This window comes from Lepisma saccharinum, chromosome 20 (genome assembly GCF_977018435.1).
Source record: "Lepisma saccharinum chromosome 20, izLepSacc3.1, whole genome shotgun sequence".
NCBI classification, from domain to species: domain Eukaryota; kingdom Metazoa; phylum Arthropoda; class Insecta; order Zygentoma; family Lepismatidae; genus Lepisma; species Lepisma saccharinum.
In genome coordinates this window covers 33,465,562-33,609,740 of record NC_139248.1, presented here as the reverse complement: position 1 = coordinate 33,609,740, position 144,179 = coordinate 33,465,562, and the positions used below count along the sequence as shown (strand labels likewise).

Genomic DNA, 144,179 nt, shown 5'->3' with positions numbered 1-144,179 from the left:
ATAACTGTGGCTAATGCCACATAGCTAAAAGATTAAAATATTCTGACTTATTGTTAGTTTAAAAGCTGAGGCTGTAAGGGGGCACTCAGCACACACAAGGACAAAACACAGGACAACACAAACAAAATAGGTTATGACAAAAAGTTCCAATATACGAAATATTTTGTTTATATCCCGCCCCTCTGTCCACCTTTATAATTCTATCCCTCCAGAAAAAGAAATCCTGGATACGCTAGTGATTGGCGTTCTTAGGGACTTACCAGGGTGCGAAATACTGGGGGGACGGGGGGATTTCCCCCCACCAACAATCTTCGCTTCAAAAATCCCCCCCACCAAAAATTTCCGGCGGGGAGAGTTTTGTTCCAATAAACAAAAGATAAGCAATTACTTTTAATTTCAAGTATACTTTACAAAAAATAATATCGAAAACACACACAAATTAGTGTAGTTGTGACTTGTGAGTGTTCAAGGCCATTTCTCTCTCAAGAGATCATTAACAAATCTACATCAATAGTATTGATGAAGATTTGTTAATGATTTCAATACGCACAATAAAAGTAAAACAATAATAACTATGAAATCTAATTGATTTATATTAACATAAAGCAAAAGCTAAATAGGAACTTAACATAATAAAACCACTTCAACCATTTCATAATTTATTAACATCTTTAACCAGTTAATAAGGGAATTAGTTTGCTACGTTATAATATCTGATACATGTAAAAGTAACAAATTATTTTCTTTGTGTAATTAATAATAATAATACTAATATATTTTTAATTTAGTAATTAATTTTTACTTTTAATAACATTATAAATGTGTATACCGTCTAATTTATATGTATGTTTGAGGGGGAGAGGGGTTTATAGATTAAGATCTTTCTCCCCCCCACCAGTCTCAAATGATTTCGCACCCTGGGACTTACTGAAAAGCACTTTGAAACTCCTTCAACGTGGAAATGGTCGCCATTTTGAACAAATAAAACCATGCAATTTATAATAAATATATTGTAGTATATTATTGTATTTGATAATCCACTGTTGAAGTACATCTTAATGCTTCGTTACTGAAATTGAAGAATGCTGATTCAATGAGCCATTGGCGTGCCAAAGAAAATATATGTCCTGTTTATATTCCTGCACAAGATCCACAAAGGAAAGTTTTCAATTCGAGAAAACTGTCAATGACTAACCATGAGAGACAATTTGTGCCTCAACGTCACAATCTCCCCATGTAAACAGATAAGCAGGAAACAAAGCCTGGCAAGTAAAGCCACCTCTGGTATAGCTCGCACGCGAAGATGTCAGATTGAGGTCTTTGCACTTCCACAAGTTAACGAAAACAATGCCCACTTCTGGTACTGGATCCTGTTAAGAGCGTGGGGAAAACACAATTCAGTGTAGATTGTTTTTTTTTTAATCAATTGTAAGGGCCTGGCAACAGTGGTTGCAAGCACACTTCTAGAGTTCTTTCATTTTTCTAATGTCTAACTTTATGCTCATTTTCTGTTTGACAGGTAAAATGGAAGTAGCAGTGCCAGTGTCAGGGGCGTATTCTTCATTTAACCGCGTTTTCCTATATGTTTAAACATTTAGCTTTAATATATGAGTAATTGCTCATTATATATTATGCAAACCAGGAGAACCAGGTGAGGGGACATGCCTGCGCCCATCGAACAATGAAGAACTTTCCCAATGGCGTAGTGGTAACGTCGTCACCTTGTAATCAAGGGGTCCCGGGTTCGATAACCGGTGGAGGCACATGGCACAGTGGTTCGGATCGGATCCCACTTAAAATTGCAGGTCCAGTCCCGATTAGCCTTTCTGTGCATAAAGTGGACTTAAAACAACAATTCAATCGAACTATGAAATATTTAAATGTGAACGAACCTATAAAAAGCTACGCAAATAACATGAATGATTTTTCAAATTTGTAAAAATTTCTACTTTCTCTTTTCATAAATGAGTGGGTTTGTTGTGGGGAGAGGTAAGCTTCAGAAGTCTGCAGTATCGGGTACTTTTAGTTTTATAACCAGTGTTGCAAGACTACCAGTCTAATACTTTAACCCGTGTCTCAACTTTTATCGAAGCAGTCGTGATGCGAAAATGTCTCTCTATTTCGTTAACTCAGATTTAGACATGTTCTATGTTCCTTATTAAATAATAATTTATAATATGTGTAATTTAGTTTAGGCCTATAAATATGTTTGTTTCTAAACACAGCCTTTGTCTGTAAGCGACTGTGTTGCTGATTGTTGTTTCGGGGGGGGGGGAATAGCGTGTATTGATGAGTTTATTTTCTCCGTCACTTTGGACCATAATATTGCAACTCTACAATTGTACGTTTACCTATAGCCAGTAGCGGCTTCTGCCTATTCGTACGTGCACACCCAAATAAATCTGGTGAAGAACCAATAGAGATGGTGGAGAAGCCTGCGGTCAGTGATATCAACCCGCGTAGACCGAGCCGCGCTCGGGGCCTGAACACAATGTTTGTTTCGCTCCCTATGATGCTGTTGCAGCAGTTGCGTAGAGGACGCTGGTTGGGTCTTTTGGCTTGGGCGCCGTGTAAGGGGTGGTTGCATCATTTAAGAAAGCCGTGAACTCAGCGATCGGTGTGTTAGCAAATGTAGTGTTGCAAACCCATTCCATTGGCGACCGTGTGACGGAGTCGAGGCAACACATACATTATTGCAAATTGAGAGATTTTTTTAGAAAAGGGAAATTTCGATGGTATATTGTTCCTCCCATTCTGTCCCTAGCATGACAGGGGAAGAAAATAAGGAGAGCAACTGAAACCGAAATGGGTGTTTTAAGCATGCCTTTGCTTAGTGCATCTTGGCCAAAATAAAGATCTCTGTGGCTGAATTATCAACCCGCACGGAGGAAGCGTGCATCAATCAGTCAGCTGTTTTGAATTGTATGTCGTCTGTTACTGCGTTGCAAATTTGTTTAGCGCTGTCAAAAGGTCGTACCTGTTTCAGTGCAAAGTGTTTGATTTCATGATGAATGGGGAAACTCTACATAGCGAAAGTAGGGACTTAATATTTATCGTTGTTGAATTTTTGGAGGGAAGTTAGCTACAAAGTCTGTAGCAACTGAAGTAATATATGGATACGGCGGAAGTGAAAGAAAAATTCTGAAGTACGACATAGAGCAATGTGGACTGAGTAAGTACTGTAATTTTCTTTAAGATTTATTATTCTCTTGATTTCGCTTGATTTGCTTGGTTCGATCAGTCTGTCATTAGAAATAAACAACGGCTAGATAGATAATAACTGATTTCCTCCACGTGGTAATTGGATTGGCTTCTTTGTTGTACGCCAATTCTCTTTGTTCATTAATATTAGCGGAGCGGGGGAGGAAGTTTTTACGAAATATTTGCAAATCGACAATAGTATTGATATTGTAGATCGGTATTTCTATGTTTTGAGTGATTTTATCAGGTTATCGAATGCTGAATTACATATTGTACAGTAACATCGCTCTTCTCGTGATTGGCTGGATAATTTCTGAAATATTTTAAATTTGTAAAAAAAATCCGTGTTAAAACAAATTATGAAATATTTTATAACTCTGTCATAGCCTCATTTTCAGTGAAAGGTGATCCGCTTTATGCGGGAACAAGGCCGGAAAAATTCCGACCTTAGTTCATCCACCCTGAGAATCGAACCCAGGTCTCCCGCGTTCCAGTCAGGCATCCTACTGGCTAGGCCACCGTGGCTACATGCATATACATAATAAAAGCATTGATCGCTATTCCGCAAAAAAGGAAAAGAAACTAACTCAATATACGGCATTCCTAAAATCCAATGCTTAAGCAACATAAGTCTTCCATTCACACTTGTTATCTCCTGGCTTTCCTACAGGTCTCATAACTACGCTTGCCAACTTTAAAGAATAAAATTCCAGGAGATTTCTTTACAGCCTTCAAACCCTTTACATTAAAATGTTTAGGAAGGCTAGTGTCCTGAATATCAGTTGTTATCTGCTTGTAAGCAAAACGTAGCAACCAGAATTTGTAAGTAAGCAAAACACAATCAATATACACAGACTCTTCTGAAGTCGTAATACGATAGCAAAATCCTTCAAAATGAAATACTATATTTTTTTCATACAAAACTAAATTTTAATATTAGCATTCGACATAATAACTATAGTCACTGAGCACACAGTCAACTTACTGGCTTACCTGTTTCATTAGAGATAGCGCCATCTATCCCTCAGCAAGAGATTGTTAATCCACCATCGAATTCGGTCGTTGTAAACATATTTAGAGGAATGTGGTGAAAAGTTCTTGAGTGTATGGAAGTGGATAATGAAATCACTGCTGCGTCGCAGGCGTTGGTGCAGGTAGCTCTTAGTGGAAAGCCCCACAACGTCGTCAACGTCGCTACCATCTGTGGGGGCCTCTTTTTTTATAGTTGGAGAGGGGTACAAGGCTATTTGCACCTTACAGCCTTGCACCGGAGAACCAACATAGCATAAGCAGCATGAGGCAATCCTCGGAATTAAGAGAAATGCCTGAGGCTAGTGTAGAAAGTTCGAAACATGGGTAAATATGGATATTTCTTTTTGCTTCATCCTCATTGTTATGATTAACCTAGAGGCTTATAAAGCAGTGGCGTATTCTCAAAATTTGATTTAGTTTACCGCAATACTTCTTTATTCATTGCATATATTTATTAGGACTCACCATCTAAATTAATTAGATATAAAAAGAATAAAACACCAATGCAGACATGCAAGAAAAACAAAAACAAATGTCTAACAACTTCAAATTTTTAAGCAATTTAATTTATTTTTTTCAAAATTTATCTTTTTTACATAAAATTGGACATGGATTTAACTTCATATCCGAGACATGGGCGTCACCAGAAATTTTTCTAGGGGTCAGGTCGTTGACATAAAACTCAGTAGGTGCAATAAAAATAATCAAGTAATAATCATTACAATAATAATAAAATATTATTTCATTACAAATTATTATTATTATCCAGCACAACCGTTTTATTACTATCTTTTTCTTTACATTTAATAAAATGCATATCTATTCTATTTTGTTATGTACCATCACACACTTCATCCAAGAGTTATTTTAAATTTTTAACCATAAAGTTTGTATTGTGAAATCCCTTACATAAAAATTTCATTTTTTGAAATTTTAGAAACTAATGGAACTATTTATTCTTTGGATTAAATGGAAGTTATGAAAACACGGCACTAAATTCTGACCTGCGTCTTGCATTTTACACTTAATTGTTGTATTTAATGCATTTTTCCCTTGGATTATTCTGTCGAAATACTAATTACGTGAACATTGTTTCCATTGCCGGCTGTAAAAATAATAGGCATTGTCTTTTTCTCCTAGTTTGAAAAGTAATGCAATTTGTCAGGGCGGGGTGGACGTTTTGGTTCAATCTCTTTCCTTTTCACAGTTTAAATAAGGCTATTTATTTATCTTGGAAAAAAATATCATCCATGGACTTCCATTACAAAGAAAAAGTTGTCTGGAATTTAATAGCATTATGTCTAAATCAATTGTTCAGTTTTAACTTAATATTTGCCAATAGATGGCAGAACTATTAGCTATAAAATGAATATCTATAACTCATTAATATATTTATTTTATTCTATTAAACTGTGAAAAAACTTTTGTAAAGTAAATTTTGTAATAAATACGTTATATTAAATTATGTTATGCAATATGTTCAATCATATGTATAAACAAAAATCAACTGTAAAATATATAGTTTCCTGCAGCCATTCTCTTCAATTAAATTTATAAGAATAGCTACAGAAAACTACATTTATGGATTGTATATGTTTAAAAAATGTCACAGTTTTTGTACAGGTACTTGGGCATTCGGGTCTCGTACCTGATAAAAAAATAAGAATAATGACCATCATGAGCAAACCTTGATAATATCTTTTATGTTGTTTTTTCAACATAGATACTTTCAGCATCCAGATTTTTTTAGAAAAACAGAAAATGCAAGACTATTTCCGCGTTATTTGCACACACCGCTTCTCTGATTAAAAAATTATTTGGTGCAGAAACGAAAGATAATTAAGAAAATACACACACTACGCATTCAGGCACTCCCTGAATGCTCGGTGGCCGAACACAGTAAGTAGTTGTCGAATTTCGATCTCGCCACCCAAGTTCCCGGTTCGAGTCTCGACCTGAGCATGAGTGTTGTTTGAGAGCATCCCTTCATCAATTTCACCTAATCATCACTCATCCTCATCGTCGAGATTAGCCAAAAGTGATAGAAAAGCGACGCTGAATAACATCATGCTTAAATGCTTTATAAAAAGAACAATGTCACGTTATTGCAACATATTAATGCAATCAGCAACACGCATGAAGGCCAGTTTCTTATCTCTTCATCAGGGAAAATGCTCAATTGGCTCCTACGGGGAGTCGAACCCCGGATTTCCTGAAGACCAGGCAACAGAGGAGCCGAAATGAGCAGTAAAACTTATTATCTATCTTAACCCTGGAATGGTACCTATGCGTCTAAGAGACGTAGTTCAGTGGAAGAACAGCGGCCATCTTGTTTCGGGGGGGAACCTTACTCCCGCCTCCCAGGTATGCTTCAACGGAAACTCTCTTGGCAAGTCAATGTTCCTCAGATTGCCGAGCAGTTCACGTCAAGATCAGTGTTTTGTTTTTTCCAAAGCCTAGTACGCCTGTGAGACGTATTGATACCATTTAACGTAAATTTTCCTACGCCTGTCAGGCGTATTGGTACCATTCATGTGGCAGTGTTCCTACGTTTGCCAGACGTATTAGTGCCATTCACGAGGTAGTGTTTCTACGTTTGCCAGACGTGTTGGTACCATTCATGATGTAGTGTTCCTACGTTTGCCAGGCATGTTGGTACCGTTGATGAGTTTATGATTACATAGGTACCTACCTTATTGTTCCAGATGTCTGGCACAAACACAAACAAAACATTCACTACTGAAGATGAGATTCTGTGTTATAATCAAACAAAGGGAGCAGTTGATGCCTTTGACCAGTGTGTCACGAATACTTCTTGCATACGAAAAACAAGAAGGTGGCCAATGAACCAGTTCTACAACATGCTCAATATTGCATGCTACAACTCTTACATAATATATGTGCTCAACTTTTACAAGAAAAAGAAAAAAGATGACGACGCAAAGCCTTTGTCGAGATTTCAGTTCCTCATCAAATTGGCAAATCAACTAACGTTTCCATGGATGAAGGAACGAATGAAACAGCCACATATGCCTCACACTCTAAGAAGCAGCATACAAAATTGCCTTGGCGTTGTGGATCCACCTGTTGTGGTTCAACCTGCAGCGAAATCTGGAAAGAGGCAGTACTGTACTTACTGCTCGTATAAAAAGAGAAGGATGAGTAAAATGATCTGCTGTAACTGCAAAAAGCCTATCTGTGGCGAGCATTCTTTCATCGTTTGCCACATTTGTAAAAAATGATAATTTAAAGACTGATTTGTTTGTAACTATTTACTGTTCTGGATGTGGAAGGAGGAGTGAACATTTTTATTCATGAAGTTTTTTCTAGTTATTGTGGCTAGTCTAAATGACTGTTTGTTAATTATAGAGAGTAAATTTTAGTTCATGTATTCTTCATTAATACTTTTACATCCATTTCCTAGTTAAAGGGATTGTCTTATACCTAAGTATAATCTTTATTTGTTTATTATTTTCTTGCTGTTCGAGTTACCTACTCTTATTTGCATATATATTATGACTCTTTCTATGCAACCTAGTTTATAAATGTTTAAAATGTATGCGTTTACGGAAAAATGTTATTTTAATTATATTCGTTAACAATAAAAAGTATCTAAAATGCAGCGAGAAGAGTATGGAAAAAAATTAAATCATTTATAGAGGGTATAGTAACTTTTTTTTTATGTGTACGTCTATGGGACGTATAGGTACCATTAAACATAGATTTTTTTAGGTACTATTCCAGGGTTAAGATTAAAAGAAAGTATTGTTGTAGTAACATGTTAGTTCCATATCCACTCTTGTTGTAGTTGTAATACTTCAACTTTCCTGGAATTTAGAACCTTAATCTTACGATTGTCACCCTGTCAGCACATCCCAAAAATGTTTCAAATATTTCACAACTTCTCCCAATAATCTGCAGCATACAAGATACATTTTTAAATTGAGATACATTTTTGTCTGTGTGATATTGTCTGGCAGCTGCTCGAATTCAAATAGAAACTCAGAGGAATCCCTTTCTTAAACGTGGTACTTACTATAAAATCGCACTACTCTTTAGATATCTGAATGCCGATGCACACAAATTTTACTCACTTAGTTACCATGGAAAGCTTTATGTGCGTACAGTATTGTTGCCACTCTTTTACTTAAATCAATTGTTGCCAGTCTTCGAGCAGCTGGGATTTCAAAATCAAAACTAGTGTTAGCAGTGAGGGTTGATGTAACCGAAAAGTAAATGAATCATGTGAAACAAAAAGAAAATGCATAATGTAGCTCAGACCAAATGTTAAAGTGCATCATCGAGAAAGATGAAGGAAGGGCATTAATAGATTTGATGCATTTAGTGTCAATGGACACGCACGTTCAGTCACTACCGCGATACTCGAATTACAAATTGGTTACCACAGATTAATGCAGAATTCAATAAGCTAAATTTTGATGTAACTCGTTTTTTACGTAGGTGTACTGGTTAGCTTATAATTTGAGTCCAAACTTGAGTATTCATGATTTTTTATTCGGTAGTTTGTTATACCACAAGGTTTCCAAACAACTGAAAAAAAAGCACATCAGTTTTAATGTTATGATTTTTATATAATCGCGTGTAATGATATTGGCGACGTTGGCCAAGAAAATTGAAATTTTTGAAGTTAATACAAACTCTATAGAATGTAGCCAGACTTTAAAGACCCCCCACCCTCACTTTCCTTCCTTCTTTCTTCCGCAAGCAAGCATGCTAGTGCACCCAAAGTGTAGCACAGCAACGTGCATATATTTAAGAAACCAATTTTGTCAACTATTAATTACTTTTCACATCAGAAATTTGTAGAATGTGTAAATATGTATGAGAGCTCTTCGTAACTTTCGAAACAAATTGTAAAATCAAGCGTCTACAGAAAGAACAATCGAGCGAAAATACATAGCTACTTTTGTATGAGTACTTCTTTGTACAAGGTTTGGTTTGGTGTTTTATGTCCACTTTATGCACAGTAAGGCTAATCGGGATTGGACCTACAGTTTAAAGTGGGACATACAGGAAAGTAGCTTTCTTGTCCACCGATGCCAAGTTTCTAAGTGCTTTGCCTAACCTAAAAGCACAACGAAAATATTTATCCACCACCTTTCGATAAATAACAGTTCTAGTTTTTCTTCTTCACCCTCTCTTTCGACTTGGCAGTCTATTTTAGGTGACCGTGAGCACTGTGCATCTCACTGATTAGAAAATATGACATCACATAGCCTACAAATTTTCTTCATCATGTTTCAGAGATCGAAAGTATGGGATAAAGGATCACGATAGGAAAAAATTGCCGAAATATATTGTTTTATGTAAAGTAAATTAGCAAATATGTAAAATATGTAATATCCTGGCAAATATGTAAAAATATGTAACATAAAACTTATGCAAAATGATGCCAGTTACATAATTCGTTGACATTTTCGTGTTCAAGGTATGTATCTAGAAAGGAATAGAATATGTAATTACATACAAATCCAAGCTCTACTAATGATCCAGTCGGCCAAAGTGATCGTGTTCAGCTCCAAGATGCTAGGTTAGCATGTCTCGAATACTTAACGAGTGATATGACTTCAATTATGATCGTCATGTGTGGAAGCATTCACTATGCAGCACATCTATGGTCGATGCTATACTGTTTCCAAGAAAGGAGGACATTTACCGATGTCTAAAAAATCCGCCCGGACGCCGGACACACCTAGAAAGGAGTACATGTCCGGATAAAAGAGAACGTCTGGTCACCCTAGGCTGACCTTGACGGTTATTTCTGGCCCTTTCTGTCCCCGAATTGTCTTCGGGGGGGGGGGGGGATGGCTCGATGGGCGTCAACAAACTCAGTTGCGACGTAAGAGCAGCTGAAGGGGTAACATCGCTCTCCCGAAGCAACGTTGCCAAGCGTACTTCTGTTTTTTTCCAGTTGTCTATTTGCGTGTTTGCGTGTGAAACTCCCTCAAGTAGGATCCCGTGTGCAGTTGTACCATTAACGACCCGCTGATTTCTGGTGCTGGCAATGTCGTTGCCCGAGAAGACTCTCTCGCGCTTTAAGGTACGTTTGGCAACATGTGGCGGACCCAACGCTCATTTGTTTTGTCCTGAGAACAACGTTCGGTACCTTGTCACTCGAAAATGTCCGATTTCAGTCGAAGAAAATTCAACTGATCGCTGATTCGCTGTTTCCCAGCCGCCAGCTGGAGTTGCGTTCAGTATAGCACAGTACGCTACGACTCCAGGGGTCCTGGTTTCGAATCCAGATCTGAGCATGGGTGAGTGCGTTCCTTCATAAATTTCATCACTCATCCTCATCATCATAATTAGACAAACTTGGCAGAAAAGCGACGTAAAATAACTTAATTCAATCAACCCCACAACATTTCGAATCTTCCCCACCCACTAAAAAAAAATCCTGGATACCGGCCTGATGCAAACTATTGAAACAAGCTTGTAAACCATATGATATGATTTGGGGGGGATACTTTGTGGGGTTGGCAGTAGAAAAATGCGTGTTCCTTCCTACTTTCTGTGCCGCTCTCGTTGCTACATGGTAGAAGGGAAATTTCCCTTGTTGCACGAAAATTCAGGTTAAATTTTAGGTAGAAAGGAAGAATTTTATGAAAAATATAGAAATTGCCGGATTTCTATTTTTTTTACTTGCATGCCTGCATTAGTGTTTTATTTCTATTACATCTAATTACTAGATAGTATGTATAATACGTAAGTACGAGTATATACGAGGGGAGAGTGAAAGGTTTTGAGCCTCACAGGGAAGGGGTGTTTGAGCTACAGTTTCACATTATGATTTCTCTACATAATCACATAATCTCTATAATCACCCCCCAGATCAATGCACTTATGCATTCTGTGCTGCAATTTGTTTAGTCATCTGGTAGAATGATTTATCCTGAGTCTCACACCTCTGAATGACCACCTTCGTCCTTGTGGAAGTGACGTCCTCGAAGTGAATTCTTTATAGCAGGGGAAAGATGAAAATCTGACTCCTCGGTTTGCCATAACTTCTTCCAACACCCCAAAAAAACCACGAGCCGCCACTGGCTCTTTGTGCATGGCCCACTAGGCCTCAGCCCTCCTAGCGAACACCTCGCTACGGGCCTGATCCACTTTGTCTATAAATTAACACGTAGGCTACGAAATTAACAAGTGTGACGTCACCAGTGAGAGATTATGACGCAATTTGGTAACTAAATCCGAGATTAAATAATAATAATGGAGTTTCCTTCTTAAACTGGTTGTCTGTGACATAAATAGAATTCAATGAAATAATAGACATTGACTAAAATCAAAATACCAAGAATATGAAGCGTAACGCCAAGGGCATTACAACTGCCACCCCAGAAAATACCCCCCCCCCCCTTGGCCCCCTCGCTCATTTTTTCAGGAGTCGAGACAAAGGCTGTCGAAATTTAGATTCGTAGGCTCGTCTCTTGCACGTGCACTGGGAGTGATATTCTGGAAAAAACTTCCAAATAGCACTCACGTGTTTTCTGCATGTGCCACATCACAGAATAGCCGCCAGCGTATAATCACATTCGGTTGTTGGTTGTCTGATAAAGAAAAAAAGATGTGTACCCATCTGACAATGCATCATTAGTCCTTCTTTAATACAGGTCTTGCGATTGGTCCAGCACGCAACTTTCTCATCATGAAAAGGCGAGCACCACAAGGCTAGCTTATGTTATTCCACTTAGTTGAGTATAGGGTGTCCCATAATTATGGGGCACATTATAATCGCAATTATCTAGGAACGGAGGAAGCACATTTATTAAGGATTATATGTAATAAACAATCAAGGTAAAGGATTTTTATCCCTGTTCAAGTTTTGAATATCACATCCCTTAAATGGTCCCCACCTGGACGAGAATACTGCCTGACTCTCTGTCATACTCACTATGGCACATCAGCTATAATGGCCTCTATCTCCTCCCACATGCTCCCTTGGAGTTGCAGAGCTATGTGGGGTTTCCGAACACTTTCGATGACATACGCTCCTGGAAATGCTGTCCGAATCGTCTATTCCCTAGGACGATGGATCTTCTGCAGGTGAAGAATGCTTCCTTAATGTACGGAATATCTGTTGGTGTCCACGGCAACATCATGAAGGATCAATGACTTGAAAATGAGACCAACATTAACTCCCAAAATCAGACTATGAAATACAATACACTTTAAAGATGGGTGAGTGTCCACGGTCTTGTAAATCAAAAATAAAATGTTTCCCATCATTATGGGACACCCTGTATAAATACACTAGTGCTTAGATTATCATGAAATATTATCTCTCTCTCTCTCTCTCTCTCTTTCTCAGTGACTCCAGAGAAGGACAAGGGGGCGGACGCCTACTTTTTTAATATCCTTTTCCGTTATTGCAGTGCTGAAGATGCTGTGAAATACAATAAAAATATAAACAAATTATCTGATAGAAATTATGACACCAGTAATACACTTATTTATGAGCAAGGAAAATCTATTGAATTCCGCTTGTAATTAGTCAAAATAAACCATGACAGCAATTTATACGATTCTTATGAGTTTAGGTAGTAGTAAATCAAGCAGTTGCACAATTAGCCGCTTCTTTTTCAACATTTGAAATATGGAGATTATAATTAGAAAGCAAATAGTGATCAAGAATGTCCAAATTTAAACTGTCGCTATTAATATCTAATTCTTGTTTTTTGTTTATTTAAATGAGAATACATAAACAAATTGTGACTTTATCTATTATCTGAAAATCTGAAATATATTGGTATGCGCCAAGAGTCATCATAAAATTTCCAACATTGGAAAATGGCATCAAATAATGAGTAAACGGTCACTATTTCTTCCATATTTAGCCTTAATTTTGTATAACATGTTTCAGTGATTATTTACCTAAATTTTGCCCTGGCATTTTTCAATTTATAAATCTGAATACTTACGCTCTTTGATGAAATATTTGTTAAAATACTTTCTTTTATTTGATTCCCAATCCTTTACCTGCCAAATGAACTCACATGAGGCTTCAACATAGAAAATTTTAATATTGAAAATGTGCTGTAACGTTTTAATCTGAGTCGAACATTTTTGCACCCTCATCTTTTTGGTGCGAGTGGTCCCCGGTTCGACCCCTGGTGTAGGTTAACCATACTTTCTTGATTTATGTACTTGACTGAATTCCTATTCTTCCTTTTGGAGCATAAGATATCTGTAAAACTTCTCAATCTGTTCCTGTTGACAGAAAAAGGGGGGGGGGGATTATGACACAGACTGCGCCATCGAGATTTTTTGGGGGGATTTTTCCTCTTCAAATAATATAAAATTCAACATTCATATATATTTCCAAAATATATGCAAACATTTTACATCTTAAATGCACCATATTTAATCCATTAGATTTGAATTTGAATTTGAATTTAAAATAGCACTAAGGCTAAGGCTATTTTGCACCCGTCACATTATACGGGGTCCAGCCCCTTATCGTTTCACAGAACAACTCTAACGTTGCAGTACTAAAATCATAAAATATTAAAATCTTCTGACTTTTGTTAAAAGCTGAGGCTGTAAAGGGGCACTCAGCACACATAAGGACAAAAGAACAGGACAATACAAACAAAATTATACTGGCCTAGGGGCCAGTCGCCAGAGCCTCGTTAGTCTTCAGTCCAGGGTGTACTAACGTGGAAGTGAGGTTGACACTTGGGTGCACTACGTGGAAGGAGCACCCCTTACACCCCTAATACATTAGATGAAGAAATGAAAGTGTTTAAGGGTATTATCAAAGGGGGGGAGAGAAATATCCAACTCTTACATATTAGGCCTTAATTGACACGTGGGTTCTGGGGGGATTCTGAATTTAACGTGGGGGGGGGCAGTATCCAACTCTAGGTCTTAGATTATGGCTGGTATTTCAGTTAGAGGTGGATTGAACATTAAATTGAGGGGGTATCCAATTCTTGTGTATTCTTATTGTCTTAGACTGTTGTGGAAATTCTGGTGTGGAGACTGAGAATTAATTTTTTTGGAGGAGGCAATATCTTCAATATCAACGGTAGGCTAAGTCTAAAATTGGTATCGAAATTTTGGTGGTAGTGTTGAGTATTGAATTTAAAGGAGGAGATAGGAAGCTGTTGATAAAGTGTAAAAAGGTAAAAAGGTAAAGTGCTCCCCTGTGCATAGCACCACGCCATGAAGGTGTATAGGGGGTGTGGGGGTAACGCCCCACACTTTCTTGATCCCGGTCGTGAGTGGGGGTGATGACCGCCTTTACCCCCCAGGGTTTCCCCCAGGTATCCATGTTATTCGACGCTGGGTGGGCGTCGGGGCCGCTTCCATCGTTAGAAAAGTTCCCGGATTTGAACCGGCCGGGGATCGAACCCGGGACCTTGAGCATGGTAGTCAGACGCGTTACCGACTGAGCCACCGCGGCCACTTATTTAATATATCGAATCCGCATAAATAAATAAGTTGATAAAGTGTTAAATCTTATATTGTCGAGAGATTTCTGTAGTGGAGGGAGAGTTCGAACATTAAATTTTGGAAACTGTATTTAGCGATAATATGGTATCCACACGTTTTCGACCCCAAACGTGCCAAAAGAGAAGCTGAAAAAGACTAAATATCGCGGGATCCTGAGAAAGTATTGACATCCCATTACATTAATATTCTTGAAAGCCTGCAAAGAAATGGATGTAAAAGTTTTCTTGCTCGTTTCGCTCGCGATCATACCGTATGTTGCGAGAATGCGTGGTTGGCGCTTTACTGAGGTGAATGTAAAGTTTCTTACTATATCTGCATTACAAGACATATAAGCGATATTCTCGATATTCATTAATAACATCACTTCTTAAAAATATAATGCTTAGTGTTGGCATACTGCTTAATTTAAAGCAGGTGAATCATTTGGAACAAAAATATATCGAATCCGCATTTCTAACTTCTTGTCACAGGAAAATTTCATTTTAACAAGTTAAATTTGTACTGAAGATAAAATCCACGTAATTATTGTTATGGATTATGGGTTGTTACTAAAATGATTATATTTCTCCAAGAAAACGGGGGGTAGGGTGAGTTCTTTGCAAGAGGAACCCTATTATATTATCGCCCTGAGCTTAAGAATTTCTAGCTAGCGTTTTGTAATGTCTCGTGAAACAAATTGAATCGGTCATACCGTTGGAGCATATTATTTGGTTTCCCAAGGTTGAATTATTCTATCTTTATCTGAAGTTGTGTAACAATTTGTGTTAAATACTCAAATTAAGTTTTATAAACACACTCAAAAACACTATTTATATGCATATTTACATATTTTTAATTACTACATTTAACCAATCAATGTGCTGGCTTTAAGTTTTTTCGAAATCGAACAATTAAACAATATGGACAATGTAACCTTGTATTTCATTCAAATAGACATCAATTATTACGTATTCATCCAAACTATTTTCAGGGGATTATGATGAACGATTTTAGGGGCGGTCTTGATTGATGACCCCTGTTTAGGGAGGAGGGGTAGCTCAAGTATAGAGTTCTGCAAAGCTAAGAAAAAAGTTACTTTCGGTAGACATGCTGTCTTTATTAAATACTTTGTGGGTTACGATATGGTTTCAGGGCGTGAATGATATGATATTTTGGGGGACACATATGATATGATTTGGGGGGCCACATGACATGATTTTGGGGGTGAATACGCCATTGGCTTTGATGGGGATGGGCACCCCTGGCTGATAGCCATCTTCTTAATTTCATTGCATGATTTTCCCCTTTTCAAGGCTTCTTCTTCAATTGACTTTTTCCAGGTTTTTCTAGGTCGGTTTCCCTGACGATTCCAATCTAATGAAGATTTCTCTATGAATCCAGCAGCTTTATGAAGAGTATGTCCAACCCATTTCCACTTCAATTTTTTTTTATCTGGATATCAATTGGTTGTTGGTTGCAGTCCTGATTTTTGCAGAACGGTCCTACCTTTTTAAGGATAATGCTGTCCGCGATGCCACTCCTAAAAGTTTTCTAGCTTGATAACCATTACATCAAGGCTACAAGATTTAGTTTCGCACTCAATTTAACCGGGACAATTCATTCTTTTTAATCCCTGTCCCGACTTTTTTCGAACTGCAGCCGTGACACGAAAATGTCCCCCTTTTTTTAACTCAAATTCGAACATGTTCGCCATTATAACAATCATTTAATTTATAAATATATTATTTTCTAAACATAGAATTATCATAGGTGTTCAGAGGTACTGGAAAAAGAAAATTAAATGAAATTTGAAAATATCGTTTGCGGAATACAGTACCATTCGAACACTTCAGAGAATTGAATGTAAACAATAAGCAGTCGATGAGCTGAATTTTTTTGTCACCTTGAACTATAATTTTGCAATTATAATACAATATAATTCCCGGTGGAAGCACATAGTGGTTCGGATCCGACTTTAAACTGTAGGTCCAGTCCCGATTAGCCTTACTGTGCATAAAGTGGACTTAGAACACCAAATCAATCAAATCCAAAGTCTTAATGTACAACACTTAAACTGTCGTAGAGAGATGCTTCGATGTGAAACTCACGACACGCAATGATGTGGGAGTTATCAAAATTGGCAGACCACGTGACACCGGTAAAATCTCAACTAGGTAGGCGGGATCTCTAATATGTGCAGTGGCGTAGCATGGGCATTTCGGGTGGGAACGCCAAGTCCGAAGGAAGGGTCGGCCCTTTTTTGCTTAATAATTTACTTATGGTATTAGTCGCCACAGGTATTGTTTATTTCCCTGAAGTCAGCTGAGTTTTCAATAAAACATCATCCTTGCATATTTTAGCTAGAAAATTAGATGCCTCACTATGCAACAAATGTTTTGAACTCTGGTGTTTTATACTTTTCGGCATGACGCAAATCATTATAAAACCTACCTGAATCACAAGCGCCTCTGCACAACAGTAGACGTCATTGTTGTGGATGATCCAACTACTGATTGATTTGGTTTATTTTACTTCGCTTTTCTACCACTTTTGGTTAATCGCGAATATGAATATGAGTGATAATATTGATGAAGGGACACTGACAAAGAACACCCGTGCTCACGCCGGGATTCGAATCAGGGGCCTGTCGCCTTGGCGCGCTGTGCAAAACACTCTGACACGGTGGTGGGCGGATGATCCAACTATCGTACACTCTACTAACGTAACAGTGCCGAGTAGTAATTCAGACCACTGTTTATTACGTCTTGAGAATGCTGATAAACATTTTGAAATAATTTTGTCCAGAGACCATTCGATGTTAAGAGTTTTCAAATCAATGCTAAACATTTCCGTTGACACAATATTAAGCAGTTACATAATAACGAAAAAATAATAACCCGCAAAACTATTATTATTATTCTTTTTTATTAACTTCTACCACAAGGACTTCACCAACTTATTTGACAAAAACTGTGTTGATCTTTTAGTTTTTAATGCACATCGCTGTTCGTGCGATAAATTATACAATGCAGTGGCCATTAAGAAACAGTATATTTGAGATTGGTAAAGTTACGTCAGTCAATACTGCGTATTGTAGCATCACATAGCACGAGTTGCATGAGCGCGAAGAGCACAGAACCGGGTAGGAATTCTACCGCTGTCGTCTGCTTCAGAAGGCAGGAAGGGTCACGTGAACCAATCACGTAGCCCTCGGCTCCATACGCGGGCGTACGAGAGAGCATTTGGTCGCGTGCTTTAGAGATCCAAGCTTTCCCTCCAGAAAGACAGCAAGGAATATAGGGTTCGGTACGCCGAACCAGCTCGGCGTCCGGTCAGGAAAGGCATTGAAAAAAAATGCTAGAACGAGTGTTGTTAGTGGAGCGTTGCAAGCGGATCGCGAAAAATAGCTATTATAATGCCATGAAGGTCAGACATATATGAAATTAGTCAAGATTTACTTTATATTGACAGTATTTACGCATTTTTGAAATTTAAAATCGGGGAACGCCGGGCTTACGGGCGTACTATAACGCTACGCCACTGAATATGTGATACCCCTCGTCTGGGTGCCAGAGGGCAGAATCTTACTCAGGCTAGATGTTTTCAGTTTCGTGACCAGATTGATTATGCAAATTCATGTTTTGGCAAAAATCGAATTAAACCAAACCACATGTTGCATATTTTACACATTTTGTGTTATTTTGCATATAACGTTAAAATGCATGTTTTTGAGATATTTGTTAGGATTGTCACGAGTACTTTTAGCCAAACATTTCTTTTTATTAAAGTGAAATCTAGTTTGCATTAGTATTGAAATACAGATGTCCTAATTTAACCTGTGCATAATGTTCGAGTCCTGATTCGAACGCCACTTTACTTCAAAGAAAGTTCCGAAAGGTCAGTTTCCCTCTGACAACTATAGGGGAGCCCAGTAGATCCTACCCTCAAACCTTTCCCACCAATAGCGTCCGGTTTAGGAACTGACTGTTTTTGCCAAGTCTACGTTGAGTAAATGAGATGTAGCCAATTCTGTTTCTTTAGAGATTTCATAACGTGAGGTTGTGGTTATCTTTGATAGGTTGCGTTATTGTGTTGAGCTATTTTCTTTATATATATATACACACACAATGTGGAGAGCTTGGGAGTGTAACGTCGTCGCAGTCGTGTTGGATGTCTAAACAGAACAGGTAAAAGAACAACAGCGGTTCTCAGAAAAGCAGGTTCTGGGTCGAAACCAGATAGTACAAAGTCTTAATGTACAATATTTAAACTGTGGTTGAGAGATGCTTCGATGTGAAAATCCAAACACGCAATGTAGGAGGAGTTATCAAAATTGGCAGACCACGTGACACGGGTAAAACGGTCGGGTTTCTCTCTCGAGCTATGTCAAAGATACCGAACTGGCGTTCGAATCAGGACTTGAACCATATCAACCACCATGTGGATGAAAACAAAGTCACTGAGTCATCTCCACTCGATACTTTTACAGGGGGAGTCGGGGAGAGAATTGATCTTGCTAGATGTCAGGATAGTGTTCGAACCTTTGCATTTTCGGGTAATCATTTTGTTGATCATTTCTGTAGTTCCAAGACAATTAAAGAAAATGTCCCTTGTGTTCAAATATATGCAAGTGGACTGACTGCAACAGTGTTTGGAAGAACCTAGTTACAAGTATTTTTTTAAGGAATTCTAACTGTAACTATTTACTTTTAAAAGTAACTAACTATAACTGTAAGAGAGTTACTTTTTTCAATAGAAGTAACGTTATCAAAACTTTCATTTACTTATGTTTTCGAAACATAAGTTGTTAACTTGAAATTTGACATCTAAATTTGTCAGTTCTGTTTCCAACTATGTATCTTCTGTGGGTGCTAAGGTGAAAGGATTTTCGTCGAATCAGCTTTTGCTAAACTTAGAACATGCACACTTTATTGTAATTCGTCATTTCTAATTACGCGCGAAAACTTCGGTGTTTTGGGTGGATTGCTTTACTAATTTGGAACATGGTGGTGTAACTAGAAAGAAGTCATTCTATAGGAAGAACCCTTCCATTCCTTTATGAGATTGGGATGGAAGAGGTTCAAGTGGAATTGATGCCACAACATCGAAAATAATGTCGCTCCCACTGAACGATTTTTTGATTCAAAATCATTTAAACAAAGCTGACTCTCTGTTCCATTACTTTTTAGGTCGGTATTGCTGCTACAACTATTTTTCGTCTTCTTCTTCTAACGCCCAAAAATTCTTCTTTTAGCCTGAGCTAAGAGAACCAAACCCAACAAGCCTAACCTAGCCACCGATGGTGTTTAAGTTGTGTCCGATAAGTTAGACCACTAGCCAATGGCAATGCTTAAAACAGTTGTAGCAGCAATCACTACCTAATTTTTATTTGTTGTAATAATATAAATACAAGGTGGCGCAAAAGTCATCACCTGATTTTCTTAGCCTATAGCTTGGGTTTTAAATTAAACAAAGTAGTTTTTTTGTGTTAAACTTTTATTGATACTTGTAAGTTGTATGTCCTCAATTTTTAAGGATAACATCCAATAAATTACCACTATTCGAATTGGTGCAAATTTGGGCTCTTTTTAGTGCGTTGGTGGTGTTGGAAAGAATCTACCGGGATATGTTTTCAATTTCATGCTGAATATTGTCCTTTAGTTGCTGTAACATCTCTGGCTTATTCACATAAACCAATGACTTCAAATATCCCCAAAGGAAAAAAACTTGGAGCAGACAAATCGGGGGACCTGGCCGGCCATGGCAAATCACCAAAAGGGATATTACTCTGCCCGGAAAAGTGTCACGCAAAAGAGGTAATGTTTCGAGGGTTGTATGTGGGGTATACTTATTCATTTTCGCACACAATAAATGTCGTGAGTAACTAACTAACTAACTAACTCTCTAGCCTTCTTAAACCCGAAGGTTCATGGCTGCAGCAACACAGGCATTCCATCTGTCCCTATCTTGAGCAAGATCTATATACTCTTTTCCATCTCTACCGATTTCCTTTAGGTCCATCTCAACGTTGTCCCTCCATTTTCGTCTTGGCCTTCCTACACGTCTCTTATCATCAGGTTTCCCATCAAGAATCCTGTGAACTCCTCTTTCCTCTCCCATTCGTGCCACATGGTCTGCCCACCTAAGTCTTCTTGATTTAATTATTCTAATAATATCTGGACATACAAATTATGTAGTTCTAATTTATGTAACCTTCTCCACTCACCTGTCTCCTCATCCCTTTTACTAGGTCCAAATATTTTCCTAAGGATCTTATTTTCAAATACTCTCAATTTATGTTCCTCTTTCAATGTAAGGGACCAAGTTTCACACCCATATAATACTACAGCCAAAATTACCGTTTTGTATATTTTAACTTTTAGTTTCTTAGATATTAAACGAGAAGACAAAAGTTTATGAAGAGAGAAGTAACATGCATTTCCTGAATTAAGCCTACTTTTTATTTCCTCTTTAATATAATTTTCATTTGTTAATATTACTCCTAAGTATTTGAATTTGGAAACTGGTTCAAACGAATTGTTATCAATAATTGGATTTTGATTATTACCTAACACTTGGTTTCGGCCTGTAAGCATAGGCTATATTTAGTTTTCTCTTTGTTAACTTCCAAACCTATCTCTTTAGCAGTTTTGAAAAATATTTTAGCATTATTCTTAATTGTATTTATATCATCCCCTAATAAGTCTACATCATCTGCATATGCTAACAACTGAGTCATACCATTTAATTTTAGTCATTCGTTAGTTTCTTTTGCGATCCGCGAGGAGACAAAAGACAGACAAATGACTGACGATAGATTCAGGAGTTGAATGGCTTCGTCCACGCGGCTGGTCCAGGGATACGTGCCTCCAGGTTACGTTGCCGAATAATAGGAAGGATGAACCTAACCTACTCACCCACTTTGGGCTTGATTGAACCTACGAAACGATCTGGCTATGCAACCTGGACACACCTATCCCCGTGCAGCTCTACGCTGTCCTCCAGTGACCATTAACATGGAGGATGTCCCCAGTAGACCAGCATCCATTCCGAGGAGTGATTGCTGGTTTATCATAGGGACTTTCAGCCTATTTATTCCGGAGCGAGAGGTACGCTTCCCGGACTTACCCGTCCAAATATGAATTAATAGATCAAGATGAAGGAAAGACACATTTAATATTCTGTGAGATTAAGACATTTACTTATATACAAGCACTGCACAAACTTATAAGATTATTTTTACACATAGGACCAACAAAATGGGTAACAAAAGCATTGTACTTACATCTTCTGCTTCCACCTCATCACACATGGGCCTTGAAACAAACACTTTTCACTCCAACTATAAATGGGGAGATTTTCTGTGACTTTACACTAAAAATATAGCGGTATCTTAAGGCATATGGGTATTGGCTTGCACATGAACTGTTTCAGGGAGCTAAATCACAAAGGATGGACCGAATAATCGTGGATGTCTTTGGATACAAAGCATCATGGTTTCCTGACGGCTCATTGCCCTCACCATGTGGTAATGAAAATTTCCGAATTTTCATGGATATTGGTTCCATGCACTTTAAGGTACTTCAAGTGCTGTAATTCGTCCATATTATACACTACAGGGCTGTTTCCCAGCACTTAGTGGATATTCCACATGTTGGAACACAATGGCTTCTCCTTTGTCCTCTCTCCACTGGCCTACACTGGCCCAAAACTTGGAGCGATGTTAACTATCCTAACTATCAACACAGAGTGAAATCAAGATGGCTTCCTCTCATGTTAAAAGCTATCTCAGTTGTATTGTCTGGTAGCCACGCCCATGAGGCCATCTGATTGGTCCACAGCACCTTGGGTTACTTGCCTTGATCTAGTACCTAAGGAAATCCACTAGATGGCAGTCTAGTCGGGGCTAGTTCCACTGGTACTCACCAGATGGCTCTGGTGCTGTGAGACCGATTGTCTTTTGTCAAAAACATCGATTTTTTGATGTTTTTGTGGTTTATTTGTACTAATAATTGTGACTTGCAGTTATTTTCAGGGAAAGCAAGTTAATTTGTGCTTGCCCAAATGTTATCCTGAAAATATCTGTATTAATAAAAAAATTGCATGAAAAGCACCATGTGCTCTCTGAATTCTGTTTATCCACAAAAGGATGTCTTTTTGATAACCAATGAATTTTGGTCTGGGGCTTATTATTTACTTAATATTTTGATGTTTTATCATACTTTTACTAATTAGGCCTAATTTCTGTTAATCTTAACATCTCTGGGAATGTCTATTCCTATTAATTTTACCTGAATTGAATTGGCCTTGTACTTTGGTTGGAGTGGAGTGCTGCCTGTATGTATTGGGGATGTATACCCAACCTTTGGTTGGTTATACTTTTACCTTCCTAACAGCATATTCTAAGGCAAAATTAAAGTGCAATGGATATAATGCATCTCCTTGTTTTAACCCATCATGAATTGTAAATTTGTCAGACACATTAATACCCACACGAATTTTACTTTCTGTTTCACTGGTGCATACTTTTATCATACTAACAAGCTTCTTAGGTATTCCAAACTCGACTAATGTCAAAATAAAGGTCAGTTCAAATAGAATGATGACTTTTGCGCCACCTGTTATATGTATTATGTACCAGAAACATAATAACACACGTGTAAGTTTTCATATATGTATTTTATTTCACTTGATTATTTGTAATTTGTTTGCAAGAAAATTTCGAGCACAAAGTAACTGTGTGATGCATAAGTATTACCAAGCAAATTGGAGTACTGAAAAATGAAAATATGAATAGTCTATTTTGGCAGAGAATGGGGGAGACAAGCATATTTTGTGAAGGGCGATCCTTTCAATTTACACGAAAGTAGAGTCACTAAGGTAATATGCCCATCGGGGTTAAATGCCCACCTCCTCGTATTTCGCGCAACGTTAATGTTATGACAACTCTCCGACTCTTGTTTGAAAGCGCCCTCTATGGTAAGACGAGGCAGCATGTTTGGAGCTTGAGAGAAGAATCTGAAGCCATCCAGGGTTCATTTCATGAGGTAAGAAGACAATTTTTGAGGTAATAATGTTTTGGACGTTGCTGTGCTGACATGGATACCTGGGGGGTAAAGGCGGTCAGGGGCGTGATGCTGATCACATCACCCCCACTTACGACCGGATCAAGAAAGTGTGGGGCGTTACCCCCACACCCCCTATACGCCTTCATGGCGTGGTGCTAAGCACAGGGGAACACTTTACTTTTTTTTTTTACCTGTGTTAACAGTGTGCAATAATATTCCCAAGAGAGAAAGAAACTGAAATATATTTGATGTAAAGATCAAGAGTCAGGGACATATCTGCAGAGTGAAACTGCAGCATGGTGCTCAGAGTTGCCAACCCAGTGATTCAATTTTCTGCTTGTAGCTGTGGGGTGATATGCCGACAGAAATTAAGTACAATATGCCCATGGGCATTATTATGATAAGAAAGGACCCCAATGAGACTGTATCCAGTGTATTCTTTGTAGTATGTGGATGAATGAAATATGTACCAAATTCACGTCTATGTGTCCAAAGTGCAATGCAATTTCTCACAAATGTAAACAGTGAAAGAGGCTGGTAAATTCAAAATAAATGTTGTTATAAACGCTATGCTTGTCTGTACAAATGATGTTCTGTTTACGAAACAAACGTTAATAATCTTCCAGTTATGCTGTGTATTTTTTCCTTTAAATATGTCATTTCAAGTATTACAACAATTGTTTCTTGTATTGGGCATTTTACCCTGAACACGGGGTGATTTGCCCAAATTGGCGTTCATCTGTTTATTTTTCTATGGTTCTTTTGTTATAAGACTTACAGTAATAAAACTTATAGGTAACAATAACAAAACATGTAGCTTTCATTTGACATCCTTTTCATTGTGACACTCCTTCATTTCGCGAAGCTATAAACCGCGAAAAAAAAAGTTGGGCGTATTCCCCCGAGTGACTGTATGCATTTAACATGTGTGATGGACAGCTTATTCTAAAATGTTACTCTAGTTTTGGGGGAGGAAGTGGGCACAGGAAATAGGATGGATGTCAGATCCTTCAGTCAGTCACGTAGCTATCTAGAAATACGTATATTTCGGGGGGACCGAAATTAAAATAATTATATTAAATCAAATTAATACTAATTACAATACATAAATTAATATTATATTATTATTACACGATTAGGTAAAAAGACTGTAGTTATAAAAATAGAGATATAACAGCGCATATTCATTACGTAGCTTACCTTTAGTTAAGATCGGAATAATTTACATAAAAAAAGTTCTCTGGCAATTAAATTAATGTCAAATAGATGAATAATTGAATATTTATCGAATAACAAAAATGATGTCACATGTAGTTGGAGAAAAGTAAGTTTCTTATTAAAAAAAAGTTCAGAGGAAATTAATAACCATCGATTATGCAACAAATGCTAATATTTTCATTACTTAATTTTAGTACTTGTTAAGTCTTTCGGGGGGGGGGGGGGGTCGATCCCTGGACCCCTCCTAAATACGTCCTTCCTGTCCCTCAAAGCCGTATATCCCAATATAATCCTTGTCTTCCAATAAATTCAGAGGAAATTATACAACAACGGCTAAACGAATATATTCTTCATTATTTACTTTTAGTACTTGATAAATCTTTCGGAGAGAGGGTCCGGAACCCTGGACCCCCTAAATACGTCCTTGCCTTCAGTTTCCTTCTGAAATTCTAATTTTCAATTAGTACTGGTAGAAGTCCTATGTCATCCACGAGAAAGTCGTCTTTGTAATACTTAGCCTACCCTACATGTTAGATGGAAATACTTATTAATTTAATTTTCCTTCCGAAATAAGGAATAAATAAACCATATCTGATGTTCCCGACATGAAACTCACTCTCGTTACGTCATGTAATGTTAGAAATCTTTCTCAGTCCACAAACAATAAACGTAGCAGATTGACTGTCATAAATCCTGAAAAAAATCTTAGTTGAGCATTACAAGTAATTTAATGTAACATTTTCAGTAAAAATATATAATTTTACATATATTATATAATATTACATTTGTGTAGAAGTTCTTTGCGTAGTCTGCAGGATAGCACTAGATATATTTTTGTAATTGCTGTTCATGATCATTTTCTATATTTTAGAGCATATTTTAAAGTTTTTTCGGCATATTTGCATACACGTGTTGCTGATTGTTGCATGTTGCTCCAAATAAATCCTCAGTCTATTTGCGACTGATCACGAAATCCCTTATCCGTTTTCATTTTACCTTCATCGTCGCGATTAGTCAAATTCTAGCAGAAAAGCAACGCTCCTGAAATCAGGAAATGACCCCTGAATGCAAGATAGAGGAGGACGAAGCATGTACCGTATCAGTTTGGCGTGAATCAACCATCCTTCAGGCAATTTGAGAAGCACAAATATTTGCCATCTGTCCAGACACTAATCGCGAAACTAATTGCAAGATTCAAAAATAGCACTGGGAATTCTTATTAGACATCGATTATAGGTGAAGATTTTCGCTTTGAAATTCCAAGAATCCAAACAGCTTGTCATCGTTGTAACTTGTTTTATCATCCTATAACTTATTTTAGACTTTAAATTAAAGATGTCGCCTTATGCTAACATACAGTTCATGGGTAGATTGAAGGAGGTGGCGTTTGCCTACAAATTATCGAAAAGTCACAATAGATAATTAATTAGCTATCACACACCCTAATCAAGTGGTTCGGATCCCACTTTAAACTGTAGGTCGTCCCGATTAGCCTTACTGTGCATAAAGTGGACTTAAAACCGAAACTCAAACGCACCCTAACCAAGTACATATCTAGAAATCTATTTCGGAAAAGATCCGAACCAATTGTCTCAAATGTAACAATAATAATGAAGTTTATATTGATAGGTTAATAAGCTTAATATGTCTATCAATAATAATATGATTGTTAAAGTAGGTCAGTTAATAATAATTATTATTATATAAACAGATAAAAAGGTTTTTGATTGATTGATTTGGTGTTTTAAGTCCACTTTATGCACAGTTAGGCTAATCGGGACTGGACCTACAGTTTAAAGTGGGATCCGAACCACTTTTGCCTCTACCGGGGATCGAACCCAGGACCCCTTGATTACAAGGTAATGACGCTACCACTGCGCTATGGCGGAGGCAGATAAGAAGGTGATAAAGATATAACAGCATGCATTCATTATCTAGCTTATGCGTAGTTAACATGACTGAGATTTATGCAAAAACAGCAATCTTACCATAGGCCTATAGGCTACATTCATGTAAGAAATTAAAATGGATTATTTATTGAATCCTAAAAATAGCTTCAGGTCCAGCTGGTTAAAAGTAATGTCTATGATCATTATTTTTATGGGTATTATTATTAGTATTGGTACCCATAAATTTTCGTAGACACATATATTTTGTGTATTTTCCTTATTCCACGTCGCTTTTCGGACGCTACAGACTAATCACGACGATGAGGATTAACGATGGATAGATGAAAGTCATAAAGGGACATTTCTCAAAGTAATGGGATTCGAACTCAGGACCTTCGATAGCGCGGCTAGGAAGTCGGCCCTAACGTGGCAATACCAAATGTCGCCTTGTAATTATTTGACCCGGGGTTCTATACCTGGTGGAGACATATAGTGGTTCGGGTCCCGATTAGCTTATCCGCTGCATCAAGTGGACTTAAAAAACTCATACTCAAAGGAATGTAATCTCGATCGGTTAATTTAATTTTCGAAAAGTAACAGGTTATAAGATACAAATACGCAAAACACCTTATAATAAAAATATTATGTTAAACTACAAGCAACTATTGAAATTTCTGAGAACTTCTAAAATATATGTAACATAGCTTGTGAATTCTATTGTTAGAGATTGCAATTTACTGATGTTCAAATGTCAATCATTTGTGGCAAAGCAAATTATTACATTTCCCTCCCATAAGGTTTATTTAGCTGGAACTTGAAATGAAATATGAGTTTGCCTGAACGAAATGCTGCCGAGAAGTATTGAGAACAGGCCGGTATCCAGAATCTTTCACAGTGTCAGTGCCAGAGGGGATAGGGTGCGCAGCCCCCTCCGCAAAGGAGAAAAATAGATAAGTAAGTACACGAGCGTCCGTGGAGGATAAGAGGGCAGTTGCCCCTTGGAAAATGAATGTCAGCCAAACATTATTTATTTTGCACATATAATTTTATTTCAGCCACAATTAATTATTATAAAGGATTGATAATTAAAAATAAGACTGGTACAGATCAAACTTAGGCAGTATTTCCAGCGAGTATATCTTGCTTTCCTATCCTGGAAAAATATCCTTACTTTATCCCTTCCCCTGGACAGTAAATTCTACGGATGCTCGTGAATAAATCCCCCTTTTTTAATAGTCCGAATATGGATTCGTACATGGTAAATACGTTTACACTTAGAATATCCCCCATTCTCTTCCCTTCTTCCTTCCCATTCACATTTTTTCTGTCGCCCGTCACCAACTTCACAATAGGTGTACTACAAACTTCGTTTCACGTCCAACAATTTGAAGTTAAATTGTCTTCTACAAACTATATATATATACAGGGTGTCGCTTGCAAAACTCTTTCAACAACGCTTGGCGCTTAGTTTCTGCGCTGTAAGCGCTTAAAATCTATCCTGTACGTATGCAACCCAACACAGCAAACGCTTGCTCTGACATAACTACCAGGGGCGCGTGGCAGGGTTGCCACTAGCGTTCCTCGGTAAGAGAGACGACTTGAAAACAACTTGGGAGTCTTGCCTGAGCAAAATACAAAACATTAATGATACTTGCGATGTTGTAAGAAGAATTGACAGTATTTATAAACTGACCAAGACAAATAATGAGCAGACTGAAATTCAAGATTACTCATTCTAAAATATCTCCATAATTGATTGATTGATTCGGTTTATTTGAATTCGCTTTTCTGCCACCTTTGGCTAATCACGAAGATGAGGATGATATGATGAAATAACAAATGACACCAATGTCTAGACCAGGATTTAAACCTGAGACACCTGGCACCGTAGCGAGCTGTGCTAACCACAGAACCACGGAGTGTTTCGTGTATCATGCAATATGAACAATTGCAAGGGACACGTGAGATAGGGGAAATCCACGAACGAACAAATGTAAATAACACGCAAATGTGCAATACGAGTGTCCTTTATAGTTCAGCGCTTGATTGATATAAGTATGCATTTCTTGGCTTTGGTTTTCAATAAGCACTAGTTTTAATGTGTGAATTTATTCATGCCTAAACGACGTTTTTCATTAAATTGAAAGTCGGGGTCCGTGGCGGAGTGGTTAGAACATTCGCGATACGATGCCAGGGGTCTTGGATTCGAAACCCTTGGGTATGGATGATTGTGAGTGTCCATTCATCAATTTCATCATATCATCACTCATCCCCATCTTCGTAAATTAGCCAAAAGTGGCACAAAAAGCGAAGTAAAATAAAGCAAATCAATCAATCAATGAATCAATCAATCATTAAATTAAAAGAGCTTTGCAATTATTTCCTTATGAGATGAAACGATTAGCAATAACGCTAGCACAGATAGGAATAATTTTCAAATAAATTGTAATAACATTACAGTCTGCGTGTTCGAAACGAGGCAGCAAACACATCATGTTTACATTTGTACGTTCGTGGATTTCCCCTATCTCACGTGTCCCTTGCAATTGTTGATATTGCATGATACACGAAACTCCGTGGTTCTGTGGTTAGCACAGCTCGCTACGGTGCCAGGTGTCTCAGGTTTAAATCCTGGTCTAGACATTGGTGTCATTTGTTATTTCATCATATCATCCTCATCTTCGTGATTAGCCAAAGGTGGCAGGAAAGCGAATTAAAATAAACCAAATCAATCAATCAATTATGGAGATATTTTAGAATGAGTAATCTTGAATTTCAGTCAGCTCATTATTTGTCTTGCTCAGTTTATAAATAGTGTCAATGCTTCTTACAACATCGCAAGTACCATTAATGTTTTGGATTTTGCTCAGGCAAGACTCCCAAGTTGTTTTCAAGTCGTCTCTCTTACCGAGGAACGCTAGTGGCAACCCTGCCACGCGCCCCTGGTAGTTATGTCAGAGCAAGCGTTTGCTGTGTTGGGTTGCATACGTACAGGATAGATTTTAAGCGCTTACAGCGCAGAAACTAAGCGCTTTCGAGGTAAAGTTTATAGGGAAAAGTTACTTGTTTTTATGATATCTACCAGCAGCCAAGCGTTGTTGAAAGAGTTTTGCGACACCCTGTATAATTACACATATATAATGTGTGTGTAATTCTTGATCTCATGTTGACAAAGTAACATACAAGGGCCTACAGGGTGATTCAAAAGTCCCTTAACACCCTATAGAAAGTAAATGAGTTAGGCTGGGTACAATTGGTCATGGACGTCCGCCATATTGAAGTGAACTAAAAATATTTAAATGGGATAGAGGTGGCGTGCATTAACGTCCTCAGAATTTTTCACAGGGAGGGGCAAGCAAGGATTTTCTTTCCAGGGGGCAAAGGATGCATATTTTTCGACATAATAGTTATGCCCCTTGTAAAAAAAAACACTGCTCAAGTCTGAAACTATCATGCTCCTTCAACGTACTTATAATAATTAACATAAATTAATATGACTGAAATAAAATTGTGTGAAATATGTAATTTTTAGGTGGACATTAATTTTCCAGGATGGGACGTGGCCCCTCGTTGACCCTACTTCCGGACGTCTATGGTGATGTGCATTGGCGCCGATTTGTTCAGAGAGGGGTGGGGGCAAAGCTAAGTAAAGCATAAATACTGATTTGATTCTATTTGTGCGGGGGGGAATTTGCTTTTTTTTATTTATTTACTTTTGTTGGGGCCTAATACGCTGGAGTTAACCTCTGGAAAATTGTAATTACAATAAACAGCTTTTGCAACAAAACATATATATCAGGGTACATCGAACTTTATTAGCTGTACAAAATAATAACTGTACTTCTGTGATTATGTAATTATACAGGGGGGCCTCCCCCATGGCGCAGTGGTAGCGTCATTGCCTTGTAATGAAGGGGTCCCGGGTTCGATACCCGGTGGAGGTACAAGTGGTTCGGATCCCACTTTAAACTGTAGGTCCAGTCCCGATTAGCCTCACTGTGCACAAAGTGGACTTAAAACAGCAACTCAATTATACAGGGTGTCCCACGAACGGCGCAACTGGGAATTAAGAGTGACGTTACTTTGTAACCGAAACCTGTACATACATAAGTCATACACCAAATGTTAGCCCTGTCCAAGTAGATATTTTCAAACATAGAAACAAGAAACGGGGTGCAGTGTTGTTCATGCAGTGTTTATTTATTTATTTATTTATTTATTTATTTATAAGCAATCCCATAACAGAGCAATGCTCCAATTACAATGGGATATTACAACAATACTCACATTATGCAACACAAAAAAAGAAAAAAGAAAATAAAAAGATAAAAAATACAATACAAATACAATACAATATACCCACCGACAAACATAATACAACTAATACAACAAAATAAAAATTATAAAATTAGAATAATACTATAGTACCAATATACATGAAGCTGAAGCTTCAGACTTCAAACAGTATAACGAAACCCCATATTAAAACCCGCACTAAGCAAAAGAGATAAACACCCAACTCTCATTTTGATATTTTTCATATAAACATAAACATAAAAGATAATATACAAATCCATGACGTTAAGTGCAATTCAATACATACAATACACAACATAAAAATAAGAAAATTAAATACCATTTATCGTTACATCTTAACTTTGTCTTGAATAGTAGCCCTTTATTACTGATATGTACTTTGCGTAAGGGAATGCAAAATCTACATCAATTTTATCCTTAACAATATTATTATGTAGTCTACACATACTAATGACCACAGAATTCTGATGGACCAAATTTTTGGAAAAAGTGCATATAAACGGTTGACGCAATCTTAATGATTGAGGTTTAGTACAGAAGTTTAATCTTTGCAAAACTTCTTCTGTTTCGGTTAGACCATTAACCAAGGGCGCCGACTTTCCAAAATTTCTGTGGGTGCATATCAATGGCGGTTAGATCTGTGATTATCAAGTATTATATACTTTAAACAACTTACATGCACAATGATTGCAAGAGGCAATGATATTATCAACACGTTACTAAAAGAAAATACCAAATTCATACAAATAAAAATGAAAAAAAATCTTCATAAATGCAAATAATTTTAATTGTATTGCAGAAAGAACTATGCAAGGATTTTGTTGTGAACAGAAACTACAAAATGACTAACTTCATGTACCAAATAATAATAATAATAATAATCATGACATGTTAACTTTCAATATAAAACACATTCCTTCTTACGTCATTTGCACTTATGAATTTCTTTATGAACATGCAAAATTGCCAAATCATTCAATCTTTTTTGGGTCATTGTTGACCGCAAAAACGTTTTCATTTCGAACAAATGCATTACACGAATCCCTGTCTGCAGAAGTAGCAGTTGCCGACGGGAGCACTATACTGGAATCAAAAGCATTTTTACACACACTACAGATCACTTTGTCCAATTCTTTGTCGTAATAAATCCAAGGAAATGTATTTTTCCATCCTTCATGGTATGACCTGCCTGACGATTTCTTGACACTTGTTCCTAATGTACTACAGGAACTGGCAGAAGACACATTCTCGGGTTCCTTATTTTTTGACTGTACATGCTTTTCACTATGTTCAGTGTCAGTAATATCCACCTGTGATGACGACGACAAACGTATGACGAATTTATCCATAGCGACTAGCAAACCTACTGTTCGAATTCGAAAATATGTAAAGAAGCAATACTCAATATTGTGTTTCAGCTTTCCACACGCGTCCCGTGCCACGTTCGGAAATTGCGAAAATTTTTGCCCGGCGAAGTAGACATTTTAACTTCCATCTCAATGTTTTAATTGCTTATTATTTTTTGATAATGGCAAGTGAGAAATATTTATTTTATTTTGTTTTTATCAAACTAAAAATCTTGTGGGTGCGGCGCACCCACACGATTCTTTATGTGGGTGCTCGAGCCCCGGAGCACCCACGTAGTCGGCGCGCATGCCATTAACAACTTTATATAATAAAATATGCTTTGCAATATCAGATCTAGTTTTCAAAGAGGAAAATTCAAACTCAGTTAGTAGCATATTAAAAGGTATTCTTAACACATAAGACGATTTTTTGTATTTTTTAAAGAACAGATATCTTAAAAATTTATTCTGGATTCGTTCGAGTTTATCAATATATAATTGGAAGTAAGGACTCCAGATTACATTAGCGTATTCCAATTTACTCCTCACCAGAGCATTATACACAACTGTTAAGGCTTTACTACACTGCATTTCCTTTGTGTTTCTAAATATAAATCCCAGAGTTTTGAAACCATTAACTACTAGTTTATCAACATGGTTCTTGTAAGTTAGTTTAGAATCCAGAATTATTCCTAAATCTTTAATTATATTGACTCTCTGAAGACCCACATTACCAATAGTATAATTAAATAAAAATGGAGATGAAATTCTTGTAAATGTCATGGAAAAGCATTTAGCAACATTAAAATAGAGCTTATTTCTTATACACCATTGATGGCATTCACTCAAATCGGACTGTAATTCTGTAAGATCCTTAAATTTTACAATATTCTTGTAGAGTTTTAAATCATCTGCGTATAAGAGACACTTTGAGTAATTAACAACAGAAGGTAAGTCATTAATATATAATAAGAACAATAAGGGACCAAGATTGGATCCCTGTGGAACACCCGAATGACTAATATATGTACTCGATGAACAAGCATTATAAAGAACATACTGCTCTCTATTCAATATGTAAGACTGAAATAAAGCAACTAAATCATCCGAGAAACCGAACTGTACCAATTTTTGTAAAAGGATGCGGTGATTTAGCTTATCAAACGCTTTTGCAAAGTCAGTGTAAATTACATCTACTGCTTGATTTTGATTAACTGCCTCAGCGATATATTGAGTAAAGGTAACGAGATTAGTTACAGTAGATCTTCTCGGTATAAATCCATGTTGACAAGAAGATAAATAGGGTTTAACATGGAAAAATATTTTATTGTAGAGTATTTGTTCGAATATTTTAGCAGGTACAGATATTAATGAAATCGGTCTATAATTTGTGATGTCACTAGGGTTACAAGATTTTAATATGGGACAAACTTTACTTATCTTCCATAAAGTAGGAAACTTACCCGAATTTAAAATCAGATTATAAATTTTACATAAAGGATAACATAACCACTCACCACAACCTTTAAATACATACGAGGGTATTCCATCTGGCCCACAAGATTTACTTGATTTTAATTTCCGAATAGACTGTTTACATTCATCCTCCTTGATCTCCATTACAACTAAACAGTGACTCACATCCATGGTTAAATTACCAATATCCAACAGCTCTGTATCCTCTTTTTCATAGACACTACTAAAATATTCAGCAAACGAGTCTGCGATAGACTGATTAGAATCAAGAACCGTACCTTTATATGTCATTGTATTCACTCGAGTATTCCCTTTCTTCTTATTGTTAATAAAATCCCAAAAGCACTTTGGATTAGTTTTAATAGCTTCTTCGGAGTTACTAATATATGCTCTATATGCAGCATTAATCAGCTTCTTTGATTCTTTACGAAGCTCCTTAAATCTTAATACATTAATAGCTGAATGTTTTTTTTTCTTCCTATAATTTTCCTTTGACTTTAACACATTTATAATTTCTTGAGTGAACCAGCATGGATAAGACCGTTTCTTATGTTTCTTTTTTGGTACTCGTCTCGTGATGACTTCATTTAATATTTTGTAAAAATACGATACAGCTTTATCTGGATCATCAAAGTTACCTAATGCATCCCAGTTCACTTCCTTAATGTCTTTATACATATTATAAAAGTCCGCCTTCCGAAAATTAAGAATGTTAGTAGTTCTGTTTTTAATATTACTTTTTGCATTACCAGTGTTGACATGTAATTCTAACGGTGGATGATGTCTATCAGTCTTCACGAGAGGATCCGTACACATTCGAACTTCCGGTAAATTATCTACGTTCGTTAATACTAGATCAAGCGTTCTATTATTGATATTTTTAATATTATTTATGCTAACAAGACCAGTCAGAGACACAAAATTATGCAATTCCATTTCAATTTGATTCCCTTGTGTCAAATCATGAGTCGACTCAATAATAGACGGAATATTAAAGTCTCCAATTATTATAATTTTACAGCTACATATATTGAACATATCTTCTACAAATGCATAAAATGTTTGATAAGCTATAACATTTGACTTCGGCGGGAAGTATACACAAATTACAAATAAAGAGTAAATTTCAAGCCCAATCTTAATGCATACAATCTCAACATTTTCAATATTAACATCTATGTTTCTTACATAATAATTACTTTTTACAGCTATTAAAGCACCTCCACCCCTTTTATCCATTCTATCCTGACGAAAAATTACATACCTATTATCGCTAAATTCAGAGTCCGTTACATTAGCCGTAAGCCAAGTTTCAGTTATGGCAATTATGTCATAATTGTTCCCTAACACACTCAGATACATATCCGTTAGTTTAGTATTTAAGCCACAAACATTTTGATAATAAAATGACAAATTTGTGTGACTCGCCATTCTAAACAAGAGCACGAACATCATGCACTGACTTAAGTATATGTACCCGAGAGTCATTAGCTGCTTTTCTAAGTTTTATATTGCCTGCCCAGTCAATCCAAAGAAAAGCATAATTTCTTTCATTTTTAAGTTTTCTAGCCTCATTGAATACACTCCTCCTTAGCGGTGTTAAATTACAATTAATATATACAGGCCCCCCCTGATTCAGACCGAGGTCCCTACAGTGTAACGTCCTTTTTACTTTACGTCTACGAAGAACTTCATCTCTGACGTCCCTCTTTACAAATTTAATTATTATACCAGGTACATTTTGATTTGATGATTTCAATCTATGACAACAATCAATCATGTTGTCTTCAAGTTTTACATCCAAAGCCTGACCTACATTCTTAACAATATTCACTACATTTTCGTTTTCACTAGTTGGGACCCCATGTATTTCCAAAGTGTATATGTACCATACTGGTCCAGTTCATCCAACTGTAATTCTAAAGTTCCTATTTTCTTCTGTAATCTGGCATTCTCGCTTCTTAAATCATCTATTACCTCCATACATTTCTTCAATTCAACGCTTTGACACTTCAATAGATTGGCGTTCTCGTCTAATTTTTCATGAGCTAAATTCAGTGATTTCCCAATCTCATCCTCCACCGTTTTATTACTTCTCCTTATTACATTTATTTCCTCCTTTACATCTAACAAAAGACGATACATCTCATCATGGGTAGGATGATGATCATCAGAAACCACGGGTGTTCCATCACCAATACTACCTCGGCGAGATTTTACACACACATCGCAGATCCATGATTGTTCCATAGAACGCATAAATTTAATGTCATCCTCCTTTAAATTCACACAGGCGCTGTGATAAATATTGTTGCCAAATATAAGTGAAAGTGTAAATTTATTTTTCCACAAAGCATGGAAAATTGCATGTCAAACATTCGTACGGAAATTTGGACGTCAATTTCCACCTTGGGTAGGTGGACTATTTCGCCATCTATAGTTCAGAGAAGAAAACCGATCGTTTTCGCGTATAGCCAATCCTGAAATGCCTCGTAAAGGCGTACCGGTCCAAATGGGTGTTTTAAAAAAAATATGAGGTACAGTGGCAACACTGTTGATGTTTGAAGGCAACAAAAGGTGTGTTTAGTGATGGTCTATGACATGGAAATACTGGAAACAGGAAAAAAAGAAAATGAAAATTTTCCTTTTTTCCCGTTTCCAGTATTTCCATGTCATAGACCATCACTAAACACACCTTTTGTTGCCTTCAAACATCAACAGTGTTGCCACTGTACCTCATATTTTTTTTAAAACACCCATTTGGACCGGTACGCCTTTACGAGGCATTTCAGGATTGGCTATACGCGAAAACGATCGGTTTTCTTCTCTGAACTATAGATGGCGAAATAGTCCACCTACCCAAGGTGGAAATTGACGTCCAAATTTCCGTACGAATGTTTGACATGCAATTTTCCATGCTTTGTGGAAAAATAAATTTACACTTTCACTTACATTTGGCAACACTACATGAACAACACTGCACCCCGTTTGTTGTTTCTATGTTTAAAAATATCTACTTGGACAGGGCTAACATTTGGTGTATGACTTATGTATGTACAGGTTTCGGTTACAAAGTAACGCCACTCTTAATTCCCAGTTGCGCCGTTCATGGGACACCCTGTATAACACAATACTTTACATGCAACTTTTTACTGAGAATTTCATTATCATATTCGGTTTATAATAAGGGGTGGGCCAAGATAAACAGAACCCAACCAAAAAATGAACATATGAACTATTAGGTTATTTTATTGTATATTTTTATACAATTAGATCACAGACAGACGCCTACTCACATGCATTTCTCCGTATCTACAGGCACTGCTGGAAATGTGGACCACCATGGTACAGGCACAGGGTGGCCCGATGGATCACGTTCAGTGCGACTTGCTGTAACTCGTTCGTTTGGATGTCGCCGATGGCGTTGCGTATGTTTTCTTTCGGCGTGTCAATAGTTCGTGGATTGTTGTGGTACAGCTTGCCCTTCAGGTTACCTCACAAATAAAAATCACAACTGGATAGATCAGGGAACCGTGGAGGGCATAGATTTTTTGAGACTGTTCTGTCAGGTGTGAAAACTGAATGCACTGCTTCCAAGGAGACGCGTGCTGTTGCGCCGTTCTGCTGGAAATACGCGAAACGTCGTCGTTCGTGTGGCGTCAATTGATGTGCGAAGGACTCGAAGATGTCGGCAATGTTGCTAGATCGAATATCTTCTCCCATGTCGGGTTCGGTTTATCTTGGCCAACCCAGTACTTATTCCTACAATCCTTTATAGGAGTTTAATATCTTCACACATAATTACAAAAAAAAAAAAAAAAAAAAAAGAGAAGGCCCAAGATAAAATTTTCATCCAGACTAGGTCGATTTTTGGTATCGCAACTGTCAACCTTGTCATAACATACCATTCATAATGTACCATGCTTTTTCCTTAATTCATTGTCGGATTGAAAAGGGAAATACTGAAATAGTAAACGCACAAGCACAAGAAATACACTCAGACTGAGTGATAGTTGAACATTATGGATTCTGCCCATTTCAGAGCAGAATCCTGTGTAATTTTCCATTTGTTGTATACGATGCATGTGTGTGCAATTTTTTTTACTTCTATGTTGAAAGTTTTCTGTACATTGGGCCCCCAATAGGGGGGGGGGGGGCGCAAACGTAAACTGGAGGGCCCTTGGCCGCCCTGGCCCCTCCTGTTTCGCCCGTTGTGATGTAATATGTATGTGACACTGTTTTATTTTCTCACACCTGGAAAATGATACATTTGTTACAATCATGCAGTTATAACTTTTCTCTGATTAATAAGTTGAAGAAACCTTCATCACTGCATTTCTCGTGAAATCCTAGCCTGGGAGACAGGGGTGGGAGATCTAAGGTCGGGATTTTTCCGGCTTTGTCCCCGTTTAAAGCGGCTCCAGGGCCCACCCAGCCTGAAATCAAATGGTACCCTGTGTGTGTGTGGGGGGGGGGGGGGGCAAAGGCGGCCGGAGTGTGTTGCTGATCACATCACCTCCAAGATATCCGACATGGAAAATATGTGGGGCCCTATCCCCACATACCCTAAATGTGCCTTCATGACACGGTGCTATATGCACAGGGAACTTTACTTTTACCTGTATATATTGTATTCGTTTCTGTACCCCTGAGAAACTACGCACATACGAACCCTCTACTACGTCAATGGCTGAGGGCCCCCTAAAGACTTAACTTGTCTCTGCCCCCCCCCCCCCCGCACTGCGGGGTTTTGCGGCTTGTATATCCCGGCACTATGATAGAGGTATACTACAAATTTTACCGTCCCCATTAATTCGAAGTGATATTACTGTAATACAAACTTACCCCATAATTGCAAGTGATATTGCTGCACAACATACAAAACACCAATAATTCTTGGCCACATAGTTTTACTAAGATTTTTGTTCTCCGAATATTTTTAGGAATATGTGGTGGATAGTAGAAAACCATAATTCCTCCACCTCCAAAACGTATGCACATATTTAAGATATTTCGCATACTTCAACACAGAGTGTCAAAGCAGAAAGTTTGTATTTCTATTTTATTACAATAATAAACGTCAGAATATAACACTATTATTCCAAGTTAATGTTATATATAATTCAAACCTCCTCCTCTCAAATGTTGATGGCTCAGTCCGCGCCAAGTTTTTGTGGGCACCGCTAGCAGAATTTTTAAAAATAAAAAATAGAATGCAAGGAACGCTTTTCTCGGGGAGTTGACGTGACCGTTCGAAATGAGGGGGATGCGAGGGGGTGATATCTCCCCAGTTAACTCCAAGCTAACATTTTCCATTTGCGCTGCCTCCCTACAATAAAATATCCCTGCTCTAACTGAAAGTCGAAATTCGAGCACTCAATGTGCAGCGAAAGGAGAAATTTTGGATATAATTAGACTGATGGTGTGCGTGTCTATATTACAAACATTAATTACATTCAACAAGTTCTGTCTTCCGTTTTATTAACATTTAATGGTTAAAGAGTTAATCTATCAGAGCGGAAACAAATTTAGGTGATGAATCCTCTTTTTTAAAGAAAAAAACCCGTATTGTTGTTGTGTTGGGAGAAATGATAAGGTGTCATTGGGTACGCTACTATAAACACGCACAAGAATACGTGCTTTGGAACCTCATATAATTAACCTGTGAAACGAAACGAGTTAGCGCTGTGAGAGGTTGCATCCTGCTCCTTCACGCACGTCACATGTTTAAGCCAATGGCTGAGCTCCTTTCGTCTTGCACTTGCTGCCAGTCAGTGTTGCCACATGAAGGGAAATTTCCCTTTTGCAGGGAAATTTGGACCGAAATTTAAGCCATAGGGAAAAGGGAACTTCTATGAAAAATACAATTTCAGGGAAATTTTAAGACATCTGACTACATTATTACAGTATATGTTACGTTCCAGTTTCATATTCACATTTTCATTTTTTCTGTTCTTTTTTCTGCTCCCTTGAATATAGCCTGTATCTATTTATATTTCTGTTAAGTATATCGCTTTTCTGCACCTTCGGATAATAGTAACGATGAGGATTAACGATTAAATTGACCTGGGACATCTGATCAGGAAGCGATGAAAGTGACATGTATATGTGAAAAAATTATCATTTTTTATTCACACGGACATGTACCAACGGAAATACTACTACTACTGCTTCCACCACCACCACCACTAATAATAATAATAATAATTACAGCTACTGCTACTACCACTACTAATACTTATTATTATTGTATGATTTGCTTAGGTGAAGGGAAAAATTGGTCCAAAAAGGGAAATTTTGCCCCTTGGAAAGGGAAATTGTGAACTCATATTGTGACAACACTGCTGCCAGTAGCTCCATCTATAAACCTGGTGAAAATTCATTACGTGTTCTACAAATGGGTGAAAGCCAGGGTATGGTATCCCTTTGCAATTACTTCCTATATTTTTATTGATGTTGCAAGGACTTGGATATTTATTTTGGACACAGAAGATACGAGAAATAGACGATGCTTATAAAATACAGTGCGCAAGCAGGGAAGAAAATAAAATCACTATCGAATGGAAAGGAGCCAAGGAGCACCGGTAAGTGAATATCTCATGTAAGGTGGAAATCAAAATGGCGTCGCGAAAGGAAGAACGCAGATGTGTTTTCTCTTCTGTTGCATTGAAAAACGCATGCACGTGTTCTTGTTATGTTTACTTTTCGATGACACACGAATGGGTCGTGATGATACATAAATAATTTAAAGGAGATTATAGTGTCAAACATGGGATGTAAAAGTATGTGTGTTAAAAAAAGCTAATAACATACAACGAAAGTAGAACACCCATTTTGTCAATCTGTACTTGCTCGGTCAATTGTATTTTTGTGTGTATATGTAGAATTTTAATGTTACACATATGCTTATGCCTACCATAAGTTACTTCGAGGGGAGGGAGTGACAACAGTTTTGGCACCGCCAGCGTAGAATGTTCCACAGGCGTAAGCTAGGTATAAGGACGGGGGAGGAGTTCTATATTACTCATGAATAAAGATATGGTAAATTGTGTATTAATCAGCCAGGGAATGCCACATTTGACCATTTATGTTAATGAATGTATGTCATTATGGTATTTGTCACATAAAATTATGCAATTTTAATGATTTTTTTCACCACAAAATCTAATGTTATGATGACTTTACTGTGGTTTTTGGCCCAAGTTCCTTTTGTTTTATTGTGATTTCATTATACTACGAATGCAATTTGAACATGGTTCGATTTCGAGGAACGACTTAAGATGACCGTACCCCTCTCCGATTTTCTTCATATTTGGCGTACACTCTAATTGAGGCCTTGGTAACAGTTTGATTTAGCGAAAACACATTTCTTCAAATTTACAGGAGAAAAGACGGGAAAGTACGGTACTACTTTACTATACCGGAGACACCTATCAATGATTTATTTGGTACTATTATCTTATGAGGGAAACACCTACGAATCATATATTTCGGACTTCTTTACATTGCTAACATGTTATTTTCGAATGTGGAACATTTCCTAAAGTGAAATAATGCATATCAATGTCTATTTCTTAGATTTACGACACTTTACTATACCAGAGACGGATTTCTTCAAATTTACAGGAGAAAGTACTTACGCAAATCATTTTCTGTGGCGTTGTTGATGTTCGGGAATGTAGTTTTGATCCATTTTAATGCAAAAGCATGTGGTTTTCTACGAAAATATATTTCCGACGCGCTATTGCTACTGCCGCCATTTGCTTTCTGCACGAGAGCACAATACGCTCTTGTATTGTCCGTATATGCTAAATTGAATGAAAGGAGTGCTAATGGAACCTAACCTAACAGGTCTAACCTAACCTAGTAGGCATACCTCGTCCCCGTGATGGTTTGTGGGGCTATCGTGAATTTTTGGTCTAATTTCAATGATTTTTGGGGCTACCCGTGGATAGTTTGTGGGAAATAAGGAACAACAGTAAGTACTCTATAATGTAAGAAATAGACATTATTTTCGTTAGAAATTCATTATTTCACCTAAATAAATGTTCCACAATGCAGAATAATACGTTAGCAATGTAAAAAATTGCAAAATAAATCATTGATAGGTGTCTCTGGTATAGTAAAGTAGTACCTTCTTATCTGTAACACATTATGGCCGTGATAGGGTACTGGTTTAGGAGGCATTCTGAGAGTGTTTTGTCGATTTATGCAGTGTTGCAACCTCGTTCACCGGAAAATATCTACTTTTGTGCCCGGATTTGAAATTATGCTAATACGTCGCAAACCATTGACGTTAGCCCCAAAAACCATTTTCCGTAAGGTTAAGTTAGGTTAGGCAAGCATAGTTAAAAAAAAAAAAAATACTCGACATGTCATGTTCTAGTGAAAACACTGGCTACGGGGTTGCATCATCTTTACACACGGAACATTGCACTCTCGTGCAGAAAGCCAATGGCGGGAGCAGAAACAGCATGTTGGACAGAGATTTTCGCAGAAAACAACACGCATTCACATTAAAATGGATCAAATCTACATTTTGGAACTTCCACAACGCTAAAGAAAATGATTTCCGTAAGTACTTTCTCCTGTAAATTTGAAGAAATCCGTTTCCCTCATACGATAATGTTACCATTTATTTCACAATTTTTTACATTGCTAACGTACTATTCTGCATTGCGGAACATTTCTTTAGGTGAAATATTGAATTTCTAACGAAAATAATATATATTTCTTACAATAACGAGTACTTGCTGTTGTTCCTTATTTCCCACAAACCTTCCACGGGCAGCCTCAAAAACCATTGACCTTAGCCCAAAAATTCACGATAGCCCCACGAACCATCACAGGGACGAGGTATGCCTACTAGGTTAGGTTAGGTTCCATTAGTGCTCCTTTCGTTCAATTTAGAATATACGGACAATATGAGAGCGTATTGTGCTCTCATGCAGAAAGCAAATGGCGGCAGCAGCAATAGCACGTCGGAAATAGATTTTCGTAGATAACCACATGCTTCCGCATTAAAATGGATCAAAACTACATTTCCAAACATCAAAAACGCTACAGAAAATGATTTGCGTAAGTACTTTCTCCTGTAAATTTGAAGAAATCCGTCTCCGGTATAGTAAAGTGTTACCGAAAGTACTTACGGAATTTAGTTCTTGTGGACTTTCTGAAGCTGGGAATAGTGTTTTTTCGAATCTTGCACCTTATTCGGCCTGTAAATAAGGTATTTTTCGACATTCATGTATCTCTGTTGCACAATAGGTCGTGACACCATTACCGTCGACTACGTGAATCAAATGTTCCGTGTGTTGTGCGTTCGTTTATGTAACCTGCTGTCAGTGTAGCAACCATGCGGTAGTTTGACAAGATGACGTGTCAAGGTTGCATTGTGAAAATGTTCCACGAGATTTTTTAATTGAACAGGAATCGTGATGGAAGAAATGGAATGTCCTAAATGTTCTAGTATATGTAAGCTACACATTGGACCGGATGGGAAGTGGATCTATATCTGTACGAAAAGAGTCCAGGGGCGTGGTTAATTAATGTACAAATGATTTCCATGTGGATTTAGAATTTCTGCAAGAAAGGGTACATTTATAGGACAAAATAAAGTCAGTGTACCAAAGATCGTGAAATTTTGTAAGCTTTGGTTGTTGTTGCCCTACCCAAGGCAACAATTCATAGAATTCGAACTGAACATCTGTCCAGGAACAATTGTGGACTGGTCACTGCAGACAAGTGTGCGAGGAATGGCTAATTGCGAATTCGAGACCAATAGGAGGTCCAGGTGTGGTTGTAAAAGTGGATGGATCAAAGTTCGGAAAGGCAAAGACATGTTTAAATAGAAGGGCACGTCCAGTTGGGGGTCAGTGGGTGTTTGGAGGAATTGAAAGGGAGAACAGTGAACGTCTCTTCATGGTTCCTGTAGAAAACCGCAAGGAACAAACTCTGCTGGAAGTAATACGACAATTCATCCTTCCTGGAACAATTATTATATCTGATTGCTTGATAGCATGTATCAACTTGCAGGGAGCAGGCTACACACACCTCAGAGTTAACCACAGTGTGGAGTTCATCGACACACCTGCAAGTGCACATATCCATCATAAAAACTTGCGAAGAATGAGAGGCGACAATGTACAAATTTATTCTCAAGACATAGGGAGAGCTTGGCGTAATGTTTGTCATTCCATCCCAATGTTTAGTCGCAAGAAGTATCACTTCTCAGGCTACTTATTGGAGTACCTCTTCAAGAGAAATTTTCCACTAGAGAGAAGAGTCTATAAATTTTTAAAGCAAGCCGGTAGCATGCAATACATTTAAGTGTAGTGAAAGTGACAGTGTTTTTTTTTTTAATTTATTTTTCTATGTTTGCCTAACCTAACTGAACCTAACCTTCCGTGAATGGTTTGTGGAACAATTTTCGATTGAAAACCTTTTGTGAATAGCTTTTGCGGCATTTATCGGTTCATAAGTTTGGAAACACTGCATATCAGCTGACAACAATGCATATCAGCTGACGATAGACAATGTGAGTCAAGATTTGGCCGCCGAATTAGCAACGACCAATAAATACTTATAATGTTAAAAATAATGCTTTTTTCATTGTAAAAAAAGTAATCCCAAGTTGGAAAATGTTCCGCTATGCATATGAGGTAAGTACAAATGAAATTAATTTGAAAATAAAAGAGTTAAATGTGTTTTCACTATAACTAGTATACTGAGGCCTAATCATGAATCTGAAGTTAAAAGTTGTCGGAAACTTCTAGAAATTTCAAAATAAGCTAAAATAAAGCGTTAGTTTTCGGAATGGAAACCGTAGATTTTCGCAAAATTTTGTGTTTCACAAGGAAATATATATTCCTGATATTACCACGACACCAAATTTTAACTATGTGTACCTAACCACACGTCAATGGTTCGTGGGGCTAGCATCAATGGTCCGCAATTACTTTGCAATTTCTAGACGTTTCTGACAAATTTTAACTTCAGATTCGTCATTAGCAGGTCTCAATTAGTAAGTATGTCAAATATGAAGAAAGTCGGAGAGGTGTCTGGTCATCTTAAGTTATACCGATTTCGATTTACTTCTGTTAACACACAGTGAGGATTTTTAGAGATTACTTAAGATTTTGTGCATCAGTTTACAATACCGGACCACTCTCCAATTTGTATAAAATTTCGCCTACGTACTAATTTCGGTGTCCTGGTGACGTATCTGTAGTTCATATTTGGCGGTCACTTGTTAAAATTGTACATTTATGTGTAGAACTTGTAAAATAACCTTGCGATTTACCACGGCGATTGTCCATACACAGCAATTCAGAACCATCTTTCTTTCGCAATTCATTAATGGTCTTCCTTTACACACAACAATCTGGCTACCTTGAATATTGACGTCAGACAAGGAAAGCCCACGAGGTTAGGTTAGGCCTATTAGGTTATGTTCCATTAGCATAAATACAAAGAAAAATTAATATTTTCGCTAAGAGACGCGTTACCTTGTCTTGCCTAACATGAAAAAGCTCTCTCCCGTGACGTCAGAATACAATGTTGCTAAAGTGTTGTGCGATAAGTGACTCCCATTCGGGGAAAATGGCATTTTCCGTGGAGCTGCTGTTCTTATGGTAGGGTTACGTGGAGAAAACATAGTTTATTTCGTTTTGTTCTCGATTTCCATACTCGACCGCCAATTATTACATGCAGATACGTGATTAGGAGTTCACAATTATGAGTAGGCGAAATTCATAGAAATTGGAGAGTGGTCTGGTATTGTAAACTCTTTCCAGATTTTGTTCAATAGGTGCTTTCGTAGTTAGGTTAGGCAGGCCAGGTATGGTTCAGGTAGCATTAAAATTAAGTCCCATTAAAAGTTTAGTATCCCCGAAACGTCTGAAATTTCTTTATTTTCTTCTTTTTCACATTGGTACTTACATATTCTGCATTCCTGAGGATTCTTGAAGGTGCCATTTCATTTTTTTCATGCAAATAATCTCAATTTTCGACATATCGAGTAGCCTAATTCTTGTTTGTTCGTTTTTGCTTGTGTTACACGCAATATGGCAGAGGAATATTGACTAGCGTTGTCCATGATCAGTGGATATGCAGTGTTGCAACCTTCATCGAAAAATACGTGCTTTTGTGTTACTGATTTTGGTAACAGATTCGATTGTTTATGATTTTTCCTAGCACAAAGACTAATTATCGTAGAATTTTGGAAATCATTGTCACACGAAATTTGAACCTTCCTTAAAGTAATGACCACTCTTTGGACTCGAAAAGAAGTTATTTATGTTGAAAAAAAACTTGAAAATTACCTTACGCACTTCTCATGGACAAGATATTCTCCGTCGACAAGCGACAGTAAATATCGTAGAAGCGTTGAAATGAATGTAGAAGTAAATCGGAACCTTAGTAGAATGCATGTAGGGACTTTATTTTAATGCTAAGGGAACCAAACCTAACCTGCCTAACCTAACCACGAAAGCATATATTGAACAAAACCTTAAGTAATTGCTAAAACTCTGCAGTATGTGTTAACAGATGTACATCGAAATCGAACCATGTAAAAATTGCATTCGTAGCATGATGAAATCGCAATAAAACAAAAGGAACTTGGGCTCTGATGTTGTATATTTTTTCCAGGTTCGAAAACCCCTCAAACCATTCATAAATAGCCCCACAAACCATTCATAAATAGCCCCACGAACCATTCACGGATAGCTTAAGTTAGGTAAGGCAAACAGTTAAAATTGTCATGTTCTTGGAAAACAATGGTGTGGTTGGAAACACTGACCGGTGGTTACATCATTGAACGCACTCAACATTTGATTCACATAGTGGAAGGACGTAGAGGCAACAGCTTTCGTCCATTGGAGAGACTTTAATCTTCAAAAACACATGATTTACCGGCGAAATAAATTAAACGATGGGGGGGGGGGGGACACTTCCACGACCTTTCAAAAGTGTACAGAAAGTCAGTTCGGTAAGTACTTTCTCCTGTAAAATTGAAGAAATAACCTACGTCCCTAAATGCATTCTACTAAGGTTCCGATTTACCTACATTAATTCCCACTAGTCTACAATTTTTACTGTCGCTTCTCAACAGAAAATACATTGACCATGGGAAGCATGCATACTTGCGTAAGGTAATTTTTAAGTTGTTTTTTTTTTCAACATAAATAACTTTTTTTTTTTCATAATCCAAACAGTCCTCGTTATTTTAAGGAAGGTTCAAATTTCATGTGACAATGATTGCCAAAATTCTACAGCAATTAGTCTTCCTGCTAGGAGAATGAAAAGAATCATAAACCAATCAGAACCTTTACCCACTGTGTGATGTCACTTCCATCCTTGGCTCCATGTCTTGAGGCTAGGTTCAAATGTTGAAGTATATAATTAAACTTTTGTGTGTGCAGAATTTCTGCAAGAACTGTGTATGATTAATCTATGTTTCCACCATATGGCCCAAGTAGCTCTGATTGTGTTTTGCTGAGACTATTATACGCACACCTATTCTAAACCGAATTCCATAGAACACAGAATGGGCGGTCTGAGTTTCGTTTGTGCAATGTTTTTATGAGGTGAGGCAAGCATTTACAATATTGGAAAATGGTGTGAAGTTATAGTTTTTCTTGTATGTACGCATTGCTTGCATTATAGAATTATTTTCTTGTAGTTTACGGTTATTACAAGCATAAGAAAACAGTTTTTCTTTGTGACGTTTCAGGAGAACACACGCTCCTTTCATCAGACATTTATTTTCATTTTGACTAAAGATACAGTTATAACATTGGTTAGTAATATTTTAAACAAAAAGAATCTTGTAATATAGCAACTTAACTGTGAAAAAAGAAGTCTGTTTATTTTTATTTGAGGTTTTTTAAAATTATGAATCCCAAATATCATCAGGTAATTCAAATTCATCATTGTTTTCACAAAGTCTCTTGATGTTTTCTGTTACATTAAATTTTAAAGATGGTGGCTTACTCCATTTGTGAAAAAGATCCATACTGGATCTATGTTACCATTTGCATTGGGGGCTTTGTACAAGTGAACGTAATACTGAAAATTACAGTCCAAGTACAACAACAGACTGGTCATTGCTTGCCTACCACTTCATCAACATGAAGTATTCAGGACAAAGGTCAATAAACTTACAATAAGTATTAATTATTTTATGAAATACGAAATGCATGAGGTGAAAAGTCAATATGTAGTTTCCATTTTCTAGTTGCAGTAGACATACCTGTCGTCAAATCCCACCTCTGCCCTAAGTGTTTAGGGTACTTTGGATGCATATAGAAATGCTTTATGTTAGGTGTTATGTTATTTTCTGTTCCAAGGACTTGTAACCACAATATAGTAGCTGTTGGTCCTGTACATTCAGTTAACTAAACAGGATAAAGAGAGAATGTGTGTGTCACTTGCTATGTATAAATAATGTATCAAATATTTGGATGATATTTACTGGTTTAACGTTATGGACAAGAGTAATTTTGTGTCAATGCAGTTGGGAATCAACTGTGTGCACTGTTTTCAATATTGCATATAGTAAGTAACAACTGCAAGAGAAAGATATATATGGCGTATCGTAGAAATGGGAGATTTTTTATTCCCATTTTTCTTTGAGGACCGTCATAACAAACTAAATGTAAGTTCTTGTATTTGAACACAGTGTGCTATAAGGTAATTTTTTTTTGAGTTAGTTACCGTTTTGTAGATTCAGTAGACAATCGTGAAATTGTGCCCATTCTCTATGTCTTTATGGTACTTTTGATGCATCTATAAAAACTGTATATTAACGGTTTCATAATTTTCATTTTTAAGGACCTGTACCCACAGTGTACTTGGCAAGTATGACCAGTTAACTACAGACTATAGCTTGCTATAAATAATTATCAGATAGATCATGTTAGAAACAGGTTAGGCCTAGGGAGAATCATATTGTTGTGTTCAAAGAGGACGTCCACCAAATTGAATTCGGATTTTTTTTTCAATGGGAAGGCGGTGATGTGATATATCAAATCAGGTTAGAATATCATGGAAATGCAATGGTGAAGGTTTTTTCGACGTATCTTTAATCAGTAAAAAGTTATGACCATATCTGACAGTTACAAAACCTGCTCCTTGTTCCTGAATGCACACTCGTAGGCATCTCTCCCAAGCATGCAGAAAATTTTGCAACGTAGACCGTGTCATAGCATTGCAAGCAGCATGATCCGAACGATTGATGGTTGACTAACACCACATTCTTGTGATAACACTGTCCAAGAATGGTTTTGTTAAAATTAAAGTTTCAACGGTTCTTTATGTTTCACCATTTTATTGTAACAATAAAAATATAATTCTGCATTATTATTGCAGCATGCAGTCCATAATAAGCTGATTGGTAGGCAATATTTAAAATATTTTTATGTCTTTGCTCCAACAATACACTAGTAACTTTAGGCCATTGATGTCTGCATGAATGTAGTGAATTGCATGATGATCCTGATTTTGTGGGGAGTGTTTCAACAGCTGAACCTCACTTAATAACTGGATAGGATCTTAACTATTTAGTTCGAGATCTAGAGTTAAGTATGGATAAAGCGAACTGCTTGCATCGCGATTAAAAGGATGGCATTTATTGGAGAGTGACACTAGAGTTCCTTTTTTCCGGCAACGCCAAAAAGACTTTGTAGATATGTATGCTGAAGATAAGGACCTTGTTTTCTGTTGTACCATCGATGGTCTATTAGAGTGACTAGGTATTGTCCATAAAAGTGAAGAATGACGTTTGTTTTTAGACTCTTGGAAAACAAGTTTGAAAGGAGTTGTGCTGCATAATGGAAATAAATATCCAAGCATTCCCATAGCATATTCCTGGGCATGAAGGAACGTTATGAAAACATGAAACTGTTAACAAATATCCAGTACTGTAAATATTCTTAGCAGATATGTGGAGATTTAAAAGTTACTGCTGTACTCTTAGGATTGCAACTAGGTTACACCAAATTTTGCTGTTTCCTATGTAAATGGGACAGCAGAGATAGAAAAAATAATTATGTTAAAAAGAACTGGCCGAAGAGAGAGTCACTCATCGCAGGACAGGAGAATGTTGTTCATCCACCACTTGTAAGTCCAGACAAAATCTTACTGCCTCCTCTCCACATAAAGCTTGGTCTGATGAAGAATTTTGTAAAAGGAATGGACCGTGAGGGTAGTGGATTTATGTTCCTCAAAGAGAAGTTTCCGCGAATTACTGAGGCGAAACTAAAAGAGGGAATATTTGTTGGCCCTCAAATCAGGAAACTAATGAAAGATAATGGTTTTGAAAAGAGCCTAAATGAGCTGGAATTGGCTGCTTGGTAATCTTTGAAGGAAGTTAGCATAAATTTCCTCCGAAACTACAAGTCAGAAAATTACAGAGATCTTGTCAGTAATTTGATTCAGAACTGTCATGCTCTGGGGTGTAATATGTATCTGAAGATACACTTTTTAAGACTCCCACCTCGATTTCTTCTCACAAAACCTTGGGACAATGAGCGGCGAACATGGAGAACGTTTCCACCAGGAAATTGGTGAAAAGGAAAGGCGCTACCAGGGAAAATTGACTCCAAATATGTTGGCAGATTATTGCTGGACACTAAAAAGAGATGTTCCTCAGGCAAAGTGCAGCCGAAAATCAAGTTCGAAGACATTCTAGATACAGGTAATGGACAAAAAAATATGAACACCTTGGTTTGCAAAGGCCTATATACGCCGTCGTGGAAAAGGAACAACACTCAGCAGAGGTTTCAACCATCTAGTGGCGATGAAAGCAAACATATCAGTTTATCAGAAGCTGGTGTGAGAGTTGCATGCGAGCAGTCAGCTATCCGTCAAATGCAGGTATGTCCGACCTTTCAGACTTCAAAAGAGGCATTATCATAGGAGCCCGCCTGGCTACACTTGTTGGTGTAGCACGGAGCACAATGTCAACTGTTCTGACAGCATACAGACAACATGGAAAGACAACGTCTGCAAAGGAGAATAGTGGGCGAAAAACAAAGTTATCCAACAGGGGTCGACGTGTGTTGAAGCGAATAGTGACTCGAAAGCACAAGACAACACTGTCCCAGATAACCGCAGAGATGAACAATCACCTCCAGGACCCTATATCAACGAAAACCTTTCAAAGGGAGCTGCATTCTGTGAACATTCATGGCACAGTTGCCATCCCCAAACCGTTGGTGACTCCACGTAATGCAGTGACACGAAGAAGGTGGTGCCAAGAGCACAAGAATTGGACACAGCAGCAATGGGAACATGTGATATGGTCAGACGAATCGTCTTTCACATTATTTCAGACCACAGGATGTGTATATGTGTGAAGAACTCCTGCTGAAGCATTTGATATTGACTGCTTAGTGCCTACCGTGAAACATGGTGGGGGGTCTGTGATGGTTTGGGGGGCTATATCTTGGAATGGTGTTCGCCCACTTGTCGTCCTGCGTGGGAGAATCAACGCAGAGAAGTACTGCACCATCCTGGGTGACCACCTCCATCCCATGGTTCAGACTTTGTTTCCCGATGCATGCCCCATCTTCCAAGATGATAACGCCCCTATACACACTGCTAGGTGCTTTGATGCATGGTTTGATGAGCACAGTGATGAAGTAGAACATCTCATCTGGTGTCCACAGTCCCCCGATCTTAACATCATTGAGCCTTTGTGGGGTATTTTGGAGGCCAAAGTGCGTAATCGGTTTCCACCTCCAATTAGGGTGACCAGATGCATACATTAAAAAAAGAGGACAGACATGGTGAAAAAGGAGGACAAATCACAAAAAAAGAGGACACCACAAAAAATGCAAAGATATTTGTCATTAATCTTAATTTAATCACTATAAAAATCTTACCTACAGTTTGCTTACACATACTTATCAGATGATCTGATTTTTTCCAACAACTTTGGAGTTTTTAAAAGATAATCGTAGAAGTCAATACAAGAATATTCTTTGAAATTGTATTGAATCATGATAAGCCCCTTTACAGAATCTACACTCAACCTGTTCCTTTCATCTGTTGATATTAGTGAGAAAATTCTCTCCACATTTGCATTATGTCCAGGTATCGAAAAGAAATATTCTGCTATCTTTAGAAGTTCAGAATGGCAGTCAGAAGACTTGCTTGATTGGAAATATGTGGTCCATTTCTCATTACAGCTCATATTTTGTAATTCAGGATTACCACTAACAAACTGCTTCAAGTTACAAAATTGGTCAAAACATTTAACATCATCAATGTGAATTCCTTTGGACCCTAAGTATTTCATACATTCTTCAACATCACTGTACTTCAGATTTGTTAAATTCATCCACTTAAAACACTTAAACTCATCAAAACTTTGTGACCACTTTTGTATGTATTCAACACAAGACTCATACAGCAACATAGCATCCTTCATGAATTGTTCTACCTCTTTAACAAACCCATCTTTTTCAGCACTTTCAATAATTTCTCTTACCTTTAAACAAAGAAAGCTACCTTCTAATCTATTCGTCAACACCTGACAAACATAACTAAGAATGTCTATAATCTCAAGCACAGAATTTTGCTCTTTTTCCAATTCTTGGATTTTAGAATGGAATATGCCCATAATTGAATGTAAATGCAACAAATAAGCTTTACTTAACCTGTTTTCAAAGAACTGAATTAAAATTTTAGGTGGCTTAGGTTGTGACAAGAAGTACGATTTTAATGCCGTGAACATTTCCAGCACTCTTTCAATGCCAGGGAAAAGTGACAACCACCTTGTTTTGGAATGGGACAGCAATTGCTTGTAATTAATATCAACAAACTCGCAGAAAGACTTTAGCTCCTCTGTTCTAACAGTATAAATTGAAAAATAATTGTACAGTTTCAAGATTATACACTCTATGTCTATTGATAAATTATCAGCTCCATGCTGTACAGCATTGTGTAAAATATGAGCTGGACAACCCACACCTAATAGATTCTCATTTAGTGATTTCTTTAGGTTGCTGTAAATATTCTTCCCTTCTTTTCGATTGACTCCTCCAAAATTAGTATTTGTATTGTCCCCTGCAAAAGCTACACACTTATCTGACAAACCTAGATTTTCTAATGTTTCCTTAACATAACTTGTTATGGTTTCAGCTTTCTCATTTGGAGTTGTCTTTAGTTCAATTACTTTTGTTTTGATGCCACCCACTTTGTAATTGTAGTACTGTATTAGAATAGGAAACATTTTCATACAACCATGGTTACTTCCATCAGTTGATACTCCAAAACAAGAAATTCCCTTCAAACATCTAAGGAATGTGGAGCAATAACATTATTTATAATACACTGAGTTTTTGTTCTTCCTGTCGATACTTTCTTTGCAATATCTGAATCACTGTATATAACTTGATTTAATTTTGGTGTACAATCCATAGATCTGTAGCTAAAATGGTGCCTAACTGTATGAAATGCTAGACCTCCCTCGGCTGCAAGTACACGATGAGCTAGCGCTGAAGTAGACTCTTGTTGAAGAAATATCTTTTCCAGTGGAGTTGATGAACTGGAACACTGAAGGCTTTTCTTGTGTTTATGGGATGCAATATGATGTTCCAAATCTTGACTACCTGTAACAAAATATTTTAATATTAGGGCTCGGAAGTTGATGACCTAAAAAATGTAAAAAAAAAGACCACCCCTTAACAATGAAAGCTTGATTTTTCACAAATTACAAGACTAGTTGAATAATTTGATAAAATCAGTTTCATGGTTTAAACTATGAAAGCAAAGGGAAAAAAAGCAGTTAAGTGCTAATGTAATTTTCTATAATTTTACTTCAAGGTTATTTTAAATACTCCACAAGTCATTCACCTCCATTCAGAATGGGCCTTGCATGACAGTAGTCAGTCAGAACCTGAAAATACAGTTTTGCTTCGTGAGCAATTGTGCTGATCGCAGACCACTTAATTTCGGTTATTTTGCAATTTGTACGCGTGACCGCCAAATTTTAACTGCAGATTCGTGATTAGGAGAGCAAAAGTAGTGAGTATGTCGAATTTGAAACAAATTGGAGGAACTCCCGGTATTGTAAAATCGCTTCACAATCATGGCCTAAAAATAATAGTGCCCTCTTAAATTGACCATATTTATGATTAATGGCATACTTGCTAATAAGATGACCATGTGTGGTAATTTGGTACTAGTTAGATATAGCAAAAACACATTTAAATCATTTATTTTCAAATTAATTTCATTTGTACTTACCTCATATGCATAGTGAAACATTTTTCAACTTGGGATTACTTTTTTTTCAAATCTTGATTCACGCTGTCTATCGTCAGCTGATATGCAGTGTTACCAAACTTATGAACCGATAATTGCAGCACAAACTATTCACAAAGGTTTTTTAAGCGAAAATTGATCCACAAACCATTCACGGAAGGTTAGGTAAGGCAAACATAGAAAATTGAATTGAAAAAAAAAAAAAAACCTCGCACGTTATCTTGTAAAACTACTGTGTGGTTGCTACACTAACACTTATTAACTGAAAAATGATGGTTTTTAGGCTAAAATTGATCCACAAACCATTCACAGAAGGTTAGGTTCAGTTAGGTTAGGCAAACAGAAAATTAAATTGAAAAAAAAAAAAAAAATAAACGCTCACACATCATCTTGTAAAACTACCACGTGGTTGCTACACTGACAGGGGGTTACATAATCGAAGGCACGGAACATTTGATTCACGTATTCCACGGTAATGGTGGCACAAGCTATCGTGCAACGGAGATACATGAATGTCGAAAATTACATTATTTACCGGCTGAATAAATTGCAGGAATGGAAAAAACACCATTTCCAGCTTCCAAAAGTGCACAGGAACTCAATTCCATAAGTACTTTCCCGTCTTTTCTCCTGTAAATTTCAAGAAATGTATTTTTGCTATATCTAACTGTTACCGGTAATTTATGTAAGGTATGCTAGCAAATGCATTTAAAATTCTTGAAACAACTGGGAGAAAAAATGATACTAAAAATGCAACAAAAACAGGAATAATACTGCAAAAATGGACTAAAAACCAAAAGGGCAGAAAATGCAAAATAAAAACAATATTTTCTGGTTCTGACTGAAGTGAAACAGACTAGTTTCACGTTTAGTATTCTCTTCAACGCCCAGAAAAAAGATGATTTGTCAATTCCCTGACCCTATTTATGATAGCTACTCAATGAAGTACTATGTAATGCATAGTGTTATGATTAATAATAATTGCAATTTCGTTCCATCACTATTTTTTTAGCATTAAAAGTGGCATTCGATCGATTTCGATGCTTTTTGCAATATGAAATGTGTCTCAGTGTATGAAAACAACAAACAAAAGATATAGGCTATTTCATCCTAAAGTACTTCCACCATTTATTCTTAAAATTTGGCTGTATGCACAGACTATAGAAAAAAAACGAAAAAAAACTTGCAAATGATTTATCACACCTAACACTCCAAACCCAACAATCTACAATTATAAACACTACTAAATTTCAAACAATCTAAAATTGTAAACACTACTAAATCTAGCCCTTGTAACGATAATTTTAAATTTTGGTTTCGTTGTCAGTACGTCGTGTTTAATTTGCTTTATTTGATAATACATTTTAATGTAATGAATGGTTGCAATGTTGGAAACATGACTATTACTTTCCATATGCAAACATGTGTTATTACTACGTATTTATCTACTTGAATTATTACATGTACCTACCTTTGTTTGCTACTGGGACGTAAGTTTCAGCAGTGCATATCTTACATTCAGCTTCATATTTGTTTCTTCCTTCCTTAAAAGCAGGATATTTTCTTCCGAGATCGTTAGTGAATTTACACTTTCGCTTCGGCATTTCATGAAAAGAAAATTCTCACCACATTTTTCTGTATCGCTCGTATGACCCACGTGTATCACAGATAAAACTTGCGGCGAATGAAAAACTGCACTCGTAAACAAGGTTAATGCACAGACTAAATGCACACACGCTATATGCGCACAGATTAGAAATAGGCTATATACGTTTCCGCTTGCATCTGGGACGCATCCAGTATCTACGCGTTCAGCGGGCAAAGCAACGAGGAGTTGGAATCTGATGACTGATTCGTGTAAAGTGTTCGTGGTTCGGATCGCAGATGATGATCAGTGAGCATTGCTCGAATACTAAACACGCCAAGTGAGGTTTTTGGACGTAAAATAACAAGTGGTGATCGTTATGCGTGGAACAATTTCATGAGCAGTATATTGACAATGGTCCAAAAAGGAGGACATTTTCCGATTTTTCAGAAATCCGCCCGGACGCCGGACAGACACCGAAAAAGGAGGACATGTCCGGATAAAAGAGGACGTCTGGTCACCCTACCTCCAATGACACTTTCGGAACTTGAGACTGTTTTGTGCGAGGAGTGGCTACGTATTGTAGTTCACACTGTACAGGACCTTTATTTGTCTATCCCACGTAGGATACCACTCTCATTGAGGCAAGGGGGGGGGGGCAACCCCCTCTTAATACAAGTTTTCTGCAATTGCATTGGTGTTCATATTATTTTGTCCATTACCTGTATGCCATTGTAAATAATATTGCATTGTATTACTATAAAGCTATATGTGATTTGTATGTACCCTGTTACTCAAATTTCATGGGTGATGGAAAAATTCTGTAATTAGATTTGAAATCAGCACATCAAATTCAATTAGAATCACCCACATCTTATCTTTTAACAGACAAAAACTTCAATTTTGTTGCACAGTGTAATCGGCGTGTACTACGTTTTTGGGGACTTTGCGAATGAAGCCAGGATTGCTGTAGCTGTTTCTTTGTCGGTGGAAATTCTGGGACATCCTGATCGTCACCTGTCAGTAACTAATCCCATCTCCCGGAACTTTTGGTGTAATTGTGCAACTGTCACATGTGACACTGGATCTCACTGGGGGTGTCGTTGATTAAAATAATTTACAATAGCATGTGAACGTCTCTTCCCAGGCAACAGTATCTCGATGCCTTCCTCACGCGTTAGGAGCATTCTGATACTTAATTTCTCGCACCTGGAAAATGAGATTTGTTACAATCGTGCAGTCATAACTTTTTACTGGTTAAAGATACGTCGAAAAGATCTTCACTATTGCATTTCTCGTGAAATTCTAGCCTGATTCGATATCACCACCTTCCCATTAAAAAAAATAGTTGAATTCAATACAGCGGCCACCAATATGGCGGACGTCCGTTTGGAACACATCAATAAGGTTCCCCCCCCCCCCAGGCCTAACCTGGTTTTATCATGCACCCAGCCTAACTCCTTCACATTTTATAGGGGGTGTTACGAGACTTTTGAATCACGCTGTATTAAAGAATGCTAATAGATCAGAGTATACGTAATTTCTGCTTCTTGAGGTCAGGGTTGTTAAAGGTCCAGGAGTTTTAAATAAATACAATTCCGGTCCAGGAGAAAACCAGCAAGCGTAAATGGGTTCTTGACCGTAGAGAACCTTTTTATCTGTAAAGTATTTAAATACGGTCCAGGATCCTTTTTTCCGGCTCAATTTAAATACGGTCCAGGAACTTTTAACCCGGATCAATTTAAATACGATCCAGGGACCTTTTTTCAAGGAAACAAAAGTCAACTTGAATCGAAGTTAAATTGTGCGATATAAAAGGTTCCCGTCCTGTTACGGAACCAAATAGAACCCATTAGAACGTATAGATTTCTGGGTCCTTAACAATCCCAGGGTTGTTAATTTCCAGGAATTGTAAATAAATTCAATTCCCGTACGGAAGAGAAAATCGGCAAGTGTTAATGGGTTCTAGCTCGTAGAGAACCTTTTTAGAAGAACCTATGTATGAATTTAAATACGGTCCAGGAACCTTTTTTACGGATGAATTTAAATACGGTCCAATAGCATTTTTTTACGGGTGAATTTAAATACGGTCCAGGGATCTTTCATTTTCTGGATCAGTTAAATTCTGTCCAGGAACCTTTTTTCAATGAAACAATACGCAACTTGTACCGAATTAAAATTGTTCGAGAAAAAAGGGTCCGGTCCTGCAGCGGAACCCATTAGAAGTAATGGGTTCCTGCACCTTTAACATCCCTGCTTGAGGTATCCGACTGAATCCGCTACTGATGACGTGATACGTTCGCATTTGGTTATGGTTTGGTGGCATCAGGTTCAAATATTTGCTTTCCACTTTCACCCGATGGGACGTAATCACCCAACCGGTACCACTGGTTCAAGTACGATGTACGCAAATTCGCACCTGAAAGTACTAACCTACCTCACACTTTTTCTTTGCATACGTGGTCCTTGTTTTGTGCGGAACTGTTAACGTGTTGTATGGAGAGGAAGGTAATGAGTTTCATGGTTAAAAGTGAAAGTGCGCACCCAAGTGGTAGGAATGCGAAACTGTTAGCAAATTGATTGTTGTGGATGCGTAACTCCACGAAATGTTATGCCAAGCACTTCCTGTTGTAGGAAGGAATATCGGCGTTTGTGCATAGAGTTTCTTCCGATCGGCTTCATTTCTTTTTGTTTACCCGGTTCCGCCTGTTGTTTGGAGAGCAGCCTGCGTCCGTAAACCAGTCGTCTATTTTTAAGCTCTTGTTGATAATTCCTGGTACTCCTTCAGATGTTCTCTCACAAGGAAAGAATGCTGTATCCTACTTTCTCTGTTTACGACTGTTTTTAAAGACTGCTTAAATTTTACTTTGCGGAGTTGGCACAAGGATCGGTAACAACAGTAAAGGGTGAATGAAGAGAAACGAACACAAACAGCTTTCACGCTGTACCGTGCATTGAATTGACTAAGCGCCCTTGTTTTTATATTCTTAATTCGAACCATATGCTCCTTATAAGCAGTGGCGGATTAAGGCTGGCTGGACCTTTGGCATGCAAATGGGCGAATTTTTTCAAATTTTCCTCTCCATTCAAAAAACTTCTTGGATATGTCAAAATATGAAACATTACATCAGCTTAGAATTCCTTCTAGAGCATTGACGTGAAATTTCGTGTAGTTTTCTTTCACTGTTGTCTAGATATTATCAATAGTTTTGTGATTACATAAGTCTATTAAGATATCCCACAATTTGTGTGTGTGTTCGTCGTGCTGACCACACGTCACTCTTTAACTTGGATGATCTCCCACCTCGGCAGGTGGGAGTGTGGCCGGCAGTCCGTAGGTAGGTCCTGGCCCTAACGGGCTGTTGCGCCATGGGTTTATTATACATATCCTATATATATATATATATATGTATGGAGCAGGGGCGGCGCCAGAAATTTTCGACCGGGTGGGCAGAATCTCCTTATTGATAGATTAGGGTGGGCAGTATAAATGTAAGACCATATATAGTTTATATGGTGTATGTAAGACGTATGTATCTCCTCTCTCTTACACTCCCGATTTTCTTCTTACTTCTTTTCCCTTCCCTTTTCTTGTTTTCTTTTTATTCTTTTCTAATCTAATCTCGCATCTTGTTCCATTTCCTTTCGCTTTGTCTCTGATGGACACAATTATTTCAAGGAAGTGTTTACCCATTCGCAGCCATACATTCTAATCACATTCTTTCATGCATGTTAATACAGTGAAATAAATGTGAATTAGGTTTAAGCTTGTGTTGCAAATACAAGACACATACTTCACAATGATAGAAAGTGCGACGGTAGATAATCGTGAAGTTTCTCGTAATTTAAATGCATGTTCCTGAGCATAGTATTTTCATCGTATGAGTTTTTAACTGAAAGAGTTTTTTACTCCTTAGGGGTCACTTTTCTTAGCTTACAAGGTTTGTACAACTGAGAAATCTATCTCAATGTTTGTAGTAGCGGCGATTGGGTGCCAACATTTGAGGAGCAAAGACAATATACTTTTTCTTGGTAGAAAAGGCTTAGCATAAAGAGGCCATAGTGCAGGGTCAAAAAGTGGCAAAATGTGGCGGGGGAACCGCATCCCCCACTTCCCGGTCCTCCTAATCGCCGCCACTGAATGTTTGGATTAAAATGAACGTCTTCAGTGGCGCAGGAACGTTTTTCATTTGGGGGGGTACAAAATTCAGCCTTCCATATATATAAACACACATACTACTGCACCTAGAGATACATTTTGGGGGTCCAACCAAGTGATGCAATAATAATAACAATAATAATAATAATAATAAATAATTAAATTATAATAATTATATTTAATTAAATTAAAATATTAATTAAATATGTAAGTTAATTAGTATTGTATTGTTGTTATTACATGAATAGGTAAAAGATAGTAAAAGAATAGAGATATAAAAGCATATATTCATTATCTAGCTTACGTGTAGTTAAGATAGCCAAGATTTGCAAGGAATTTAATGTCAAATAGAAAAATAATTGAATATTTATTGAATAACAAACAAGGAGTTAGATCCAATTAACGAAAAGTAAAGTTTCTGATTAATATTTTATGGATATTATCATTAGTTGTGTGCATAAATCTTTTGGAACCCTTCAAAGCCTTATGAGCCAAATATCTTGCCTTCCAATAAGTTCAGCGGAAATAACCATCGATTATATAACAAATGCTAAACAATTATATTTTGATTATTTATTTTATTTCTTGGTAAGTCTTTCGGGGGAGTGTCCGGATACCCTCCTAAATACGATTTTGATACTTAGGTATAATGTGAAAGCATGGGAAATATTCTATTTTGAAACAGCACACACGAATGTCCTGTTATTTAATTCAAAATTTGCATAACTATTTTTTCTTTGTTTTTCTTAGAATTTATGTTTTTTTAAACAGATTTTAAAACCAGATAACAATTCTGAAACATATAAAGCTCTGGACTTCGTTCTGGCCTTATTTGAATTTAACGGAACGGAAAATCAGGAGTTCGAAATGTGAAAATTGCGAACAAAGATACATCTATTCATTTTAATGCAGGTTGAGATTAAAGGGGGTGAGGAGGATCTTGAGCCACCCCAACCAGGAATAATCATCTCCCACCCACTGAATATAGAAACCACATTATGAATATATCATACTTAAAGAGTTCCACTTAAGTTCAGTTCATTCTAATTTTAAATTCCCATAGCTACACATAAAAATATATTTAAACAATTTATGGCAGATGTGTACCACATCCAATGTCTTTTAGAGGCCACGAATTTGGTATTTACTCAGACATCTGTAGGGCGTTGTATTAAAAAAAGAAAAAAAAACTGAGTTGAGATGGTTTCCGATCAACTCGTAAAAAGTCTGCGTTTGAAATATTTGTGAAACATTTAACAAAGCATTTATTTGTTATATAATTAGCTGTACCTAATGACACTCTTCAAGCCCTGAAAGTACTACTATCATTACATATAGCTACAAAACTGAAATCCTTCAGATGTCGGAAGAAGCAAGGAAAGACATACGCTCAAAATGGTTTTTTTTTTTCGTTTCAATCTTTGGTCAATATGAAGAACCGCCCAAGGTTTCGTTTCGAATGTAGTAGTATTAAATGCAGATACATGCGTGTGTTTTAGGGTGACATGTCAATTTCTTGTTTATGTGAAAAGGTAATCTTTAATATAAGCAAAAGCATGTGCGCGTCACAGTTAAAGATTTTCGCATCTACAAACAAAATCCAAAACACATTCCCATCTCGCCGGCTGGCATAGCGCGCTTTGACGCCAGAGGTCCCAGGTTGGGCATGTGAGTATACATCAATTTCATGATATCATCGCCCATCCTCATATTTGCGATTAGCCAAAAGTGGCAGAAATGCGAAGTAAAATAAACCAAATAAATCAATCAAACATTCTCATCTCACTCAAAGACCGTGTGAATCCAATCCAAAATCTACCAATAGAACCTGCAGTGTCTCATTTATCTCGTGCATTCATCTGACTAATGTAATTTTCTTACAGATTGACTTGAGGGTTTAACTTAAAATGGTGTTGTGTTTGTGTTGCATTCGATACCAAAATTAGATTCTAAGCAATTAATGTCCAATTATAATTATACCTAATACATAGGTAAAAATAATCCCCCCTCTGATAATATCGCAAATTGCACCTTGTTTAAATGTTTAGGAAATATTTCATTTCACCTAGGAATGATATTGCGATGCGATGAGTCGAAAATTGTCGCAGCCTCATCTCGTCTTCTGTGTGGCGAGGTCCTTCTCGTTCTTGTTTGTGTTAATTTTTGTTTTTGTGTTTCCACTCGGAAGTCATTAAAACTTATTCTAGATTCACTTCATGCTCAGATAGGCTAATCGGGACTCTATTTTCAAAATCTCTTAATATATAGGTTTAAGTATAGTTTTCCGAACATCCCCTTACAAAGTTATGAAAAATATGGGTGAGGTACAGCAGTACATTGTACCCCCCCCCCCTCCCCAAGGTTTGTAGTGTCTCGTCTCTTTCGTGTAAGTATTTCGTTCTGGAAAAGTCCATTTTAAATATTCAAAAGAAAATGGGATCAGTCATATACCCTTCTGATGAAGATTTGTATCTTCGAATCGACGCAACCATGTCTTTAGAAAAGTGTATACCCCCTTACGCAAAGGAGTATTCGTCTGCAGCGTGATTTTCTAAGAGCAAATCTAATTCCATCGTTCCACACACATTTTAAACAATTTTCATCTCCTTAAAGAGGTTTCCAAGAACTTAGGTCAATGAACTAACTAGTAGCAACCACAATGTATAGTGGAACTACAAGCAAAACAACCTGCGCGCACCCGCGACTCCTGTCCACCGTACTCCCGCGAGGAGGGGAGGGGGGAAAGTAGACCATGCTTCCTTATGGCCCGAGATGAACGGAAGAAGGGAAAAGTGCGCGGAGACTTTTCGTCCAAGGTTTTTTCCTTGTGGTCGCTCAATAGTAGAATAAGTTTAGAATGGTTTGAATTTCTGTGTTTATAAGTTATAAACAATATACACTTTTTTATTGGGCGAACTGAAAATATGTTCTTTTTACAGTAGCACCTTGCGTCTGCTGTCAAATTACCAAGGGGGGGTACAGGGGGTACAACTCGATTTACGGATTTAGGGGGGTACAGTACCCCCCTTCAAAAATTTAGGGGGGTACAATGTACCCCTGTACCCCCCCGTTCCTGCGCCACTGAACGTCTTATTAGGAATGATTTAAAACACACACGGAAATCAAATTCTTTGTTCATTGTCCATGAAGTATTCCTAGGCTAACGAAAGGCTAACCCAGTTTTTCTCACTTGGGATTTCTGATTTGTACACGGTCGCGTGCTCCGGTGTTTTTGCTTTCAAACAAAAGTTATCCGAAGTAGATTGCTCAAATAGTCTCAGAGATAGAACGTTTTTCTGAAATAAGTGTAAAAATTAAAAAAATCGCGCGCAAAGGCCGCGGCGTGAGAGGGGTTACTTTCGAAAGGTTTAAAGGTTAAATATAACAAATCAACCACAACTTACTCTTCCAAAAATGGAGTTGCATTAGTTCATATCTCTTAGAAAGTTGAGATGGTAGTTTCAATTGCACAGCATTTCATTAGTAGATCAAGGCAGCTAATTCCGTGAACAATGATGTTGTTTTCCGAAAGTCTCAAATATTTGTCTCAGGCAATCACCCTCTTAAAATAGACGCATCTTCTGTTGTGATAAAATGCCACGTTTGGTGCGAGTTCTTTCTGTATATTTTTCCACAAAGGCATAACGCTGTCGCATTATAATGAAGAGGTCCTGTGTTCGACTCCCTCCTCCTCTGGTGGAAGCACAATGCACACTGGTTCCACGTTAAACTGTAGGTTTAGTCCCGATTAGCCTATCTGAGTATAAAAGTGGATTTAAAAACAAAGTAATAAAATCGCCTTCTGGATACTTCGTGACAACTTTTTTTCTCTACTTCATCTACATCTACAGATTCTGTTGACATTTTCGGCTGATTCATGTGGCAAAATTTATGTGTGGAAAGAGGATTTCTAAATAGGATAAGCCACTCATTAGCAATTGAATAATTATGTAGCTTTTTCCATACATAACTGGTTTATTAAAATTTATTCACTGCAGTACTGTAGTGATTATTGTGATTCCTTCTTATTAGTAGAATGAATATAAAGTTGATATTTCGCATACCATATTGATATTTGAAGATAACAAGTATATAAAAATTTAATGAAATAAAAAAGGGACACTTCTGGAATTTTAATGCAGAGCTAAATACAAACTATATTATACTCTCGAGCATACTTAAACCCGAAGGTTTATGGCTTCTGCAACAGAAGCCTTCCATCTGTCCCTATTCGGGGCAAGATCAATCCAATTTTTTCGATCGTTGCCAATTTCTTTTAGGTCCATCTCAACGTTACCCCTGCATCCTCGTCTTGGCCTTCCTACAGGTCTCTTACCATCAGGTTTCCCAACAAGAACGTAAACTATTTTTTTCCTCTGCCATTTGTGTCACATGGCCTGCCCATCTAAGTCTTCTTGATTAAATTATTCTAATAATAATAATTAAAAAGTCAAAATAATGTATTGTGTTGCCGGAGGAAGTAAGGCTAAGATGATGATTTTATTTGGAGATTATTTTAACCATACCCAGGGCGGGATTTATATACGTATGTGGAGGCTCGGAGCTACAGTCCTCAAGTTCACCCTAAATTCTGATCCAATCTAATTTTTGTTTCAATAGCTCTAGTATTTACTTTCACTTTCTAATGACAAAATTGGCTTTTTATGGGTTGATAATATGTGAATATTTCTAGCATAGAAAATATTCACAAGTAAAATATACATGTTATGAACACCAGAATACACTTATTTATCGAATTATTCATATATTATTATTCATTCTCCAAGTATATGTACTTATTGAATTTGATCGGGTGGGCACAGGACCCGTGCCCACCCCTGGCGCCGTCCCTGGTATGGATAAGGAAATTATACATTTGCTGACGTATGACATACTTTGTCCTGTATATTGGAAATTTGTCTTAAACCACGCAACGGTTTGTGTGTTGGATTATAGAGTAGCAGTTACAGGTCTATCCCTAGCTTCGCCTTTTAAACTTTCTCTTGCCTTAGTCCACTTAATGCTCAGATGGACTAATCGGGACTGGAGCTACTGTATAATGTGAGATTCACAAGTTTTTTCGCCAGTCCCTTGCAAAACGTAAAATCAGGGTTGCACTGTATGTTTCTTGGAAAAAATGTAAAAAAATGACTGCGGGTCCATGCCTTAACTGTATCATTGTAAATAATGAAATAATATGACCTATTTTTATTTAAAACTAAACAAGCGAGTTCATGTGAGGGTGAGCCATCATTATTTGGCTTCAGAAAAGCACTGCGTGATATCGTAAAATGTTGCCTTTTGATACCTGAATTTGTTTCTAATTGTGCACATATGTAAACAGGAGTAAGCTATAAATATTTAATCAAATATTTAGGTACATGGAAATAAATATTTTGAATATTTTTAGCGTTGAAAATTCGTACTTGAAAATAATTATGTAAGAACATTAATATTATTAAAACTCAAGAGATGTAGTAACATCGTGTTCCTGGTACAGCATGGAAACACCAATGTAGGCCAGAATCTGCACCTCGGATTTAAGCATTAATGCTACTGTTACTGCAGGGGTTCCAGATTCGAATACCGTCGTGGGCATGGTGTTCTTTGTGCGCGTCCTCAATTTTATCATATCACTCATCCATCCTCATCGTCGCGATTAGCTAAGAGTGATTGAAAAGCGACGCTAAATACAAATCAAATTCTACTGTTACTGTTATCTTGTGATACGTTACGGGTGCAAACGGCCAAACTACTTGTGTATCCATATTTTCACAGCAATTACGATACTACTGTTCTGAAACTGAGCCAAAGAATCAAGTGTTGACATACAATTTAGAGGAGAAACGGCAATTCAAGACTGTTCCCGCTGTGACGTCAGACGTGGCGATTCCATATTTAACAGTTGCACGCGAAACCGCATGGCAACTTGCATCACTATCACTGGAGGCTGCCCTACCAGGAATGCAGTTTTCAATGAGTCACGTCGCCCTATAACTGTGCGCCTGAATAAAATTAGCCGGGCATTTACGCGAAAACAATCTTAGATTCAAGTTCCAGATAAAGGAAGAAATCAACTCTGGGTCAATCGCATGTCCATCCCCAAAGAAGGAACTTGAATGTGAGTAGCTTGGTTTATTCACTTTTAGTACAAAATTATATGAAGGAAATTCAGTGTTTAGCAAGGAGGGGATGTGGTGGGGGTATCCGTTCAAGGGGCTGTAACAGCTAGAGAATTGCATGTTATTCATTTACACATGTCCGCTTGCTAGTTGACATAACCAACTTGGCAATGGCGTAGACGCTGAATGACTCACTGTGTTGTGAAATAATTATAACAGTTCGCGCATGTGGTGAATCCAGATTCGTGTGGTGGTAATGGTTGAGTGTTCGGTGAAATCACACGGAACCACTAACTAGCGTACGCAGTGTTTTTTTTCCTGAGAAAACTGGAATTGTAAAAGTGGTATCACGTAGTTGCTTAACGTTCGTTTTAAAGTTTTCTTCAAAGACAAAAAGGCAATCTGGGCTCATTTTAAAAGGAGTTTGCATTTCCGTTTGCTTTTCCCGAGTTCTTCACTGCTGTCATTTGGAATTTTTGATTTTCTAAATATTTCTGGAGGGGCTGTAGCCCCCATCAGATTCCCCTGAGTACGCCAGTGCACGTATCCGTGACAAATCATTGCATTAGCACATTTTAAACATGGATGTTTTTTCACACGAAAGTACGAAATCCTCTTCAAACGGGAAGTTGAACGAATGCCTTGTTTTTCGCAGTAAAATACGATAGCCTTATTTGAGCGTTGGACGAATTGATTTTTCTGAATGTAGTGATAATAGTTCTACATTAGCACGCAATGTTTATTGGACATTGTCTAGTGTTTTTTAACTATCGTATATTCTAACACTTAAGTTTCGAAAGAGCACCTCTTATGCTGCTGTGGGGTGCGCTAAGCCACTACTACACTGCACTCCACGGAATTCTGTACATTTTTTTTTTGAGTAGCTAGTTAATGCACCGGATTTGTAGGCAGGTCTGTCTCAGGTTCGATTCCCGCCACCGCAAAATAAATTGTTCACGTGGAGACGAGAGAAGTTGTGCTTTCTCGATACATATTGTTAGATTCAATTTAGTTGCAAACACTAGTCAGTAGATATTGTCCTATTAACACTGCGTGCTAACGGATTGATTTACGATTAAATAGAAATGAGCAGGCACGTATCTAGAAATACATGTCGGGGGGGGGGCGTCCGACCAAGTGTATCAATAATAATAATAAAATATTAAATATGTAAGTAATTAATATTGTATTATTATTATTACATGAATAGGTAAAAATATGGTAAAAGAATAGAAGTACAGAACAGTAAGCATTCATTATCTAGCTTACGTGCAGTTAAGATCGCCAAATGTGTACAAAAGCAACTGCCCTGGAGAGGAAATTAATGTCAAATAGATAAAGAATTCAATATTTATAAAATAAGAAAAAAGGAGTTAGATCCAATTGTAATAGGCAAAAATTATTCTCGGTTTTAATTGGCTATTACAATTGACGAGTTGCTGATTAATATTTTATGCATAATATCATAAGTAGCCGCGTGCATAAATCTTTGGAACTGTCGTTTAAAGCCGTATGTCCGCAATTCCTTCCCTTCCAATAAGGTGAGCGGAAATAAATAACCATATATTACGTAACAAATGATGAACAGTTATATTTTTATTATTTAATTTTAGTACTTGATATGCCCGGACCCCCCCCCCCCCAAATACGTTCTTGGAATCGAGGTATTACAGGTAACGGCATATTCATGTGCTTCATACGAATTTCCCCCCGAGGGAAGCAGCTTGTGTAATAGACCTACATGGGGAAGTCCATGCTTGCAGATAGATAAGCAATCAAGTTTGGTATTTTTAGGAAGCAGCGCTTCCAGTAGCTTGTTGTCATTTTGCCCACGTCATTTTACAGGGGTACACATGTCCGAACTGGGAACAGAATCTACTCTTCCCACCTGGAAGTTGATGCGTGTACATAACATGCACGTGTACGTTGAAGTCGACACGTAAGGATGTGCAATTAGCTCAAAGGGAGAAACTATATTTTCAAGCGCAAGAGATCGCTGCGTCTTTCAAAGATCAGTTTCAACATTGCAGTAAATATTCGAGTCATATTTTTTTAAAGGCTTGGTTACCGAACTTTGCACAAAATCAATTAATTCGAAATACGATTCCAGCCGTGGAAGCATTTATGGTGAACGTTGGCAATTCAGTCTTAAATGTTTGGGAGATTTCGCACCGAAGCGGGGAGTGACCACATGAGAATTTCACGAATCGAATGCAAGCTTGTGTGGCTTTTAATGCCGCTACGATGTGAAACGTTGTTGATTGGTTCGTTGCCAGGTGACACTTGGCCGACCTCTGTGGGGAAGTGACATTACGCACTACAGGTGTCCCGGGCTCGAATCTCGGCCTGGATATGGGTGTTCTTTATGAGAGAGCTTTCATACCGTAGCGACAGGCAACACTTCGCCTTCCCTCTGAGGGAGAATTCACATCCAAGCGACATGCGAACAACAGGCCGAGGCGACACGATGTACTGTATTGAGGAAACGGGCAGGTGACACGAGCAGCTATACTCTGTACCGGGAATCTCTGGAGCTAAGGAACGAAATCACGTCTCTGCTCAAGATTCAAAGAAAGTCCACTTTATGCACAGATAAGCTAATCGGGACTGGGCCCTCAGTTTAAAGTGGAATCCGAATCACTGTGCAATGTACACTTCGGTCTGAAATTTCCCCTAGTAGTCCGTAATCTATTTCATCGCGCACCCTCATCATCGCGATTAGCCAAAAGTGGCAGAAAAGCGAACCAAATCAACGAGCACGTGGTGTCGCATCAGTGTCAAATCTTCCTCGGGTTTCATTTCGACCGAACTTCTGAAAGTCACAACAGCTTAACTGTCAGAGGCGAGCCTATCTGAGCGCTCAACAAGCATGGCTCATAATGAAGCTCGCGCGTAACCTTTCACTTCGCTCAGCAAAATATTAGGCCACAGTGTAGCGCCACTGTTCCCGAGGCAAGTGTCAAGGCGTCACCGGAGAGAAAGTTTTTATCTACGGCTCGGTAACTTGAAGATTACCAACTAGTTTGTGCGACATCAGTTGATTGACTTGGGCCAAGCAAACGATTACATACTTCACAACATGTATTTTAATGGCGATAGAGACGATCACGATAATATCGTATATCGAGCGCTGCAAGATTATACTGTGTATGTATACATTATATACGGTGTTCCTAAAGTCCAGTTACCAATACAATCAAACATAACTGAAACCACATGACATGGAGCAGGCTGGCTTTTTGCCAAATGTTGTACAGCTCAAAAAGTTTTTTTTTTTCAGCATTCCACGTCAACGCGTGCCTCTCTGGTTGCCCTTAGGATGTCAAAGCGATATTCCATATCGACATCTGGGGCCCGTCAAGTATCTGAGAGACGCTCGTTGAGCAGACAGGTCATTTACTTGACGCTGTGAGATCAAAATATCAGAGCCTTTGAATAATCTGGGATCAATGTGGCTGCGTCGAGTGGACAAGATTTCGGTTTTTCAAAAGCTGTTAATTATGGAAATAGAATAGTTGATGTGAACAAAACTATCGAAATTTTCATTTTCACACCCTTGCACAACTTTCGAAAATTACGGTGTGTGTTTAATATTTATTATTTGGAATAAACAATACTTTCATTTTAATACAATTACAAAAACTGGAATATTACATCACCACTTTTACTTGAACTTCCTCTGTAATTACGCTATATCGCATCGCAAGCCGTTCATCATTTCCTCATTGATCCACCCCGCCATCATCATGCAGTTTTCCTCTTCTTCCCCTTTGCCTCACGAGATCGAAACACAAAACCGCACAGCTGCAATGCCCCTCTGCGAAGTGTAAATAGGAACAGGGTTTTGGCATACACAATCCTTGACGTCCCCCAAAAGAAAAAAAAAAATCCGAGTGATATCATGAATTTACGGAGGCCAGGCAATTAGTCCGTCACGGCCTATCAATCTCCTAGGATAATGTCTATCCAGAATATCCCGAACACCATGAGACGAATTTGGGCTGCAACTCCTCCAACTGGGGGAGTAGGTACTGTTGAAGCATATCGCAGTAAATTATCCTTGTAATGCTGTCCTCCATAAATAAAAGTGGACACCTATGAACTAATAAAAAAATAACCTTTTTTGTGCTGTAGAACATTTTTGAAAAAAGGTCTGTCCTGGTTTCAGAGTTACGTTGATAGTAATGGTAACGGGACTTTAGGGACACCCTGTATATATGATGCCATTATGTGCCACATACATTCAACATTTCCAAATCCGGAACGATTAATCGGATTTGGCTGTCTAATACTTCCTTCTTCAAACAACTGATATGCAATATGAATTGTGTTACGATATTGTGATGGTTAACGCTCCACTCCTTTAATGCTCCTAGAATGAGAAGATAGGTTAACATTTAGATCCTCTCAGCGTGCGTGCGTGCAGCCCAGCCCTTCGCGAGCTTTGACCTCCACAATCACCCCTCAGTCTTCAAATATTTAATCTCAATCGTTCTCAAATCTTCATTATTATTCATTGTAATCCATCGATTTTTGTTCCGATTTCTTTTTTTTTTCTACGCTGCCCTGTACCATTCTCTCCACACGTCGCGGTCATCGCATTTCGATATGCCTTCCTGCATCTTTATATTCAGCCTCTGTTTGTTAATTTCATTCCATTCCATAACATATTCTCCGATTATCGTGTTTTTTTCTAATTGTTCTACAAATTTCCTGTAATATTTTATATGCAAATGATTTGTCAGAACTCGAGTCCGATTCAAGCACATGTTTCTGATACATATGTGGTGACTACTTTCATAAAGGCCTTTAAAAAATCTTTACGCCACCTCCGTGGCGTAGTGGTCAGTTGCCAAAACAGAGGACTCAGGTTCGAATCCTGATCAAGCCATCATCTTTGTCTCATCATAATTTTCATGTGTTCTTCATTCTCATCGTCGCGATTAAGTCAAGAGCTAAACTTCCCCCTGCACGTTGTGTGATTGTGAATTTTGTTACTTGGTGTAGCTTTTCTGCAATCTTAGGCTAAGCGCGACGATGATGATGAGTGATGAAATTGATGAAGGGATACTCACAAAGAACGCCCAGGCCAGGATTCGAATCTGGGACCGCTGGCATCGTAGCACGCCGTGCTAACCCTCCGCCCTGCACATCGTAACATGCCACGAATGGAAGCATTTGGGGGATGGATGTAAGGTTCCACACATACACGATTTGGACAGTTTGTAGAGGTGTTGTGTTCATCAACACGTTTCGGCCACCTTATTCCACCTGGTACTCTATTATTAGAAGCTGGATGAACCCCAGACCCGCTCCGTGCAGTGACTATTTATATTTGAAAAACATCCCATCTGAAATTACCCGTCCGGAAATCTGTAACTTAATACGTTTAAAAGGGAAGTAAAATTTACAAAATTGAAATAGAAAAGATTACAAAAAATTGTTTCCACATTGCGCAGTAGTGTCTCACGAAAAAATCGTTGAGTTGCAGCACAAGCCAAAAATTACATATTTAAATCCTAGTAAGACACGACTGAATGTGTTTGTTTAACTTTGTGAAGAATATTGGAAGTACTGTGTGGGAAAGCGGTAATTAAATTGTTTTGTAGGAGAAAAGAGGAATGATGTGCAATTATTCATGGACTCCTCTTGCTAATAGTTTTGTTACGCTAGAGGCTGGCGTCAACATTTGTAGACCATGCCAAACCTGAAGTGGAACAGGCGCCAAGTGTAAAGGAAATAGGGCGATCAAGACGAGGAAGGTGGTGTTGTAGTCATCACCATAGCAACATGAGGAGGATCAGGCCGTGGCTGTAGGTGGAGGAGCATTGATTATTTTCTAAGTCTCTGTCGCAACACGTAAACAGGCATGACCTTGAATGTGCCCGTCCAGAGGGCAAGGGACGTTGGGAGTTATCAACTGTTTGTTCCTGGACAGACTGGACCATGATACTAAGAGACATGGTAGGCTCATGCGCATCGCCGGGGGTTCCCCGAGGCCGCTGTGACGTCAACTGGTGAGCAACTCGAGATTTCGCCCGCTACATCTGGCAGTGAATCTTTGTCTCTCGCTAACAAATAGACGTTTCTTTCTTTAGTGAGAGTTTTCTTCAAAATGGCTTGTGCTGTGTTCCGATGTAATAACTACAACCGTAAGACTAAAGAAGGAGCTGTTAGGTATTTTAGATTTCCGAGAGATGAAAATGTACGAAAACAGTGGATTTGGCTTTGTAGAAGCGTGTGTACTTCACACATATACGTATGTATACCTAGGTAAAATGTGGAGCATGGGGAATTCCATTTTAGACGCGAATATAGAGTTTATAATGCAAAATTTACCTAAATAATTTTTATTTATTTATTTATTATTATTTAGCTTTTACAATTTATGACTATTTCAAAACCGGTTTCAAGACGAGATAACAATTCCAAAACATATAAAGTTCTGTAGATTATTCTGAGCTCATTTTGAATTTAATGGGATGGAAAATCAGGAGTTTGTAATATGAAAATTGCGACCAAAGTTACATGTATTCATTTTAATGCAGGTTGCTATATAAAGGGGGTGAGGAACATTCCCCCTCCTCTAACTTGATTCATTCCAAATCAAGAATAATCATTTCCCACCCACTGAATATGAAAATCATATTTTTAAATATATCGTACTTTTAGAACCCCATAGCTATATATAAAATATCATTAAACTAATTTTTGACAGATATGTACCGTATGCAGTGCCCTTTCGAAGCCATGTATTCGGTATTTTCTCAGACTTCTAGAAGGTGTTCTACATGTACTTTTCTATCAAATACGGAAACTTTGACGTATGTTAACAGCACTTTTCGAACGCTTGTTGACAGGTATAGCGTTGTCTTGCCTTTTTTTAAAAAATACTGAATCGAGGTGATTCCCGATCAACTCGCAACAGATCTAACTTTGAAGTATTTGTAAAACATTTGACATAGTAATTATTTGTAATGTAATTAGCTGTACCTTATGTTGTTCTTCAAACGCTGAAAGTACTATCATTGCATATGCTAAACCGAAACCCTTCATATCTCAGAGCAAGCAAAGTTAGAGGAAAACCATAAGCTCGAAATATTTTTTTCAATGGTTGGTGGACAATATGAAGAGGCGGTTTAAAAAGCTAGGTTTATTTTCGGGTGTAGTCGTGTTAAATGCAGATACACATGTGTGTTTTATGGTGACATTTTAATTCCTCCTTTATATCAAAAAGTGAACTTTAATGTAAGCGAAAGCATGTACCACCAGTCGAAGATTTTCGTATCTACAAAGAAAATTCAATAGACATTCCCACCTCACTCAAAGACCTTGTGAATCCAATCCAAATTATACCAATATCGACAGCTGAGTGTGAAAGCGGGGTCAGTGCCATGAACTTTACCTTAACTGATTAGAGAAATCCTTTAGAAGTTTAAACCTGCTTTTTATTTCAATACTTGTAGACTCCCAGTGCATTGTTTTAATGCAGAATAATTTGCAACAAAATGGATCAAGTAGCAAGCATTACAGTGTCCTTGACAAGCCAACTGGCAAATCATCGAACCTGCAGTGTCTCATTAAGTTCGTACATTCAACTGAATAATGTAATTTTCTTACAGTTTGAGTTTAGAATTTAACTTGAAATGGTGTTGTGTTTGTGTTGCATTCAATATCAAAATTAGTTATTAAGCAATTTATGTCCAATTCTAAGCATATCTAATTCATAGGTAATGTCTTCTTGTCTCCTTCTGATAAAATCACAAATCGCACCCTGTTTTAATGTCTAGGAAATATCGCTGATCCATTTCAACTAGGAATGGTATCGAGATGAGACAAAAATCTCTTAATATATACGTAGGTTTAAGTACAGTTTTCCGATCACCCTCTGACAAAGTTATAAAAATAATCGGTGAGGTATATTGTACCCCCGAAATTGGTCTGTCTTGTCGCGTCTCGAAAACAAGACGAGACAGGAATTGTGGAAGTATTTCGTTTCGGAAAATTCCATTTGAAAAATTCAAAACGAAAGAAGGTCAGTTATATACTCTTCTGATGCAGGTTTATATCTTCGAATCGACGCGATCACTTGTTTACAAAACATGTACCCCCCTTATACGAAGGGAATTCGTCTGCAGCGTGATTTTCTGAAAGTAAACTTTAGCTCATTCCATCGTTCCACACCACATTTTAAATAATTTTCATCTCCTTAAAAAGATTTCCAAGCACACAGACCAATGAACTAACTGTGGTAGCAAGAACAATGTAGTACATGTAGAATAAGTTTACAACGGTTTGAATTCCTGTGGTAAGGAAAATAATGCTTACAATTTACACTTTTTATATTGAGCAATTAGAAAATACTAGGTTCTTTTAACAGTAGCATCTTGTATCTGAGGGGGGTACAAGGGGTACAACTAGAATCTATTTAGGAGGTACAGTACCCCCTTCAAAAATTTAGGGGGTACAATGTACCCCTGTAACCCCCCCCCCCCCAGTTCCTGCGCCACTGTTCTTAAGGGTTTGATTCTATGTTAAGAAGGATTACGTCAGCCCTTGTGCTTGTACGTGAGGTACTGTATTTTTGTTTGTGTACTTTATAAAATTTGTGTTGAACTAAAAAAAATTGCAGTACAAACTTACATTATAAATAATGTAACTAAACATTTGGTGTTTTGGAAATATCATTTACAAAAAAGAAAAAAAAAAGCTATATAAAATTTTATACTTATATTCTTCATTCTTCCATTAAAGAAAATATTCAATTTAGATTTTTGTTGTTTCTTTGATGCTGTTTCTACCCGACGAACTGTATCTTGGATGACTACCGTGACTACCTCCCTATGTACTATATTTAACCTATTTTTTACTACTTTTCACAAACACTGATATGGGTATATTAAACTAACTGAAATTAGTACAATGACACTGAAGGATCTTAGAATGTGTTTTAATACGTTACATTTTAGGAATTTAAATATGTAGGCTTCATTTTAAATTTACGTATCATCAGACAATATATCATTTAATAAACGCAAGTAGTGTGTAGTGAGTTACAAAAGTTCGAATACCGGGTAAAGCATTTCTGTTACTTGCCTTTGCGAAATATAGAAGAAAAAAGCAACAGCCATGGTGAAAATGCGAAAATATTATCATATTGTCCAAACACTTAAAAGAATCAATGCAACATGTGTTAGCTTGAGATACAGACGAAAAAGCGACTAAATTAGCTACAGGTTTTCTTCCGTATGCTCCTCCCCTACGCTCTATTCATTCCTACTTTTACTGACTTTGTGCACAAAGAAATAACAGTCCTTTTAAGCAGTAAATAAGGTTTTAAACCTTTCCCGGAAAACTGCATTCAGTGAAAAAGAACCCCTGCTATGTGTTTTCTACCCGCTGGCTGCGACATTTGCTCACCAGATGACGTAATGCGCTGGAAGGGACGAAAGTCGTCCGCCGGATGAGCCAACCTACTAGTCTTAGAACCATGGACTGGACGGATCACTTTTTTTCGTCGAGAACGTGTTTGTAAGTAGGAGGTGACCCCCAGGGGAACAAATTATCATGCTTGTGTCACGTCCGCACTCTCAGAGCATGGGCCTTTTCAATTAAAATACCTGGAATGGGTATTGTTTTCAGCAACGCACGTCCCGTTTCCCCCTTTTTTCAGTTTAATCGCAGACGGACTTTGTCAGCGAACGATCAACAAATTCTTCTTGACGTCAAGCTAACCGATATCCCCCTTTTAACCCCGGAAGGCGGAAGCGAAACTGAAACCACTGATTTCTTACGGATATATTGGACTTTGTTCCCAATTTGGGTTATTGTGTTAACCTTTGCGAAACAGTTTGTGAGTAAGTCTTCTGCAGAATCTTGGGTGTTGTAAATTATTGCGTAATCGTACCGTAGTAGAATTGTTTCCCCCCAGATGCCGTGCGTGGGCAATTGGTCGAGCAGGAAAATATTTTTTTGTAGCGCTTGTTTGCGATGTACATCCCGGTTCGTCACCGCGCTGCTATGCTGGCCAGAAGCCTCATATCTCGGTTGTTTACGATAAGGCTACATCGGAACGTCTCGTTTCGAGGATTTCTTGTATTCAGGTTCCGTGCCACGTGACGTGGAATCTCTGAGAACAGAAGGGAAACTGGTTTTCTTTTAAAGCCTCACTTGTGCTTTAACTAAGGCTGTATTTATCATACATTAAATTATATTGTTTTATTATAATAAGCACGGCAGTAAAACTTTCAAACGTAATTTTTTTTCTTCGATTTTTTTTTTATTTTTCTGGTGTCTTGCTGTGATAAAACTTCGCTTCCAAATCCCATGTGCTACAGCTTAACTCTGGACGGAATGCAACATTTCAGGACACAAGTGTTTCGGAAGGGAACAGTTTTAACGACATACAAATAAATCTTTATGTTGCAGAGAACTTATTACCATAATCTTAACTATACTCTATCCCGGATAGCTCTGGCGCGCATAGCGAGTGGGCAGGGCGAAGTTCTACGAATGCTGGTAATTGCAGTCGCTCACCCCTCCACGCAATCCCACGTGTTCATTGGTGGAGCAGTCTCGCTCTCGCGTCACTACTTGAAGAGATACTTTTTCATTCGCTTGTTCCAGAGATAGCTGGGACAGGGTATAGTTGAGGTCCGCACTCATTGATTTCACAATCCCTCGCTCACCCTCCCCGGGAATCCATTTTTAATTTTAAAGTTTTATAATTTTCATTTCGCTGCCTGTTTTGTGTTTTATTTTATATTGCCTTTTAAGTTTCTAGATTTGTCATAATTTTTATGTATTCATCAATTAACTTAGACCTGGCAAATCATAAATCATGCTTACGCCTATGGTTTTGTCCATGCCACATGTGGCTGAAATCCTTCTCCACTAATGCCTGGCCTCGTCAGACTAATGGCCAATGTAAGACTTCTACACCTTGGGGTAAACATATTGTCATTAATGCCAATGCAAGTGCTGTATTTATGACAAAAATAGTTAATTGTTTTTAGTTTGAAATCAGCACCAGTCACTGAAAGTACAATGCCGACATGGTCCAGGCAGTAGGGCGTCTGATTGCCACATGGGAGTCCCAGGTTCAGTTCCCGAGGTGAGAATTTTTCCGACCATATCCATGTATAAAGCGGCTCTGGGATTCACCTAGTCCCTACTAAATAGCTACTTGAGGCAAGGCAATCCAGTGGGTTATAGGTGGCAGGAGCATTGTTCTGGTTACATCACATCCACAAATGGCTGTGATTGAATGTGCGAGACTCTAGCTTATGTGCCTTCATAATATGTTGCAATGTACAGGGGAATTCCGCTAATTGTTCAGCATTTGTTCAGCTGTGTAAGCATCTCCGAATCAAGTGGTCAGCAGGGACTGGTTTAAAGAGCAACTACCACTCTTGAAGAAAAAGAAAGTATTCAACTCTCTTCTTGACACAGTTTTAGGAAACATGGATGGTAATACTATTGGATACAAGTTCTCAGATGCACATCAATGGTTGATAGAAAATAGAAAGTGTGACCTGCCATCCTCAGTTATGATGGAGGTTGTTGGTTGCTTCCATTTTTAAATGACTTAATATGTGCTCGTGATTGTAGTATGGTCTGTGAGGCTCAAGGAGCTTTCAGACTGAAGCTATAACTGACACAGGCGTTTCACACCGAAATGACAAGCGACACAGATAACTTCAGTCCTTTTTTTATAGAGATTTCACACCGAAGCAACACGCGACATATGTCACTTGAGGCCACTACAGTGTGAAACGTTACTGTTGATTTGCTCGTTCTCAAGCGAGCCGGTTGTCGCTTCAGTCTGAATATCCCTAGGGAAGGTTTCACACCGAAGCGACAGGCGACACGTAGAATTCACACCGAAGCGAGAAGGGACACGAGCCGCTCCAGTCTAAAGCAAATCATTCACCATGCATGCGCAAACCACAGACTTGATGCCACTTGAGGCAACATGATGCAACAGAATACAACACAGTCCGAGCGACACTGAAGCGACAAGCGACACGTGTCGCCTGCGTGTCGCATCGGTCTGAAACGTCCCTAAGGAAGCTTCCAGACGGATGTGACAGGCAACAACAGACACCAGAGAGGAGAAGGAGAGGAGAGAAGAAGGGGAGAAGAGAAGAGTGGGTTTCACACTGAAGTAACAAGAAGAGAAGAGTGGGTTTCACACTGAAGTGACACTCTCTCTCTCTCTCCAGCCAGCCAGCCAGTCTATGGCACACATTCTTCATGTGCTACTAACAAAGGGTGGCGACATAATTCACACTGTTGAGAAAGCAGTCCAGTCTGAGTTACTCACAAGTGGCACATATGTAGCTTGTCGTGTGTCTGCAAAGAGTGGCTCTGGGGCTCACCCAACCTCCAATCAATGGGTACCTGGGGTACAACCCCATAGGATAAATGAAGAACATAGGTGCAGTCGAAAATTTGAAACAAATTACAAGATACATTTCTAGACAATAGTCTTTTCGCAATTTATAATGCAAACATCACGGGGCATGATGCTTTACATATTTTGTTTCAAATGTATTCAGTTACGTACACAGTCGTTCATTTTTACATTAAAGTATTGTTTAATTATAAAATTTAATTGAATGGAATAAGAAGGATTACTTTAAGAGAAATAATAATAATAATGATCTGAAAGCTAAATGAATTTACAACCAATTTGTTTATATAATGTAGTTTCTAGATCCATCCCTCTTCAGTGCAGAAAACAGACAATTTGAATAACTAACTAACTCTCTAACCTTCTTAAACCCGAAGGTTCATGGCTGCAGCAACACAGGCCTTCCATCTTTCCCTATCCTGAACAAGATCTATATACTCTTTTCCATCCTTACCAATTTCCTTTAGGTCAGGGCGCGAAATTTCCGGTCGCCAGGTCGCCATTGGCGACCAAAAGTTTTGGGCTGGCGACTAAAATTTCGTTGTTTCAAATGTGTGTCAAACACGCCTCAAGACTTCACCTCTTGAGAGAAACGGCAGAAATTCTAAAACTGAGTGATATCCACACTATTAGGTGGTTAGCCAGCAAAGAACATGCAAAAAAGAGCTCTCTTGCAATCATGGAAAGCTGTTGTGACCCATCTTGAACAGGTGGCCCATAGAAAAGACAACGATGGCGCTAAAGCTAAGGATTTGCTGAAAAGTTTGAAGCAATTTAAATTTGTTAAGCTTCTGTACTTCCTTTTGGATTTCTACGGGAAATTGAACCCTTTAAGCGTGGCACTACAAAATAAGAATCTTTTGATTTCATCTCTGAAAATAAGAATTGAACACTGTATTTCAGTTTTGGCTGACCTGGAATCTAATGTTGGACCAAGCGAACAAGATTTCTTGGACCATGTATCCATTTCAGGGAAGATCAGGGATGTGCAAGAGTTTCAAACTGTTAGAGGAAGCTTAATTAACAATGCGAAGGTGTACATCACAGAAACATTGCCGTCTATGTCAACAGAAGCGATTGCATCTCTGCATGTTTTCGACACCTTGGGTTGGCCTCCCAAAGAAATTATTCTTCAGTTTGGGATAGAAGAAATGAAGAAGCTCTACATATACTTGAACCCGAGCCTTTATAATGAGAAAATGGATGTTCTGTCAGCAGAGTGAACAGAATACAAACTTTTGTTTCCTTCTCCAGCTTTGAATCAGACGCTGGAGAAGATCCACAGTGTGGAGTGTTCAGCAAGATTCCCCAATTTGCTCCAGTTTTTGACATTTTGTGCTGTTCTACCAGTGAGCACAGCTTCATGTGTGAGAAGTTTCAGCTTATAACGGAAAATCACGCCTTACAGATTAACAAATCTGATTAAAATAATTATAGATTAAATTATTCCAATTAAGACACGTATTCAGTATAATTCTATACTTAGTATAATTTGAACTAAGGCAAGGTGCAAGTAGATAATGTTTAATGTTGCATTTGGCCACGACAAATCGTCTCTGAAACAGCATTTGTATAGGTTCTTATGGACATTAACGGAAAAAAGGAACTTTTGATCTAGTGGACCGATTGAGCAGAAATTCAAGACCATGGTAAAACACATTCTAAAAGTCAAGATTCTGAAGTTTAATAAAAATCGAGTGAAGGATAAAGCCGTAATTGAGGATCAAAAATCACAGAAGATAACAAAAGGGCGCTTGAGAAGATAGCATTCACGCTGAGCTGTCCTACTTTCCATGCTGATGGACAATGAGCGGGTCAATCACCTAATCTCGTCAAGGGTGCATTTCATCAATACAGGGGTAGATGGCGGATAACAAGTTTTTCTGGAGGGAAAGTAGAAAAGGACTTAAGCATAGAGGCTAGACATGGAAGTCTTCGCGCGAAGCTGAAAGAAAACACAGTACTAGTGGAATATTCGTTCGGATCGCATCCGTGCTAGCTGATTTCGCAAAAGAGTCTTTGTTTGTTTTCGAAACGTTGAACAGCCACATCATGGGTGAGTAGATCGCTACAGAGCCGCAAGGGGCTTTTCCCCTTCCGATCGCGCCTACGTCTGCGACAAAATTCCATCAGTCGTCGCGAGAATTTGATTACCGCCGTGATAAATTATAGCCCGATAATTTCATAACATCATAGAAACGCCGCCCGAACTATATTTAAAGATAACCGCCGCATTCGTAGCCCTGTGAACTCTGATTTTCAATGTGTGAGAGATCGTGAACTGTTGATATGCTGAACCATTGTTGAAGTGCCAAACCATTGTTGAAGTGCCAATCCAGATCCATTGTCGAGATGTCGATCCATTGTTGAGATGCTGAACCATTGTTGACGTGCCAATCCACTGTTGAGATGCCGAACCATTGTTGAGATGGTGAACCGTTGATGAGATGTCGATCCATTGTTGAGCGAACTTAAGATCCTTGCTTCAACGAAGATTACTCCAGAGAAAGGAAGAGAGGAATACGGGTTGACAATCGTAAGTTAAGTACGGGAAGTGAAAGTGATTCCGTTAATCGAGTGTCCATCTGAGATGTCATCCCAGGTAGCTATGACCCAAGTCCAGCCGTAAGGTAAGAAAGCATTTTATGAACGTCGGAGATCATTCCAGAATATCGGCGCGTTATTCTAAATATAGGATTACACAAGATTCCGTAGCCAAATTGACATAAACATTATCTACTTCGCATATTAACAAGTAATAATCATTTGAGTATAATTATCAGTCCTAAAATCACATTGCTTTGAGAAAAAATTGCTAACAACCGGCTTTAACTAAAAGCCAGACAATGATATTATTCCAGAAAAAATGAAAGTATTTGTAGTAGAATTAGTATTGTGTAATCTGCCGATGAATGTGTGAGTGAGTGTGTGGTTTGTGCGTAAGAGGGCAGCCTGTATAATATAAATTGATTTATTTAATTATATAGATTTCACACCCATTTTGTCGTGTTACGTAATTTACAGAATAGAATAATATAACAGTATAAACAAAGTTACCTCGCTTTAAAGGTCCAACTGCGTAAACGCGATCCCTGAGACCATATTTATTATGATATGATTATATTCCTTATGGCTTAAATTACAGTTATACTTGACATTATTGAACTAATTAATTAGTGTACATTTTACTTTAATTGCTTACCACTGAACCCGTCGTCGCGCTTATTACAAGATGGCGCCCGAACATGGCACAGGGCAGGTCGAACACGCGACAGGGCAGGTCGAACATAGTTACGTTTAGGCTAATGTGTCGTATTTGCGTTCTAAATCAGCTGATCAGATAGGTAGGCCTGAGTGGTCTGTGGTAACTGCATAGGAATATGTTAAGATAATCGTAGGCATTATGCAAGCTATGGATAGGAAAGTAAACTGTTTCATTTGTTGTTGCTAGTATAACTGTAATTTCAAGGATTGAAATTTGATTGAGAATTTTTATAAGCCATAAACTTGCCATGTTTAGCGACGGGACGTTAAAGCGAAAGGAGCTTGTGAGAAAATTTATTAAGCTAAATAATAGAGTAATAGCAATGAACGCGTGACCAAATTAATTGGATGTGAATAATTACGTAACAAACACAATCTTAGGATGTTTATTATTTATTGAGGTATTCTGGAATATTTGCATGTTTTGTTTATTGTATTTTGATATTTGTAGTGGTTAGTGTAGTTAAAAAGTATATAGAGGATTTTGTGAATACTATTATGTTGCATGTGTGTGTATATATATATTTTGGGCTTATCGATCAACAATTAAATGGGCGAAGAATTACATTTTTGGGCAATCCGGCGGTACGGAAAACGACTAGGCCGATGGAAGAAAGTGGAACCCCGTAGGCTCTATTTGTGAAAAAGAAAAGAGAAATTTATATCTCGCTGCGAGAACGCATCGAATTCAAGGAAGAAGAGAGAGAGAATAACGACCGAGGAGAAGGGTGATGGAGAGAATAACTCGACAAAGGAAGAAGATTGAAGAAATGGAAAATCCAAAAGAAGGAGAGGAAGTGACGTTACTGGAAGGCGACCAGGGAGGAGAAAGCAACCGTGCCCCCGAGAATACCGTTATCCCTGAAAGTGAGCAGCCAACGGCGGTGTTACCAACCCAAGGCACCATGGATGTTCAAGCGATAATGGCGCTCTTCACTACGATGATGAAGCAACAAGAAGAAGAGAAAGAACGTCGAAAAGAGGAGAAAGAAAAGAAGAGAAAATTGGAAGAAGAAGAGAAAGAAAAGCAAAAAGAATTGCGAAGAAGAGAGAGAGAACAACAACACCGAGAGATGATGGATCAGTTTCTACAAGCATTAAAAAATAATGATGAGAAAATAGAAAAGGTCCAAGAAGAGTGTGTTGGAAGACATCGTGATAACTCGAAAGACATTGAGAACCTGGAAAAAACAGTGGAAACGGAAGTCAGGCAGATCCACGAACACCTGGCACACCTGGGAGAGAAGATAGAAGAAAAGAAGAATGACGTGGAAAAGAGAATGGAAGAGGAATTCCGAATGGTTGATCGTCGACTTGCAGCGGATTCCAGAATGGTGGAAGAAAGATTCGGACAAATTGAAACAAAGATGACCTCAGAAGAACAGCAATGGAGGAAGATAAAAAACATGACGCAAGACTTACGCCAAGACGTCACACGAATCAAAGAAACGATGCAGAGAGAGACTTCTTCAATCGTTATTACGTCACCACGAACGAGGAACGAGGAAGAACAGCGAGAATCAACGCCCCTGGCGACATCAGTGCAAGAACCGTCTCGATCGGGGAGTCAGTCGACAGGCGATGACGTCATGGAGCAGGATAGCAGTTGCTCGCGAGTCCACTCCGTGGTACAGACCAGTGTGGCCACCTCGGAAATAGGCAGGCGTGCCATCTTCTCGAAGTTTTCACTGGACAACTTTATGATTTTCGACCAAGAGAAGACAGAAACTTTGCCATCCACGTTTCTTCAAGAATTCAAAAGAGATTGCATTTTATATGGGATTCACGAAGAGGATTACCTGAAGCTCATCCAGAAACTTCTTCGCGGTTCCGCACGCATTTGGTTAGACCACCAGGTACCGGCGTTCAATACCTTTAGCACCTTCGAAAAAGCTTTCATTGAGCAATTTCAGTGCAGATCATTGGTAGAGAGGAAGGTTACCCAGTTAAGAAACAAGCGGTACGACGTCAAAGGAAAGCTAACATACAAACAGTTTTTCTGGCAGAGGGTGAATGAATTCCGTTCGCTTAAGCCCGGAACCGAAGTGATAGAAATCCTCACGGCCATCAGAGCGATGTACCCGAGCTATGTACAGAGGCAGCTTACAGGAGATGTGTTAGAAAATTTTGACCGCATGTCGCTTATCCTTGAAGACATGGATTTGCTGAAGGAGAACGAAAAACATCGATGGGAAGATCAATCGAGCAGAAGAGGGAATAATAATTTTGATAGGAAGAGAGGAGAAAATTTTCCACGAGTGCAAATGGCGACTACACGCAATACATACAATGGACGTCGACAACAATTCAATCGACAAGAACAATCGCAGTACAGTCCTCCAAGACAGCGAGACAGGGATGCCAAAGGCTCGAATCGAGGGAACTACCGTGGAGGCAGACAGAACACGAACGCAGGCTACCGAGGGCGTGGCGACATACGATTTTCAAACCGGGAGGAAGACAATCGTATGGAAGAAGGCAGAACACAAGCTATTCATTTAGTAAGAACCGCCTACAACAATGAGAAGCAAGAGACTGACGAACAATGGCCTCAACCATCAACGAGTAGGGGACTCAATCCCAACGCGCCAGATTACCAGTCAGGTACTCGTCGGGATAACAGCCACGACGCAAGAGCGGAAAACTAACACCTTCCGACGACAGCTCGGCTCGTGTCGGCGGAGAATCTGAGATGCAAAAGGTTCTAGAGCCACAATCCTCACCTGTGAATAGACGACACAAAATGACAGACATAGAAGTAAGAAGTTGTTGGTTCATAAATAACTTATCAGAAGATGATGATGAAAGCGATGCTGCAGAGAATTCGAGCAGGAAATTATGGCCATCTCAAACGCCTCAAATACAGTTAAAAATAGGAGAACACTCTATTAATGCCATCGTGGACACTGGGTCGGAATTGAACTTATGTGGGGAACAGATCTGGAAGAAAATCTCTAAGGACATAACAAAACCGCAGCTTAGTAGCAGTAAGGACATTAGGCTAGTAGATTTCTCAGGCAAGGTTAGACAGCGACCACTAGGGCACGTAGTAGTAGGTGGCAAAATAGGAGACATGGGGACTCTAATAGATTTTTACGTCGTTCGAGAATTGAATGTGGATGCTATTTTAGGCATGGAGTTCCTTATACAATATAGCGCAGATTTGAACCTACGTAGAGGTACGTTACGTTTATGTGACGACGTCAGTCAGCAGGAAGCTGAATTTATAAATAATAGAATGTACTTCCCAGAGGAAGGAAAGTGTTTTAATGTTACAGAAAATTGCGCTACCTTAAGCCCTGAGGAAAGAATTGATGTATTAGTGTCTAATCTCAACGAAATAAACATGGAAGCCCGAGAGAAGTTCAGAAACGTCCTACGAGAGCATGCAGAGATATTTTCAGAGAAACCAGGCAGACGCAGAGTATACACTCATGAGATCAAAGTTGAAGGTGACGAACCAGTCGTGTCACGTGTATATCCAGTGGCCTACTCCTACAGGGGCGAGATAAGAAAGCAGTTGAGACAGATGTTAGATTGGGACATCATTAGATTAGGAAATAACATCTTAAAACTCACGAACTGCAAAAATGGCAAACAAACTACACCTCAGCACATCGATAATGTAAAAAAAATGGAATTGTTCGACAGAAAAGAGAGATTCGTGGATTCAACAGCTAAAAAGGAACCAAACAAATCCTACCAACGACCAAGCTGCAAGCTAAATGTAGAGAAACTTGTATATAGCAAATATCTATATATATCATAGTCTAAATATATATAATAATGAAGTAAAAAGTTTAAAGAATTGTTAATTAAAGTAATCACATTTATATAACCATGTCTAGATGATGAATAAATTAGTTATAAGTATATAATTTTCCATGTTTTAGTCAAGTTATGAAAATTGATTTATGCATATAATCATTATATTTAAGTGTTGTAATTGCACTCATTTGAGAAAATCAAGCGTAGGTATGTCTTAAGGTTTTACATATAAGTTCACTTATTCGACGAATGAGAAATATTTAATATTCATTTGCAAATATTTAATATGTAAGGTAATGATTTATATTAATGATAATTGTGCTTATGAAATTGGTTATGAAAATGGTGTAAACAGTCCAGGGTTCGAGTCCCTGATTCGGACGTTTTAAAATTTAAGAAACAGTAGGCATAATTTTACGTTATTATGAAATTTATTGTGGGATGAATTTTCCTCTAGTCAGCAAAGCTAATTCCAGAAAAAAATTCATGTGTAAGAGGGGGAAAGTTTATAACGGAAAATCACGCCTTACAGATTAACAAATCTGATTAAAATAATTATAGATTAAATTATTCCAATTAAGACACGTATTCAGTATAATTCTATACTTAGTATAATTTGAACTAAGGCAAGGTGCAAGTAGATAATGTTTAATGTTGCATTTGGCCACGACAAATCGTCTCTGAAACAGCATTTGTATAGGTTCTTATGGACATTAACGGAAAAAAGGAACTTTTGATCTAGTGGACCGATTGAGCAGAAATTCAAGACCATGGTAAAACACATTCTAAAAGTCAAGATTCTGAAGTTTAATAAAAATCGAGTGAAGGATAAAGCCGTAATTGAGGATCAAAAATCACAGAAGATAACAAAAGGGCGCTTGAGAAGATAGCATTCACGCTGAGCTGTCCTACTTTCCATGCTGATGGACAATGAGCGGGTCAATCACCTAATCTCGTCAAGGGTGCATTTCATCAATACAGGGGTAGATGGCGGATAACAAGTTTTTCTGGAGGGAAAGTAGAAAAGGACTTAAGCATAGAGGCTAGACATGGAAGTCTTCGCGCGAAGCTGAAAGAAAACACAGTACTAGTGGAATATTCGTTCGGATCGCATCCGTGCTAGCTGATTTCGCAAAAGAGTCTTTGTTTGTTTTCGAAACGTTGAACAGCCACATCATGGGTGAGTAGATCGCTACAGAGCCGCAAGGGGCTTTTCCCCTTCCGATCGCGCCTACGTCTGCGACAAAATTCCATCAGTCGTCGCGAGAATTTGATTACCGCCGTGATAAATTATAGCCCGATAATTTCATAACATCATAGAAACGCCGCCCGAACTATATTTAAAGATAACCGCCGCATTCGTAGCCCTGTGAACTCTGATTTTCAATGTGTGAGAGATCGTGAACTGTTGATATGCTGAACCATTGTTGAAGTGCCAAACCATTGTTGAAGTGCCAATCCAGATCCATTGTCGAGATGTCGATCCATTGTTGAGATGCTGAACCATTGTTGACGTGCCAATCCACTGTTGAGATGCCGAACCATTGTTGAGATGGTGAACCGTTGATGAGATGTCGATCCATTGTTGAGCGAACTTAAGATCCTTGCTTCAACGAAGATTACTCCAGAGAAAGGAAGAGAGGAATACGGGTTGACAATCGTAAGTTAAGTACGGGAAGTGAAAGTGATTCCGTTAATCGAGTGTCCATCTGAGATGTCATCCCAGGTAGCTATGACCCAAGTCCAGCCGTAAGGTAAGAAAGCATTTTATGAACGTCGGAGATCATTCCAGAATATCGGCGCGTTATTCTAAATATAGGATTACACAAGATTCCGTAGCCAAATTGACATAAACATTATCTACTTCGCATATTAACAAGTAATAATCATTTGAGTATAATTATCAGTCCTAAAATCACATTGCTTTGAGAAAAAATTGCTAACAACCGGCTTTAACTAAAAGCCAGACAATGATATTATTCCAGAAAAAATGAAAGTATTTGTAGTAGAATTAGTATTGTGTAATCTGCCGATGAATGTGTGAGTGAGTGTGTGGTTTGTGCGTAAGAGGGCAGCCTGTATAATATAAATTGATTTATTTAATTATATAGATTTCACACCCATTTTGTCGTGTTACGTAATTTACAGAATAGAATAATATAACAGTATAAACAAAGTTACCTCGCTTTAAAGGTCCAACTGCGTAAACGCGATCCCTGAGACCATATTTATTATGATATGATTATATTCCTTATGGCTTAAATTACAGTTATACTTGACATTATTGAACTAATTAATTAGTGTACATTTTACTTTAATTGCTTACCACTGAACCCGTCGTCGCGCTTTTTACAAGCTGTCACAACAGACTCAACACTACTTACAGGAACTCTCTGAAGACTGAGACACTGGATGATTTGCTCAGAGTTTCCGTAAACGGAACCCCCCCTCCCCCATCCTCCCTGTCAGAGTTTGACCCAGCAGCTGCGATTGATAAGTGGTACTTCAGTGCAGAACGACAGCGCTACACAAACATTAATATTTAATAATTGCTCATATTTTTATTATTTATCAATCTCAAATAGTGGCGACCAAAGATTTTAGTCCGGCGACTGATTTCAAACTTGAAATTTCATGCCCTGCTTTAGGTCCATCTCAACATTATCCCTCCATCTTCGTCGTGGCCTTCCTACTGGTCTCTTACCATCAGGTTTCCCAACTAGAATCCCGTAAACTCTTCTTTCCTCTCCCATTCTTGCCACATGGCCTGCCCACCTAAGTCTTCTTGATTTAATTATTTTATAATATCTGGACATGAATACAAATTATGTAGTTCTAAATTATGTAACTTTCACCACTCACGTGCCCCCTCATACATTTTGGCCCAAATATTTTCCTAAGGATCCTATTTTAAAATACTCTCAATTTATGTTCCTCTTTCAAATGTAAGGGACCAAGTTTCACATCCATATAATACTAAAGGCAAAATTACTGTATATTTTAACTTTTTTACTTTCTTAGATACGAGGGTCACTATTTATATTTTGAGCCTTGGCAACACTGATTGAAGTTAGGCGCGATTTGACATTTGCAGGGAATCGTCTGGCATTATTGACCATAACGTACTTCAAATGTTTTGTCAATAGCTTCATTTGTGTTGTTTATGTTGCCTTGGAGATTGCGCGACAACAATAAAATGGAATTAACTCGTGAACATTTTCGTGCGATGATTTTTTACGATTTTCGACATGGATTATCAAGACAAGAGTGCATCGATCAACTTACTTCCACATTTGGCGATGAAGCCCCATCCTTTGCCACTGTGAAACGCTGGTATAACGAATTTAATCGTGGCCGCCGTTTGCTCACCGACGAGATTCGCGAAGGTCGTCCAAAATCAGTTGTTGTTCAAGAAAACATTGATGCTGTTCAAAACCTAATACTGCAAGATCGTCATGTGACATACTGTGAGATTGAGGCAACCATAGGCATTAGTTCCACCAGCATATATAAAATATTACATGATCATTTAGCTGTGAGAAAGGTATGTTCTCGTTGGATCCCACACAATTTGACAAAAACTCAAAAAGACACTCGCGTCAATTGGTGCAAACAAATGCTCAATAAATACAATCGTGGTGCTTCAAAAGACGTATATAAGATTGTAACAGGTGACTAATCATGGATATATGCATATGAGCCGGAACGTAAACAGCAGTGGACTGTATGGGTGTTTCAAGATGAACCCAATCCAACAAAAGTTGTTCGCGCTCGAAGCACATCGAAACAAATGGTCGCCTGTTTTTTCGGGAAAACTGGTCATGTGGCAACTGTGCCTTTAGAGGAACGTAGAACGGTCAACTCTGAATGGTACACAACAATTTGTTTGCCAGAGGTCTTGGGTCAAATACGGAAAACAAACAAACGCCGTCGCATCATTCTTCATCAAGACAAAGCCAGCTGTCACACATCTCGTCTAACAACCGACTTTATGAACAGTCAAAAAATCGAATTGATGGGTCATCCGCCGTACAGTCCTGATTTGGCACCCAATGACTTCTTCTTGTTCCCGAATGTCAAGAATAAATTGCGTGGACAACGATTTTTTTCGGCGGAAGATGCCGTTGATGCGTTCAAAAACCATATTATGTAGGTGTCTCAAGAAGATTGGAAAAACTGCTTTGACAAATGGTTCGAACGAATGCAAAAGTGTATTGACCATAAAGGAGAATACTTCGAAAAAACAATAAAGCAGTTTTCAATGCCAAATTCCTGTTTTTTCATTGTTAGGCTCAAAATATAAATAGTGACCCTCGTATTAAATGAGAAGACAAAAGTTTATGAAGAGAAAAGTAACATTCATTATCTGAATTAATTTTTTTTTATTTCCTCTTTAATATCATTTTTATTTGTTAGTATTACTCCTAAGCAGGAGCACCGACTTGTCACAATAATTGGGGGGGGCTCTGATCACTGAAATAAATTAATGAATGACTGACTCACTCCTTCCTTTTTTTAAGTTTTGGCCTCGAGTGTTCAGAATCTCGTATAAGCCCATGAATTCCTCAAAAATATTAAAATTTTCATTTACAGTTCGAATGCAAAATGTCAATTGTTCACAAATTGATATGTCACAAGTTTCGTCAACCATAATAGCAAAATATTCCCAACTTTTAATCTCTGCTACCACGGAGCGCAAAACAGATTTCCCTAATATATCAATGACCTCGTTCTGAGTGTCATGTGAGAGCCATTTGTAGCCCGAACGTCCCATCCACTCCCTAGTTCATGCACATCTTTTTGAAACTCTTTTTAGTAAAAATGTTAACAATACTCATAATTATATACTTAGTATATAGTATTTATAATAAGTCATGTGTTTTGTTGTCTCTGGTCATAGCCCCCCCCCCCCAAAAAAAAATTGATGGTTTACCAGTCTCAGCCCCCCAAAATCGATGGCCTAGAACATTTCAAATGTGTATTTAAAGTTAAGTTCATGTGGCTCAGAGTAAACTTTACAAGAGAAGCAAAATAATACATTAGATCCTCTTAAGCATAATTATTTGGGGGGGGGGCCTCTGACCCCACATCGTTACATTGGGGGGCTTGAGTCCCCCCCAAGCCTATGCTCCTAAGTATTTGAATTTGGAAACTGGTTAAAATGAGTTGTTATCAATAATTAGATTTTGATTATTATCTAACACTTGGTTTCGGCCTGTAAGCATATATTTAGTTTGAATACTTAATTTATTACTTTTTCATTTCGTTCAAATTGAATTCTGTGCTGTTATAGTAAACTCTTGTTCCAGTAATCCAAAAATTGCTGTTGTACACCACAATCCTGGCTCCTCAGTTTTGTTTAGAAACTGGAAATTAAACATGGTTCACAATGAGTATTCTAACAAATGAAAAAATAAAATGTTAGGAAACAAAACAAATGTTCCTATCTTTTGGTGGAGTATTGTCATCTCATATTTGTATTGAATCCAGTCGGCAAAGATTCTCTGTGTATTGATAGTTTTAAGAATCAAAGGTTTATTGAAAGAAGGGCATTGTGATAGGGTTGACCTACTTGTCACTTTGCCAAATGTTATTGATGTGATTTTTAATGCATCGTATAAGCAGTAATTTTATATATGTCATTGCAGATTTCAAAAGAACTTACACTAATTCTTAGTTAGGGAAGAAGCTACATTCATCTGTTGAAAGTAATTTTTCTCTTCTTTTCTTCCCAGGTTCCTCAAAAATGGTTATTTCAACAAATATTCATCCACGAATTTATCGAAAGATGCTTAAAACAAATTCGTCAAAGAGAACTGGTGTTCAGAACAGGTACTCTTTAGGTAAGATCACTTTTTCTATTATAAAAGTATTAATAATAATTAAATTTGTGTTAGAACAAAGGAACACAAGTGTGATCTGTTACATGCATTATATGCAATGGAACAAGCTGTGGTCATTGTTCTTTAGTATTTCAGAGGAAATGCCAACAAGCTAAGAACTTCTATATTTTGATGCAGCTGTTTGAATGAAAGGTTGTCGTAGCCTTTAAGATAGGCAAAGATGATATTGATATTGAGGAAATTGATAGTGATTTTGGTGATGATCCTGCATTACAAGTAGAAAAAGAGGCACATCCAGAATGAAGTCAAGAAAACAATAATTCTTTGCATGTACCACCAAAACAGGAGCTGACAAAATTCTGTGAAGGGTACTTGGGAAATGCATAAAAAATCTGGAGCTATTTTTGTGTCTGTCTAAAACATTCAGCCAATGGCCTGATCAGTATGTAGATTCTTTTCTAGTCACTGTGCATAGAGTATATTTCAAGGCTAATACAGTGTGTTTTGAAAGTCGCACAACCCAAACTTTGAAAATTTATATCATGAAAACCGTAAGAGATATTTACACCAGGTTTTCTGCATTATAAAGCCTCATCCATTGAGATATTTTTCAATGCTTAACATTATCACTTTACTCCATACAGAATATCAGATAAATTAATAACTGGTGGAAGGCAGTGTTAAAATTTTTCCAGAAATGCACTTTTGAGTGAGAAAAAGATATAAAGAATTATCAAAAGGCCATAATTAGATGACTGATGCCATGTCAATCTGTCATTTGCAACCAATATTGATCATATGCAGCATTTGGTTGATTTAGGACTGGCGATTTTATGGGTTGAGTGAAAAAGTGTGATTTTTGGGACATATCTCCGTAGCTGGCAACACTAGCAGGTCGAAGTTTTGTCAACAGACGCACGCAACATGTGCTTAAATATTGGACCTACATTTGCATGAAAATTTGACTTTTAGGTATACATTTCTCTGCACCTGGCAACCCTGATATTCGAAAACAGCCGACGGAGCTTGTTAGGAAATATGGTAAGGGTGATTCATAAACGTGGAGGAAGGGAATTCAGGGTAACCAGGAGCAGCCTATGATTCTCTCAAGAGTCCAATTTCGGTACAAAATCATGATTTATGATTTTTCACGTAAACGTATGGCCAATATTGAAGCACATGTTGCGTACGTCTGTTGACAAAATTTCGACCTGCTAATGTTGCCAGCTACAGAGATATGGAGATACAAGGGTCGATCAAGGTTGACCGGGACTTTTATTTCTGCAGAGGAAATAGGTAGCAGAAGAAACACCAAACTATGTCAGTTTTTCAAAGTATTCTCTGTGCGCGCCGAGGCACCGTTGCCATTGTTCTGGCAGCTCCCGAATTCCTTTGGCGTAGAAAGAACTTGGTTGTTGTCGTAGCCACTGGAGGACATCGCTCTGCAATGCTTCGTCTGTCGTGAATTTCTTCCCTCCCAGGTGGTCTTTAAGGGGTGCAAACAAATGATAATCACTGGGGGCTAAATCCGGACTGTAGGGGGATGGGGCAGAACTTCCCAGCGCATGTCGGCCAGAGTTGTTGTTGTCACATTGGCTGTGTGAGGGCGGGCATTGTCATGGAGAAGAATGACATTTCCAGACAACATCCCAGGTCTTTTCTTGCGAATGGACTTTCGTACAGCACCACTCAACAATGTGGAGTAATACTGGGCATTAATCGTGCTCACTTTGTCCAGAAAATCCACATGGATAACGCCTTTCATGTCCCAGATGACACTTGCCATGATCTTTCCAGTGGACGGCTGCATTTTGCTTTTCTTGGGGGGCAACCATGTTTCATCACACGTGATGATGGATTACAACAATTCATCACCTTCTGCTCGAAAACGATTCAGAAGCTGTTCACAGACCGTCCTACGTGTCCACTTCTGATCGAATGTCAGCTGGCGGGGAACCCACCTTGCACAGATTTTGCGGAAGCGTAAGTGGTTGTGAATGATTGTCTCAACACTCCCGACACTGATATTCACCTCGGCAGCAATATCCTGCACTGTTACTCGCCGGTTCTCAAGAATCATTTGCTCAATAGTGCGATATTCACTGGTGTGACTGCAGTCGGGCGAATGTGTCCATGCACTTCATTTGTCACCAGTTCCCGTCCTTCGCGAAACTGCTCACACCATTCGTACACTCTTGTCCGCGACATCGTTTGTTCACCATACTGTGCTTGCAATCGTCTGAAAATCTCAGCTGGTTTCACTTTCTCCTTGACGAGAAATTTGATTACACACCGCTGCTCCACAGCCACAGACACACTGCTTGCCGCCATGTTCGATGCAACTGCTGCGCATGCGCGAAATACATCATGCCGGGCGCTAGTTACTCGCGAAGGAATACATTACATCACCCGCACGTTTCATCATGATCCGGCTATTCATCGATTTTGTACGTACGAAAATCCCGGTCAACCTTGAACAACCCTTGTATGTCCCAAAAATGACACTTTTTCACTCAACCCATAAAATCGCCCATCAAAAATCCATCAAATGCTGCACATGATCAATATTGGTGGCAAATGACAGATTGACATAACATCAGACGTCTAATTATGGCCTTTTGATAATTTTTTATGTCTTTTTCTCACTCAAAAGTGCATTCCTGAAAAAAATTTGATTCTGCCTTCCGCCAATTATTAATTTATCTGATATTCTGCATGGAGTAAAGTGATAATGTTAAGCATTGCAAAATATCTCAATGGATGAGGCTTTATAATGCAGAAAACCCATTGTGTGTGTGTGTGTGTATATATATATATATATATATATATATATATATATATATATATATATATAATCTCTTACGGTTTTCGTGATATAAATTTTCAAAGTTTGGGTTGCATCACTTTTGAAACACTGTAGCTTCTATACGTATTGTCCATAGCAGCTACAAATTTTGTGGTATGTACAGGGTGTCCCAAAAATATACACATTTTGAATGATGATAAAGTCAGTGTTTATTAAGATTTTCAAAATTTTACAATCTACAGACTTGATTTTTTTTTATTTCAATGCCTGTTTTCAAACTGATCTAGGCAATGCTGGAAATGGGAATTCCAAACAACAAGAATCATAATTTTGTCTGGTATTTGGACACATTCTCACTCAATGGCTGCCAATTTGTCGAATCTTGCTGGTTTTGTATCATAAACTTTATCTTTTATGCATCCCTATACAAATAGAGTAGTGACATGAGGTCTGATGAATGCAGAGGGTATTCTTCTGAACCTCTACATCCAATCCATATGTTCACATATTTTGCTGCCAAGTACCACTCACAAAATGGCACCTTCTAGTCTTTATCATCTGCACTGAAAGCATGGACACTTCTTGGAATGTAACTCTTCCAATCCCAGGGTTCCAAAATGCAATGGAGACATTAATTTTGAAATTACTGTTATAGCATGTGTACATTTTTGGAAGCACCCTATATATATATCGATATATCTATCCAACACACTTCATGCAAATGAGAATTGCCTTGCAACAGTTGTCCCCTTCCTTGTTAGGATGATCTTTTATGAAGTTCTGTAACTAATTTTTAGCAGAGTTTACATAACTAATTGCACAGCATGCAATTACCTGTAACATTCATTATTGGGAACCACAATGTATAATTTTAGCTCCGCTAAAAGCCCTGTGTTTAACCTCTTAAGTGGGGAATTTGTTGAACAAGTCGCTACTGGAAAATGTAGGTTTTTTTTGTCAAACTCAGTTGCTATCCACACTTAAGGGGTTAAGAAAGAAAAAAATATATATCATCTCTATGCAATTAGTTCTTGAGCTACATTTTTTTGTACGTACTTTTTGCCAATTTTGAAAAGCACATCCTTGAAAGGACCTTGTCCACAAAGGGTTTACTCTTGTGTGAGGCTCCCATCTGCTGAATGTTCAAGTTTCCCAAAAAGTTTTTCTTTTTTCTCATCTTTGCTATGGCTAATTGAGGTTTTGTTTTTTCTACCAGGACGTGAAGAAGTTTCTGATCCATGTGATAATTCCAATGACTCTGGATTGGGGTTTGACCATTCACTGGAACTAACATCAAGATCTGTTGTAAAATTCAGCGAACCTGAGGTAATTATTATAGGCAAATAGTAGTATTTTGTGTATTTGTATGCAAATAGTAGAAATGAAGTTTTTCTAGTGAGGTAATTGTGAGAGAGAACACACACACACAAGTTATTGCCATAAAACACCGACAAACTTGTACACCATGTAGAGGACTCAAGGTAAACAACTTGTATTAATATTTAGTATTTAGTAATGTTGGTGCAATTTATTGGAAAGAGACTTTTGCATTACCTCCAGGATAAATGAGAGTCCATAAAAGTGTCGCACAGCATTTTTCCAGTACTCACAAACTATTAAAATGCCGAGAAAGGATTGGCCGGTATCAGTAAATCAAATCGGACTGATACTTTCCGATACCGATATATTGGCATTGACTCAGTCATAGTTTTAACACACCAACATATTTATGTGTAAATATACTTAAGAGAATTTTTGAACTACATATTTTAACCCAGAAAATGACTTCTTGTAGGAATTGCTGGAAGACTACCATCCATTTCTGAAGAGGAAGAAACTTGCTGTGCAAATGGGAGAAGACAGTTTGGATGAAAGTTTCCAGTTTTCTTCTCACTTGGCATTAAGGAAGGCTGACATTGAAAAGAAGACTCCAACAGGGTGAGTATTCTGAGATGATAGTAGATGAATGTAGTGTAATTTACCCCACTCATATTTTTGTATGATCTTAGAGATTGTCTTCAGCAAAGTTTATATTGTGTAGACATACACATTGTGACCCAAGCAGACAAACTAGAAACAAACAAATCTTTCTCAAACAAAGTCATATTATACAGAGCATGCTACTTCTACCTGCCGGCAATCCTGTGAAACTCGCGAATATCCTCTTCCGAACAGTACGTTGTTCGATGTGTTTTAGCGAACGATTACGGAGTTAAATTACTTCAAAATTGGATGATTCTTTTTGAAACACTGTGTATATTTATTTGCGTTCAATAGATTTTCTAACTACAGAGCCATGAGCACAAGTTCAATAGTGTGTCTCATATTACATTACAATATATAGCTTTATATACATACTCATACATATACTATCAAGTTCAAAGTTATGTGGACACAAATTGTCAATCACTATTTTCAAAAGACTTAAATTTTACATGCTCTGAGCGTACATGGAGTGAATTTGCACTGGTTATGTCAGGGAGTTAGTCCCTGCCTTTCCGGTGGTTTCGTTTCAATTCAATTCTATATCCCTATTTCACACAAAATATACATAATATGAATACATGTTTATCAAGAAGTAAGTTTATGATGTGAAGTATGTGAGTGAAGTAACTATTGTGGATATAGTTTTGTGTTAAAAATCTTGGAAGATATACCTGACGAAGGGAATTATAGATTGAATTATAGTTTTGTGTTTGTTTCATAAAAGATTAGTGTCTGCATTTGGATTTTTTTGTTGGAACCTATCTCTTGTAATGGGATTATTTTTTAGTTTCGTAGTTGAAATATAGAATAGTACTGAAGATTTTCCCTTGTTTCTTTATTTCAAGAGCATCTCTTATTTTGAAGAACACACCAGTATTGTTATTCTGATAAATTAGAGTTGTTTAGAATCTAAGATATTGTGAAAACAAAATTGTGCTTATTTGTATGCAATAAATGTTACGTAAATAGTTGTACAGGTAATATTTTTGTAACAAAATAAGTCTTATTTTCTCTTCAAGTATTTGTAAAATTGGAAGTGAAATCTTGTCTAGAATTCCCTAGGATTAATTCCAAATTTATTTTTAGATTAAGAATATTTGTGTATTTTCAATGAGAGAGTTTTAAATGTTTCTTCCAAGCCTAAGTGGTTATATTATTTATAATTATTGAAATGTGTAGGGGGGTGGGAAAGTTGATATGTATGCTTTTATGTGAAAAACAAATACTAATGGGTGTTGCATTTTTTTCAGCTTTCTTGGACTGGAACACCTGCCTATCACGTTACCAACCCCAATTTCAGAAGGTACATTGCCTATGAACAGAGTACAACCACGACGGAAGACAAATTCTAATGTTGGAGTTGGCGGTCTTTCTTCACGGCGAGTTCAGGCTCTGACCACTCAGTTATCTTCTCACAGCAGGGATGGAAGGGCCCATCTTCAGATATTGACCCAACCCGAACAGCAACACCGTGCTAGGTATCAGACTGAGGGCAGCCGAGGAGCGGTGAAAGACAGGAGTGGGAATGGTTTTCCAGTCGTTAAGGTGAATATGCATTTGAATAGGTCATATTTACATATCAAAACATAGACTGAAAAATTAAAACAATCAATAAATATTTTCAGTGTTCTCACTGACCTAAAAATCTGGAAACTCTGTGAAATGATGCTTGGAGTGAAAATCTTATAGAAAAATTTGGAAAATTTTAATGCTTGTTCATTATCATTATTTGAGGCATAGCTCAAGCACATTCAAACCAATTTGGTTCACATATTTATGATGAATAAAATATTAAGATTTTGATACAAAAATTGTTCATACTTTGGATTCAAAAGTGATATATAAAATAGCATTTTGGTGTAAAAATGGTGAATATAATTCTAAATTTGAATTAAAAAGTGTAACACAAAATTTAATTTGTAAAACACATTTACGTAGTTATCAGAGTATTAAGTTTATTCCCGTGAAAAGGGTCAAATTTGCCTCTCAAATTTTTACAGCAGAAATAATAAATTTTCTGTGATTTTGAATAACTCTCACTGTAATTCAAACTTCAGAAAGGGTTGTGTTTGTAAATAAACTTTACTTTCATGTTTAAGAGTTTATTTCTCATTTTGCAGTCCATTTCATGACAAAACATGGTAGAAAAAAACACAAAAAAAAAACAATGAACATCAAAGCATGTGTGTAATAATAATAATAATAATAACACTAATAGTAATGGTAATAAAAACAAATATTAATATTTTCCCAACTGTTCCAGAATACTCATAGTACCATTTCAAGGAAGTTTCTATATTTTAAACATAAACACAATTGTTGTCATGTGATAATAATAAGGCGAGGTCAGGAAGTGCAATACATGGTTATTGTGAAGAATGGTTAAAACTGTTCTGTGGAAATGGAATGTATTCTTTTGTCCAAGTGTTTTTGGTTGGTTTTAATCACATTGCTTTATGTTCAACTATCTGTAACATATCTGTAACATAATACTTTCTTTTGTGACCAAAGCTTGGTTACCCAATTTTTAAAAGTAAAGTACTTGACAAAATGAACAGGGGAAAAAATGTAGTTTATTTGTAATTGTTAACAATTTACATCTTTTTCCACAGTTAGATACTTAGATGTAGTGGTAAAACCCCAAATAGTGATTGCTGTTTTCCTCTTTCCAGTTGGCTGGTTACAATAAACCTGCCACTCTTCAAGTATTCATTGGAACAGATCTGGGAAGAGTTGCACCACATATGTTTTACCAGGCATGCAGAGTTAGTGGAAAGAACTCGACACCGTGCCTGGAGAAGAAGATTGATGGTACCATTGTTATCGAGGTTGAATTTGAGCCAGAAAAGGACATGGTTGTCACGTATGTATTATTATAAATTTTAAATGTGAGTAGTTCTAAATGTAAAATCTTTTTGCATGAAAAATAATCACCACGCTGTTCCTCAATGAGAAAAGAAAAACAGAGGAATGTATGATTTTTTTGGTTAAAATTTATTTTAGAATTGATATTGGAATATGAAAACAGAAAAAAATTAACTGCATTGGCCGCAAAATAGGAGAAACATGACCAAATTAATGCTAAAAATAGTTTCAACAAAATTAAAATATCAGATTTTTCCGGTTGAGACTGATCTTACAAGGTGTTTTTTGTGAGGATGCAGAAGAGATAAGTTTTTAAATCTGAAACTACAGTATTAAAAGAATATAGATGAAGATGAAAATGACTTTGTATTTCTATGCTTCTTTTGGAATAAAAGCAACATGAAAATAGGAAACTCTCTATATGTTCATAATTGTATCTTGGATGACATCTTCAGAATCAATAGTTTAGTGTTTCCACGTTGCAAATTGGATGTTTTTTCCTATTAATTTCGAAGGCCCACTGCCTTCATCAACTGAGGATAGGGTATTACATATGCAATACCAAAACCACGTTTACTGCACCATGAACATGTAAATTTATTTTCAAAAATATTTTAGTGGGTATTATTGCCAAATTATATGTATATATATTTTTATATTATGTATATACAGTGGAACCCCGATTTTACATTCCCAGATTTTAAGATCTTTCAGCTTGGTCCACTGAAGAATGTAAAATCGAGGTTCTACTGTATGTGTGTGTGAGAGAAAATTAATTTTGAAACGTGTTAGACCTATTCAACTATGTAATTACATTTGTATGTAAATTTCTGAAGTGAATGCATGTCATTTGCAATGGGTAGAATTTTTTTCTCTTTCACAGTAATTGCCAAAGATTTCTAAAAATTAGTAAAGAAAAAGTAAATTAAAAAAATTCCTTTCTGACAAACATGTTCACTTCAACCTTACTCATATTACATTCTAGCTTGTCAGTATTCATATTTTATGAAACCACAATGGAATATACTTTTAATTTTAGGTGTGACTGTGTCGGTATCCTGAAGGAACGGAATGTGGACGTCGAGCACAGATTTCCTGACCAATCGGCTACAAGAAGTAAAAAGAAATCTACAAGGTGTAGGATGGTCTTCAGGACAACAGTAACAAATGATGATGGAAGTACAGAAACACTGCAGACGATCTCTCAGCCAATTGTGTGCAGTAAGTTCTTCCATTATTATTATTATTACATTTGCCTCAAATTTGTTATGGATCTTTTCTGTCTACATGTGTTCCTAAAAATAGCCTGAAACACTTGGTTAGATTCTATGAAAGGAAACGTCTGGTCAGCTCAAGATTTTAGTTGGGGGGGCTACACCACTTGCAAAGTGGGAAATTCCTTTTAAAGGCTCACAAAGTGAAAAAAAAAAGATTTTTGAAATATGGTATAAATATAAACAATGTAACTGACATGGTCTAAATGTTATGACTGAAATACCGTAAAGAAAATGCCCCCAAAAAAGTGTGGTCCGTATTATGCACGGAATATTTTTTTAATGTTTACCGAACCCTATTATGTTAAATATCGTTGTAAAGCTTGTATTCTACAGTTTCTGAATATGGCAACAGTATTTCATTCAAGATGGCGACACTTATTTGCAGTGCGGTTGAAATAAGCTCATTACAAAATGAAGGAACGTTGTGATTTTTATGGTACTTTGTATGAAAAAAAAGATAAGGAAAAAGAAAATATTTAATATGTATTACTGGCCAAATGATATGACATATATGTAGTGTGTAAATGCCTTAATGGAATAAATCTTGTGGTGCTAACTGCTAGTTTGAGGGTCCTGAATGTGCCTCCTGTAATTGTTAGTTATAGAAAAAGTATATGTTTTGAAGTTGTTTTTTTTTAGAAACGGTAAAGGGGAAATTAACTATATTATAAACACTTATAAAAATTTAAAGGCCATGTGCCACAATTTTTCACTTTGTAATGTAATGTTCTCCTCTTGGTCCATATAGCAACAGGTCTCATTGAATAGAAATTATGTCATTCACTGTTGATCAGCATAGCAACAGCTTTACGACCTACAACTAAGAAAGCCATTTCTTGAACCTGGATTGTACTGTGCATTATATAAGAGATATAATTGTTTGTCACTTTCCCCTATGAAAAAGCAGGGTGCGCATTATACACGTCTAAATACGGTATAGTATAAATGTAGGCAGTTCTTTTTTTCTGGGAAGAAAGGTTCCAGTACTCTGTTATTGTGTTCATCATAAGAACTACACAAAGTGCCGATGCAGCATCCCGTTGTGTACCACCGGAAGAAAAGTGCTGTATATAGGGGAGACCAGGGCTCACAGTGCTGTTAACCCAAGCCTCCACATCTATTATGAATTTTGTATCAATACTAATTACCAATTAATAACTGATACCATATGTACGCGTGTATGGTTTTTGATGGGAAGAACGACAAACTATTACATCTTATATATAATGCACAGTACAATTCAGATACAAGAAATGGCTTCTTAGTTGTAGGCCGTAAAGCTGTTGCTATGCTGATCTAGAGTGAATGACGCCATACCTATGCAATGAGTCACCTGTTGTTATGTGGACCAAGAGGAGATTATCCTCTTGTGTAAACAATAAGTCACCAACCCATGCCACCTCCCCACTCTCCTTCCACTGTGTTTAGCATCCAAAAGCTTTTGCTCTTTAACCGCATCATTTATTCTCTAATAGTAGAAAACGAGATCAAAATTACCTTATGGATTTGCAGTGCTCAGGAAGTTATTTTCTATTATTTCTTGCCCAACAAATGTCGCTGATATTCATCCCATGTGATAAGATATGGATGCACAAATTCCGAACAACAGCACTGCTTTTCATGGTGTCTCAGAACATTATATTACAACTTAAAAAATCTGGGAAATGGCCTTTAAACTTTTATACGTGGCTTTACTCATTCCTTCTCTACTTTTTCTAAACTTTTTCTAAAAGAAAAACTTCAAAATATATACTTTTCCTGTGATTAACTTAACATTTATTCATGATTGGGAAAAGAGAGACGCGGTAGTATATAAATACGGAGAAACTAGTACTCACTTTTATCCGCGAAGCTGTTTTTTCTTCTTTTTCTCCGTATTTAACATTTATATAAGGCACATTCAGTACCCTCAATGTTAACTCTTCCATTAAGGCATTTACACACCCCATATATTATTTGGCCAGTATTACATTTTAATTATTATATTCTTTTTCCTTATCTTTTCTTTCATCCAAAGTACCATAAAAATCGGAACATTCCTTCATTTTGTGATGAGCTTATTTCACAGTGTCACCATGTTGAATGGAATACTGTTGCCATATTCAGAAACTGCAGAATTTAAGCTTTACAGTGATATATAACATGGTAGGGTTCTGTAAACATAATATGGTTCTGTAATCATGAAAAATCAATGCAAGTGTCACAAAATCATGGAATAACCCTGTACGGTTTCATGTTGGCTGTCTGAATTATTCCGTGCATAATACGCACCACAGTTTTCGGGGGCAAAAAATTTGGAAAAAAGTGCACATTATACATGAATAAATATAGTATTCTGCCAATCCGATATAAAATTACAAGTGTTCCAGGAAGAAAATGGACAATAATCTAACATAAATTAATACCACAACCCATTTTCCATAAATATGAAAGCACAGGAAAAAAAAAGAAGGAATATCGTGAAGAAGAAAAGTACAAAGTGATCAGAGAAACGAAAGGGGCAGAGGATGTCAATGCATCCTTAAGTAGGAAGAACAACAACTCTTCATATAAAATTTCTCGTACTATAAGTTACTTTTTTAGCCACCTGCAGAAATACAATTACAGTGAAATCCCAATTTTACCTTTTTGGGGGGGTCTGTAAATAAAAAAAAGTAAAATGCGGAGAACGGCAGGAAAGGGGTGAAACTGAAGAGCAAGTAACAAACCACTACAGAATTGACTTGGGTGTATATTAAACATTATTTCACAATGGAAAAGAAGTAAGATTATGAATTCATAAGAAAAGAAACAATACATGAGGTGAAAATCAGTGGTGGAGTAATGTGATCCTCTTTCGTGGGTTGACTGCTTCAAACTGCAAACTGCTGCCTATTAGGTTCAACTTATGCATCTGATTGTGTGGGATTTCTGTTTACTAATCTGTAAACTGCCAGTTTCCGGTAAGGGGTGGTGATCATTTTATATCGCCGATCTTCTTTATATACTGTAATCAAAGTGTCTTGGGTTCACTTTGCAGTGTAGTCATGTAGAATGGTTCATATCCCACTTTAAATTGCACACATATCCAGTATCGATCATATGTACGAATACCATAAAGTGTATTCCAAATAAGCTTTGTAAAACTTGCATATTTTTACATGTCAAAAAAGGAGATTGATATTGGTGTTCATGATCGACGCTTTATCGTTGTCTTTAGGAGTCTTGCAGGGAGGCAAACATCCTTTCCAAGAACAGTTCCCCCATAAATAATGTTTTTTTTTCATTAGTCTCTGCATCCTTTCCTACGTTGAACATTGTGTGATTTATTTGTCAATTGAGGGTTGTATTGTTCTCATGTTTATTTACATCTTACCTCATTTCACAGCTCAGCCACCTGGTATTCCAGAAATTTGTAAGAAGTCCTTAACTACAAGTGCATGCACTGGTGGGACAGAACTATTTATTCTGGGAAAGAATTTCTTAAAGGATACCAGAGTTGTATTCAAGCAGATGGACTCCGATCCTGTGTGGGAAGAACATGTTCAGCCTGACAAGGAGTATCTTCAGCAGGTGAGCTTGCTTTTATTTTCTGATCATTTTTTTTTATTTTTATTATTTACATGCACAGTGTGTCCTGGTAAATTACTACTGGGCCAATTCATGACAAAGTGATCCTACCACTTCAAAAAGTGAAATTAGTCCAAATACTATTTAAACAGCATTAAACTTAAACTTTAGCTTCAGCTTAGTATGGACACTATATAGTTACTAATTTGATATTTACACCTCCTTGAAAGGCTTTAAGAATACAGATTAACAAAGTGGAAAATGTGATAAAAGGTTGTCTTTTTTACATTAAGATGAGTGTATAAGCAATGCTCAATAAATTTGTTCTTTTCCCCTTTGATATATTTTCAGTTAGAGTATTAAGAGAGTAATATGGTATTAAATGGAGTTAATTAATGAGATATTCACATAGGTCACACCCGGAACGTTTTTTTTAAAAATTAATAACAGTAAAAATAAAAATGTTTTCGCTGGAATAAAACACATGAGATAAAAGGTTACAATCTACATTCCCCCCCAAAAAATATGATGGATAAAGAAGTTGTAAAAATTCAGACTTTTCAAGTTGTGTGGTGGTAGGTAAAGCTTTTACCGCCCTGTGAGTCACACCCGGAACTCCCGTTATTCTTAAATTGTCTAAGAACAATGTTGTTCACAGAGCTCACTCTTCAGGACAGTAACAGTGTCATCATTCTGAAACTATAATGATGATGTGGATGAGCTGAATGTTTTTGTTTACAAAATATTTAGATTTGAAGCGTGTGATTGTCACACCCAGAACTCATGGATTGGCCTACTTTTACTGTTGTAGCACTATCACAATGGGATAGCATGCAGTAGGGCTGAGTCGATGCCGATATATTGGTTTTGGAAAGTATCAGTTGGAAATTATTTACCAATACTTTTCTGGCATTTTGGTGTAATTAATTATCCTGGAAGTTATGCAAATTTAAAAGTTTTCATTTATTTTGTACCAATATTATGCAAAAAAAAACCTCGTATTTTGTGATTACATAACAATTACTCTGATGTAACTTTTGAATAATTTAAAGCAAAACTCTGATTGCTAAATTGATATTTATAATTGGAGTTCAACATTTACCACTAATGTTAATCAGTAATTTAAAGAACTTTTTAATTTTCACAATTTTCAAGCTTTGGTATCAGTGGGAATCTGTAAGAGTATCGGCATGTGTGTGGGTATCGGTTCAAAGTGGCATCTGCTCTGCCCTACACTGCTGTGGACATTTATTTGGGCACCTGTTGTGTCTACCACGAAAGATGTCAGGATCCTTGTAGGGTGGAACTCTGATTTACATTCCAAGATTTTACATTTTCCTGCATCTTGATGGTTTCAACATAGCAAAATGTTGTAAAATTTTCCTTGATTTTACATTTTCCAGCATTTTGTGTTTTCAGCTTGCTCCCCTTGGTCAGCCTAAAGGGATATATTTTACTTGTGTAATTTAATTTCAGTTACACTAATTTTGATGAATTATTATAAGAGACTGATACTCATAGTAGATGTAAGGCATAATTTTAAACCAGTTGTAGCCCTTAGTTATATTCTAATAATTCCTGTTCTTTTGTTTTAGACGCATCTTGTTTGTGTGGTGCCTCCTTTCCATAACCAAAACATCAGGGAACCAGTCACAGTGAGACTTTCCGTCACGTCAAGTGGTAAAACAAGCGAACCACACAATTTTGTGTACACTCCAGTGCAGCCAACAGGTACAAAAGAAACAGCTATCATAGCTGTATACATTTTATTGAACTACTGGTCACCCTACAAGTCAGAAAAGGGCATAATATATAAATACATTAGCATCATTTGTTTATAACTGCAAAATAAAATTTTGCTTAAATTTCAATGCTGGACAAAGGGCTTGCAAAAATGTTTCTAAAAATTTAGTTTCTTGTACTGAATACTTTCTTTATAAGCTCTTTAGTGACTTTTAGTGACTGTCAAGATTTGAATAATTATGATTTATTGTAAAATACACACGTTGACACCTCTGAGCTTGTTTTGTTGAAGTAATGTCAAAAACATATTGATTACTTAGCATAAGTATTGACAGTGCTCTCTCAATAATTGTGAATCTTCGAAGCATTTTTTTTTTAGAATTTGAAAATCAAAACAAACAAATATAATGAAAGACTGGTTAGTTTTGGCTGTTACCAAATTGCAAATACCTCCTCTTTCTAATCCTATATGACACACAGTTTTTTGGCCACCAATATGTTTGAATTTCCAATATGAAATGCCTTTTTCTGTCTTAACCCCCTCTCTAGCCACGTGTTTGGTTTCCCCAACCATTCTCATGGATTTTTTTCTTCATTATTTCGCTTTGCCTTTTACATACTAGAATGTAAACTGAAATCTGTAGGAATTTCTATCAAAATGAGAAAAATTGAAAGCTTAAATATACATACGTGGTGTGGGAGAGACCAGCAGTTCAATCACCATGCAAAATTAATGATGTATGAATGTGCGAGTGTGAGGCTGTGGTATTGAATATTGCCAGCTGTTTCAATTGTTGCATATGCAAAAATATCTATGTACACACACACATTGGAAAAGTATTGATTTCTTGTACAGGTGTCAAATGCTGTTGTCTTTGCTCATATTTATTTATTTATATTGTATTTGTACAGAGTTCATTAGATTTAAGTTTCTTAAATATGGTTTTTTGTAAGGGTATCGCCAGGATTGCAAGGCATTTCAGTATCTGTTTTCATAAATGAAGCACTATAAATTTGTTTTAATTCATGGCTCTGGAAGATAATAGCTAGCAAACAGGGAAGAAGCAGTGTGGAACAATGCAAAGTAAGCATATCATTTAAAGTACATAAAATGTTTTAATACAATTAAGGAAAAAGAGTGCAGAGATTTTAATTGCACAAAAGAATTATTCACTTTTCAATGATTTTGCACTATATTCTACTCTGTGCTGTGATTAGAAGATCCCATGAAGAGACTAATCATACTCCCTCTCCCTCCCCCTCCCCCATCTTTTGGAATCCTTAGTACGTTTCTAGGGTGTTTGGGAAAAAAGCACTTAAGTTACAAGCTGTGATTATATAATTTTATATTGGTCATGTGTAAAGATTCTTAACAATGATGATCAACATTTATATCATGCAAGTAATGTTTCCTAATAAAATAATGAACAAAAAAACTGCCTTCTGCAAAATTCTGACTTAACCCTTAGATGCCAAGTCTGATTTTCCAGGTATTTGCACTAATGCCGAGTGTGTTTTCAGCGGGAAATTTGAAATTATGCATGCTTCTAAATGAAATTTTATACAAATGATACCTTGTTTTGTTCAGTATACTTTGGGCTATAATCCTGATGGAAAAAAATAAATTTTCCGTAATCAGGTAGAAGAAGAAGAAAAAAAGGGAAAGTAACTTATTTTCGAAACAATGAAAACAAATCGCAAAACACAATTTTTTGGACATCGCCCCCACCCCCAAGTAGTAAGAATGAAATTAAACTTAACTAATTGTTAATTACATACCTCTAGACTCATGCAGAACTCAAAACATGTATCTCCGATCATTATCCAAGTTACAGTATGTTAAAAAAGTAACATACTACGAGAAAAAGCCATCCTTAAGGGAAATACCTGCTGTGACACGGGTGTCATGGCCCATCCTTTAAGGGTTCACTGCTTTTTCCTGAACGCCCTAGAGTTGTCTTTCACACATAATACAGGAACAAACAAACATTCTTCCTATGCATCAGATTTCCAGAAAATTGTGGCAAGGAAGAGCAGTCTATTTAGCTGGGTGGAAAGTGTTAGTAGACAATCTGGAAAGCACTTTCCCAACTTTTTTTTTAATCTTAACAACATCCTTTCATGTATTTGCAAAGCAAGGAAGGTGAGCTTTTGCAGATCATACCTGTATTGCTGAGCAATAGTTCAATGTGCTGGGAGACTGAAAATACTTCGGCATGCTGAAATCATACAATTAGAATGTGCAGATTTAACAGTTTCCCAAATAATGTGCAAAGATAATGCGAAAGAGCTTGGTCTTTAACAGTACATCTACAACTCATAATCTACATGGATGTTGACTGTCAGTCTGATCTTAGTACAGCTTTCAGCAGATATATTTTCTATTAGTTTTTAGTCTGTGTGTGGATAAACACATGCAATTGTTTCATTCAATGCTGTTCCTGCAACAGAAGTACAGGGTGTACATAAATTATTCACCTCATAACAGATCAAAATATCTTTACTGTAAAAAGTTTCATTGACTCAGAATTTTAGTGAACGTACTTCTCATAAACCTGTACATGGACACCCTGACTGGCTTTCACAATATCAAGTCTATTGATGAATTCACTCCACGTGTTGCGGATTATATCCACGGAGATTGATGCCACACTTCCTCGATCCTGGACATAAATTCCACCAAGTCCGTAACTTTCTTGCTGTAGACGATGTCCTTCAGTTAACCCCAAACAAAGAAATCTTAAGGGCGTCAGGTCCAGGTAACGGTTGTTTCCCACAACCACAACACACATGTGCACTGTCGCCATGTGACTGTTTTGTTGCAAATGCATGATGGTACTGAGTGTTGCCAAGTACATGGAAGACATTTTTAAGAGATGTTCTTCATGTTAATACTAACGACCTCCACTCCACTTGCGTAGAAAGTTTTTTTATGGACAACATTTATGGGGTGAATAATATCTGGACACACTGTATTTCATCTGCATCCAAGAACCATATGCTTCTCTAGGAAGTCGTACCAAAATCTTAATTCCAGTATTGACACTGATGTTTGCATAGGTAATATCTTCTCCATGCTATATGTTGTCATTACAACTTCTGTTACAAAGACTTTCCTGAAACAGACATCCCCTCGTCATAATGTAGCAGTTACAGAAACAGCATTAATGGAAATTAAGACTAGCATACATTGTGTTTTTGACCAATGGTAGGGTGAGTGAAATGTTAATGTGTAAATTATCTGTCTGTGTATGCGACAGCTAAACATAAAAACGAACTGGCTAATGTACACTCTAGGTCTCTGGAATCTGCAGAGCAAGGCCTTGCATAATGGTAGAAAAGGGGAGAAAGCATGTGGGTGGAGCAAAGCCGTGTTCATAGGTCAACACCTCTCGACTCTTGCGCTGGGAACTTGTTTTCGTTTACTTGCTCCAGAGACTCCCGGGATAGAGTGTTGTAGTCTGGCTAATCGCATGACCCAAAATTGATACAAAAAGAAAAGCATTTCACTGCGCATACTTGCTTCTACATTCCAGAATTCACCAATGTCTGCCTAAGCTTTCACCAGTTGTCATTGCACCAGCCTACAGAGCTTAACACAGCTAATGCATCAAAATGACATTGTCTGCTTTGAAACTTACCATTCTGTAGGCAATAGTAGGGAAGTGTCATGCTGATTCTGTTTCACAAAGGGTGAATGAACCTTATGCAGACATATATTGTTGATACCCTAAATAATATGTATTTCATCGTAAAAGGGGGGAAGAATAAAATAAATATGTTGACTCATCAGTGCCATGTGCTGCTACAACATGCAGGAGAGCTTCTATGCCAACATTTACAAAGAACGCTAATCATATTTGTAGCGAACATGTAAGACGAAAATCTTGATGTGGCAAAATTTGATTTTCATGAAATAGATTTTCAAATTTTGTCACCATTACAGTACCTACTTTCGATTTAGCAAGAAGCTGTTTGACGATATTTTTGGTTCACCAGACTGATGAATTCTGGAAAGCACAGACAAAACTTCTTCACCGTAACTGGGAAATCTTGATATTACATCTTTTAACACAGTGTAACTCAATCTAGTTAACCCTGTATTAACATTTAGTAACTAAACCTACAAACATCTTGCTGAATGAATGTGTCTCATGTGATAAACATTGAGAATAACGTAATGCAGCTAGCAAGAGAGTAGTTCTTTTGACAGCAATAAGATATATTTTAGACATTAGCATTTATTTGAATCACAAAACACAAAAATGTAAATTACAGAAAATATTATGATCTTGCCACAAATAGCCTCATTAATTTAATCAGATCAAGACTCATCCTCATGATTGAAATTAACTAAAAGTGGCAATCTGTACTCCCAGAGATACCAAGCTCATAATATTTTCGAACATTTTTTAACATTATCTACTTGAAATTAATCTTTAGCTGTGGCAAATACATATACATACATACAATACTAAAATTAATGGCAGAGATTACTGTGATCGAAATTGTATTCATCATTTTTTTTAACACATATAGTCTTGAGTCATTTTACAGAGAAATAAAATAAATATATAGGTAAAATAGTATACACTAGTCAGTATACATGTAAAATAGTATACAATAGCAAAGGAAAGGTTTATTTTAACCTTTATCCTCCCCGTGTTTTTGTTTTATACCCGATTATTACTTATCTTTGTAGTGAAGTAATTTATAGAGGAGGAATTCTATGAAACTGTTGAGAAATACAGTAATTTTGATTGCATAAAGTATGTACAGATCTCTGCTGTTAGTTGGTAATAGACCATTTGAAACAGTTTTAGTGCTAAGGATAAAGTAATTGTAGTCTTGTGAACCAAACGTCAAAGACAACTTTGATAGATTTTGTTATGGAGTAATTTAACAGTTCAGAAACATTGTACCGAAGAGGTTCTAAGCTAGTTTTCATAAAAGAACATCCCACTCCTAGCCAAAATAAATGTAAATAAAAGTGTGTTACCTCATATCGTGAACTATGTGGAAAATAATGCAGTAGCCACTCTGATGTGTGTCCCGAACTGTGACTATATGGTCTTAAGGACTTTGGGCTTGGGCTACAGAATGGTGCTGGTTCGGGTCTTCTGGGGAAAAACGTAACTTTCCTCCTGAGATTTTGGCCAGTTTATGGGACCGGTGACCACCTACCAATTGGGGAACTGACTGGGGATTTGTGTTGCTGACCACGCATCACCCCGTAACTGGTTAGATAATTGCCCACCTCTGCTGAGGCACGTGGGTTTGAGGCTGGCAATCGGTAGGTAGGTCCTAGCCCTCACGGGCTATTGCTACTCTGAAGAGTGGTTTTAGAATGGTTGAATGCAGGTTCAACCTAATTTGACATTTTCTGTGCCAGACTTCACCATAAATCTGGAAGTTAATACAGTGCTACATTGTAACCAAAGGGTTGCGAGTTTGATATTTTGAGGCTCATTGGTGTGTTTTCTTCACAAAATGTTAATGTTGCAATTAGTTCCTGTTGGGATTTAGTACAAAACATTGTGATAGGATCTGGTCGTCCATGTCACATCCTCAGTAGGAAAATTGATATTCGCTTGTAATTTGTAATGACCAGAAGTGGTGGGGTGCTTCTTGCTTTATGACATGAAGAAATTCCAAAAAATATGGCTTGTATTAGTTTTGACAAGTAACAGTTTTGTTGCTGTGTACAGTTCATATTGTCTTTGAAGTTTGGCTTCTTTATGTCTTAAGAAAAATACTTAATGTATAAAAATTCTGTTGTGTTGATACACTGGATTAAGAATCACCAAATCTCATTTTCATACTTGCAGCTGAGTCACATAAGAAGACATGTTGGTTTCACATTTATTTTAATTGAAATGCTTCATTATACAACTGGGATTAGAAGAAACAGCAAATTTCTGAAGTATATATTTTTTGTCATTTTAATCTAAAATTTGAACCTATTGTTTCATTTTTTTTATTTCGTAACTCAAACAAATTTGGTTAATGAGATGATGCATGTGACATCCTCTTTCAACTTTAATACTGTATATTATGAAATATGTGTATCATTAAAGGCATTACATTCGCCAGAAATCAGCAATCATGCACAATCTCATTTAATCTCTTCGATGCACCTATCCAGAAAGATGCCATTATTTTTTGTTAATTTGCAACCAGTTTGGTGGACAACTTTGGTTCCCTGGTTTCAATTCCAGCCAGGGCATGAATGCCCTTTTGTCAATGTCATCTAATCAGTTTATTAATTTATACTGATTTACACACAATAGTGCTGCTTATTTCATGTGCAAGCACAACTTTTTGTGGTGAATTTTATTGGCAATATTTGAATTTTCACATCCTTTATCATCATAGAACTTTGTGTGTTGTAGGAGTCTGTACACTTCAATATGAATAAACTATCATGCCTTTATTATTTAATATTGAACTTCATTGAAATGTCTGCTGTTCAATTGAAATTGTGCTTCCAAAGTGAAAATCTGCCACAATTGAAATTAGGTAATTGAAATATGATGGATGTTTTGATATGAATGTCATTGTTTTCATTACATACATGTCCATACATTCCAATTTTTTTATTTTGTGATTAACAACGGTTTTTTTCCCCCACATGAACTTACGTGGAATTATAGGCAACTTCCAGAGTAATTAGCACAGTGCATTATGATGCCAGTGGTCTCAGGTTTGAATCCTGGCCTGGGCATGGGTGTTGTTTGTGAGTGTCCTTCCATCACATCATCACCCACCCTTATCTTCACAATTAGCCAAAAGTGGCAGAAAGCAAAGTAAAATAAACCAAGCCAAATTAGTCAATCAATTACGTACATAGAATTACAACCTTTCAAACTGCCAAATTCAAAATTGTATCAAGATTTGAAAATCTGTTTTGCACTATTACTTGTTCTTACTATATCTATATGTACAATATAGTATTGAAACTAGCTTCAGTTGGAATATTTACATGTAGTTGATAAGCAGATGACTACTTGATAGAGGTTGATAAAGCTGTTGCCTTCTAATCAAGATGCCCTAGGTTTGAATTTTATTGTGTGACATATATCACTGGCTCCAACTTAGTTCCACTTATATATGAAATCCCAATTAGTTTTATCTTCACATACAAGGTGCTGAAAACAAACTTTTTGAAGCATCTCAGTTAAAATAAGATCATTTGGTTACACACTTTGTAGAACTTTGATTACATTCGTACCTATTCTGTAAAACTGTAAATATCTTGTATTGTCAAAGCAGTTTTGTATGGAATTACTGATATTACATATAGAACAGGTATGGAAATGGAGAAGGGCCCGTATGCACATAATAAATATTATACAAGACCCAAAAAGGCCTCCCTAATGGTATAGTGGTAATGTCATCACCTTGTAATTGAGGGGTCCTGGGTTCGATACCTAGTAGAGGCACATGACACAGTGGTTCGGATTCCACTTTAAACTGTAAACAGTCCTGATTAGCCTTTCTGTGCATAAAGTGGACTTGAAACAATAATTCAATTCAACAATATCTAAAAACAAATACCTAAGTATCTTCCCAAACCACATACACGTACGTCACAAACAAGGAAGTATGTACATCTGGTTATGAGGGGCTGGGTGAACCCAAGATCTGTTTACAGAGGGACATTGATAGAAAATTTACTCCCTGGTATTGGATTGAAGTCTCCCTTGAGAAGTCATTTCAGTTAATATACAATACTCGAGACTTAATTCTGGCACTCGGACCTGAAAGGCTAATGTGCAGAATTAATGTGAAAAAACTGAGAATATAAGAATGGTATGATAAGACTAATATCTACACACCAGCCTAAGAAAGCAAAGTTGGCAGTACACATTATTATGCTTGAATATGCCAGTTCTTGGTGACAGAATGAGTATCGGAAGTGCATTTGGTTACCACATGTTGGAAAATATTTCACAACCCATCATATCAAATACGTGAGAGAGGAAATGCAGTAACTGGTTTGATTCCTAGAGTGGGCAATCTGTCCTTGTATAATAACAGCTCTAGGGCTTACCCAGCCTCCAGTCAGTGGCTACCTAAGAACTATTCTGGTTGGTAAATATCACCTACATTATGGCCGAGATGAAGGAAGCAAAAAAATAAAAACATCTTCCTGGTGCCTACATATGAAGTCAGTACATCCACAACACACGGTTGGGTTGTATTGGCAAGAATCACTGACATAATTGTAACTTTCCTCTGAATTTCAAGTTTCCCAGAATTACTGAAGAATTGTCAGAAAATGTAGAGAAATTGGAGAAAACAAATCATAACTGACAATAAGCTAAAGATAGAAGTCAATCATTGAAGGTGACAGCTTTCCATAATTGAATCTAGAGATTAACAACTATACGGTAAGATGATAGTTTTGTTTGTTAAAGAACAGTTTTAAGTGCTATCAAAAGAATAAGAGCCAAAGACATATTAGTAACAGATGAGAGGAAGAGAATTGTGGGGAAAATGAAGTGGTAAATATATAGTAAAATATACGCTGTAAATAAATCTATATACTCTTGTACATATATTATAAAGAAAAGATAATCTGAGTGTAAAATCCATAACTTCAATTTTGTGAGAGTAGAACAATTTATACCAGGTAATGACTGAAAAAAATAGGACTATTTCTCTACATAAACCAATAATAATTACTTTTTATTTAGTGGTATTGGATGACCAAGTGGTAATGTTTCATTTTCGTAGAATGTGTATTTAAATTATTCTTGGTATTTTCATTGTGAATAATTATTTGATCTTTGGTCTTACCATCATGTCTTCTGTGTCACTGATTGGGTAATTATAATTAGTACAGTGCAACACAAAGAAAGTAAATATAAATTAGTTTGTCATTAAAATGTAGAAGAGTTGAACGTAACAAAAAAGAAATAATCAATATTTTCCCTCTGTGTGTACATATTTGTTGTATCTTTCATTTTTACTATCTAACAAATGCTGGCAATAAAATAAATACCAGAGAGATATCAGTGCATCATCAGTGAGAGTCCTCTGTTTTTGTACAACACAAAAAATTGGGATTGCTTTGAAATTTCACAAATTTAAAAAGTACTCTCACTGATGAAAACCATGTTTTCATTTACCACTGCATGGCAAATTTTATTGATATATATGTGTGCATGAATTTGCCATGCAGTGTTTGTTTGAAGGAGCTGTGTTCCTCTTAATAAGAATGATGAATTTGGAACTTTATACAAACAGATACCTTATATTCTGGTAGAATAGTAAACCTATTCAAAAAAGAAAGAATTACTTAACTAGTTTTTTTTTAAAAGGAAAGAAATGTGCTAAATTGTAAAAGAAAAAGTAATGAAAGTATCATAGGAAACATAGCTCCAATTTGAACCAGGGATTGGCGTAAGACTGAAATAGAGAAAAAAGAAAAGAAGAAAAAAAAAATCAAAATAATAACCTGGCTGAAACATTTTTTTGAAACTTAAAGTAGATTTTTGTAATTGATTGAGCATGTATATTTTCGAAGATTTGTTGATCCCATATATCTTTAAAGTTGATTTATTTTGATTGTGCTTTTTTTTTTAGTAACTGCCAAGTTAGTGCCTTGTGCTGTGACTGGATTAAACATTTCTTTGGATACATTAATTGCCAAATCGTTAGTTTTTTTTTTTTTGCATAGTAAAAGTAATGTACATGTATGTGTATTATGTGTAATAACTAAAAGAAAAAAAAAATTAAAAGATCTTACGCCATTCTCTAATTGAAAGCAAACGTTTGCATTAACTGATTTTTCTATGCATTTGTTTCATTTGTTTACCCTTCAGAAGAATAACAGGCTAGCAGAAGACCAGCAGCCTCCTTTACAGTCTTGAGCGCCACTGTCTAGAGAGACAATGCCGCGCGCGGGGCTGCATTCGCTAATTTCAGGTTCTGTCATGGTGATTACAGTATTTTCCTTCATCCTTTGCGCCACTTTCAACTGAGATAGTTAATCTTACACATATGCCTAATCTTTGAATGTTCTCTTTCATACACGGCAGTCAGAATGGTGACATGTGTTTTGATTCGGGTGCGTTAAGTATCCTGGTTCTCGTGCGTCTTGTGTTGTACGCTCCGTACAGCATGAGTTGAACTGCTCTGGACTCGTGGCAAAGTCTTTTCTGCGGAGTTCCCACATTTGCTTGACTATATTTTACTCTTGCGTACAATACGTCAGCTCTCACCACCACCCTCGTGCTTTAATGCAATATGCACAAACGTTTAATTCGTCTCCGTATATTGGCGGAGACTGAATTGAGATCCAGAATATTTAATGTACCTTGTTCTTAATTATTAAATTTCAGGAATGCAATCATAAATGTTATTAAATTTCAGGATTTGGCAGAATGCAGCTTTGCTGTATCTGCTGTTACGTATAAAAAGACTAGGCATATGGCGTAAATTTCTTAACTGAACATTTAGCATTGCGTTGGCTTCTTTTGTTTCCTTGGTAAATCTGTTGCAGTTCTGAAAAAAATTTTGCATTTCGTAAATTCATATATTGCATCAAATGGATCGTGTAATAGTTTTTTCTCCTTTATTTCGTCTTTTGGATGAGCAACTTACTTTTTTCCACAAAGAAAAATTACTTTGCAAGATTGATAAAGAGAAAAAAAAGATGAAAAGTCTTTGTAGTTAGCACTTTCCAGTCTTCTCTTACATTTATAAATTTATTGAATATGTGCAATTGCTTATGCTGTTTGCTTTTGTTATTTTAGCTACTGCGTAGCAAGTCAGAAGAAGAAGATGCCGTCATAATTTTTATTTCAGTTTTTATAGGTCTCTTTTTGGCAAGCCGTTGTAATCCTTCCCATTCGACCCACAGAGCAATGTGTATGTGTGCTTGTTGTGTGCGTGAAGCATGAAATATCTGAATTGCCTTTGAGCCTAATGGCTGGAGAGTTTTATACTTTCTCTCTCTAGCTAGTGGGCTGTAATCTTTCCTTGAGAAATAAAGAAATTGTATACGAGGGAAGTTGGCAGCCAGAAATCTTTGATTCCTTACACCCACGCATATCACCACACCTGCTTTTTATTCCTTTTAGTCACACTGAATGTTCCTTGCTGATGCACTGCTTCATTCTTCCCTAATTTTTACCATTTGAATTCTTTCCGTCTTCATCGTTCGGGCTGTTGACTTACCAACAACTAATTGAATGTGTACGTCTTGGTGAGTGTGTCTGGTTATGGTTGCTACACCTGTTCTGTGGGTCATGCTGCCTGAGCCAGGTTTTGTAAATTATTCAGTAATAAATAAGAGTTCTTTTACCCTTCTTCACCTAAGTTTCTCGTACATGCTTTACGAACAGAACAAATTAAAAATAGGTTTTTGTATATTTGAATAGGACTTTCATAGTTAATTGATTGCTAATGTACCTTGCGGTAATTTCTTGCAACATTTTGTAGCAATTTGAGTACAAACGTTTTGAAAACTATTTATTTTTCTTAAAAAAAAAGTACCAATTTCTAAATATTAAAGTTGTAATGTTATTACGCATTCCTAAAGTTTTGAACATTTGCATAGGCTACTTTAATAAGATATCGAAAAAAAAAAACATAAGTTTGCCTGGAGTAGTAGTAGGATATGGTTGCTTTTTTACATGGTACAAAGTTCTGTGTACTTGTGTTGGTTAAACTCATTTAGAAGTAATGTCATATAAGTGGTTTTTCATGTAAAATATTTTTTTGGAAAATTAGCAGTGTACTAGTTATAATATTAAGTTTCATGTAACAAATATATATTAGTATAACTTTAATATGTTAAGCAGTAAGTTAGGAGATATAGTGCATTAAACTCTAGTATTTAGTAGTATTGTTTTAAAAATGTGTTAGTTCTTTATATCTTTATTGAATGTAGCAAAATGAAATTTAGAGACTTGTTGATTTGTGGAATTCATGCAATTATGAATTATTTACTGAATTTTCATAGAAAATTACCAACTTCACCTTAGAGAAATAGAAAAAAATACTCCTTTTCGTAAGTTTTTATAGTCTAAACATCAGAAATCTATGTTAAGCAAAAATTAAATTACACATATTATTGTTAACTTTTAAAATAATAGAAGCTAGGTTTCTTTTGAATATTCAAGATTGCTGGTTGTAAGAAAGGGGTGCAAATTTAGGATAACTTCAATTTAGCAAATTAGTTTAGATCTTCAGCAAGATAGTTTGCTGTTTAGCATAAGATGATTTAGCTACAGGATGATATAAAGGGAAGGAAAAAAAACACATACAGATGGGAAAGCATTCTCTCTTTACATAATGATAGGAATCTATAGGAAATAACCAATGCAATAAATATCTCCAACAGTTTAGCTTTGGCTGTAGGAGCAAATTTGATTGGAGGAAAACTTTATTCATAGGGAATAAAATATATTGTACACCCAATAACTTAAGGCTTTCTTCTTCATAGTCATAGAGCCCCCCCCCCATGAAATAAAATTCACCAAGCCCAACATTATATCTTGGGATCATAATGTGAATATAGGCAAATATTTATTTCTCATTGCATTTAATAAAGACTTGAGATTCTATATTGAATACTTATGCTACAACTAAAATAGTTTGCAACAGCTCTTGGCTGACTAAAACAAAAAATGCAAAAGAACATGCCACAGTTAATGTATAATTCATTGAATTATAAAATTATTGCTCTAGCATTCAGACAGCATATGATACCACCATTCGTTGTTTCTTGGAAATTCGGGGCCTCCCCGATGGTATAGTGGTAAAGTTGCTACCTTGTAATCAAGGTGTCTCAGGTTTGATACCCGGTGGATCCCACTTTAGACTATAGGTCCAGTCCCAATTAGCCTTTCTGTGGATAAAGTGAACTTAAAAAGAACTAAAAACTTGAGCATATTTATAGGTAATATAAATTTTTATGTCAATTAATTTATAAAACATGCAAATTGAAAATGTATGTTCGTTATATTACATATTTCTTATTTTTCCAATCAAAAGTTCATGCACCTTCTTAAGAAATTTCCATCTGTGAAAGAAACTTTAGAGCATACAGTGGAACCCCAATTATACATTCCTGTATTTTATATCTTCCCACTTTATGCATTTTACCTTTCTATTTGCGGGCTCCCCGATGGCATAGTGGTAACGTTGTCGCCTTGTAATCAAGGGGTCCCTGGTTTGATACCCGGTTGAGGCACATGGCACAGTGGTTCAGATCCCACTTTAAACTGTAGGTCCAGTCCCGATTAGCCTTCCTGTGCATAAAGTGGACTTAAAAAACAAATCAATCAATCAATCAAGAACCTTTCTATTTGCTTTACAACATTTTCCCAGATTACCGTATTTGCCAGCATGTAAGATTCACTTTTTCCCTTTAAAAATAGGTCTGAAAAACAGGGTGGGTCTTGTACGCCGATACTTAGTTTTTGATTACCTCTATTTTTTGAAAGTAGACCTCTATTATTTGAAATACTATACATTAATTATAGTATTAAGTGATAAAGCTTTTTCCTCAAAAATGTGTCCACAAAGAAAGTTGTTATATGCCAGCAAATACAGTATAAATTTTTCCACATTATAAGCTCTTTTCCCATAGTTCCTGGAAAATGTATAATCAAGGTTTCACTGTATTTCCAATACTTTTGGAATCAAATGTAGATATTTCTATTCATTAGCAATTGCTCAATTTTGAAAACTATTTAAACCAGTTCATGAATTTGCTTAGAGATATTCACCTAATATTGTAGAACCACCATTGATGTTTGAAGCTGTGGCAAATACAAAGACTGTCAGTAATGAAGTTTGACATTATGTAGCAAGAGAAACACTTTGTTCAAATCATAGTGGTTACAAAATCCATCATTTTATCCCTTTGATAAATTATTTTTATGAATCTTCTTATAAATTATGCTGGTCAGCAGAAAGTTGAAAATGTTCAGATAGCAGTACAGAGTTCATCTTTTTTTAGTATTATTATATTCATTATAAAGTATAACAAGGAAAGCAAGAATAATGCACTAAATTTCAATTAAAAATTGATATATATATTTTTCTCACCGTGCTATTCAGGGCGAGAAATGAAAATCAATAGTTTATTTTTGGTCATCTTTTAATTAAGTTCCTTTTCCAACAATTTGGCTAATCATCACAATGTAAATGAATAATGAATGGGTGAAGGGAACTCGCAAAGAAATTCCCATGCCCAGACCAGGATTTGAACCTGGAATCTTTGGTGGTGAGATGCTGAGTCAACTGCTCAACATACTCTACCACCGAAGTGACTGAATGGACAGTTTTTAATAATATTGTTTAGTCATGTCATGTCATTAAAATTTTTTAAAGGGGTATTGTTTCCATCTACATTATCATATTCTGTAAAGTATGTAGAATACATTTGGAGAATTTTTTTCATTTAATTCTAGGTACTGACACACAGTGCTATATAGTGAAACATTTTCTTAGCTTAAGCTATAAAATTAAAACTTACATTAGTTAATAAGTTAAAGGAACAATAAGTGTTCTTTATGTTTAGTGTGGGTTAATAATGATCTAGAAGATAGACAAATACGCTATCATTTTAACTGCTGAAAATCAAACGAGTTATTAGTTGTCGGAAAAGACAGAATCTGCTTTTTAGAGATAGCTGGTGTTGGGGGTAAATTGCAGTATGATTTTCAATGGTGATGGAAAATGGGAAATATTGGTAATACAAACTGGCTCAGGTGGCAACATCCCAATTTTTTTTTTCAGTGAAACTATGAAGTAAGTCGTGTCATGAGCTTCATTGTGTTTTCTTATTTCCACAGTGGGTGGCGAGTCTCCAGACAGGTGTGTGAAAATGCTTCCTCCCGGAGTCTCACAACGTGAGTACTATTTTGTAGATTAGTATTTACTACGTCTCAGATGACACTGTTACTAGTTCCTAGACATGCCGTAGATATTGATGTGTTAAATTAAAGATCAAAATTTTTGTTCAAAAACTTAACATGTTCTGGGTTTGAAAGAAGGGTATAAAGTTGCTTTTTGGTGTTATACTCGTAGTGGCAAATAAAGTCTCAGGTTTTATGAGAAATTTACACTTATTGCACTAGAGTAAAAGTTTCCATTCTAAAATCACATTCCTACCTTTCATTCACGTAATATACAGTCTTAAGCTTCTGTGATTTCAGTAAATATAAGGTTAAAATGAATGTTTGAAAAAAAAAATAGCATAATTAAGGATTTATTTTATTAAACAAGGGTTTGGTTGGTTTGTTTGGTGTTTGAAGTCCACTTTATGCACAGTAAGGTTAATCGGGACTGGACCCCTACAGTTTTTAAAGTGAGATCTGAACCACTATGTCCCTCTACCGGGTATCAAACCCGGGACCCCTCAATTACAAGGTGATAACGCTACCACTGTGCCATCAGGGAAGCTATTAAACAAGGAATATGCATTACATATATGTTTATGAACATAAGATAATAACAAAATTTTGAAATTTTTGCACTAAATTAAAGGTGACTTTTCTCTGTCCTAGCCGTAGCATAAAACCACAAACCTAAGTTTTTCTGTTTGTAGTAAATCAATGTTGTATATCAGAGAAGTTAAAATACCTTCATTTGACTGTTCAGATTACTAGCTCAGTTCAACTGTTGTGGAATTTGTGTAGCTTGAGAGATATTCAAACTCTACAACCATTGCTTTTTCTACAAAGGAAAATATGTCAGTGGGCTTTCTTAAAATTTAAAAGCCAAGTATAATAAAAAAAAAGCCAAGTATAATAAAAAAAAAGTTGGGGTGGACTTGTTGGAAAAAAAATTATTTTTACAAATTTCTAAGCTACTCAAAATCTATTTAATTTGATTTTCGTTGCGATGTGTATCATCTTGAACATTGTTTACGTGTTAAGGAATTGTAAATTTTGCTTGCTTTTGCAGCTGCTGTAGAGATAAACCAGCAATTTACGAAGTCTGGTTTTGTGCCACTGATGTTGAATTCTGCCAGTGGAGTGAAGTCTGTGGCGATTGTCTCGACAATGAAGAGTCCAGAAGTGGTAGTAGAAACCACAACATCCACTCCATGTGAGTATTGAAAAATAATTTTGATTTTAAAGATGCTGTAAAAAACTTGTAAAGAAAGCTAATGCAAATTTCCCTTTTGTATGCTTTCTAAGCAAGCAAGTGAAATCATTTCCCATCTCAGTCTAGAGACATTGGCGTATGAGGGACGACTTCTTTTTCAGCCTGGGCTGCATTCTGGGAAGAGGGATGGAGGGGACATTTCGTAATTACCATTTTTAACCTTCGTTTTAAAAGGTGTTCAAAGACAGAAATGGTAATCATTTTAATGTTAGTTTGCATTTACTTCTTTGGTTATACCAGATTTCTTTACTACCCAAAATTTTAGGAAGGCCTGTAGCCTCATCAGCTTCCCCAGTGTCTAGAGATTGGCATTCTTTCATTAGTATTACACCCAGTAGTTATGGAAATACTAAGTGTACTGCATGTACATGTGTACGAGGGCCGTGCCAAAAGTAATGCAAAGTTGTCATAACCTCTTTATTAACTGATGTAGATATTTCAAATTGCACATGTAGTTGGAGTGACTCTTCTGTATACAAACCAGCTACTCAACATAGTCTCCATTTAAAGCGATGCATTTGCGCCATCGTTGAATCCAGCTCTAGAGTCCTCTTTGAAAATAGTCCGGTGTGCACTGTCCGACATCCACAGAAGGCTACAGAATGTGTACCGAGATGACACCATTGACAAGAGCAATGTGTACAGGTGGATAAAGAAGTTTACAGAATGGGAAACCAACATTGTAGACAAACCGCACAGTGGGAGACCATCAACTGCGACCACTGACACGAATCGTCAGCGAGTGGATGAGTTGATTGTGCGTCATTCTCCTTGATTTCCTGGAATACAGTCGTACCATCAACAGCGAGCGGTACATTTAGACACTCCATAAGCTTAGAGAAGCCATTAGGAGGAAGAGACCGCCCAAGAATCTGAAAGCGATCCACATTCACCACGACAATGCGCAACCACACACCTCTTTGGCAACAAATCAGGTGATCGGCAAAATGGGCTGGTCCGTGGTCCTCCATCCACCATACAGCCAGATCTGGCACCCTCAGACTTGTACTTGTTTGGTCCCATGAAGGACAGTCTTCGGGGACAACGATTTGATGACACGGACGAGGTGAAAGTGGCTGTGAAGAAGTGGATGTCGGACAGTGCACACCGGACTTTTTTCAAAGAGGATTGTAGAGTTGGGTTCAACAATGGTGCAAATGCTTCGCTTTAAATGGAGACTATGTTGAGTAGCTGGTTGTATAGAGGAAGAGTCACTTCACCTACATGTGCAATTTGAACGATCTACATCAGTTAATAAAGAGGTTATGACCACTTTTGCATTACTTTCGGTACGACCCACGTACAATGCCAGCCTGGTTATGATAGGTAATAGCGGCCAAAGATTAGACTTGCTGCAATTTAGGTTTGAGAAACAATTTTCTTAGTTGTTTGATTGATTGATTCACTTTTGTGTCACTTTTGGCTAATTGCAAAAATGGGGATGAGTGATGATATGATGAAATTGACGAATGGACACTCACAAACATCCATGCCCAAGCCGGGATTCAAACCTGGGACCCTGGTCTTGTAGCACAATGTGCTAACCACTCTGCCACTTGGGCCAGCGATTTTCTTAGTTGTTGGGTCATAAAACTTCCTATGTGGACCAAGACAGAATATAATTGTGTGTATGCAGTGAGTCAGCCATCCACCCTACCCTACCTTCCCTTCCCCACTATGTTGGTGTCTCGAACGTTTCAATTTTGTAAGTACTACATTTATTCTGTAGTAGAAAATCTTGAGATCAAGATGCTGCTTTCAAATTGCAAGTTTTGCCGTACACACAGCAATAATAGTGCAGCTTGAAAATGGTGGAAGCAAGAAGTGCAGCTTCAGGAAGCTCCATCCAAGAAATGTTTTTTTGTGAGAAGTGACAGTTCGATATCTAAAAAAGGATATTGGAAGTTATGTTCTTGCATATGGGGCATTTCATGGTTATGGGTGGGACAACCAGACTACCTTTTTGATATTAGAGTAACTATTCTACTGATAGTTAAGCAACATTTTTCTTACAGTATCTGTGAAATGAAATTTAAAACTTAACTCTGTTCATGATTGGGAAAAGAGAGACGCGGTAGTATATAAATACGGAGAAACTAGTACTCACTTTTATCCGCGAAGCTGTTTTTTCTTCTTTTTCGATTAATTTCAGTGGCCACTGCCACCATCCTCGTTGGAACTTGCTGCGCTGTTGCTTGGCGTGCGTCTTTTGTTCGTAGTTCTCTGGCTGCCGTTAGGTGCGCTGTGCGTCTTGGTACGTCGTCTGCTATTTCCGGGCGATAACTGCTGCAGTAGTGGAATCCAAGTATGGTGCGCTTGCCCGCTATCGATGTTTAGTTCGTGCGGGAAGTGCATTATGGCGTGCGTTTCCTTGATTTTGGTTTCTATGAGTGTGTGGGCAGTGTGTTTGACTCGAACCTTTTGAATTTTATGGCTATTGTATTTGATATGTCTAGCAAGACCAGTAGTGGGTTGGGCTTTTTTCGCATCTGCTAGGTGCTGTTGGATTCTTTCATTGACAGATCTGATGGACCTGCCGATGTAATGAGCCTTGCACTCACACTCAGCATCATATACACCTGGGTTGTCAAGGGGGGAGAGGAAGTACCGTTTGTGCTTGTTCAGTTTGTCAGTTATTTTGGAGTTGGGTTTGTGCGCTACTTTGATGCCAAATGGGAGAAGGGCTTTGGCTATGCGGTTGGAAGTGGTGGGATGGTAGGGGAAGGCAAACCATTTATATTGGTCGCTGGGGGTTGGTTGTGGCTGGGTTGCTTGTGGATGGGTTGATTGTGGTAGGTTAGGGTGTCTGACCTGTATTTCCGCCTTACTGCACCAAGTGGAGAGTTGTGATTCAGTGTAGCCATGTTTCAGGGCTATTTCTGTGATGGTGGCTATCTCCTCTCGTAGATCCTCTTCTTTGCCACAGTAGCAGAAGGCTCTTCGATAAAAGTTTAGCCACACATTGGCTTTTTGCTTAGGGGGATGGCTAGAGAGAGCATGTATGTACTGGTTGCCTGCATCCGGTTTTCTGTAGACGGTGGTTGTGAATTTGTTAAGTGCACGGCTGATGGTGATGTCCAGGAAGTTTAGTTTACCAAGTTTTTCATGCTCTACGGTGAAGTTGAGCCTGGGGTGGATGCTATTTAGTTTGTTCACTAGGAGGTTGAGTTCTTCTGCCTTTTTATATACAACTATTGTGTCGTCCGCGTACCTCCCATATCGGATGTGTTGTAGTTCTGGAGTGTGGAGTATCTCTTTTTCAGCCAGGTGCATGACGATGTTGGCTAAAGGAGCTGATAGCGGGTTGCCCATCGCAAGGCCCTCGGATTGGTTGTAGAATTTATCTTCAAACTGAAAGTAATTGTGTTTTAGACAAACTTCCAATAGTCTGGTTATCTCTTGTACCTCTAGGGCCGGGATTCTGTTAGTTGTCAGCCATCTTTCCACCGAACGCAGTGCTAGGTCTATGGGGATTGAACTGTACATATCTACTATATCAATGCTGGCTAGTTTTGCACTGTCAGCTTGCACTATTGAAGTTACCAGATTTTTAGCATCGGCACTGTTGCGGAACACGTATGTAAGTTTGTGGTTGAAAAGAGATATTTCGAGTCAAACACACTGCCCACACACTCATAGACACCAAAATCAAGGAAACGCACGCCATAATGCACTTCCCGCACGAACTAAACATCGATAGCGGGCAAGCGCACCATACTTGGATTCCACTACTGCAGCAGTTATCGCCCGGAAATAGCAGACGACGTACCAAGACGCACAGCGCACCTAACGGCAGCCAGAGAACTACGAACAAAAGACGCACGCCAAGCAACAGCGCAGCAAGTTCCAACGAGGATGGTGGCAGTGGCCACTGAAATTAATCGAAAAAGAAGAAAAAACAGCTTCGCGGATAAAAGTGAGTACTAGTTTCTCCGTATTTAACTCTGTTGATTAAACATAACTACCCTTAAAATACACTCCCAGATTTATAGTTACAAGTGAAAAAATTTGTGTCATGGATGGGACAGATGAAACACTGCCTCTTCACTTAATAAGAAAATTTATTTAATTTCTGTGAATTGTCAAATGATGAAAAATAAATTGTTAGAGAAAGAGAGAGAGAGAGAGAACATAATTGATCTTTGAATATTCCAATGGAGTTGAGAGGAGAAAAGCAATTAAAGGAGAAATGAGGATTTTTTGGTGTCGCAGGTCTGGACACAGTTGAAAATAGAAGTAAATAAAAAAAAGTTAAAATAAACTACTTCGGGCGTTCAAAAATGATTGGCACTACAATTTTTTTTTATGTTCACAGGTATCATTTATTGAAAAATCAAATACAGATTATATTAAAGGTATTCCCCGCCAATGTCTATTGCGTTGAATAGGGCATAGTTGCTAGGAGCGAGATCCGGCGATTATGGAGGATGTGGCAGCACAGTAAACCCTAGTTCATGGACGGTGGCCATGGTCTGGCGACTGGCATGTGGGCTCGCATTTCTTGTTGGAGAAGAATGCCACGTCCCCATTTTCCATGGCGGCATTGTTGAATGCGTCAGCGGAGTTGGAGCAGTGAACTGCAGTATCGATCACTGTTGATGGTCGTATTGGGAAGGAGCCAGTCCACCAGAAGTATCTGATCCAGAACACAATCGCCATTTGTTTGTGCACGAATAGTCCCGGCCGTGACTTCTTGGGATGAGGGCTCCCAGTATGCCTCCACTCCATAGACTGGCATTTTTTTCTGGAGTCTTGTGGAAGAACCATGACTCGTCAGCGGTGACCAGACGCTCAAAGAACTCCGCTGGATCTGCACTGTACTGTTGCACCAACTATTCGCATATCTCCACACGCTGCTGTTTCTGCGCTCTGGTGAGGGAATGGGGCACCCATTGGGCACACACCTTCATCTTCAAATCCTCATGGATGGTGTGGAGGGTTCCCCGTGATAAACCTGTTGCCGTCTGTAGTTCATCAAACGTCATGCGTCTGTTCGTCATTATCAAGTCATTGACACGCTGGGCATTGTTTGCTTTGCGTGCAGTTGCTGGATGCCCAGTGCTTTTGCATTTTTCCGCACAGTCCCTGCCATCTTTGAACTCTGCTACCCACCGAAACACGGATCTGCGAACTTGGTGCTGTCTCCCCACATATGGCTACTAACCTCTTGTGGATGTCTGAAGCAGTCACTCCTTCCCTCCAGAGAAACCACACTGTCGACCGTTGACTGTGCGTGTCTGCTTCCATGTTGTCGGATTGCTGTCCACCAGCGTACTGGCATGCCAGAACAAATGCTGCTGCTATGCGCTACCTATGGGAAGCAGCAACACCATCTGGTGGCGGTAGACAGCACTATCATCTATCTTCACACAGACATCGACACACATTTCACATTGCTACTTTGCAGGAGTTATAGGGGGAGTGCCAATCAATATTGAATGAACTGAATAATATGTAAAATACCTACTACATTCTAACTTAATTATGTAAAATACTTGAATTTTTATCCAAAAGACAATTTTAGATTGTTCACTCACAGAGGATAGGATAAAGTTACAGCATTGCATTTAATTAGGGATGGGCCGATATGAAATTTTGCCGGATACCAATAAAGTACCGATACCGATATTCTACCGGTCCGATATAAAATTAGAAATTGTCCTTGAAGAACCTGAAAGGTTCATTGATCTCCTTAATAAATTGTTTCAAGGTGGCTGCAGTGCAAGAGAAGTTGCATATTTAGACATTTACTTTTTTAGAAAGTAGAGCATGGAGATTATCCATAAAAAATACAACAAAATGGCAGAATTTTGCACTAATTTATCAGATATTTATTGATATATTGGATCGGTAAAATAATCGGTAATTTTACCGATAAAGTGATACACCGATATACCTATATCGGCCGATATCGATAAGTGCCGATTAATTGGTCCCATCCTTACATTTAATTTTAAAAAGTGAGGTGCCCCATATGTAAAGTTTAGTGTTTCAGCTTTGCAAATTGGATTTTTTTTCCAGAGACTGATTGCTACTATGTTCGTTCCCAGGTGATACACTACCATCTCTGTCCCAGATGTTGTATCCTCAATTAAAAGAAATATGCCACTACTGTAGACCATTGTAACTTATTTTTTTATCACCTTTGTGATGGGCACTCAGTATAATAAGTTTTAAGTTAGTTCAACCCCCACACCCCTATATGCCTTTTTGGCATTGTGCTAAGCACAGGGGAGCACTTTACCTTTATATTACCAAATAATGGATCTAAGTTTGAAAACTGTTACTGAGTGTAGATTTTGAAGGCATTCTTCAATTTACCCGAATCAATCATGTTGAAGATAAAGATATTAGTTTACAAAAATAAAAATTAAAAAATGATCAACAAAAATTTAATATGTCCTTATTGGTATATGTGATGTGAATAAATAAACTGAAGTTTAATGGTGATAATTGCTTGCACTTTCAGGTGGGGTGAAAAAGGAACCTTTGATGGTGTGGTCAACACAGGGACTGAAGACTGTATTGGTGGATGGCAGGCAAGAAGTTGAACCTTGTGTAAAAGCTGTCCCGTCATCTTTGCTTCCAGCAGAAAAGACTCTCAAAGTGGTCTCCGAAACATCGCAGCCACAAGCAATGCCTGTGCTGACCAATGGAGACATAAAAGTGGAAATGAATGTTTGTTCGACTGAATCTAGAAGTTCTCCGGAAATGTCTCCGAATACCACATCTTTTCATGATGCATCGACCACAATGACCGTTGCAGAAGAAGCACACAAAAATGGATCATTGCAGCTTCAGGAGTCTGCTAATTTAGGGATTGCATTGGCTCATTGTGAACATACGCCGAATCTTCAGGTTAGTCCCCACATGACAGAGAACACGCCCGTCACGTCAGTACCTGCTGTGGGAACGTTAGCAGATTTATCAGGCACCAATCCCCCTTCTGCAGCCTGCATGGAGGCCACCCTCAGACAGCTGGTGCAGGAAAACACGTGTTCTCCGCTGCCGGCACAGAGTGCGCAAAGTGTGGAGAAGTTTCTTTCTCGCCTTGAAAATACTCCGTGCACGACAGAATCAAACCATCATGCACCACCTCCACTTGTGATTTATTCTCGCAAAACTGGCATGCCCACCTTGAGTACGCAGCTTCTAAACGAGAATGGCTTGGCAGTCATTTCTTCGTGTGCTCCTGTTATTTCGGAATCGTCTGCAGAAATGAACAATCAACCATTATTGATTGCCTCGCAGAGGGCTCCTCTGAAGACTATTGTTCCGGTAAGTGACACAATATCTGAAGTGTCACTCTCATCTTTGAATTCTCACAAGCAACTGCCTGATCCTCAATGTAATCTGGTTACCAAAAGCTCCGTCAATTCTCAGTCAATTATGAACAAACAGCAGGGACCAATGGTGCTTACGGAAGTTCCACAACCTCCCCTCATACCTGTCCCCAACATCCAGACGAATTTTCAGCCCTGCCCCTCCAAGAATATGCAGTTGTGCTCTGAAACGCATGTGCCGATGAGTATTGTAGAGAGTCGGCCAGTTGCTGACAGCAACGCAGAGTCTGTAAGCCTGATGAACACGCAACCATCTCTCATCATCACTCAGTCACACGCTATATTCGCACAGCAAGCAAAGACTCCAGAAGCCATCCCGCAACAGTTTGCCTGCATGCCGACATCCCTGATCAGTGTGACGACACTCCCCAATTCAGACATAACCAAAACTGAACCGACTGTACCTGCTACCTCCCTGCCTGCCGAGTCTGTCGCAGCCGTTACTTCTGTAATTTCTTCTCAGTCTGCTGGACCTTTGATCGACTCAAGCACCGTAACGAGCTCGGCTCTGAACGAGCAACCGCTTCACAGCTATGCCAGTACATTAACAACGGTGGCTGGCGAACAAGGAACAATTGTGGTGTCTGATGGCAAAGATGCAAGATGCCCTTCCGTACCTGATTCTTTAAAAGAAACAAATTTACACGAGACTGCTCCTCACCCTACCGACTGTACAAATTTTGTTAACCCCTCTTCTGCAAGTTCTGCTGGACTGAGCGGAGATGAAATGAAGACTGATGCTGCTCTGAAGGATAGTGCGCGGAAACGTGCCATTGCACGGGCTGTAGACCAGGCCTTGGTCGAAATAGTCTCTACGGGAGAACTGGGTAGCCCGTCTTTATTGGATCAAAATCTGCCACGACTCCCAGGTTTTTCTGCTGGGAAGCTGAAACGCAGCCTAGAAACAAAGAAGCTTGTTTTGCAGCAGTTTGTGGAAGATGCCAAAGTGAAGCAGCAGTTCGCAGAAAATGCAAAAGTGCAGCACCAATTGTCCCAGGAAAATCAAGTGAAAGCAACTATGGTTATGCAAACTGCAAATGAAGGAACAACTAAGAAGACCACGAGTGCACACGGATGCCCAAAGAAGACTGAGGACAGCCTGGTTCCCCAGGAGTTTGCCCAGATGTCGGAGATGTCCGAGAACGATCTTCTAACCTTCATCAATCCGAGCTGTTTTGACCAAGGTATGTGGTTTTCCTAGACAGCTGCATCCCTTCGTTTTTCATGACTTTTTTCAGTTCTAGTTTCTCCACGTATGCTTTTCAGCACTTCAACGTTTCTTCCTTTAGTTGTTGTATTGAGTTGTATTGTAGTTATTGTAAGGAGTTTCGTAGTTATTCTTCCCGTGGAAATTTTGTATGTAGATGCTGTTGAATTCAAACTCAAGCTTACTTGGCAGTTGATTTTGATCCAAATAAAATGATTTACATCTAGACCATGAAAATTCAAATTACTCCAAATACTTACACAGAGGGTGGCTCAGTCATGATCATATTACCAAAGATTCTTGTTGGGGTTGTTGTCCAAACCCAGATAAATTCCTTTGTGAAGAAGCTCTTCACCAATTTTATGTAATGTTAGGAATGGACCGATACGACATTTTGGCCAATACTGATAAAGCACTGATAAATTTAGTAGTAACCAATATTCTACCAATCCGACATAAAATTCCAAATGGCCCTTAGAGAACCCAAATGGTTTCTTGACCTCCATAATAAATGTCCGTTAGTAGATGACTGCATTGCAGAGCTGTGTATTTAGAATAGGGCATGTTTATATCCATACAAATTTTTAATTAAATAAAATAAATTATCAGTAATTTTACCGATATGCCTATATCAGCTGATAATGATTAATCTGTCCCATCCCTAGTAATCATTATTCATCTTCATAGTCATAATTAGCCAAAAAATGGCAGAAAAGTGATTCAAGATATGGAAAATTCACACGGAATAGCATTAAATGAACTTTAGTTTATTTTGCACATAATTCCCTACAGATATAGGCAGTGCTCAAAGTGGAGGGGGTCACGGTGGGATAGTATCCCCCAGCTAGCCCCAAGGCTCAAGCAACCATTCCTCCTTCCGACCATACAATTTCCACTTCGAAAGAAGATTCTTCAGAGTGCAATGTAGTCAAACCCTTGCAAAAATTTCTCGCATTTGCTTAATGGTAAATCCCATCTGCATCCTTGTTTATGCTTTTCATTATCATTGTAGCTGTCCGCATGTCTTTTCCTGATCCCCACACCATTTTATTTCCATCTTGAATAATATATTTAATTGCAAAGAAAATAAAATCCCAGCTACCTGAATTCAGTTATTTCCACTCGTAGATTTGCGTAGAGCTTGCTTGAATTTTGTATCAGATTGCTTGCCCAATATTTCAGTGTAGTAACTATTATAGATCCATTCTAAAAAATATACCTTTTCTCCTTCTTTTCCAGTATAAGAGCTACATGTGGTATTCTGGTAATATGGAGTCAGTATTAGCCCAAGTTAGCATGGGGAACGGATGAACATCAGCAAGTAATGAGATCTTATGTACGAGAGCATATTAGCATTTGACTTACGTAACATTGCTCTAATTAAGTTTTGTAGATGTTGATGGCAATGTATGGTTTTTAATAATCCAGCTTGTACTTAACGTGTAGGGGCCAGTATGTTTACTTCTACCAAGTAAGCTTATTTTACGTTTCTTTTTGTTTGCATTTAATCTGGATTGGGTTATTGTATGTTTTAGTCTTGTATCATGTGGAAGAACATAAAAAAAAGAACGTTACATAGTAAGACTTGACATTACAGTATTGTGTACTCACAGAGACTGCAGATCTTAGTCAGAATTTGTCATTGCTCAAGAAAGAAAGCTTGCTCTACTGTGATGTCCCATGTTGTCCTGCGGAAAGATTTCTTGTGGCAAAAAGATGAAAGAAATCTACATGGTTACAAGTGAATGTATTGCTTGCTTTCATAAACAGGCACATTTTTCTGTGTGTATAGTGTTCATTAATGACCAAAGTCGTGTACGTCAAAATGGTCATCTGACTGTATTCTTTTTTTGTACAAAGATTTCAGAGAGACAACGCTATGCCCCCCGAAGGGCGAAAACATCAAATTGATCTGTAGTTTTGAGATTTGTTTTTATTAACTTGTTTGAATGTGTATATACCAAGATTTATGTTAAAATATATAAGAACATTTATTGTAAATAAACTATATTTGTACACAGAATCTGTTTTTCTCTTCATGAGAGAGATGTAAACCATGAACTACTGATGGCATTTCCATCAAATTATGTATACAAGTGTGTTCAGATTTATTGTTTACATAAAAGTATTTAGACTATGAAATAATTATAGTTTTTTTTTAATTCACCTTTTATTCATATTTGGGAAATGCGAGACATGGTAGTAGATAAATACAGAGAAACTAGTACTAACTTTTTCCATGAAACCGGTTTTTTTCTCTCTCTGTAGGTCTATTAATTTCAGTGGCGACTGTTACCATTCTCCTGTGTTTTTAGTTCTCTGGCTGCTGCTAGGTGCGCTGTTGTCAACTGTCCCTCTGTGCCTGTGTCGTCTGCTATTACCTGACTTTAACAGCTAATTCCGGGCAATGGCACATGACAGATGAATGTATTCATTGAAACTGCGTCACTCAATGAAAAAATAGCAGAAGGTCATAAGCCCCAAAAGATTGTTGTAACACTGACACTGAATTTTAATGTTAAGGGACCTCGATATTAAACAGGCTGGCTACAAACAAGCAGAAATGAAATTCCCTGACTTTTCCAGGACAAAATTTACATTTTTCCCTGACAATTACAAACTAAACTAAATCGATGTTTTTGCAAATAGAAATAATAAACTCACACAGATCAACGTATGGTTTTGTTAAGTACCAATATTATCTTCTATGAAATTGACTTAATTTCTCTATTCTTTATGATTTGAATTCAAAGTGCAAAATAGTGAATTTGGAAAATTATTACAATTCACAAGCTAGGGAAGGATTACGGAATTTTGTCATATGCAGTAAGTTTAAAATAAAATACTTGATTATTTTTAAAGTTTCGACTAAATGAGATAAGAGTGAGTGATTAAGAAATGCAATTTGTAATTTATCAGTCTCCTTATAAATTCTCGGTATTATATGTTGATATTTCCACTGAGGTTTGGAACCCTCTGCATGCATGAACCATGAGTACGGACTGCGGACTCATTTTTCAATGCATAAAGCTACTTCTCTCTTCTCTGTAAAGCAAACAACTTAACTCTTGCATATAAGTGAAACAATTGAATCGAACAAAATAAAGTGTCATATTTCCTTACATTATCAATGCGATTTCTGCTTCAGTACAGTATATCCAAGTGAAGTACTGTGAAACTGACAACATGCAGTTATACCATTATTGCTGACGAAAAGGGTATGTAGGTATTAGAAATTTAACGCAAGGAATTTATAGAATTGCATTGTATAGGTACCTGATTTAGCTAACCACACATTAAAAGAGGAACACACTAATAATAAAAGCTTCTGAAAGTTCATATACGAGGGGAATCCTGAAAAAAGCTCCAATGGCGCCTATACGTAGCACTAGTGGTCGGAGAGCGACACACACATGCAGGCAGGAAGAAGTGGCATGTAACTGTAATCTGGTACATTTGCAATGCAGCCGTTTTAGGACAGTTCTAGGTTAAAGATTGCAGCTCTCATACAGTCTCCCACCAACTGCGATGTAGCCTACGTGTAGTAATCAGATTCTTGCACGCTCAGAATTTGGCACAGAGCCACCAGCAATCGTGTGAGGTGTGCAGACCGGACGTCGTGAGTGATAGACGATGGTGCACACAATTCACGCCAATCGAATATGCACAACCCCATACAGCTGAGTACACACGGGCCCTTTGCATCGCTTCAGGTAAGAGATCATGGACCACTCCCTGTACAGCCCTGGCCTTGAATGTACAGACTTTCATCTCTTTGCTTAACTGAAGAGGTTTCTGGCAGGGCAAGGATTTGACAGCTACACTGCGGTAGAGACAGTTCCAGTCTTTGCTGTCAGACACATATACCATGAGCATACAAAATTTAGTGCCATGCTACGACATATGCCAGAACAATGGTGGTGATTATGTCGAAAATTAGGTTAGGGACTCACTTATTAATGTAATAAATTACAACTGATATTCTTGTTTTATTTATGCCTAATCGGTAGGGGCCTTGATATTTTTTTCTTTTCAAATTGGTGTATTTTTTTTAAAAATTTTTTACTATACGGTGTTATTTTCCCCAAAATTAACATTTTCATTTTAGCACATTTTCTGGCAAATACCTTCATGGTGTTTTAAACTACTGTTTCAAATTGTAAGTCACATGGCTTATGCCTCTTCGTGAGAGTTTGATATCTTGAAAGATATTTTGGGAAAGTTATTTTCCATACCCCTTTTCTAATTTTAAGGTAAGGATTTTAGATAATGGAATTTTCCCCGTATATACTGAAGGGTGCATAATGACCATAAGTGGCGACGCACCCAAAAAATTAAAATCAATCAATCTCACGTGACAGATACCGATATATTATGGCACCAAAAATTGGCATTATCCTTTTTTGACTTGTTAGTGTTACGTTTCCCAAAATTCGCATTTTTGTTTTAGAACATTTATCTGCCAAATATACCGAAACGTAATACTCCATTGTGGTTTTAAACTATTATTTTAAATTGAAGTTCGCATGGTCTACGTATTTTCGTGACAGTTTGATATGTTGGAACAGATTTTTGAGGAAGTAAAAGTAAAATGCTTCCCTGTATAGTAGGGGTGTTGAGTTAGGGCACCACACTTTCTTGATCATGGCTGAAGGTAGGGGTAATGTGATCAGCACCACGCTCCTGGCTACCTTTATTCCTCAAAGTTTCCTCAAGCTACCAGCTTCATATGAAGCTGGGTGGGTGCCGGAGCAGTTTGAATAGGTGGAAAACATCCCGGTTCTCCCCCGCAGGGGATCGAAAAAATCGTGGGAAATACATAAATTAATGTGGCTGTCGGAATTATTCCATGTACGTATAACTCTATAGTTTACTCTTGAGTAAAATGTTGGAAAACTTGCATGTTCTATGTACACAAACATGGCCTAGAAAAGACAAGAATGTTGGATTTCATGGAATTTTTCGTTGTTTTAGGACATTTCTTTAAAAAATCGCTAAAAACTCCAACAATTCGCATTTTATGCCAAATTCGCATTATTTCGATATTCGAACGGGTGAAAAATGTGTCCATAAATCACTCCACCAGACATCCTCAACATAACTTCGCATCAATTACCATTTTTCAATCAATCAATGTCCCTACTACTTGGAAATTACTTTCTGGCCACCCCTCGTATAAATCAGTAGATGGAAAGTGAAAATTTAGCAGGGCTGGCAGAGAAAAGTCAATTATTGAAGAAAGTGATTTGCTTTTATGATTGAATGATTTGAGTAAATTTGATATTAAAATGTTTACGTATTTATTAGTAGTATTTTATTTCATAATATTGGACATTAACATTACTCTGTGAGAGATTAATGACCATCTCTCATGAGTTTAAACGGACAGGACAGAGAGTGGCGTTAATGTCATTGCAATACTAGTGTTGCAGTAAATTTGAGGTTGGGAGCATGCACTTGCCAATTTTTATAACGTTCACCAATGCAGGTTTATGTTTCACTTTTTCGTAATAGTATTCAATATATATCCCGTTTGGTTGGATTCTTCTTGATATCTAAGAATAGTGCAATGTCATTGTAAACGTATGTTAACTTGTGCGAAACCAGTTAATACGTCAGGATGATGAAAGAAAACCTTCGTAAGCACTGCTACATTATACCGCGTTTGGTAGAACCTGTCCCGCTTCCCGTGCTAGGGAGCGCTCAACAGTTTCGGTGCCAATGAGAAAAGAGGAAAAAATCGTCTGCTGGGCAGCGAGGAGCGAATGAAAGCCAGAAGAGAGGCGCTTACGTAGACGCTGTTGCGACGTTGCGTATTTTAATTGGCTGCCTGGCTTTGACTTTCCCCAGCACCGAGAAAAGACAGGGAGCAACTAGCGCGGGAACCGGGACAGGTTGTAACAAACGCGGTATAAATAAGGTGAAGTGAGCCAGAAGAGTAACAAAATTCGAGCAGCATATTTGCAGTCTAAAGCTCTTCTTGTTATGCATCTGATTTTTGTTGGATGTTGCAGTCCATGCAATTTCTGTCGCATGTTGTAGTGAGGTACTTTGTCGGGTGGCGATATTCGACAAAAATCGTATCAATGGCACCTATTTGTTTCCATGTTCCTTTAGTTTGCCCAACAAAATGCCTTACTACGACGTCCGACAACTATCGGACGGCACCACCCGCTTTTATCCCCTCCATCTGTTGGCAAGTCCCCTTACTACTCCCATACAGACAAGAAAAAATGATAATTCAATGCATATTCCACGTAATATTTAGAGGTTTAACCTTTACTCTCCCGTATACCGATACCATATGGTATCATCAGAGTAAGGTCGTACTCGCCCGATGATGCAATATGGTATCATGGTGCTGATTACGAAATGAATGTGCTTTTTGGACCTTCATACTCTTATGTTTGGGTGGAAACTCTGACACAGGTCTGGAGCAAGCCTGGGAAATTCATATTGATGACCAACCTCCCCCCTCTCCGCAACATATCCATGCCACATTTCCGGCCACAGTTTCACATTTTGGCTCATTATTCAACTTGTATGGCACCCAGGAACATGAAACATGTTTCAATCTCTTTGGAAACGTCCATTCTTTGAAGAGAATACTAAGATTTGCACCTTCTCCCCAAAATAGCGGGAGAAGAGGGGGACAAACTCCAGATTTTTGTTGTTTTTTTTTCATTGAGATTCGGTGGTCGCGCCCCCAAACCACCCTTCCTCAGTTCGGTGTTCTGAATTGTACACGGTTGCATACTATGATGTTTTAGCTGCAAAACAAAAGTTATCCGAAGTAGAGTTATAAGAATTTTTCCTCCAAGGAGTGTTCGAATTTAAAAAATCCCGCCGAGAAGCCAGGGCGAGAGAAATTTCTCTCTCTCCCTCCCCTCCTGCCATCACTGGTTTCTGGCACCGTGGTTATGTTGTGCTTAAAAGAGGCATAAAAGTTGAGGTCGAAACTTGCAAACGAGATTTCCAGTTCCCGTGCAGAGTTCCATAAGGATATCTTTAAATATTTAAAAAAGTCAATGATGATGATGAAATTCCCTGACTCTTTTTGACACCTCAAATTCCCTGACTTTTCCCAGTTTTCCAGGTCTGTCGCCACCCTGTTAAATGCAATTCCTTTTCGATATACCACTGAACATATATTTTTTAGACTTTCTTATTGAACAAGACCTTTTTTAAAAAAATAGATTATCACTACAGCAAGTGTTCATGGGATGCAGGGGGGGGGGGTTGCTATACCACCACCCCATTTGAAGAAAATGTTCATAAAGCATTCCCCCATATAGGATAATTTGCATGAGCATTCCCCCCCTACTGCAAAATCTCCATGTTGATCCATATAGGCACTCCCTCTCCTATCCCCAAACTCGATCAAACGTACTCTCAGATAAAAATTTGCACTTTGAGGACTGTAGAACATAATAAAAATCATATCAAACTGGAAAAAAAAACTGATTCAATAGAAAGTTTCAGTGCAAAAGTAAAATGAACTTCACAAAATAACCTAAAATAATAGTGACATTTAACTCACGTACTGTGCGACAGAAGATGGAGTACTAGCTCCTGGAGGAAGGGAATAATACTGGGCACCACTTGTTACTGAGTTTTATGGCCCATTGAAGTGTTTTAACAGTTCAAAGAAAATTTAACTAATATAATTTGTTGATGAAATCATCTAATTATACCTGTGGTTAGTATTATTGCTCTAATGGCTCCTATTGCTGTTCATGGGCTAATGATCTAATAAAGTGTATCACATGACAGGTGTGGATGTGTAGGAAATATACATTAACTCTTATTTGAATACAGAGAAGCTTGGAGCCCCCTTAAACATATTAGGTGGGAAGTTCCATTTTAACTATCACACTTAGAACTAATACGTACTAGGTACTACAACTCATGAATTACAATGTAAGACTATTTATTGCATAGCTGAAGAACTGGATTGACAACTGATGGCAATTTACACTCTATAAGTTTACGACAAACTAGGAATGAAGGTATGAGTTGTTTTTTTTTTCTATTGATGGCTGGCTATCTGTAAGTTCATTCAGCATTTCGGAGAGGACCCACATGTCAAGTTACCTCTGGCTGAGCCAGTTCATCCCTGCTTATCAGTGCAGACATTGTCTTATATTCTACTGGAAACCCCTAAGTTCATGGACTGTAAATAAATAAATAAAATTAGTTCTCGCCTGGGTAGTTTGAATTGTCTTTGTTAGCCCATCTGTTTTGTAATAGCCACGCTATCTATTGAATTTCTGGGATTATTTAAAATTTCAAGAGCATTGTGCCCCCCCCCCCCCCCCACACACACACTGCGAGGTGAGGGTTGCAGGGTCGACACCACTGATCTAACAAACAGATGATTATGCTGTCTCAGCCCAGGTGCCTCCAAGAATGCAATCCATTGTGTTTTACGTGGAAGAGAGGTTGAAATTTTAGACTTGGTCACCCCCTTTACACATTGAAAAGCCATTTCCATTTTATAACCACTGTGGAGAAATACTTTGATTTCGTTTCTTGTGCTAAGAGTGCTTCATCATTTAGGTGCGCTATCATCTGCAAAAGAAGAACTACCAAGGTGGTGCAGGTAGATGTGTCAACGTCTCTACCATCTGTGGGGGCCTCTTTTGTTTACAGTTGGGACACAAGGCCACTTGCTTGCACTGTACGTCCTTGCACCGGAGAACCAACGAAGAAAAGCATGGGTTTGAATCCCAGAAAAAGCATTTCTGTTCCTTCTCTCGATAATCTGTTCACCATCAATTCTTGTTGGCTACACAGGCTGACATTCATGATAAAAAGAAAAAATTAGAAATCAGGAAATGCAGTATTTTGCAAATTTAACTTCACAACTTTGACCCTTGGTAGTAAAACCGAAATCAGAATGCAAATTCTGCTTTTGTACATGTAACAGAAAGTTAAAAGTTTTATTTGTACTCAACCCCCACACTGGACACTTTGAGTTCCCGAGTTTCTTGATGAAACCTTTGTGATAGGATTGGATGGTTTCATCCAATCCATTGGCCTCCACCTTACTGGACCTTAACCCCTAGACTTTTTCTATATGACTATGTTAAGGATATTTTGTACTGCACATCTGAATGAGCTGAATCGCAAGAATTCTGTGGAAATGATGGAACAAAACATGGCTGGAAATTAAAAACCACCTCGACCTTATTAGTGTATTGGATGGAGCTTCAACAAGCATCACAACAAACTTTAGAACTTGTTCAATGTGCAAAAAGAATAAAGGTATTTGTTATCTCGTTGTGATTCTGCTGTATTGATTGATTGACTGATGTTCTTTATTTTACTTCGCTTTGTTCCAAATTATAGGATGTGATATTATGACATGAATATATTAATAATATAATATGCCTGGTCATTCCATTGATTGACCCCAGTTGAGCACACACAATATGGTATAATGTCCACTCAGCCGACCTCCATGGTGGAATGGTTAGCACAGCACGCTATGACTGCATGGGTCCCTGGTTCGAATCTCAGCTTGGGCATGGGTGTTCTTGGTGAGTGTCCCTTCATCAATTTCATATCACTCATCTTCATCGTCGCTATTTGTAATAAGTTAAAGAATAGCGACACTAAATAACAAACATCCAATCAAATTGAACATCTTCACCGATTTAATTCTATACCGTACCCAATTTCCATTTTATTACTGTATCTTACGTCATTTTACAGCATTTCAATTCGAAAACAATTGGAATGTTGTTTGGTGAGGTTGATTGTTTATTGTTCGGATGTTTTTATTAACATCACATTAATTAGAATTAGACCAATCATGGCAGAGGGAAGTGAGAGCACAAAGGAAGGGAAAAAGACGAGGGACACACCAGTGGCACCTCGTGGTGAACCAAAGTGGAGGGGCGATAGCCCACAAATTTGCTTTATTTGACCGCCTTTTGTGCTACAGTTGGCTAATTTGCGAAGATGGGGATGAGTGATATGATGAATGGACACTCACAAACATCCATACCCAGGTCGGGATTCGAACCCGGGACCCCTTGCGTCGTAGCGCAATGTGCTAACCACTCCGCCACGGGGGTCGGCACAAATTTGCTCTACTAGTAATGTGAGTTTAAATGATGAATTTCGTATAATAGCCAACGTGATAAGAAATTGATACATCCGTGTTTACCAAATATGTTTTAACACGTTTGCACATATTATAATTGATAAATAATTATTTAACAGTAATGCGAAGAAGACGGAAGAAGAAATAGAATTCTAAAAGATTTAGTCGTTTAACAGAGGGGAAAATTCAGAAGAAAGGATATTAATTTTTACACATCTTGATAAGCACAATGACAAAAATTTACGTGCATCGATCGTGAAACTTTCTAGTAAAAAAGTTACACAGAAAAAGTTTCCTGTCCAACATGAATTGAAATGTGAAATAGGGCACCAAAATAAATTTCTCACTGGATAGGTGATATCTGTGTTACCAGAAGCTCTACAGTAAAAGCTTCAAACTTACCAGAAATCTTCTTCAGACATGCTTGTAATTAATGCTTTTGTCCTTCAACGCGAAATTTGCGAGTGAACTCATGGCCTCCCTTCTTTGACACTTGTTCTAGATTCAAATTCGGCTTAGGTTTTTTATGTTGATTTTTTCATCCAGACTTCTGGTAGAAAAACTTTGCACCAACAATTTCTCCACACTGTTCATCGCGATTGCGACAAACGCACAACTAGAGCACAGCACACAAATACCGAAAAAGCTTCACTTTTCCATGGAAAACGAAGAAACAAGTGTCAATACTATAGTCTTCCCATCCGGTCGTTTTATTGCTTCTAGGTTGCCAGACAATTTTGCCAAATTTTAAGAAATTTTTAGTTCACAGGTTCGTGTAGCAGCTCTTGGTGAGTTTAGATGACTGAGTTTCAAATTTATTTAACGTCCGTCTTGTCACATTATCAGGAATTTTTTCGAACGTGCTAATCAAAACATGTAATTAAATCTACATGATGAACTCCACATCATTGTAATCCAAATGTACTTTTCACTAAACTCAGAAAAAATACAAGGCATATATATGAAAATTTTGCATGTAACAAGAATCTATAGCCGACTTCCGTGGCTAGCATACCGCATTATAAAGCCAGGGCTCCTGGGTTCGAATCCTGGCATGGGTATGTGTGTTCTTCAGGAGTGCTCTTCCATAAATTTCATTATATCACCACTAATGCTCATCGTCGTGATTACCGAAAAGTAGCAGAAAGCAACGGTAAATAACAAAAATCAAGCAAGAGTCTGTACATTTTCAGTTACCGATATTTTCTTTCCTCATTGGAAATTGCGTTATTTATTGCTCTACTCTTATGTCATAAGTGAATAAGACTATGGAATACAGAATGTTTTTTTTTTTCAACGGTTGGTAATTTTCTTTCTTATGTTAACTTCATTGCTTCTGGCAACTCTTCATTGTTTACCGTTCTCCGGAGAGAGGGCCAGTTTCGCCTAGGGGGTGGGTTTCGGACGACAAACCTTCCGTCCTCCCAGCCACAAATCCCGTGCGCGTTATTCTCAGTTTCCTCGCCTCTTACCCCTCGCGACCATGCCTGAGAATGCTCTACGTCTCGTAAAGTGGGAGGAAGGCACCCCGCCACTTTCTCTCGAAGTTGCATATTTTCCCGCACAGTGGCGTGCAAACTTCGCAATTGTCGCGGAAGAATGAATACAGAACCGACTAACCAACGATCTATAAGCAATGGAATATTTGCACTTCAGACAATGTAAAAGCTAATATATAAATGTTAATGTTTGTTCACTTGTGGTTACACACGGCAGTGCAGCGTCCGTATCGTCCTTATGAGCGGCCGCCCCTGGGACACACCACGGGGCTTCATTCCATGAATATGACTGAAGTGACTGCAGACTATTATGGATAAAAGTTGTTTTGCTTTTTCCTTTCATTTCCGTTTCAGATATTTTACTTCACTTTTCTTCCACCACTCGCGTTAATCGTGTCGGTGAGGAAGAATTATAAACTCATGAAATGGACGATGGGACAAAAAATATATACATCTCCCACGGTTCGAACCTGTGACCAAAAAATATTGTCCTATCTTTAAAATTATGGCCAAATATGGTTTGTCACGTAGCAATTTTCGCTCGTCTCTTTCTCAAGGCGTTCCATTGAATATCCAATGGTGTTGTGGTAACGTCTTCGCCATGTAATCAAAGGCTTCTGAATTCAATAAAAGATAGAGGAACATATGGTTCAGATCCCATTTTAATCTGTAGGTCCAGTGCATAAACTGGACAAACCATTTAATTTTTAATTAGCGTGCGACATGCAGTCTGTGATGAGAACTCGATGTAGACCATCATTTTAGTGAACATTCTTGACAATGACTAATATCAGTCGAAAAAGAAACCAGTTCCTGAAATTTTGTTCTGGAGGCCTCGTAGCACCCAGGTGTTGTTTGTTGTGGCAAGAGTCATGTGACTCATGCTATCAATACTTCCCGAGAACACAGATCCACCAGGCAAACTTAAGCAAATATTTTGTTAATTGGGTTGCATAAACAACAGGTTTAAAGACGTTACGAAATTCTAGGTTCCGTGGTGCTGTGTGGTCCCGTGTTCGTGTGTGCCTAGGTAATTCTTCATGAAAGAAAGCTACATATGAAATATAACATGAAAATGAACATTTTTATTCTTATAGTTTCATTTTTTGCAAATGGGCACATCAGAAAACCTATGTACAGGAAAAAAGTTTTAAACAAAGATGGTTTATATTTACAAGTTTTACAGCTCACTCAAAAAATGCTGCAATACAAATGAACACTAAAGTATCTGGACTAGAAATACTTACGTCAAACAAAGTCTCTTTCTCAATTTAAATTAGAAAAAAAATATCACAATTTCATATTTACATGCAATTAAGATGCTTTAAAGTTCCAGGATGATGCCAAGTACTAAGTAAGCAGCCTTCATTTATTTATTGTAAATAAAAATTACACACATTATAAGAGTTCATTCATTGTTCTCTGCCTTAATATGGTAAGTTTTCATTGCAACCTCCTGGCTTTCTGATCTTGTTGCCTTATACTGCATGTCAGCGTAGAATCCACTTCATTTAATATCATCTAGTATAATTGGATATATTCTTTCCTGTATCCTTTCCCCATTAACTATTTCTTCGAGTGCATCTCTTAGACAATGTCCTACCCAGTTTTTTTTTTTTTTTTAATCTCTCTGATCACTTCCAGCATTGCTCTTCTTTCACCAAGTTCTTTCTGACTTAATTCTTAAGGTTCACATGAAAATAAGACCAAATGTTCCTTCTTTAAACATACAAGAACTGTACAATAATGATGACAGTAAGCTAGATTGTACATATTTCAGAGGTCTATAGTGAAAAACATAGGAAGTATTTTACAAGGCAGAGTCAAATTAAAACCCTAAAAGTTTGACAAAAATGATATGGCAGACTGCATGCAGCTCTTATTTACATGAGGTATGAACTGTTATTTATAAAACAATCTCAAGGTTGCAACACTGATCAAGTGAGCTTCAAAACGCCATTTTTGTCAGTGCAGAAGAGACTGGTTTTTTGCCCTGTCAGCCTAAAACTTACAGAAATTTCTCGGCATATGAAAATTCAATATCTCTGTGCATGCTTACCACACCAGCAAGTTTACTAATGGAGGAGAAAGTTCGACAATGGCATCAGTTCGCAGGCAGATGGGTGGAAAGGCCTTCACAGTGGCTCATGAGTGACTGCATGTGGACCCCAAAGACTTATTCTTCTTAAGGTATACAGGCACTAACTCAAACTTGAAAATA

General features: G+C 37.6%; 1 protein-coding gene across 2 annotated transcripts; it reads left to right on the top strand.

The window, feature by feature from the left end:
• The first annotated feature begins 40,389 nt into the window (after positions 1-40,389).
• On the top strand, positions 40,390-132,371 carry LOC146003856 (uncharacterized). Of its 2 annotated transcripts, XM_083142327.1 has the most exons (13): positions 40,390-40,592; positions 91,331-91,438; positions 95,461-95,570; positions 96,040-96,182; positions 97,481-97,775; positions 98,903-99,093; positions 100,135-100,316; positions 103,740-103,924; positions 105,517-105,652; positions 120,481-120,537; positions 121,595-121,738; positions 128,268-130,325; positions 131,588-132,371. In XM_083142327.1, the coding sequence occupies exons 1-13, from the start codon at positions 40,517-40,519 to the stop codon at positions 131,590-131,592; spliced, it is 3,690 nt and encodes a 1,229-aa protein (XP_082998453.1). In that variant the 5' UTR covers positions 40,390-40,516; the 3' UTR covers positions 131,593-132,371. The 2 variants fall into 2 exon arrangements, with proteins under 2 accessions (XP_082998453.1, XP_082998452.1); XM_083142326.1 differs by having other exon boundaries at positions 128,268-132,371.
• Positions 132,372-144,179: the final 11,808 nt, after the last annotated feature.

Bases quoted from the DNA above. Each gene is read 5' to 3' on its own strand.
- LOC146003856 (XM_083142326.1), top strand. From the start codon at position 40,517: ATGCTTATAAAATACAGTGCGCAAGCAGGGAAGAAAATAAAATCACTA. The intron at 40,593-91,330 runs GTAAGTGAATAT...TTTTCTTCCCAG, and splicing joins AAAGGAGCCAAGGAGCACCG to GTTCCTCAAAAATGGTTATT. The intron at 91,439-95,460 runs GTAAGATCACTT...TTTTTCTACCAG, and splicing joins TCAGAACAGGTACTCTTTAG to GACGTGAAGAAGTTTCTGAT.